Source organism: Musca vetustissima, unplaced genomic scaffold (genome assembly GCF_032173495.1).
Source record: "Musca vetustissima isolate MV318-11 ecotype Yass unplaced genomic scaffold, APGP_CSIRO_Mvet_v1 utg33277, whole genome shotgun sequence".
Classification (NCBI taxonomy): domain Eukaryota; kingdom Metazoa; phylum Arthropoda; class Insecta; order Diptera; family Muscidae; genus Musca; species Musca vetustissima.
The window spans coordinates 51,599-186,640 of NW_026881784.1; the positions used below are offsets into that span (position 1 = coordinate 51,599).

At 34.8% G+C, this 135,042-nt stretch overlaps 2 protein-coding genes across 2 annotated transcripts; one reads left to right on the top strand and one right to left on the bottom strand.

Annotated features, from left to right (window-relative positions):
• Positions 1–8,586: 8,586 nt before the first annotated feature.
• Positions 8,587–24,893, bottom strand: LOC133327779 (putative uncharacterized protein DDB_G0277255). Its single transcript, XM_061536317.1, has 3 exons — positions 23,532–24,893; positions 14,855–14,923; positions 8,587–9,232 (listed from the first exon to the last, which is right to left on the bottom strand). Exons 1-3 carry the CDS (start codon positions 24,891–24,893, stop codon positions 8,591–8,593), a joined length of 2,073 nt encoding a protein of 690 aa, XP_061392301.1. The 3' UTR covers positions 8,587–8,590.
• Positions 24,894–36,485: 11,592 nt separating this feature from the next.
• Positions 36,486–97,377, top strand: LOC133327780 (E3 ubiquitin-protein ligase hyd-like). Its single transcript, XM_061536318.1, has 11 exons — positions 36,486–36,587; positions 38,078–38,199; positions 38,276–38,343; positions 93,880–94,538; positions 94,605–95,706; positions 95,776–95,837; positions 95,907–96,238; positions 96,298–96,504; positions 96,645–96,792; positions 96,855–97,085; positions 97,148–97,377. Exons 1-11 carry the CDS (start codon positions 36,486–36,488, stop codon positions 97,358–97,360), a joined length of 3,246 nt encoding a protein of 1,081 aa, XP_061392302.1. The 3' UTR covers positions 97,361–97,377.
• The last annotated feature ends 37,665 nt before the right edge of the window (positions 97,378–135,042 follow it).

Here is a 135,042-nt window from a genome sequence, read left to right on the forward strand (position 1 = left end):
CAGGCATCATTCTAGACTCAATTCAGTACGTTATGCCAAATTTCGTGCAAATTGCAAGATATATGTGGTGCACCATTTACATGAAATCGAAGGAACTATATATGGGACCTATATCTAAATCTGTACCGATTTTCACGAAACATGGCAGACATCATTCTAGACTCAATTCAGTACGTTAATTTCGTGCAAATCGAAGGATATATAGGGACTTAGGTGCACCATTTACATGAAATCGGACGAAACTATGCCAAATTTCGTGCAAATCGAAAGATATATAGGGACTTTGGGGCACTATTTACATGAAATCGGACGAAACTATATATGGGAGCTATATCTCAATCTGGACCGATTTTCTCGAAACTTGGCAGACATCACTCTAGGCTTAATTCAGTACGTTGTGCCAAATTTCGTGCAAATCAAAATATATATAGGGACTTTGGGGCACCATTTACATGAAATCGGACGAAACTATATATGGGAGCTATATCTAAATCTGGACCGATTTTCACGAAACTCGGCAGACATCGTTTTAAGCCTAAATGATTAGCCTGTACCAAATTTCGGGCAAATCGAAAGATATATAGTGACCGTTTACATTAAATCGGTTAAATATATATATGGGAGATATATCTAAATCTGAACGATTTTTCCCAATTTCAATAGGGTTCGTCCTTGGGCCGAATAAGTGACCTATGCCAAATTTCATCCAATTCGGATCATAAATGCGACCTGTACTTTGTTTACAATTTAACATGGACAGACAGACGGACGGACGGACATGCATAAATCGACTTAGAAAGTGATTCTATGCATATTTTCAAAAGGAACCATGGGTCTATCTCGATTATTTTTGCCTGTTACAAACATATGCACAAAGACATAATACCCTGTACCACAGTGTGGTGAAGGGTATAATAATCATACTTCAAAATCATACTTCAAATTTGTTTCTATTTTATATACATATGTATGTATGTTAGTAGCATGTAGCTACTTTAAAATTTGATTCAAAAAGATGGCGGCAATTGTGCATCATCCGAAGATTTTGGAATATTTTGAAATACATAAAATACAAAATATGTACATACATACATATGTGTTCGTATTGAAATTCAAATAGAAAGAAATGATTGACATTATAATTTTTCATTTTTGTCAGTTTGTGAAAAAATTTATTTGAATAAAAAATACCAAAACAACATATTTCTTTTAGAAAAATGTCAATTCCTGATATCGAATATTAGGGTTGGTCATATATAAAAAATTACACGTTTGGGACGAATTGAGAATAAGTTAATTGAAAATAGTATTTGAAGTGAAGACCCTAACATACTATAACAATTTATTAAAAACAAAAATAAATAAAACTTGGATTGAATGTCACTTACACCCTTTATAACCCTTGATTTTAATTATAAAACGATTTATTTCCATCTGGAAAACACGTTAAAAGTCGAATAGTGGGATATAAGATGTGCAAAATAGTTATTTACCCCATTAAGTGTACTTATCTGTACTGACAATAACGACCAGTTCAGTAATTCTAATAACCGTGTTCTCTTCATTTCCATGCACATACATACATACTTATAACGAAATAAAATTTGTGTAAAATTTATAAAAGGTATAAATTTTGAATTGAATTTTTTCAGTATATGAAAAACATTTTTTTCTTAGTTTCAAAGGAAACGAGAAACAAGAATATTGTTAATACGAGCATATAAAAATTCAAGATTCAGGGGCAGCGAAGCGCCACGGGTCCAGCTAGTATATTTATAAACTCTTTAACAGCCGAACCAATTGACGTGTGTTTTGAAGACCCCATACAGGAAATAATGTTGATATTTGAACCATTCTGTCAAAAACGACATTCCGCATGAATGTGTTCTGCAAAAAGATATCTCATTATACAAAATTATAACCAATTTGATCGCAAAATGTGTCTAATAGACAAAAAATACCTTAAATTGGGAGATAGGAATATATGGGGGCTATATCAAAACTTAGACCCAGGGACCCCATTTCGGATTTCTATATTTGCTTTGACATTAAAAACATGTATGCAAAATTTTGGCCGCCTATGTCAAGTAGTTCGGCAGTTAAGGAGCCATTTTTTTACCCATTTTTTGAGTAAAAACTCGGGTATTTACCCAAGTATCGATTCGATTTGATAACAGAAACCCGGAAATAGGGTGTAAGATGTTCTATTACCTATTCAATATAGTAAATACCCAAATAAATACCCACAAATGGGTATTTACCCAATTTACCGGGTAAATACCCAATTTACCAGGTATTTACCCTTTGGGTATTTACCCACTGCCCATCTCTAACCATAGTCAAACATAAATACTAAAATTCAGATATATGTCTCTATCCTTTCCTATTTAGTAATTTTTACTACAATTAAAAAAAAGAAATAAATATTCAGTCACTTATAACGCAACTCTTTTATATATACAGATACATTAAACCAGTAATGAAAGTAGTAAAGTCGGACTGGGCCGACTATATGAAACCCCAACCCTCAAAACAGACGTGACCCTTTCTAAAGAACATTGGCATGAAATAGAACGAACAAATATGCGATCTTTATTCCTTTCTGGAACCTATGATTAATTTCATTTCATTCGGGCAAGTTTAGAGTCGTTTGCGAACAATGAGACAAATTTATGTAAATCGATTTTATTTAAATAAATTTAATCACAATCAGATTCCCGTTTGTAATATATATGGAAGCTGTGTCTGCATCTGAACCAATTTAAAAAAAAAAAACAAACTAAGTGTTAAAGTGCCGACTTTAAGGATTTCCGGGTGCAGTTTTTCCATTATAATGTATTAAGGCTCATTTGTTTCGAAATTTTGTTTACTTCCCGATAGCACAAAAAAATGAATAATCTTTATGATAATTGAGCAAATTGACAATTAGGTAAAATTCTGATTTTTCGCCAATATTCGGCACGAGTTTCCAATAGTCGACATATCATGTTCCAATAGTCGGTATGTCGTGTTGTAATTGAAGAAAAATTGTATAGTTGACTGATTTTTTTACTATTATTTAATACTTTTCTTTCTTTATTGATTCAAAAAAAGTAAAACTAATTGACTTATTTTATGAAAATTTTAAAATTACAAATTTTTTTACCCTACACAACTACGTTGTCAGGGTATTATAGCTTTGTGCAGCCCCAAAAGTTTGTAACGCCGCGAAATATTGGTCCTAGACCTACCTTTAAGTATACCGATCGTCATATATCGACTTGCTGAGTCGATCTAGACATGTGTGTTCGTCCGTCTGTCCATTATAATTTGTAAACACGATACAGACCACAGTTTTGGAAAGATCAGTTAATATTAAGGGGGTGAAATGGACCAAAAACTTTACTTTTGTCTGATTTTCTGGTCGCTCCAGAGGCCGCAATTATGGCCCAAACACCGCATGATGTTTGCATGAAGAAGGGGATCGGGCCAGAGAATAACCATGCCTGTTTTGATAAAGATCGGTCAATATTTAGCGGGTCAAATTGACCCTGACTTTTGTGTGAAAAATGACAAAATTTGTGTTCTGGGGCGTATATATTTACCCCTGAAGAACAAAGACCCGAAAAGTTAATAGCATATCCAAGAGGATTGTTAAGAAATTTTCCAAGAGGATCCAGGTATGGTCAAGGACAACGCCTATAATTTTCGGTGATAACCAATTAATAATATTGGGATGAAGTGGACTGAAAACTTAATTTTTTGTGTTTTTTCGAGTTGATCTATAGGCCACAATTGAAAGCCGAACATCACAACACAACATCTGGTGAAAGGAATCGGGGCAAATAATTAGAAGAGATGTACTGGATATTATTAATATTTGTTGGTCTCTAGTCGATCAAGAGGGTGCAAATATCGCGAAATATTGCCCAATCTCAGAATGTAGTATCACAGAAAGTTAGATTTTCGTGGAAGTTGTGTAGGGTATCATATGGTCGGACGGGGCCGACTATACTGCTCCGCTCACTGGTTTTTAGTTATTTTAAGTTATATACAGCTGATGTCGAGTACTGATACATGCCGACATTAGGAGCACTTACACTATAACGTCATTATAATCTAAATTTAATACGTTTCGTGTCAACCGGGGCAACATTTACCTAAAATCCAACGAAAGTATAAATGGGAGCTATATCAAAACCTGAACCGATTTCAACAAAATTGTGTGTCAATCGTACAAATTTGGGTTTTTAGTGCACACTTTACATAAAATCGAAACAAAATACATATGGGAGCTATATCTAAATCTGAATCGATTTTCACGAAATTTAATACACATCATTCTAGACGCAGTTCAGTTTAAATCTGACGAAAATATATATGGGAACTATATCTAAATCTCAACCGATTTTTACAAAACTTAGCAGACATCATTCTAGACTCAATTCAGTACACTATGCCAAATTTCGCGCAAATCGAAAGATTTAAAAGGACTTTGGTGCACGATTTACATAAAATCGGACAAAACCATATATGGTATTTCATTCATATTTCATATTCATAGGAAGAATTTAGTCGCATTTTCCTCAGGAAAAACGCGTACGCCGACAAATTTGTTTATGCATATTTTTTGCAAAATCTTACTGGATGTTGTCCTTACTGGATGAATGTCCAGAGAAGAGGATATAAAAACTTTGGTCTGGCCGAACATAATGACATTTCAACTTGTATCTATGATGAAGGATTTTAAAGCCTTATTTGAAGAATATAAAATCAGTCTGCTATATAACTAATATTTAACACTAGATTGCCGAAGGCGGTCATTTTGACCGTTTTTCAATTTCATTTACAAAAACATATAATGACACTTTTTTTAATCTGGTGTCGTTTTGTACCATATAGAACTACGTTTATTATAAAAAAGTCACCAAATTTTAAAAAGCTGTGTCATTATATACACAGTTGTTTTTGTATTTGAAATTCAAAAACGGTCAAAATGACCGTCTTCAGGAAACTAGTGTTAAATAAAAACCAATAAGGAAATTAGTAAAGTCTGACAGGACCGACTATATAATACCCTTCACCACTTTCGGTATATTGTACATATGTATCCCAACAGACGTCGCCTTTTCGAAGGAAAATTAACATGAAATTGAACGAAATTAAATATGTGATCTTTATATATAAGTGAAGTGAACCATTCCGTGCAATGACTTTCTGCAACCTTTGCTAAATTTCATTTCATTCGGGCAGATTTAGAGTCGTTTGCGTACAATCTGACATATGTATGTAAATCGATTTAAAGCAAACTTGATACACGATATTTGGTATGCCACCGTTCTAAATATCTATGGATCTAAGTCTGCATCTGCACCAATTTCAACAAAACACAACAACGTCATTGTAGTCTCAATTTGACACGTTGTGCAAAATTCCGTATCAATCGGACAAACATTATGAGTTTTGTGCACCATTTACCTAAAATCGGACGAAAATCAATATGGGAGTTATATCGTGCAAATCGGAAGAAATATAGGGACTTTGGTACACTATTTACAAAAAATCGGACGAATATAGACATGGGAGCTATATCTAGATTTGAACCGATTTTCTTCAATAGGGTGAAATTAGTGACAAATTGGTGACATTTGTTCACAAAAATGCATGGACGGACGGACATGCATAAATCGATTCAGAATGTGATTTTATGCATATTCTCATGGGTCTATCACGATTACTTTTGCCTGTTGCAAACATATCGGAAATTACAAAAATCTTTTAAATTCCTTGAAACTGAGATATATAACTGAGATTATAACTCGCGAAATATTAACATATTGCATATAATTTAAATTCATTTCTATAAAATGAAGTGTTTTTGCCAAAATTTTTAAATATTGGTAATAAATAATAAGTTGCGTGGAAGCTGTGATGGTGGTAATGTAAAAATATGGGTGAAAATGTGTTGAAGCCAACGAGTTTTTTTGTGTTCCTTCCTGATTTGTGGCTAAACTACACAACGCACGCACATGTGATCAGTGACTAAGTTGCAGAATACCCCATGGACAATATGGTTCTAATGTATGATTTTTCTATATAATCAATGGATCCACCCAAAATGGATGCTGACATTTTGAAGCCGGATTTTCTGTGTTTTTTTTTTTTTTTTTGAATTTTTCTTATAATTATGATGCGCATCCAGATAATGAACTAAACTAATTATAGGATTGTAGAACTCGTGATTTTGTTCGTTTAGTATATATCTCATGAATGTGCTCACCGTAGCTTCTTTGCAATTGGGTTCCAAAGACGAAAATTTGGTGCGTAAATTTTTATAAAAAACATATTTTTTGAGTCTAAATTCCGTGGAAACCCGCGTGATTTTAGTTTTTACGTGCCGGATCTAATGAGCCCATCCATGTTCAATTCCGCCCAATAAAACGGCGGATATAGGTACCTTGAATGTGGGAAAAATTGCAAAAACTTATTTTGACAAATTCGCGTATATAATCGCGGGTTCCTTCGAATTGATTATCATATTCGCGAATCTGTATGAAAATAGGTCAAAAATATATCTATACGCGCATAATATGCGTATTTTATGCAAAATCGATTGTGGAGGTACATCCGCGGTTCTTCACCGATCCTTTTAAAATAGGTGTCCTTTTGTATATATTCATAGGAGATTACTGAAATCGGCACGTTGCACGTTGCGCAATTTTTAGTCATTTTTAGGGTTTTTGCATAATAAAGTGCATCGAGGGGCAAACTTTGGTCGCTTAATGAAACCTCGAAAAATTCATAATTATTGGAAGAGATTTATTCGGTTTATACGAAAACCGTATGCGCATCAACTGATTTCGACTAATACGCGAACTGTATGCTTTTTAATGTTGATCATTTTCATATACTGTAACTGCAATGTATTTGGTAATTTTTAAAGTCAAAACTCTTAACAGAGGAATCTAGCGATATTTAACAATCGTCTAAAATAATTTTTAGAAGAAATCGTCACGTGTTGTAGAAGATTTAGACTAAATCGTATTATCTTAACCATACCAAAAAATCAAAAATTGAAAACGCATTTTGTGGCAATTCAAAAATTAATTGTTTTTCAGACATTTTCAAGCTTTTATTTGTTTTTCGCGACTATTAAACCGTATTTCAATGTGATTTGACTAGTATCCAAAGAAAACAAATGTGTTTAACCATTTGTGAAGAAATTCGTGAATTACAACAAATAGGAATTAAATTAATTTATATTTGAAATACATGATTTAAAACCGCTATTACTTTAGTGCGCAGCATCCGAATTTGAGAACGAGAATAGACTTTGAATCAGCATATTTTCCTTAACCTATGTACCAAAAATCATGAATGTGCTCGGAAAAAATTTTTTCAATTTTTTTTTTATGGAATTTTAAAAGAATTTTATAATTTCCCATATGTACAAAGACATAATACACTGTACCACAGTATGTCACAATTTCTAAGAACAATAGTGTTAAGGGATTATGTTCACTATTTGAGCTCAATAAAAAACTGTTCACGCTTTTTGCAATTTGCCAGTGATTCCTAATTCTGGCTTGGACAAAATAGCCGTACGAACATTCTTTATATACTTACGAATTTTATCATGATTATTTAGAAAAAAAAACATCACATTTTCTTTTGGAACAAGTGTTTCTGTTTGTTTTATTAAAGATTAAGTAACAATTACATACAACTAAATATTTTATTTAATAATATTCATATTTAAAGTATTAATAATAATTATTACAATGGTATGTAAGTATGCATATAGATGATAAGATTCAAATAAGAAAATTAAGTGAAGAACATAAAACATTTGAAGAAAAACCAAAAGGAAAAGTATTATTTTCATTTTCATGGATAAGGTATCGTATATTTATAACATAAGGTACTTATATTTCAATCTCTCCTTCCCGTGAATTTCATTTAGCGGGCATAGAGAGTTAACAAAACTTAAATGACTAACAAAAAAGGCACCTGAGTTGTACGAATAGTGGTTGAGTGTTAATTATAAAATGTCCGATTATATAAACTCACCACTATTCGATCATATTGTTTTTTCATATTTTAAATTAATTAATTAATAGGTAGCATTAGTATGTAAATCTAAATGTATGTATTTATATAATTGGTAGTTATATAACAAAACAAAAAAGATGAATAATAAAATAATTTAATTCTTTACTCTTTATGGAGTTTTTAATTAATTTGTTTAAATAAAAAACATAATTCATTAATTTTTTTAAATTTTAAATTTTCTTGTTGCTTTTTTTTAGATTTTTATTATTATTTACTTTTTTCATTTATTTATCCCTGATTATAATTTGAAACACAAATTGACTAGTGTTCAAGGTAACATTTGTTTAAGCAAGGTAATAATTGTTTCCATTTTAAATGAGGTGGTGGAGTTCAATATTTTGAAGATGTTATTCGCATTGGCTAATGGACTTAGACATTGTGTAAATTATAATTTCCTATGAATTTTTGTTCTTTTGTATTGCGAAGTAACTTTTTTGTCTTTATTTTGAAATTTTAAAAACAATAATTTTTTGTTTTTGTTTTTTTTTATTAGAACATATCACATTTTATAGAGTTCTGGTGGTTCTTTACACGCCGGTATACCCTGATCATATTTGCCCAATTCAGCCTCATACAGCAGATTATTAATCAAATGTTTGACAACAATTTTGGCTTTGGACGTTTTCAGTTTGCGTATGGTTATGGCCACATATTCACCGAATACACCATATTCGTCAATTGGGGTGCTGCTTGACTTGGAGCCGCTTGCCGATGGATTCGAGCCCCCGGCACTGTTGTTGGAGGCATTATGATGATGATGATGACTGTTATTGCTGTTGCTGATATTATTGGCCGAGAATCCTGCTCCGCCATTTATGCTGCTGTTCAAATAATCACATTGTCTGGAGTGTATAGCATTGGAATGTTGTTGTAATAATTTAGAGGGGGATGGTGCATCACCATCCATGGTATGATTTGCATTCGAATGGATATGAGCTTTACGTTTGCGACTGCTGCTAGTGGTGGTGCTCGAGTTGATGCCACCAGTAACACCACCTAGAGGATTGTCATTGCTGGAGCCGGTGCCGTTAACATTGCGTTGCATTGTCAAGTCAGTGGCATTTTTGTGATAATTCAGTGGTACCGGAGTGGAAGTGCGTGTGCTCTCAAGCATAGCCAAGTCGTTGGAATCACTTTCAAACTGTTGAATAGATTAAAATAAGAAAAAGAAAAACGAAAGATGAGCAAAATATAAAAATAATTTAGAATTGTGTCAGCACAATGGTGTGGGAGTGAAAAAGCACTTAAGAAAATTATAATTTTTAAACAGAGCAATGCCATCCATGCTAGGATTTCGTAACGAAACTCATAACAGTTCCAAACAAACATTATCATCGCCATCATGATTTTTTGCATCACAAATATCTGCTGAGCGAAGGGAGAATCTTAATAAAGAAAAGAATATTGCATATCGGATTATGTGCTGAAATTCAAGATATCATAAATTTCACTTAGTTTTAATTCGTCCAACCCCCGTCTCCAACTATTTCTTATATAACAAGTACATTTATAATCATTTCAAGTGACTGCTGATAATATTTGTAAAATGTAAATGTTTCCTATCAATTTATGTTGCATTTAAATTTATTTTTTTATTTTTTGAAATGCAAGCCAAATTCTGTTGTACAAAATGGAGAATTTGAGTAATTGGAGAAATTTGCAAAAAAGAAAACTTGTCCCGAATGAAGTTAATGTCAGTCTTTGATAATTCGAATATAAAATTTGTCCAAAAAGAAACTCAAATATTTATAATCGGAAGGCATCATAATATGGAATCAATTTTGATACGTTTAATATGCCAGTATATGGTCGGGGGGTCTTTAAAGCCGAGCTAAGGTTCATAAAATATTAAAAGAAGTAACTATTGTGTCCTTTATAATATTACCAGTCTTTATAACTCAGCCGAAGACCTGGGTGTTTATAAAGAAGATCTGATGAATTGGGAGTATTTGTAGATAACTTAAACGACATAAAGGCTTTGCAGTTCAAAGAATCTACACTAAAGCCTAGATAGTCTTAATAGTCCAGCTGAAAGACAAGAAGATTTTTGCGAAGCAAATGTGCAGAAAGTCTCTTAAGAGCGGGGAGCTTTTAGAGACGAGGTTTACGCCAGGGAGTCTTCAAGACGAGCAGATTGCAGGTTGCTTTTGTATAAGTGCTGCAAGGAAGGGAACCTTTGTAACCTAGGTCCCTAACTAGATATTGAACTAAAATATAATTTTCAGGCATTTCAGTCGGAAAACAAGTAAAAATTGATGGTTTTTTTACTTGTTTTCCGACTGAAATGCCTGAAAATTATATTTTAGTTCAATACCGATGAATCTTATATATCTCAAAAATATCTCAATACAGTCACATCGATTGTAAAATGTGACCAAAACCCTCAAAATACATATATTGAAAAATGGGTCGAAAATCTTCAACATAACAAATCGGGAAGTCAGAGACCAATTGTGACCAGTTTTGGCAAAAAATTAAAAAAAAGCAAATTACAATACCGAATATTGGGAGTGTGGTATCATTACATGAGGCTTGTACATAAACGCGAATTGATGTTCGAACCTGAGCTGTCTTGCATTGTTTTTTTCCCATTTGCATGAAATCTGTTTAAATTGTATATATGGAAGCTATATCTAAATCTGAGCTGATTTGAAGAAAACGTAGGCCATGTAATCCTAGACACCATTCGGCCGCTCTCCAATATGTCAAACAAATTTATTAACATAAAAAACCTGAACCGATTTCAACAAAACTTAACTAATACTATTCAAGACCCAATTCAGTATCATGTGCGAAAATTCGTGTAAGTCGAACAAACGTTTGATCTTCAGTGAAACAATTACATAAATTCGGACGAAAATATATAAAATATAACTAAATCTGAACCGATTCTGGTATTGGTTTGGACTAGCAGATACGCTTTTGTACACTAGTTTATACCCTCCACCAAAAGGTAGAGTGCACACTAAATTTGTCATTATATATATATATATATGGGCAATATTGCCAATTTTTTAATATTCCATTTTCAAAAAATCAGCTTTTTTGTTTTTGTGGCACATCAATGATTTTTTGTACACATATAGAGAAAAATGTTCTGACTCCGAAACCATTCGCGATCAAATTTTTGGTTGATGCGCGCAAAAGTTATCGAGGTTTTAATTTTGGGCATAAGAAAAAAATCTTAAAATTACGCCGTTTATTATATTGGCCAAAAACGTTGATATATATCTTCCTCCGTAAAATGAGAATATGAATATATTATAATAATCGGGAAAATGTTGCACATCTTCGCGAAATATGAGAAAAATAATAAAAATATAGGGGATTACGTCAATATTTTCATTATATTAATGACATACACACACCTAAAAAATAATTTAAAAATATCTACATAATCTAAACACCATGATGAATCAAATGATATCAAAATCACACAAGTCCGTGTAGCGGTTTGTAAATTACACCGACAACAAAACAAGATATTGAGGAAAAATATTTGTTTTTGGTTCGAAGAAATTATGTCATCATATTTATTTTTTAATTTTATACAAGAAATTTGAGAAAAAAATGTTGGGGTTATTCTTCTATTTTACCCGAATTTCGCTGAAAAATTGACATATATAATAATAATCACCTTTTGTGTATAAGTATACGCCTTGCGGATTATATCAAGACCCTTCCGATAAATCTTAGAATTCTATAAATAGGAATAAATCTTAAAATAAAGTAATATTATGAAACATACATTTTAAATTGCGTGTAAATCGCGTAATTCTCAAAATCAATTGATGCGCATGCGGTTTCTAGGAAGTACTGAAGTTTATCTTCCAATCCATATATATTTTGCGAAATTTCATTTGACGACTAAGATGTGCCACACGTTCCATTGAAGTACCCAAAAAATCGTAAAACGCGAATAATTTCCGAAAACTCCATATGCCATTAACGCGCATCCGATTTCGGTGTGCATCCTAAAAAAATACATCGATCTATACCGATTTCAATGTGGTCCATTAAGAACCATGGATGTGTCAGCTCACACTATTTTTGAGATAAATTGCGTCTAAATCGCGTAATTCTCAAAATCATTTGATGCGCATGCGGTTTCCAGGAAGTACTGAGGTTTATCTTCCAATCCATATATATTTTGCGAAATTTCATTTGACGGCTAAGATGTGCCGCACGTTACATTGAAGTACCCAAAAAATCGTAAAACGCGAATAATTTCCGAAAACTCCATATGCCATTAACGCGCATCCGATTTCGGTGAGCACCCTAAAAAAATACATCGATCTATACCAATTTCAATGTGGTCCATTAAGAACCATGGATGTGCCAGCTCACACTATTTTTGAGATAAATTGGGTACATCTCTCTTTCGGCTGAAGTTTTTAAATTTCTCTTTTCGAAAAAGATCAAAATCCGTGTGAGGTCACTTATTGAAGCGGAAATGGTCCATAGAAAATGCAATTAAATCCGCGATATTTTCAAAAACATTTGTTGTCAAATTTCGTGTTTTTGGAAGGCCAGTTCCCGCCGTTCTAGTAGATGGATTTTCACGAAGAAGATTTTATATCATCCGAAACGTAAAAAACCTTATTGATCGCGGGTACCCATATCATTCAGTTGGCAGATCTAAAAATTTGGCCCGAAAAATAGGTTTTTTAGAAATTTGATCGCACAAAATTCGCACCTTCGGATGAGTATTACTCTGAAGCTGTGCATACTACATACAAAAAATACATATCAAATTACGCAGAATCGCGACTACAATAATTTTAAAATCGATTTTTATAAATTCCTGTTTGCGTATTAGAGCTAGAAGTAAAATTAAAAAAACACTCAAAATCGAGCTTCAAAATGTCAGCATCATTTAAAGGTAGATACAGTTAAAATTTTGAAAAATGATACATAAGGGGCATAGTCCCCATTTTGTTGGCTTCTAGTTTTACTTTGACACGAAGACCGTGCAATGAGTGGCTTAATCACAAGTCGATAGTGAACATAAAAAAACTGGTTCGCCTCAACGTGTTTTTACACATTTTTTTACATTAAAGTAGACACAGCTTCCACCAAAATAAAGTTTGGAGGTCGATATCATGAGCAGTTTGCAACGACAGATCAATTAACATAAAACTATTCACTTTCTTTCATATACTTAAGTAATTCCCGAGTTATAAAGGGGTGAACCTCCGCTTCAGCTATGTTAAAAAATTGGCAATATTGCCCATATATTATTTATTTTTTTGATCAGAATAACATTTTATGTCTGTCTGTCCCTCTGTTGAATTCACCATAGATATCGCACTTTTTAAGATAGAGCTTGAAATTTTGCACTGGAATTGCTATCACTCCTATGATGTTTGATATTACCAGTGAGATATATGGGTCCATAGAACCTCCATATAACGATACCCCCAACTATTCAGCATCATGGGGATTTTTGGCACTTTTTCAACCGAATTGGCTGTAATATTCGTCTACGTCATTGGGTATTAAATCTTCCAACCGAAAATTATCAATATTGATCTGGTATTTAGGGTAGCCCCCGTATAACGGTGCCCCGACTTTTTGGTATTTTTAAAGTTTTAGACATGTTTTTCAACAGCATCAGGTGTTAATTGTTATTTTGGATTCACTTCGGTTATCAAATGTGCCTACAAAAAATAATCAATTTTGACCCATGTTTCTGGGTAGTCCCCATATAAAGTTACCCCAAAGCTTCGGTTTTGGGCACATTTTTCTATATAATTGGTTGTAATTTGTTATTTTGGGTTGTCGTATGGTAGTAAATCTTTCTACTAAAAACTATCAATATTGGTCCACCTTTTAGGTAAGTCCCCATATAACGCTACACGCTAAAGTTCGGTATTTTAAGGGGACTTGAACACGTGTTCCATCCAATTTGGAAGTAATTTAATATTTTGGACTCTCATTGGGCAGTAAATGTCGCTACCAAAAATTATCAACATTGGCCCACGTTTTAGGGTAGCCCCCATTATTCGGTATTTTTTTTAATCGAATTGGCACTAATTTGCTTCTCATGGGGTGTCAAATTTTCCTAGTAAACGTGACAATATTGGTTCACTTTTGAGGGAATCCCCCATATAGCGCTACATCCCAAATTTCTGTATTTTGGGAAGCTTGGACACGTGTTTCAAGCAAATTAGCTATGATATTTTTTTTAGAAAATTGTGGAAATGTCTTTTTCATTATGATTCAATTTTTTGGTATATCCCATATATTGTGATCTCTTCACATTTGTGGCACGTTCAAATAACAACAGCATTACATATGCAAATATTGGAAATACTATTTCAACACAAAATCATTGTGGAAATTTGGTAGAAATTCACTATTAAATTAAAATAGAAAGTTATTCTGAATTTGGCCCATTTGATTGATGCAATAAAATGAAATTTGGGACTAATCTCCTGAAACCAAACATTGTTGTTGTCTTGGTGTTGAAGTTGCTGCTGCTGCCGATGATGATGGTTGGTGGTGGTGGTGGTGGCTTGAAGTCATTAGTAAGCCATACAACACGGTCAACATTTAAATGCATGTTTACAAGCCTATAAAACTTTACTTAATAGCCAAGGCAACCAGCGGCAATCAGAGCTGTAAACATCCATTCCAAAGACGACAACAACAACGACGACGACGATGATACACAATAAAAAGGTAGAAGTCGAGTTAAAGTTAAAACTCGAAAGAAGACAAAAAATACAAACAAACACACACAAATTCAGAAGAAACTTACAATTTCGGTTTTAACATCCTCAGCGCTGATATTGCAGTATTCGCTGCCATCGAAATCGGAGGTACGTGTCTGTAAAAGAAAAACGAAAAGAAAAAAATAGGTGAATGCATTAATGAATGTTGTTTGTGGCTTGTGGCAGTATCGCTATAGTGAGTCAACCAGCCAGACAGTCAGTCCGTCAGCCGTTGGTAATGTTGATGGCAGCTAATGCAATAACAAAAACTACAACAACAACAGCATGTCATTGCTGTATATAACACCAAATTTCAACTTAAACCCAAACCAACGAACCATTTTTAAGTCCATGCTGTGGTTATCGCATTGCCCTGCTTTCAAATCACTACAGCAGTGTGTTGCATAGGCCATCATAAGCATGAGCGGTGCATGAACGAAATTTAAACCCAACCAAAAACTACAGCAACAACAACAAAATCAACGAAACCAGAAAAAGGTTGAGAAATGATTGCACAAATATTTGAATGTTCATTTGGGAACGAACAGTGGGTTTGAGAGTAATTGATGTACTCTTGTTGTTCGAATCCAACAACTCTACTGTTCAAGTGTTTTTTCTGAAGGGTACTATTTGACAGATTGATGTTTGTCCGTCTATCTGTTACAATTACGATAGAGAGCTCGAAGTTCGGTATTTCATTTTCTCCTGGAATACCATATCGGTTTAAGGTGGAGGGTATAAACAGTCCGGTCGAACTTAACGACGTTTTTACATGTTGGTAGGAAGATTTCAAAATACTAAATTATTGCCGATTTTCAACCCATATACTAAATAATGAGAGGCACTCTTGTATTGAGAGAACTTGAGTGGAGGGTATATTCATCTATATTCCGAGGTACTATTTTGTGGTATGAACAATTTTATTTCCCAAAATGTCTCATTTGGTGCCCAAAACCCACGTTATTTTCTTTGAAAAGAGTACAATTTTTAGTTCTATTAGTACCTCATTCGGTACCATTGTTGGCGACCCAACCAACTACCCCCCACCCATTGGTCTTACAAACAGGCCAAAAAAAGAAGTAGAAATCGAGCTGATGCAACGTAAGCTTATTTTTATGCAGGAAGTTTGATGGTCAACGGTTGTGTTTGTTGGGTCTGGTTGGGGGGAGGAGGAGGCACGAGTTCGCTTCGTTTTTTGTTATTTCGTATTTGTGTTTTGAAGAGCTAAAGTAATGCGACACATTTACGATTTCGTAAAGCTTATCAGTTGTGAAGCAGCATGTTGTGTGGTGAAAACCACAAAACACACGCACACCAACCATACTGCCCAACAGTGTGTTTGCTGCCTGCATGCAGCAGCAGTGACAGCGACAACAGTAACGCCAATAACGACGACGGTTACTGCGACAACAACCAACAATAATAGCAGGGCAAATAATAATAACAATAAAAAAAGCTCACAAACAACATTAACACCAGCACACATTTCATCGTTTCGTACCGCATTTTGTTCGTAAATATGTCTGGTTGAATGTTCGTATGTATGTTTGTGCATGCATCCATATGAAGGTGCCATGTGTATGCGTGTATGCAGATATCAAGGCAGCAGCAGCAGAGTGAGTGCCTCATTTAATGAGTGGCTGGACGACTTCTGACTGACTGACTAAATGTCTGACGGAATGACGACTAACTTGGCTGACGGCGAACAGACTGGACTGTTTCACGTGTATTGATATAAAATTAACACAGAGCACAGCAACAACACGTCCATCCCAGTGCCAGTAATGCGGCAGCAACAACAACACTAACAAGCAAAGAAGTGTGTAAGGAAAATACGTCGCATTAGCTTGAACCGAATAAAAAAAAACAAAAAAAAAAACACCTAACGACAATCTCAATAGAATCTCTCGTTTTAAGTGATACAGTGGGACACACATAATTATGCAATGATTAGAAAAATGTGGATAATATAAGGAAGGTGGGTGCTATACTAACCACTCACTCAGTGTTAATGTCCTCGGACCAAAACTGACTATGGGTGTTACCCCTACTAACTTGGTTGAAAATGTATTACTACCGGAAAAGAAGCGGAACTTTTATGTAGGGTTATATGAAAATATGGACCTATATCTTTCCAAAATCTTTTATACCAAATTACAGCCCCATATGTTGGAAAATGCGGCTAACGTCTTCCAAAAACTGAAAATGGGATGGTACCGTTCTATGGGAGCTATACTAAACCGTAAGCTAACATTGATCATTTTTGGTAGAAAGATTAGACACCCCAAAAGAATTTGATAAACCAAAAAAACCCCCAAAGTATCAAATAATGGGGGCCACCATTATATCATTTTTGGTGGGGAAATTTTCTACTCAATGAGAATCCAAAATATAAAATTACAGCTAATTTGGTTGAAGCAAGCTCCCCAAAACACCGAAGTTTGAGATGTAGTGTTATATTGGGGGTATTCCCTAAAAAGTGAATCAATATTGATAATTTTTAGTAGGAAGATTTGACACCCCATGAGAACCTTTAAAAATTAAATTCGAGCCAATTAAATTTAACAACGTGCCCAAAACCGAATAATGGGAGTTGCCATTATATTAGTGGTAACCGGAAACATGAACCAATGTTGATAATTTTTCGTATGAACATTTTCTATTCAATGAGAATGCAAAATATTAAATTACAACTAATTTGGTTGAAACACGTGCTCAAGCTCCCCAAAATACCGATCTTTGGGTGTAGCGATATATATATATATATATATATATATTAGGGCTTCACTACAATGTGGACCAATATTGAGAATTTTTAGTAGGAAAATGTACTACAATACCACAACCCAGCATAACAAATTACAACCAATTAGATAGTAAGATGTAGCCAGTTGATTCCGTGGAAATGCGTGTCCAGAACCTCGAATATTGACCCTTTTCGGTAGGTAGATTTAATACCCAATAAGAAGCAAACTGCCAAATCGGGTGAAACGTGTCAAAAATCCCCCTAATACCGAATATTTGGGGATACCGTTATATTGGGGCTATATCATAACGTGGGCCGATATACCTCATTTGTAATTGCAACCATCCTAGGAATAATAGCAATGTCAGTACAAATTTTTATTCTGATCAAGAATAGATATACTTTATGGGGTCTCTGGTGTATATTTCGATGTGTTGCAAACGGAATGACAAATTTTATGTATTCAGTTGGTTGGCCCAATGGAAACACCCTGACCTTCTCCTACTCGGAATCTTCACAGAGGACTTTGACAGATATACGAAGAAGTGCATCCCTCCCATCATGGTACACGAATAATCTCCAATTCAAAGGACACTGTTCTGAGAATTTACCGGCCAATGGCGGAAAGCTGTCTCTCGTACAATACATATGCAAACTGCTATGATTGTGTTGGACACACGCATATATCCGTTGGGAGAGTAATTTTCGCTCTCTCGGTACAGATTGTGTATGTTAAAGCATTGCAAAGTTGAGTTCGAACACATATAACTGTGATTGTATTGGTACTCTCCCAAAGCGCCCACGGGCGCCTTTTCGGTGAACGTTGCTCTAGTATCAAGAAGTCATGGGTAACTTCAGCATCTTCCGTAAAGTCTGAGAATATCAACGTGAACAACTATACGAAGTATGAAGTTGACAAAATTACCTAAGAAGCATTATAAGGACGAGTTCTGTTATACAGTAATCCACAAAAACAGTGCATTCGTAAAACAGTAAAGAGATTCACAAAGCGGTCATGAATATAATTCACAATAAGACTCGTCTTCTGCATGGACATCTTACAAGTTGAGAATTTACGGAGAACTATTGATGCTACAGTTTGAATAGGCGAACAAAGAATAACTTAGGAAGCTAGTAGCTAGCACTTCCGGGAGGAAATTAAACTTAAGATGGCCAGGAAGACAGACATTCCTCAATTACAGAAAGCAAATATTTTTGTGAGAATAAGGGTCATCAAGTTCTCAACACAACGAATGAATTCGTTATAATCTCGACTGTAAATTTACATTTACTCTGGTCAACAGATCCAGAAAATATTGGCAGGTCCTCTACGATCATATAGTGTTTGTACTGTATGGTTATATAGTGATGTACTGCTTGAGTCGCATGGATTTATCGCGATTGGCTTTCAATCGGCTACAAATTTGATAACGCATCGTATGCCACTGGTTGTCCCACTGTCGTCAACATGAGCAACAACAAAAATTACGACGATCTTAATAATATGTGTGTGCAGCAACTGTCAAAGTATCTTCGAAACAAAATATTCAAAGGCCAAATTAACACAACTCAGTGGGGCGAGCGGGCGGGCGTACGAACGGACCAGAAATGAAAACGCAAAACAAACAGCCACAGCGAGAGAGAGAAACTAGACAAACAACTTTTTTCACAGAATTTGTGCTGTTCGACGGTTTGAGTTGCAAATGAGTAAATACAGTGCAACAAAAACAATCCAGCCAGCCAGTGCCTCCATGTTATATGTATGCTAACTAATGGTGTATGTACGAATGTGTGCTTTCTCTATGTGTACAAAGTATAAAAAAACATGTTGTACACTCGAAAAAAAACAATAAGAAAGATCACAGGTGGAACTTGAAATGCAATTGACCCAACAATCGAAAATAAAAGTTATATGTGGTTTAGAGTACTTCTCAACATTTATTTATATAATATGGATTCTCATCGAGATCATCGATTGACTGTGAAAAAAATTCATACTATCCCACTAAGGAAGTGCTCTTAAGCGGGATAATAATGGATATGTTAAAGTTTTAATCGAATCACCAGTTTCTGTATAAAATACACTGAAGCTTAATCTATTGGTGTAAATATTGAATGACTTAAACTTGAATGGCGAAAAAATCTAAGCTACGTAGGACGAGTGTCTTGCGTACTTATGTAGAAATGTACTATTTTCATCATAGAAAAAAGAATGAAAAAATTGTGATATAATTTGGAAGAATGTTTAATAAGTACACTAAAATACTATTAATTTAACTAAGTACCTATCCAAAATTGAACATCAAAAAGTTCCTAACCGCTCCAGTTTTAATATTTTCAATAATAAAATTAGGTTTTGAAATGTTTTGGTTGCCGGCAATATGGATGGAACATTGAACATATCTGCCATAAAACTCATGGAATGGACAAACACATATTTATCTTTTATGTGGCATGCTTATCAGTTTGAAGCGTATATGACATCTCGTAATCTAACACATTCATACCACATGTAGCATTGGGAAACCTTATCTCATGTTAGAGTAACAAACTTCCAAAAGAAGGTCAAATAATCTGACTTATCTAATAGACTGTACACAAAAAAACAGTTCACTGTGTAACAAAATTCTGAAAATTATATGAAAAAATAAGTTAGTTACTAGATTTAACAGAGTTTATTCATACGTTCCGCGTCTTCATATTCATTTAAAACTTTTATTTAGTTCGAAGATGGGGTCTAATCGGTCCATTCCTTTTGGTCAGTGAAAAATAATGTTTAAGACCTGGACGCGGTTAATTTTAAGTTTAAGTAAAGAATATTGAAGGACATAAATCCCCGGCCAAAGACTAAATCATGGAAATTGTGTTGACCGTATAAAATCTTTCCATAGGCGTATTTAACCTCCGCCGAGGATTGGGACAAGCACCAAGGGCCCATTCCTATATAGGCTAACATAATCTCCTCGATTTTATGAGTAGCTGGGACTTATGATCAGATTTCCACACATAACATTAAATATGTGGACCAATCGGCGAACGGGGTTATAACTGATTTAAGCCTAGACTTCCTTTCCGTCCGCCGCTATGAATGTAGTTTTCATGAATTTTTATTATTAAAAAAGCCTACATTTAAAGACCATTTTGGAAATCGAAATGTAGTATTGAAAATGTTTTTGACAATTTACTTTACAAACAATCAAGAAAAAAGTTTGAAACCATATGATTGTCACATACACCTTGTTCAAAGCCTACCAGTCGATGGCTTCTGGTACCTCCATCACAAATATTTAACATTTTGACAAATAGAAAAAAAATTATATGACCAAATATAATATTTACCAAATCGAAAACAAGTCCGAATGTTGAGCATATCGAGACCCCTTTCTACTACATACATCGCGCATAATGGGTAAACGTTAATAAAATGAAGAGATGAACAACAAAATTGATGTAATCGGTCTGTTTCCATAAATCGATCACAAACATAGTGTGCGATTAAATGAAAAGTGTTATTCCCAGATTGCTTTCTGAAGTGTTTACAAATACTACGCCTTTAAAGGTACCATCATTGTCAAGTATTTCAATTGCTAATATTTCTAGCAATAGTTAATATTATACAACATTTTTTAAACATTTCGGATCTATTCGTCCACTTCATTATACTCTCCACCATAAGATGGAGCGTATATTAACATTGTCATGCTATTTGCAACACATCTAAATATTCACTGGAGACCCCATAAAATATATATATTCTTGATCACAATAAAATTCGATGTGGATGTTGAAATAGCGATAAAGATCGCAATATTTGAAATAAAGCTTTTAAATTTTGCGCTGGCATTGGTATTACTCTTCGCTTGGTATTGCAAATGGCGTATATGGGGATTTTTGGCACGTTCTTCAGCCGTAATGGAGGTAATTTGCTACATTTGGGTGATGGGTAACCCCTATATAACGGTTACCCCATTATTCGGTATTTTGGTAGTCCCCATATAACGGTACCCTCAATATTCGGTATTTTGATGGTTTTGAGTCTTACTAAAAATTAAGAATATTGGTCTACCTTTTAGGGAAGCCCCCATATAACGCTACATCCCTATGGTCGGTATTTTGCGGAACTAGAGTTTCCACCGATTTGGGAGCAATTTAATATTTTGCATTATCATGGAGTAGAAAATGACCCTACCAAAAATTATCAACATTGGCCCATGTTTCCGGGAAGCACCTATCTAATAGTATCAAGTATTCGGTATTTAAGGGGTTTTGGGTACTTTTTTTAACTCAATTGGCTCTAATTTGATGTTATAAGTACTCATGGCATGTCGAATCTTCCTACAAAACATGATCAATATTGGTTCACTTTTTAGGAAATCCTACTAAAAATGATCAATATTAGTTCCGTTCCAGAACCCAAAAGAATCTACTAATGTTACACGTTTCCTCGACAGAGGGGTCTACGATCCGAAACGACCCGAGTCTTACTCGGCCAACGTCTGTCACCTCAGCCCATTGTGTAAAAGCAATAGGGCTGCTACAACAACAACAACAACTAATGTTACAAGTTTTGCAACTTTTTACTCGAAAACGGTTCCTGAACCTACAAATCTAGTAAAACATTGAATCAAATTTAAGAGAGCTCAAAACAAAATGGCGTTCTCTTTGTAAACTTGTTACTCGAGAAATTTTGCCGAGTAAAAATGGTAAACAGGAATGCCTACTTCTGATTGGCTGTTGTGTTGATTTTGAAGTATTGCCATCTAATTTTGGCATATTTACTATATTTGCGTTCCCGAACATTTCAAATTATTTTTTACTCAGATAGCGATTTGGAAATGTTTTCCTTTTACTAGCTTTACTATTAAAAAAGTACTGGAACAGACCAATTGACTCATGTTTCCGGGTATCCCCCATATAATGGTTCACAAATCAAATTAGAGACACTCGTTTTTGTCAAATTCTTATGGGGTGTCAAATCTTCCTACCAAAAAGTATCAATGTCAGTTTACGGTTTGGTATAGATACCATAAAACGGTATGATCATCGATGGGGCTGTAATATAGTATGAAGCCTTCTGGAAGGTATATGTGCGGGATATATATAGGTCCAAGTTTTGATATAACCCCACATAGAAATTCCACTTCTTTTTCGGTATTAATACATTTTTAACAAAATTTCCTCATGGAAAGGGGCTATAATTTGAATAAAATACCGTTTAATTTTTCCAACTATAATTTATGTAGTTTTTTTGAGCATGAACATCTTACTATCACACGACACCACAACAACTTACGGAATTTCGAATGCACTCCACGTAGTGGAGTTATCCATTTCGTGGTTTCAAATGAATGAGACTGGACTTCGATATCTGTCATAGTAAAGTTGATACAAATTATCGTATGTAGGGTTCCGAGAATACTTGAAGATAATAATTGAAGAGAGTACAGAAAAAGTCACTGTTTGGTGCGAATAGGAAAATATGTGGTTTCAACAAGACTGTGCCACAGTCACTCGATCGAATAATACTTTATATTTTCTGACCCCGTAATTTCTCGCCGTGACAAAATATTTAAATCCAACTTAAAGTCTGCCATTTGTATATTCAGCATATTTTCAAGCCTAAAAACCATGATTCTAAAATCATTAGCAGTGTTCACCATTTAATGAACCTTTAATTCAGTTGACTAACATTTTTCCTTGAGTGTACCGATCATATGTAGTCATAAGCCAAACCAAACAAAACAAAAAAAGATATGAAAAGGAAAACAAAACAACGACGACGACAATGACGACGACTACGACGACAAGACTGACTACCAAATATACTACGACTATTTTGTATTATTTTTTTCTTTAACTTTATTGCTGGTGCTGTTGTTGTTGCTATTGCCTTGTTTTACTATGACTGTTCGGCGGAGAGTGTGTGCTTTGGGGTTCGGGTGAGTGTGTATGTGTGAGTTTGTGTATGCTTTACTTACCACAGCCGTTATCGGAAGACTGGAAATTGCAGTCGCGGCGGCAGCAGCATTGTTGCCAATAGCAATGGCTGAATTTTCATCTAAGCTACGTGATCCGTGTAAAACATTATAATTTTCTGGGGAGCACGTAGTGGCCGCTGTCACCGTCACCGACGACGACGATGTCGTTGAGGATAGCTGGTGGTGGTGCTGTTGTTGTTGTTGAGATTGCGCTGGTGGCTGCAAGGTTTGAGGTGGTGGTGTGATGGCCGTGGCACTTGTGGTTTTTGTTGCTATTGTTGTTGGAGCTCCAGCTAATGGTGACGAAGGTTTTGGACTTGCAAAGGGTTTCGAAATTGGATTGAGCGTTGCAGCAGCGGTGTTGGAGGAGGAGGCGGCGGAGGTGTTCGCATTGCTAGAAGACGACATAATGTTGACATTGCTACTGCCGTTGTTGTTGTTGCTATTATTATTGCTGATGGTGGATAATTCGATAATTTTTAGCGGCGATGGAGACGGAGAGCTGTCATGTTTATGGCCATTTTCGCTATTGTCATCGTCGTTATCAGACTTGTGTTTATGTTGTTGCTGTAGCAGCTGTTGTTGTTGCTTGAGTAGAGCATAATCTTGCTCTTGACGTTTCTCTTGAGCTGCCGCAGAGAGAGCAGAGGCCGCTGCTGCTGCTTCCACTGCCGCCAACACTGCCATGGGATGACGAGCTTGCAAGCCCAGTGCCAAGAAATGATTATTGAAATGCTCAATGTCACGACTAGAAATTTTACGCTCCTCCAATAGTTGTTCCTCATCGGTCGCATGACCACTCCAGCCCATTAGGCTGTTAATGCTGCTGTTGTTGTTATTCGTGAGACTGTTGTTGTTGTTCAGGTTGCTTTCACTTGTGCTATCCAGATTGTCGTTTTTCGGTACTCCATCGGCTTCGTCCGAGTCTCCCGTTTCACCATCCAAAATAAAACGTATGGCATCGTAGGCAAACCACATGGGCTGATAGTTCAGACCCTTGCGGCGGCCATTAATAACCTTGCCATGCTCCCGATGGAAGGAGGAACGAAGGCTTTTGATTTTGGATCGAATTGAACGAATCTCGGCACCGTATTTCTGGCCCAACGCTTTGAGAGCCTCATATTTGGTCTGTTTGATGTGGTAGCCCTTGGTGTTGGGGTCCCAGAGAACTCTTTGTCGACGATAGTCTTCGATAAATCCCAAAATAGTGGCACGTGACCATTCAATGCGATCATTAGGTCCCGTCACCGACGAACTGTTGTTGATTGTTGCGGGGACGGCGGAGGAGCTGGTGGCCGTTGTGGTCGAGGTAGCCGTTGTTGTTGCGGAAGAACTAGAATTGCTGTTGCCTTTGTTGTACATATTGAAGCGGGTGGTGGAGTTGATAGAGATCGTTTATGGCCGAAGTACAGGGGTGGGTGGTTGCTGTTTGACAAAGGTAACAGCTGAAAGTGGAAAGGGGGGGACGGGCGGACGGGGTGCGTTAAGAAGTAGTATGGGATACAGCTTGTTGTTTTTCTCGACCTAGCCTGTTCATGTGAGCAACAGGTTGGCTGTGGCTTCCCAACAAGTGTTGAAAACCTTCCTACTTCCCTGTTGTGCGTTGTTCCCTCCTCACTCGTTGCCGTCTCCTTTATTATTTGGTGTATGGGGGACAGGCAGGATGACTGGCTGGAACTGGCTGGGGGACAAAACAGATGATGTTTGTTTCTTATTTTTGGCTCGTTGCTTTGCTGGTGGTTGTGGATGTGGTGGCTGTTGGCCAAAAATTTACGTCGATCTTAACTGGTTTTGGGTTTCTTCAGTTGTGGCTTGCCCGAAGATGATGATACTGACTGACTGATGCTGTATTTCGGGTTTTTTTCTCTCTTGTTGGTGGTGCTGTTGTTGTTGCTGGCTGTTTGGTGGCGGGGTGTGTGTTGTGGTGCTTGGTGGGTTGCTTTTGTTGTTTGTTATTGGTTTTGCAGCAGCCGCAACTTGATTGTTGTTTAACACATTCGAGCGCGCACATACGTACCGTTTCGTCGTCGTTCACCGTTGAAATCACGAATTGTACTAATTTCATATGTTTTTTTATTTAACACACCGCCAACGTTGCTGCTGCCGCTGCTTGTGGTAGTGGTGCCTGCTAATGTTGTTACTGTGTTGTGCCGTATGTGTGCTGCGACAGCTTGCTGCTGCTGGTACGGTGCGGTGCGGCGGTGTGGTGTGATGCGGTTCCTTGTCGTTGTTGTTGCTGGCTGGCTGACTGGTTGGTTGTTGTTTGGCTTGATGGCTGGCTGGTTTGTTGGCTGACTGGCCTTAGTATGTGTGGCATGCTCCAACGTCATTGCCATTGTCGTCGTCTCCGTGGTTGTTGTTACTGTTGTCATCATCGTTGTCGATTGTAGAGCTTGCCATAGCCGCTGCTGTTGTTGTTGTTGCCCCTATACAATCGTCTCCAAAATGAAAACAGAAAGAAAACAATAACAATGTGCCAGGCGATCCATACTAACTCATTTGTTGTCGTTTGGTTGTCGTCGTCGTATTCATCGTGTTGTGGTAGCCCCGCCGATTACTCGCATTGTGGTGTATTTTTGGTTTAATTTCAGCATTTTGTTGCTGTTGCTCTGGTTGCTTAACGGTGCGACGTATGACCGATCGACGGTCTCACTGATCGACCGATCAATCGTTCGACCCACCGACTCGACTAACATGGCAACAAGTTAACCAACCATTGTTGCCATTGCAAATGCTGCACAGTGAATCGATTACGCTCAGAGGCAATAGCAATTTCAAAGTTCAAAATGCAAGGTGGCGTTGCGAGTGGACAGGGGCAAAATTATGAAAGTCGATAGATAGAAAAAATGATCGGAAAATTGAACGACATCATGCGTTTAAATAATGACAATAAAATTTGAAATAAATTGAACTTGCTGCAGTCTGTTGCCACAGATCAATCATGCTAGTTCGGACAATTAATTGCAGACCCCAATTTGGATTGCCATTTTTTTCGGATTATCTAGTAAATTTGTTCACATTTTCATTAACTATGTAAGTCTTTAAATATTTGTATGGTTTTATTAAACAAATAAACTATTCATTCATTGTTGATAACACTAACTACTCTGTCTACAATTTCGTGTCATGCCAATAATACTGATTTTAGCAAGGGAAAAATTCAAAGCAAGTAAAAACATTGTTAAGTTCGAACTTTTTATACCCTCCAACACGTGGGTGCATTCAAAATTTCTTAAGTCGATCGTCGGTCTATGTTATGGTGCTTTGATAGCAGGATCTTCATGCTCCGTGGTTCCAAATTACAAACACTCTAGTTGGAAAACTTAAATGGGACATTTTTAATTATTTTTTATTCACCAGGTATCCGATATGTCGAGTTATATCCACTCCCATGAACAATTCTTTTAAAAATTTATTAAAAGAAAAGAGACGGAACTCTTAGGTAGGGTTAAATCAAAACTTGGATCTATATATACAACGCACAAATGTGTATGTAAATCAGCCTTCAATAGCCCTTTATACCAAATTACAGCGCCAAAGGTTGGAAAATGCGGCTAAAGTCTTCAAAATGCCGAAAATGGGATGGTCCCATTCTTTGGAAGCTATACAAAACTGGAAACTGACCATGATAATATTTGGTAGGAAGATTTAACATACCATAGGAATTTGATAAATCAAATTAGATCGAATGTGGTTGGAAAACATTCTCAAACTTCCCAAAATATCGAATAAACGGTGTATCATTATATGGGGGCTACTCGGAAACATGGGCCAATATTGAACATTTTTGGTGAGAAGATTAACTAATTAATGAGATTCAAAAATATAAAATAACAGCTGATTGGGTTGAAACAGGTTTCCAAGCTTCTCAAAAAATTATCAAATTTGGGATATAGCGTTATATGGGGGATTTCCTAAAAACTGGACCAATATTGATCATTTTCGGTGGGAAGATTTGATATTCAACGAGAACCAACCGTAGCAAATTACAGTCAATTCTGTTGAAAAACGTGTTCAAAATGCCCATTATACAGACTATTTGAGTGTACCGTTATATGGTGTCAATATCAAAACGTGGACCGATGTACACCATTTGCAATACCATCCAGTAATATCAATGCCAGTTTAAAATTTCAAAGCCCTATTTTAAATATTGGGATCCCTAACGAGATTTAGATGGACCCACATAAATCGATAATAACACATATACTGTATCGGGTCTCCAGTCCGTATCTTCAGAATTCGGATAATAGAATCAAATAGAATCTAGATGATACCAAAACCCAATGACCCGCCTATAACCTAGTGGAATTTTATGGAACATTTAAATATATATAACCAGGGATTTCCTGGACTCGAAATATGAACGGGAAATTTTAAGTAAGTTCACTGTAGTCCGATTATATTCTAACAAGTGTTAAGTTCAACTGATGCGACTGTTTTTTCCAAGAAGTTTTTTTTATCCCACTTAAAGTTTATATCGGTTCAATTTTTAGGGTAGGCCCCGTATAGATACATACACTCAAATATTCCGTATGTACCCTTATAACGGTACACATTCGGCGTTTTGAAGCTTTTTATCACTGGTTAGAAAATCTTCCTACAAAAATTATCAATATTGGTGCACTATTTATGGTAGCGCCATATGACGCAAGATTCCAAGAATTTCTATATTTTGGCGAGTTTGGGTAAAAAATCTCAATTCTCAATTTAAAAATGTCTATGATTGTTTTGAGCCCCGATTTTTTTCCTATTCCATAGAACGATTTTCTGTGCACAGATTTAATGCAATTAACCAATCTAAATAGGATATGCACAAAATTTGACGTCTTTAAATCCTTAATCCTTTGTGAACCGATTTTTTCAGAGATTTAATGCAACTATCCTAAATAGGATATGCACGAAATTTGACACCCCTTCATCCTTGCATTCGGGAGATACCGTACATTCTTTCTGAAAAATAAAAGTATAATATCAAGAAAACCAAATGCAAAATCGACGGAAAAATCATTTTAAAATATTCTTCTTATTTATTTTTACAATACTCAATAATAGTTCTGATGGAAAAATTTGTACAATTGGAATACGAAGCGATTTAAATAATTTGGACTGTATACATAAATTAGTACTGTACACATTTTTGTACAGTAAAAAAAAAAACTGAAAAACTCATAACTTAAGCAAAAATTTGATTTTTTTTAGATTTTTGTTTTGGTATGTGTTGTCCACGATCAGGTTTTGACATATGAAATCCAATGAATATATACCTACTAGCTACATATGAAATATAAACTTTAAAATATTTTAATGTCTGTGGGCATCATTGGGCTATAAAGGTTTGAATTCGAGATATACAGTATATTATTTCTGAAAAATAAAAGTCTAATTCAATAAAACCAAATGTTATGTCGACGAAAAATCACTTTAAATTATTCTTTAAGCTGTTTTATAAAAAATCAAAAATAATTCTGAAGGCACAATTCGTACAATTTGAATATGAATCGATATAAATAATTTAGACTGTATACACAAAATGGTACTGTACACATTTTACCCTCTACTCTATATTGAAAAGCTTAAAACTTGATAAAAATTTATTTTTTTTGGATTTTTCTTTCGATATATACCTTCCATTATCCGATCTTCACATATGTTATCCAAAAATATATATATTTACTAGCTGCGTATTAAATATAAGCTCTAAAACATTTTGATGCCTATGGGTAACATTGGGCCACAAAGGGTTAAAGTTTGGGAACCACTCCTGCCTTTGATGCCTGCACAATCAATCGGCTATATCTTCAAGAGTTGTTGAGATTTTCACTGAAAAATAAATGCGCATTCTTGAATTACTGTATGTTCGAATTAAATAGAAACCCAAAATTTAATTTCTTATGCCATGTACAGACGAGCGTTGTTCGCTCTCTCATTCGTTGTTCGACCCTTAATTAGGAAGTAATTACTTAGTTCCCCATACAAAATTGTCTGAGCGAACACCGACTTTTGTACGTTGTTCAGTTCGAATCACTCTCTGAATCACCAAGAAATTTGTCCCATCCCTAACAACTGAGAGCATTTATCGAAAATAAATTAATTTTGACAGCTTGAAAATATTTATAAAATTTTCAAACTTTTTTAGTAATATTGAAAATGATGAATGAAAAGTAAAAAATTGTCTAGTTTTTATATATGCAGCAGGATGTAAATTTTGTTATCTACATAATGCAATGTGAATTTCTTTCCCCATGGTTCTAATTAGCGTACAAAACAAGAAACAAATTTGGGGACACTCAAACAAAAAATTCTCCAAAATTTTATATGTGACATTTGAATTTAGAAAATATAAAAATGTATGAAAACAACAATATTTTCAGAAAAAATGGAAAACATGAATTAAAAGTAAATAGATATGGGTTCATACTATAGTCAGGAGAAAGAGAATTAATTTTGACAGTTCAAATTTGACAGTTCAACAACAACAAACTTACTGGAGTTTTTTGAAACAATTTTATGCAGTAAGATTTTGCAAACTCAGTCATTTTTGGATCAGCTGTTTGTCTGGTCATACCAGACACAAAAATTATTGAAAACATTTTTTTTTTAATTTGCAAACTTCAATTTGAAATTAAGTTGTATAAATATTACAGAAAATGGAAAAAATTCGTAAGTAATGCAAAGTTTCATTAAATTAGAAACTAATTCTTTATATTTTTAGGCAAGTTCCAGAAAGATGACAATATATTGATGCAGGAAGCTTAAATGTTGCCGGGGAATATTAAATATTATATTAAATGCAATACAAATAATTGTGTTCGTCCTTTGTTTCTTTATTTTGGCGCAAATAAAAATGTTTTCTTGAATCAGCTGTTTATTTGCTGAATCTTACTAAATGTTGTCTGTTTACTTTTCTCAGTAGTATCGCAAAAGAGAGAAAAAAACGGATTTCTCTCTGAACTAGAACTTACTGAATAAATCTTACTGGAAAAGTAACCAGACATACCTAGAGATGGGCGGTGGGTAAATACCCGGTAAATTGGGTAAATACCCATTTGTTGGTATTTATTTGGGTATTTACTATATTGAATCTATTAAATACCCGAGTTTTTACCCAAAAATTGTGTATAAACGCATTAACTGCCGAACCACTTGACATAGGCGGCCAAAATTTTGCATACATGTTTCTAATATAAAAGCAAATATAGAAATCCAAAATGGGGTCCCTGGGTCCAAGTTTTGATATAGCCCCCATATCTCCCGATTTAAGGTATTTTTTTGTCTATTAGGCACATTTTACAACCAAATTGGCTGTAATTTGGCACAAAGTGTTATTTTTGGGAACCAAATGTCCATGCAAAAATTTATGTATGTGGGTCCACGTTTACTGGTAGCCCCCATACAAAGGTACCCCTATTTTGAGTATTTACCCAAAAATGGGGTATAAACTCATTAACTGTCGAACCACTTGACATAGTCGGTCAAAATTTGACTAAGCTGATTTTTTTATCAATGCAAATACTGGTATGGAAAATGGGGTCCTTGGGTCCAAGTTTTCATATAGCCCTCATATAACCGTATCTCCCGATTTAAGGTATATTTGTCTATTAGACACATTTTGCGATCAAATTGGTTATAATTTGGTATAATGGGTTAATATGCATATATCGCCCATAACATAGAACAGACAAATTGTGTGGAGGCCATGTCGTGTCGCTACCATCGTCGCCATCCTGTCATATGTAGTTACTGATCGTCGATGATGAAAAATAAAACAAAAAAGTCACCGCAAAAAAAAACAACTTTGAGCGCAATTGTCATTCTCTTATTGTTGTGCTGCATGTTTTCGTTTATATTTTTCTTATTTGTTTTCTTTTCAGTGTTTTGCTGCTGTTGTTGTTTTCGGTTTCTTTCTTTCTTCTCTATGTGGTATGTACAATATTTTTCAAATTTCTCCGGTGCGTCTCCCACCATTATTGACACATCGGTGGAGCAGTAACGTATGAAAAATAAAATCAACAACAACAACAGCAAAAACAGCAGATCCATGAACCTAGTGAGTGGTTTGTTGTTTGGCTGTGTGGTAGGATTGGAAATTTAAGTATTTCTATGGGCAACAATGTATGTTTGTACGTAAAATGACAACAGCAGCAACAACAACGTCGACGACATCAGTTATCGTAGCAGCAGCAACAAACGGAAAGCTCAGAAATGGCAACAAAACGAAAATGAAATGCACTCACTCGTTGGAGCGGTGTTACAGTGAAATGTTTCTAAAATGTCACCAACTAAATTACTCGTTGATTTAATATAGCGAGTACCGATATCGATTTAGAGAACAATCATTTAGATCATATAGTACAATGAGAGATCTAGTTTCTATCCTTCGGGGTATGTGGTCTTTGTGCATTTGTGTGTTGTACAGAAAAGGATATATACAAAACTAACTAGGGTTTGTTTATATTTATCATCATTCTCATAGTCATTGTGGTCGCATCTGTTATCCAATTTTTATGGAATTTTGCAACTATAGTTTATGGCCAAAAATTTTCCTAGACACCTTTTTGCTAATTTTCGAGCGAAGTCTATAATCCTTATTCATACCAGGGTCAGATATGCAGTCGTTCGGATGTTCCAGTGATCGGCAAGAATGCCCGCCGTCGAATTTATGTTTTCCTTCTTTAAGTCTTAAAATGCTTATATGCAAAGTTTCATGTCTTTAACATAATGTATCAAATGAGCCAAATTTTGGCCACCTATGCCAGTTAATGAGTTTATACCCAATTTTTGAGTAAATACTCGGTTATTTATCCAAGTATTTACTCACGCTTTAAAGTATCGTAAAGCTATCCATTCTAAATCGATTTGATAACAGGAACCCGGAAATAGGGTTTAAGATATTGTATTACCGATTCAATATAGTAAATTCCCTAATAAATACCCACAAATGCGTATTTACCAAAGGGTAATTATCATTTAATCATGAATGATAATTCCATTTTTAGATAGACACAAATTTACCAGGGTTATTGATTTAAAAAGTTGGTTTTTTATTGAGGGCACAATTCGAATACGAAGGCATTTGGACTGTTTACACAAAATGGTGATTTTCGATTTTATACCCTCTACCATAAGGTGGAATGTGTATTAAATTTGTCATTCCGTTTGCATCACCTCGAAGTATTCACTGGAGACCCCATAAAGCATATATTCTTGATCAGAATAAAATTCTGTGTCGATTTATGCTTGTGGATTTATCTGTTTAAATCACGATCGAGATTGTAATATTTGATATAAAGCACTGAAATTTTGCACCTGCATTACTATTACTAATAGGATTTTTATACCCTTCACCACACTGTGGTACAGGGTGTTATGTCTTTGTGCATATGTGTGTAACTGGCAAAAGGAATCGAGATAGACCCATGGTTCCTTTTGAGAATATGCATAGAATCACTTTCTAAGTCGATTAACGTATGTCCGTCTGTCCGTTCGTCCATCTGTCCATGTTAAATTGTAAACAAAGTACAGTTCGCATTTATTATTCGAATTGGATGAAATTTGGCACAGCTCATTCTTTTGGCCCAAGGACGAACCCTATTGAAATTGGGAAAAAATCGGTTCACATTTAGATATAGCTCCCATATATATTTTCGTCCGATTTAAGGTAAATTGTGCTCTAAAGACACTATATATCTGTCGATTTGCACGAAATTTGGTACAATGTACTAAATTAAGCCTAGAATGATGTCAGCCAAGTTTCGTGAAAATCGGTCCAGATTTAGATATAGCTCCCATATATACTTTCGTCCGATTTCATGTAAATGGAGCACCAAAGTTCCTATATATCTTTCGATTTGCACCAAATTTGGCACAACGTACTGAATTGAGCCTAAAGTGACTTCTGCCAAGTTTAGAGAAAATCGGTCCAGATTTAGATATAGCTCCCATATATAGTTTCGTCCGATTTCATGTAAATGGTGCACCAATGTTCCTATTTATCTTTCGATTTGCACGAAATTTGGCATAACGTACTGAATTGAGCGAGTGATGTTTGTCAGAGTGATATTTGTCATGTGTCGTGAAAATCGGTCCTGATTTAGACAGCTCCCATATATAGTTTCGTCCGATTTCATGTAAATGGTGCACCAAAGTTCCTATTTATCTTTCGATTTGCACGAAATTTGGCATAACGTACTGAATTGAGCGAGTGATGTTTGTCAGAGTGATATTTGTCATGTGTCGTGAAAATCGGTCCTGATTTAGATATAGCTCCCATATATATTTTCGTCCGATTTAATGTAAATGGTCCACATATATCTTTTGATTTGCACGAAATTTACGTACTGAATTGAGCCTACAATGATGTCTGCCAAGTTTCGTTATAATCGGTCAAGATGGTGTACCAAAGTCTGTATATATCCTTCGATTTGCTCGATGTTTGGCGATAGCGTACTGAGTTTAGTGCAGACTGATGTGTGCCAAGTTTCGTGAAAATCGGTTGAGATTTAGATATAACTCCCTTATATTATAGATTGATTTCAAGTAATTGACGCACCAAGGATCCAATATATGGTTGGAACAAAACGTACTGAAATTAGTATAACCTAACCTGTGACAAGTTCCGTTGAAATCGGTTCATATTCGGATATAACTTCTATATATATTTTCGCCCGATTTTAAGTAAATTGGACATCAAACTCCTCATGTAAGCCAGATTGACATCATATTTTGCACAACGTACAAAATTGAACATATAATTACGTAGTTGCTTTTTGTAGAAGTACAGACATAGCCCAACGGATGACCTATTGATATTTGTTTGAAGTCGATTCAAGTTAGATAAATATCACATATTTTATTTCATCCAATTTCATGTTAATAGTCCTGTTTTATATACCCATAGTGGTGAAGGGTATCATATAGTCGGCCCCGTCCGGCTTTACTATTTTCCTTACTGGTTTAGTATTGCAAATGGGGTATATTGATCTGCGTTTTGTTATAGCCCCTATATAACGAAACCCCTTAAATATTCAATCGAATTGGCTGTAATTTTCCACCTTAGGTTCTCATTGGGTCCAAATATTCCTTTAGAATATGAATGCCATTGGTCCAGAATTTAGGGTAACCCAAAATAACAGTAACCCCGATTTTTCGGTATTTTGAAAGATTTAAAAAGAATCAGCTGCAAATTGGTATTTGGGCTTCAATTCTGCAATCACATCTGCCTACGAGAAATTATCAATATTGGCCTATGTTTCGGGGTAGCCCCCATATTACGGTACGCTCCAATATTCGGTATTTTGGTGGCTTTGAGCACGTGTTTCTACCTAATTGGTTCTAATTTGTTATTTTGGGACGTGGTATTATAGTAAATCTTCCTACTAAAAATTATCAATATGTATTGGTACAGCTTCTCAAGTTTCAGGGTAGCCACTAAAGCCCCCCCAATATTTGGTATTTTGGTCAGGTTTTCCAACCAACATGGCTGTAAATTTGTATTTGGGGTTCATAATGTATAGAACATTTTCGTATTAAAAATAATTATATTGACCTTTGACCTTTAAGGGTAGCCCCGTTTTCCAATTAAATTGGCTGTAAAAATTATTAATATTAACCCAATGCGGTGTTTTGAGAATTTTGGACTTGTTTTTCAATAGAATTTGGTTTCACAATGTCAAATCTCACTACCAAAAATATAAATATTGATTTCCGTTTATTATAAATATTGATTTCATTCGTTATAACGGGCGTTGACTGTATTTTTATTGGCATCCTCATGTTGGAGGGTATAAAATATTCGGCCGGGCCGAACTTAACAACGTTTTTACTTGTTTTATATTTTGTATTCTCATGCAGTAGAAAATCTCCCTGTATAACTTCAAAAATGGTTTCCAAATTAATTTAAGACACATTTTTAATTCCGAGTTAATGGTTGTGATGCCCCATCATTATTTAGTCAAATCAGCAATAAATACTGTTTAAAATATCCAACAATTACTGTACGTATGTACGTACGTATGTATTTCTAATCACTAAAATCAAGCAACACCTTGCCTGCCGCTCCCCTTTTGCATCAACGATGTAAAAGTGAGCCGACCACAATCAACACCATTCATTGCCTATCAACGTTGTTGACGTTGACTTTGGTTGACTGACAGTTGTTGTTTTCTTTTGTGGCAGCATTTTTCAACAACATTCCGGCCATTCGGTTTCGTAACATGAGCCCTCAGATCATTCCAAGCCATTGAACGTAACATGGTGTGACAAAAATGTGTTGTGTTGTGTTGCACAAACTAACAGCGGATATGGAAAGTCAATTTTTTTTATTTGGATTTTAAATAGGGTGTTGCCGCACAAGGAGCCCAAAAAACACTAATCAGGGATCTGGGAATGCAACAATGTTTCGTTGTTGATTGAAGTGAATTAAAATTTGATTTGAAATCCTGTCAAAATGCATAATAAATAGTTGCAGAAAATGCATTGATGTCGACTTGATGTGAAATACATCATGGGTCGACCCTTTGATCTTTTTAATATAATGATGTGAAATAGGTTAGATAAATCGATAGTTACTTTTTAACAAGAAACGAGAAGTAACAAAGTAAAATGGAAATCAAGTTTAAAACGTTCGATGATTAACTATATGTTTGGACGCCAATCGTACGTGGAGTTCCGGAATAAGAAGTCCAAACCCCGTTATGTGAATCAAGGAGTTCCGCAGGGTGGAGAGATATCTCCGGAACAGTTTAACCCCTACCATTTCGGTATTCCACGCCCTCCACACCGAATGGAGAACGTTACGTATGCAGATGATTTTACGATCATGGCATAGGGTCCAATAGTTGAGGACATATGTGTGTGGTTGAACCACTATCTCGTCGAGTTAATAACCTTCTTCCACGAGAAGAATATGATAATATCTGCCACGAAATCTTGTTCACCACATGGACTGCGAAGATGGGAATGCCATTGAATGTACACTTGAAAAGTATGAAGAAGGTCCTCAAGTCGATTGCCGTCAGCACCGACCTTGTTGAACTCCTACAAAACTATAGAACGGTCAGTTTCTAGCTATGCGTTAACAGTGTGATCTGCGAATACTAGTATTACGCAATGGAGAAGTATTCGGATCTGTCAGAACGCCGTAATGAGAACTGCAGCAGGGTGGCTCCTCATGACACCAATGGGTCATGAGGAGGCACCCTCATGCTTTCGTTGCATATGGTGGATAAGACTCCCCATACCAGTGTGTCAGGAAGAGTCTGCATGATGTATAGAGAGATCCAACGTTATAAAAGGGAACTTCTAAATCAAGTTGCCTACTGAGCAGGTCTGAAGAGCATTCATACTAATGCAGTTGGCGCAGTGCTGAACGAATACTTGATTGAATACCGTCCTCTGAATCCCAGGTATATGGTGAACCACGACGGCAGCCAGCTTATTACTTTTCAAAGGAAGTCCGAGAATTTCTTAGTTTTACTGGTAATGAGTTTGATCCTTGTAAAATGTGGCCTGGCTAAACCGAAGGTTCCGTCGATAAACTTCGTCGTTCAGGAAGAAGTCCTTCATTCACTGATACACGCATTGTGGTCAATTCTATCAATTATTTCCAACAGGTATCGGAATCTGGGATTACTGCTTCGAGGCGGCGGGTTTTTACTTTCGCAACTCCCTTACCATTATTGGCAGAAGCCTCCATCGACGTAGCCGACTCTCTTTCAGCGTGTTTCTGCTCATTCGAGGACCTCATCCTCTTAACAGCCACTGGTTGTGTTAGTGGTATGGTTCCTAGAATTGGAGCTGCCGTAGAAGTCGATGAAGCTATCGCGAACACTTCCTTTTTCGTGTTCGCCACTTGGCACAGGTTTTGACAACATAACAACAGGCGGATTTGGATTTTTGTATTGTTGCTCAGAAGGGGGTTGCATCGTGGCCACCTTTCTATGAACTCTCCTTCTAGGTTACATCGACAATACCTATACATCTTTCGCAGTAAAATATGGTGTCAAGAACTTTTTAAGCGATCGTTTTCGCGGTTGTCTTCTCCTCCGTTAGAGGGGTAACACGCGACGTCGGAATTCTTTAGATTAGATATTCGCATACTAGAGAACTTTGAAATAAATTTGAGCTTCCGCTTTATCAGAAAGAATTCTTTATCAGTGTTCGAGACCCTGTCCTGTTCGTTGATCATTTGAAGAAATAAACCTTTCCGTTAAATATTTTTGCAGGGATTTCTTTAGGACCTTTAGTGGTCGTCAGGGGTTGCGTTCTCTCTCATCACCTTTGATGACTCATCACTGTGTAATTCACAGTAATGTACATAGCGTCTTACTCATCCGTCAAGGGTGAGTTTTCTCTGAGATGGATCGGGATACTTCCTGACTGAGGCGAAGAAACCGTTTTACTCAAGTCGACCATCAAAAAGAACCGTCTGTCTCTCCTGGCTCGCATTGATGTCGTGGAGAGTGACAGGGAGGAAGGTCCGGTGGTACGTTAGCAACGATCGATGCCATTGGGGAATAAATTTAAAATTGAATCTGCTCTTGTAGAGTTTGAGGTCAGTCATGACATACCATGCCTCATACCATGATAAAGACTCGGCAAAGATCCGTTCGAATACAGTCGGTACCCTGACTTCAAGCCGTGAAACAATAATGGACACTAAAACCTAGTAAGTGTATAATAAGGAGCCTGGTCGATCTTGGGATCATAGGCACTCGGTTATTTTTCCCTATACTCTCTTCAAGTCCCGCTTATCACCCGTGTTCAAATTGCTTTGAACAGAAATTTAATTTGACAGCTCTTCTTGCCAGTCGTGAGTATGTTCAAAAAAATTTTAACCGAATTTTTTATTACAGAAGATTTGATCGTTGGAGCGTTTTAAGATAGGAGTCGAAAATTCCACATGCAACGCTGATAAGACTGACGCACACGATGGGAAAATTATCCACAGATTAAATCCTATTATTAGAACAAATAGTTTATTGATAATTATTTTGTGTTTGAGATTTGAATAAGCAAGAATATTTTAAGTAGTACTTAGAGATGCATATTTTACAATAAAATCAGTGCCTTTCAACCACTCAAAAATAACGTTCGAGAGCACCGTGTCTTGCTTCCGTGTACAGACGAATTACGGCTGTCTGGTACTGTATATAAAACGCGACTTTTCAACTACCCAATAAATATTAATGGGCAATCCTCAGCATGTGTAAGGGTCCGATTGCATTCAGATCTGTTCCTCTTAAGGAAAATATGAACCGATACTCCGCAAACTTCTTAGAAGTGTAAACAACGGACTTTATGGTGAAGGATACAATTAATGCAGCAAAGCATGGGGACAGATCTATAACTTTGTGGTTTTCTGAAAACACAATGCATTTTTATTCAATCCCATTTTTTTGCAAAATAAATGTCTACAAATTTTTCATAATCAATTTCATCTTGTTTCTCCAAAATCGATTCTTTAGAATGAACTTCGGACAAATGAACTCAAATCTTATATTTTAAATCATCGATCAAATATTTGTTAATCGAATAACAGCGCATTGGGCAATCGCTTAGTATGTCGCTGCAGTGTCTGTGTTAGTTAATTTGTGTTAAAGCTATTCAACAACAAAACATTTTTCTCGGCCGAGTTCGAACACATATCAGCATACAATTCCAATTGGTTGCGGTGTTCGCACATTTGTTGCTTTTTTGTTCATAACAAGCTTTTCAACATCTACAAACTTACCACAAAGTCCAGTCTCGAATCGATTTACCGACCCCACCTATGTATGCCTATGTCTGATGAGGAAGTGAGAAGAACGTCGATTGACATTGACGCGGAAGAGTTTTAGTTTTTGATGCGGTTTCATGTGGTGCCTGCCACTCGTTCAAAGCTACTTATTTATTTATATTTTATAAGTTTCAATTTGCTGCGCAGCTTCGTTTTCACGTTGACTATTTGAGCTTGATTTGCTTTTTTTGAATAGTGGCGTTTTGCACTAATGTCAGACTGGTGTGGAGAGCTATTACTGGTTACTACATTTGTTTATCGGTATTGTGTGGCGAAGGTGCGTCGCCATAGTAAAATATGTATGAACACACGTAGGTTACGTGCGGAACACTTTGGGTATGGTAAGTAGTTACACAGCAGTGGATGGACTGAGGTTGAACTTGTATTCACAGCAATCAAAAAATTTAAAATGTTCATTCAAACAATTAACAAGCAAACATCAGTCTATGGGTAAAGCAGTAAAGTCGGACGACGAGACTCTGTGATACCAAAATTATTAATAGATTTTTACTTTCTTTTCGGCGGACCAAAAACTTTATACTAATAATCATCATCTAGTAAATTGTTTGCTAGGGGGTTTTACAAAATTAAAGATATTAATGGCAAATTCGTCTAGAACCTTTAACTTGCATACATCGGTCGGAACATAGTCCCCAAAGGCTATGTGTTAGCAGGCTGTTCATGTTCGTAATATCCCAATTACAGGTTAGAAATTGGACTAGGAACTTCAATATCCTGGAATGCCAAATTACAGCTACTATAATAGGAAAATTCCCCTATAGTCCTCAAAATACTTACAAAGGGGGTCTACCGTTATATCGGGTGATGCTAAAAAAGTAAGGAAAGTAGTAAAATCGGACGCAGCCGACTATGTAATACCATTTACCACGTCGCATTTTTGAAGGGCCATTGACATGAAATTGGGCTAAATTAAATATATGATTTGTATCTATATGTAAATCGACTAAACTCAATCCATAGATATGTCTCTCCAACCAATGCAAAACTCCATTTTATTTATACAATGAAATCGATGGAAATCGATTTAAATCAAACTACTCATTATGCTGCAGTACAGCGCCCTGTGAAAGGTTTAATCTGAATTGAACACCAGTTCATTATTTGGTGGACAATTAACATGAAGTCAGTTATTTTTGACTTAGGTTGAGGAAGAAAAATTCCATTTTTTTAATATGAACTATAGGACTTTATTTAATATCCTTAGGAATGTCCGGGACAAATATGCACCATTTTGTTGTATGATTTGTTGCCATTTTAAATGTAACTTCATAATGCCTCTCTCATAGAAGTCCTGCTCTCTATTTGCAAAAAACCGTAGTAGTCGATACAATTTTTTGTCATTAAAGAAGCTTGGTGCCAAGTCCGGATTTCTTTTTCCCCAACCTAATATATGGAAACTATATTTGCATCTGCACCAATCTTTAGAGAACGCTATGTTCTAGGTTCAATTTCACAACTCGCCGCAATCGTATAAACATTGGGCATTTGATCCATCATTTACAGCTATATTTGAATCGATTTCATACATACTTGTTAGTACTTATTTTTTTCCGAATTCGATACGTTGTGTAAAATGTTGTTTCAATCAGACAAACTTATGTAAATTTGAACGAAAACATATATGGTAGCTAATTTTGAACTGATTTCATCCCAGTTAGATACGTTGTACAAAATGTTGTATCGATTGAAAAAAAAAAAAAACGTTGACACTAAAATCGGAGCTATATCTAAATCTGAACCGCTATGCCAAATTCCGTACCAATCAAAAGATATATATGGACTTTGGTGTACCATTAACATTAAATCGGACGAAAATATATATGGGAGCTATATCTAAATCAATTTCAACAGTGTTCGTGCCCTGCACCACAGTGCAGTGAAGGGTATAAATGGAGAAGACGAGTTCCACAAATTATACGTGGAAAAAAATTAGTGCCAACAAATTTGGAGTAGATGTTTCAGTGCCAAGAAGGGTTGGTACGCAAAAGTACAGGTCAAATATAATGAGTTCGATCTCCGAATCTTTATACCCTTCACCACACTGTGGTACAGGGTATTATGTCTTTGTGCATATGTTTGTCTTTGTGCATAGACCCATGTTCCTTTTAAGAATATCCATAGAATCACTTTCTGAGTCGATTTATGCATCTCCGTCCGTCCGGCTGTCTGTCTGTCCATGTTAAATTGTAAACAAAGTACAGGTCGCATTTATGATTCGAATTGGATGAAATTTGGCATAGGTCACTTATTTGACCCAAGGACAAACCCTTTTGAAATTGGGAAAAATCGGTTCAGATTTAGATATAGCTCCCATATATATTTTCGTCCGATTTAAGGTAAATGATGCACCAAAGTCCCTAAATATCATTCGATTTGCACGAAATTTGGCACAGCGTACTGAATTAAGCCTAGAATGATGTGTGATAAGTTTCATGCAAATCTGTTCAGATTTATATATAGCTCCCATATATATTTTCGTCCGATTTAAGGAAAATGGTGTCCAAAGTCCCTAAATACCTTTCGATTTGCATGAAATTTGGCACAACGTATTGAATTAAGAGTAGAATGATGTCTGCTAAGTTTCGTGAAAATCGGTTCAGATTTAGATATAGCTCCCATATATATTTTCGTCCGATTTAAGGTAAATGGTGCACCAAAGTCCCTAAATATATTTCGATTTGCACGAAATTTGGCACAACGTACTGAATTAAGAGTAGAGTGATGTCTGCTAACTTTCGTGAAAATCGGTTCAGATTTAAATATAGCTCCCATAAATATTTTCGTTCGATTTGCACGAAATTTGGCACAGCGTACTGAATTAAGCCTAGAATGATGTGTGCTAAGTTTCGTGAAAATGGGTTCAGATTTAAATATAGCTCCCATATATATTTTCGTCCGATTTAAGGTAAATGGTACACCAAAGTCCCTAAATATATTTCGATTTGCACGAAATTTGGCACAACGTACTGAATTAAGAGTAGAATGATGTCTGCTATGTTTCGTGAAAATCGGTTCAGATTTAGATATAGCTCCCATATATATTTTCGTTCGATTTGCACGAAATTTGGCACAGCGTACTGAATTAAGCCTACAGTGATGTGTGCTAATTTTCGGAAATTGATATGAAATTGTTAGGATACGTATGTAGAATATACCCAAAGTGATGAAGGGTATCATATAGTCGGCCCCGTCCGACTTTACTATTTTCCTTACTGAGTTTATTCTCATGGGGTGTTAAATCTCACTGCCAAAAAATATACCAAACCAGTAAGGAAAGTAGTAAAGTCGGACGGGGCCGACTATATGATACCCTTCACCACTATGGGTATATTAAACAGGACTATTAACATGAAAGTGGATGAAATAAAATATGTGATATTTATCTAAATGTGAATCTAACTAGATCTATCCATAAAGTATGTAAATCGACTTCAAACAAATATAAATAGGTCATCCGTTGGGCTATGTCTATACTTAGAAAAAACGCTACTACGTAATTCTATGCTCAATTTTGTACGTTGTGCAAAATTTGATGTCAATCGTTAGTCAGATTGGAGTTTTTGCCCAGTTTACTTGAAATCGGACGAAAATATATATGGAAGCTATATCCAAATATTAAGCGATTTCAAACAAACTTGTCACAGGTTAGGTTATACTAATTTCATAACGTTTTGTTCCTATTGGTTACATGGTGCGTCGATTACTTAAAATCAGTCTATAATAAAAGGGAGCTATATCTAAATCTGGACCGATTTTCACGAAACAAGGCAGACATCACTCTAGGCTCAATTCAGTACGTTATGCAAAATTTCGTGCAAATCGAAAGATATATAGCGACCTTGGTGCACCATTTACATGAAATCGGACGTAACTACATGTGGGAGCTATATAGAAATCTGGACCGATTTTCTCGAAACATGGCGGACATCACTCTAGGCTCAATTCTGTACGTTATGCCACATTTCGTGCAAATCGAAGGATATATAGGGACTTTGGTGCACCACTTACATGAAATCGGACGAAACTATATATGGGAGCTATATCTAAATCTGGACCGATTTTCATGAAACTAGGCAGACATCATTCTAGGCTCAATTAAGTACGTTATAACAAATTTCGTGCAAATCGAAGGATATATAGGGGCTTTGGTGCACCACTTACATGAAATCGGACGAAACTATATATGGGAGCTTTATCTAAAACTTGACCTATTTTCACGAAACTTGACAGACATTATAGACTCAATTCAGTACGTTATACCAAATTTCGTGCAAATCGCAAGATATATCTGGTGCACCATTTACATGAAATCGAACGAAACTATATATGGGAGCTATATCTAAATCTGGACCAATTTTCAAGAAACAATGCAGACATCACTCTAGGCTCAATTAAGTACGTTATGCCAAATGTCGTGCAAATCGAAAGATATATAGCGACTTTGGTGCACCATTTACATGAAATCGGACGAAACTATATATGGGAGCTATATCAAAATCTGCACCGATTTTCACGAAACTTGGCAGACATCAGTCTAGGCTCAATTCAGTACGTTATACCAAATTTCGTGCAAATCGAAAGATATATAGGGACTTTGGGGCACCATTTACATGAAATCGGACGAAACTATATATGGGCGCTATATCAAAATCGGGACCGATTTTCTCGAAACTTGGCAGGCATCACTCTAGGCTTAATTCAATACGTTATGCCAAATTTCGTGCAAATCGAAAGATATATAGGGACTTTGGGGCACCATTTACATGAAATCGGACGAAACTATATATGGGAGCTATATCTAAATCTGGACCGATTTTTACGAAACTTGGCAGACATCAGTCTAGGCTCAATTCAGTACGTTATGCCAAATTTCGTACAAATCGAAAGATATATAGGGACTTTGGGGCACCAGTTACATGAAATCGGACGAAACTATATATGGGAGCTATATCTAAATCTGGACCGATTTCCACGAAACTTGGCAGACATCAGTCTAGGCTCAATTCAGTACGTTATGCCAAATTTCGTGCAAATCCAAAGATATATAGGGACTTTGGGGCACCATTTACATGAAATCGGACGAAACTATATATGGGCGCTATATCTAAATCTGGACCGATTTTCTCGAAACTTGGCAGGCATCACTCTAGGCTCAATTCAGTACGTTATACCAAATTTCGTGAAAATCGAAAGATATATAAGGACTTTGGGGCATCATTTACATGAAATCGGACGAAACTATATATGGGCGCTATATCAAAATCTGGACCGATTTTTACGAAACTTGGCAGACATCAGTCTAGGCTCAATTCAGTACGTTATGTCAAATTTCGTGCAAATCGAAAGATATATAGGGACTTTGGGGCACCATTTACATGAAATCGGACGAAACTATATATGGGAGCTATATCTAAATCTGGACCAATTTTCAAGAAACAATGCAGACATCACTCTAGGCTCAATTAAGTACGTTATGCCAAATGTCGTGCAAATCGAAAGATATATAGCGACTTTGGTGCACCATTTACATGAAATCGGACGAAACTATATATGGGAGCTATATCAAAATCTGGACCGATTTTCACGAAACTTGGCAGACATCAGTCTAGGCTCAATTCAGTACGTTATACCAAATTTCGTGCAAATCGAAAGATATATAGGGACTTTGGGGCACCATTTACATGAAATCGGACGAAACTATATATGGGCGCTATATCTAAATCTGGACCGATTTTCACGAAACTTGGCAGACATCATTCTAGACCTAAATGATTAGGCTGTACCAAATTTCGTGCAAATCGAAAGATATATAGGGACCGTTTACATTAAATCGGTTAAATATATATATGGGAGCTATATCTAAATATGAACCGATTTTTCCCAATTTCAATAGGGTTCGTCCTTGGACCGAATAAGTGACCTATGCCAAATTTCATCCAATTCGGATCATAAATGCGACCTGTACTTTGTTTACAATTTAACATGGACAGACGGACGGACGGACGGACATGCATAAATCGACTTAGAAAGTGATTCTATGTATATTCTTAAAAGGAACCATGGGTCTATCTCTATTATTTTTGCCTGTTACAAACATATGCACAAAGACATAATACCCTGTACCACAGTGTGGTGAAGGGTATAAAAATATTGATCTCTTTTTTATTATAGCCCCATAGAATGGTACCCCACAATTAGATCTTTTGAAAATTTTCATCACCTTTTTCTCACGTATTTTGCGGTATGTTAAAGGTCTTATCATAACATGAATTTTCTCCTAGGAGCCTACATTTATTTAAGATTGTCATCCTCATAGTAGAGGGTATAAGAAGTTCGGCCGGACCGAAATTAACATCGGTTTTACTTGTGATTAGTTTTATTTACTCCACTTAATTATTCGGAATCAAGTCAGGTTTTATGACTAGCAAATAATCAATTTGTACCGTTTCTCTTCCATGTCAGTATTATTCTTAATAAAATATGTGCTGTGTTCCTCATCGATTATAACTAATAGTTAGCTGTGAGCTATGGCAATATTTTTTTCCATTACCGGGTATTGCTTTGAGCTCCGGTCATCTGGCTAGGAACACTATGTACTCCCAGACATTCTAATCAAAATAAAGAAAATTGCATAATAAATTATACCATTTAACCTCACACGTTTCAGGATTATGTCGAATTTAATAAATATACTTACTTGCCGGCTATTTGACTTGTGTCTGCATGGAGGACAACATTAAATTCCGCAATTTCGCCAGAACGAATATTAGTTTGTTAGTTATTTTTCTCAATTCAATTCCTGAAAAAATATTATGCTGATTGGGTAAAGGGACCCGGGAATAATTAATTTATACATTCGTAACGCTTTGATATTTAACGGAGATAATTTTGCGACATTGTGTATTATTTTGTTCGGTGACATTCAATATTTGTGCGCAATTGAACGAATGATTGTACGAATGAGGGAGCAAATGAATGTTCGTTCCTTCGTCGTAATGAAAGTCATTATGGCAGACAATAAAGATTTCTTTTATATTCTCCCTTGTGTTTGCCATCCGACCCTTGGTAGCATTTCTGTATGAAAACATTATGGACACACACTCACACACCACTTATATAAAGGTACAAATGATTCGAACCGTACACTGGAAACAGGGAAATACAATTCTTCAGAAGAAACCCCCCTTCAACTTTGCTTCCTTTTGTCCAGTCTATGATTTCTTTTATGGGTGGAAACATCCCCATATGCCATTGTCTCTAATAGATAAGACAATATTGGATTTGTATTTGCCGACTTCTGTGGCCAGGCGGAATGCGGGGGTGTTCGTACATAGTAAGGGTAAGTAAAATTCTACCGGATGTCCTAATCATATGTAAAATTACGTTTAATGTTATTCCCTTTAATTTCACAACAACAACAACAACAACAACAACTGGAACTTCAATTAAACTTAAATGATGTTTCTGTCGATAATTTGTTGTAAATTAAGGGGCCAAAATACGAATAGAAAATATCCACATGTGTATGCCTGTCTTTCGTAATAGTTGTGCGTATATATGTAGGTGTGTGTGTAACATTTTGCAATGGGATATGTTTGACTTCTTCATAAATTGTTTAGTTAATGTGTTTTATTATTCTCTCTGAACCACATGTATCCTCGGTGCAGATTACTTACTTTGCCGACAATGTCTTGTTACTGCTCCAAAAGGTACCACATGTAATGGTAGTTTATTCACCTATTATGGCATCTTGTGACTTGGAATTAAATTTTGCGAACTCCACTCCCCTCCACCCGCCACTCTGGCTTATGACCAATTATTCTAACTAGCATTTGCTAAGTACTTTTATGGCATTTCACCCGAATACATGATGTAACTTGTTAAATGTCACAGTTTATTGAGTCTTACTTTTAGTTTCTGGTAATGTACAAGAAATACATTTACATTCAGCTGTGAATTTTACAATTATTCATTAACAATGTCAAATTAAGCCTGGTAGTCCCATTTAACATCTTCAATATATATTTTCACAACGAAATAGTTTGAAACACAGCTTTCGAGCTTCCATACATTTCATTAAAGGAATAAAAATTCCGAAACAAGGGAATTATTAATATAACTTAATATACAGTGTTATATGTTTCCCCTAAAAGTAGTTGGCCTATTGAAAAATATTCTTGATGCTAAATTTTCGTCATTTTAGATTTGTTTGTAACATTACATTACTGAATATCTAAAATTTGATGTTTTTCAGGTTGCTATTTTTACCTTCAAAAGTTTCGGTGGATATAAGTTTTCATTAATTGAATTCGTGGAAAATAAATTTATATTTGACTAGCATATACCCGCTACTTCGTTAGCGAATGTAGCGAATGTGGGGTGTATTTAAAACCCTATATTGACCATTATTAAAAAACTTCCTACTTAACCCAAACCTTCACCCCCAGAGTGATACTAAATCCAAGTTTCAGGATTCCAACTCTATCGGTTCACCCACAATTTAAATTGTACCAAATTTAGTACACAGTAGTACGAATTTCTAAAACATTCTACACACCCCAATCATACCCCCCACACTGATCCTAAAACCAAGTTTCAGGATTCCACCTCTATCGGTTCACCCACAAATCAAATTGTACTAAATTTAGTACATAGTTGTACCAATTTCCAAAATTTTCTACATACCCTAATTCTACACCTCCACAGTGATCCTAAACCAAAATTTTAGGATTCCAACTCTATCGGTTCACCACAATTCAAATTGTACTAAATTTAGTGCATAGTAGTACCAATTTCCATAACTTCCTACATACCCTAATTCTACAGCTACACGGTGATCCTAAATCAAAATTTCAGGATTCCAACTCTATCGGTTCACCAACAATTCAAATTGTACCAAATTTAGTACCATTTAGTACCCATAAGTATTATTTTCTTAAAATGAATCCTGACTCTAAATTAATTTCAATTTTCAGGATTCCAGCTCGATTTGTACCTCCAAATCAAATGTGTATCAAATATAGTACCATATAGTACTTTTCGTACACATGAGTACACGTTCTCCAAACTCTCCTCATATCGACCCTACTTCTCAACGTTGTTTTACATTCCAAATTTCACTTTTTTAGCTCAATCCATTCACATGCTACGAAATTGTACCAAATTTAGTACATTTCGGACAGTTATAGTTCGAAATTCCAAAAACCCTTTAGTACATCTATCCTACAGTCAATCAACGACCACCAACCCAAATTTCAGAGTTCTAGCTCCACCGGTTCGCCAAATACAAATGGTATCACATTTAGTACTTTTCGTACCGTTCTAGTCAGAATTTCCAAAAACCCAGCCTTATCTGTCACCTTTGGACCAAGAGTGACCCTCACCCAAAATTTCAAGATTCTAGCTTCAGCCGTTTCGTCTGGGCATTGATGAATCGTTAAATCAGTCAGTCAATCACTTTACTCTTTTATTAGTATAGATATTAAATTTGTACCAAATATAGTACCATATAGTACCTTTCGTACACATGAGTACACGCTTTCAAAACCATCTCATTAAATAGACTCTACATCTCAATTCTAATTCGCATTCCACATTTCAAGTTTTTGGCCCTATCCATTCACATGCTACGAAATTGTACCAAATTTAGTACATTTTCGTACTTTTCGGATAGTTATAGTTCGAATTTCCAAAAACCCTTTAGTACATCTATCCTACATTCAATCAACGACCACCAACCCGAATTTCAGAGTTCATGCTCCACCGGTTCGCCAAATACAAATGGTATCACATTCAGTACTGTTTAGTACTTTTCGTACCGTTCTAGTACGAATTTCTAAAAACCCAGCCTTATCTGTCACATTTGGACCAAGAGTGACCCTCACCCAAAATTTCAAGATTCTAGCTTCAGCCGTTTCGTCTGGGCGTTGATGAATCGTTAAATCAGTCAGTCAGTCAATCACTTTACTCTTTTATTAGTATAGATAGATAAATTTAAAAGCACATATATGTTTGACTTTCGATATTAATTAATTTTCCCAATATATTTATAAGACTTCCACATAACGGTAGAAGTAATTTTTTTATGCCCTCCACGATTTAAGATAGAGCTTTGAAATTTGTACATACTTTATTACTAAAATTTTTAGAAAATTTTAATATGGAAAATTTTAATATGCCCAATATTGGTTCACTTTTTAGGATAGCACCCAATATTGGTTCACATTTTAGGATAGCTCCCAATATTCGATATTTTGAAGTTTTTGGGTACGTTTTTCAAAAGAATTGCTTCTAATTTAATATTAGGGATACTTATTGAGCAGAAAATCTCCCTACTGGCCCAAGTATCCGTGTAGCCCTCATATAACGTTATCCCTTAAGGGGACCCCCCCATTCTCGGGGTCAAAATTTTTGTTGATACATTTCGAATCTACACTGATTAAAGAATGTCTCTACAAAATTTCAAGTGAAAATCTCAAGAACTCTTGAAGATATATTTTTTAACTTGGTTTTTGGTAAAAAATTGGCGATTTTCCAAAAATATTTTTTCAAAGGTCCACCATTTTGTTAATTTTAGAGCGAAGTCAATAATCCTAGTTCATACGAGAGCCAGACATGTACTCTTTCTAACAGCGTTGGAATTTTCGGATTCCGATGTTCCAGTGATGAGTTATCATGCCCGCCATCAAAAATAAGGACTTTTCTTTAATTACAAAAAAAAACAACAACAAAACAATAATAAAAATTTTTGTAAATTATTTTTCTTCTCTTTTAAATCTTCAAATATATATGTACAAAGTTACAAACCATAACAAGCATTGGTATTGATTTACCAGCCCATTGAAAATCTTGAAAAATTAAAATCGAGAATGGGTGGGGTTCCCTTAATATTCGGCATTTGGCTGTAATTTTATATTTTACATGATCATTAAGTAGAAAATGATACTAACAATATTCGTCCAAGCTTCCGAAATACCCCACATTATTCAATGCTTTGGGGGGTTTGACCACGTTTTTAAACGAAATCAGGTGTAATTTGATATTTGGTTTTTGTATCTGGTAGAATGGATCCTACTAAAAATTTTCAATATTGGTACACTCATTGGGTTACCCACAATATTTGGTAAGCTATTATTTTATACAAAATCTCCTTACCAAACATTATCAATATTGGTCCTAGTTTCCGGGTTTGTCCCCATACAAAGGTATTGCTGATTGTTTGTTACTTTATAATGTGGTGTCAAATCAACCTACCAAATATTAATATTAAATAGTAGTTATAATCTATACTAATAAAAGAGTAAAGTGATTGACTGACTGACTGACTTATCGATTCATCAACGCCCAGAGGAAACGACCGAAGCTAGAATCTTGAAATTTTGGTCCAAAGGTGACAGATAAGGCTGGGTGATTGGAAATTCGTACTAGAACGTAACGAAAAGTACTAAATATGGTATCATTTGTATTTGGCGAACCAGTAGAGCTAGAAATCTGATTTGGATTGAGGGTCATTGATAGAGTTTACGATATATTTACCAAAGGGTTTTTGGAAATTCGAACTATAAGTATCCGAAATGTATTAAAATGTACTAAATTTTGTAAAATTTTGTAGCATGTGAACGGATAGAGCTAAAAACATTTAATTTGGAATACGAAACTAGGTTGAGAAGTAAGGTCGATATAAAGATATGGTTTTGGAAGTGTGTACTCATGTATACGAAAAGTACTATATTGTACTAAATTTGGTACAACTTGAATTTAGAGAAACGAATGAAGCTGGAATCCTGAAATGAAATTACCATTACCGTCGGAGTGTAGCGATATGTAGGTAGTTTTAAAAATTTGTACTTATGTGCACGAAAGGTACTATATAGTACTATATTTGGTTCAATTTGGATTTTGGGTGAACCGATAGAGTTAGAATCCTGAAAATTGGAGTTAGGGTTACTGTTAAGGTGTAGGATTGGGATATGTAGGAAGTTTTGGAAATTTTTACTAATGTATGCTAAATAGTACCGAATGTGTATTTGGATGAACCGATAGAGCTACAACACTGATATTTGCAAATAAGGTTATTGGTGAAGTGTAGGATTTGTGTATTAGTACCGATTGGGATACTAAATGGTACTAACATTTTATAATTTACAATTTGGGTGAACCTATAGTGCTGAGATCCTGAAATTTTGAGTTAGGAGCATTGTTGAGGAGTAGGAATGTTTGAAAATGCATGCTAATGTGTACTAAAATTGGTGCAATTTAAATTGAGGGTGAATCGATAGAATTGTAATCCTGAAATCGAGAAACAAAATTTTTATTGGTTGTATGATATAGGTAGTTTTGACGAATTCATAGAAGAAATTGGCAAGAAGTTTTGGACGATTGTACTAATGTGTAGTAAGTGGTACCAAATGTGGATTAGAACCGATAGAGCTGGAATCTTGAAATTTGAATTTAGGAGGATTGGGCTATGTTAGACGTTGTGGAGTAATGTGTTCTAAATATTTAGTGAAGGATCGGACTGTAATCTTGGAATTAGAAAATATGGGTTTTATTGGATTTCTATTAATGTGTACTAAATTTGGTAAAATTAAGATTTAGGTGAACCTAGATAGCTCGAATCGTTAAATTTGGAACTAAATTGCACTAAGGAACTAAATTGTACTAACATTTTAATTATGGTCAATATTGGTGGGTATGTAGATTAGCTTTAGAAATTTTTAAATAATTCTCACATTTGCCAACAAAGTGGCGCAAATATGCTAGTATGCAATATTCCAGGATATTGGAAGGTAAAACACATTTTTTGCCTAAATATTTCTATTTAGGTCCAAGTTTTTATATAGCTCCTACATACGGGTCCCATCACATTATAAAGACTCTGACCGAATTTTCTTATAGAGTTGCCTATAATTTGGCATACCGGATTCTTTTGAATGAAAAACTTCTTCCCCGAAATTATGCACTTAACGTATTAAAAATACGCCATATATTTCCGTTTGATTTTCGGCATGTTGAAGTTTTTACTCTAAGGTACCTAAGGAACAACTGTATTATGGAACTATTATTATTATTTTCAAACGAAATAATCTAGGGCATGGATCTTACAATCAGAATTAACTGAATGGACACGAACTCGACTCAGAATGTCGTCTGATTTTCCATTCTTGCATCTGTCCCAAAATGTACATACATTTTGCACATTCAATGATACATTTCCCACAGTTTTTTTGTAGTTTCACATATAGTAGTTTAAAAACAATATCAATCCAATTGAAAACCAGTAAGCGGGGCAGTATAGTCGGACGGGGCCGACCATATAATACCCTACACAACATCCACGAAAATCTAACTTTGCGATATTTGCACCCTCTTGACACCAGACTAAAGGTCAACAAATTTTAGCAATATTCAGTAGACGAGGGCTGTACTTGTCCAGATTCTCTTTAACGTGGGTTATGTTGTGATGTTGGGCTTTCAATTGTGGCCTATAGAAAGAGTCAAAAAAAAAAAAACAGTGAGCGGAGCAGTATAGTCGGACGGGTCCGACCATACGATACCCTACACAACTACCACGGAACTCAAATTTTCTGCGGATGTTTATTCCGAGACTGGGCAATATTTCGTGATATTTGCCCCTTCTTCCTCACACTGACATATTTTCCGAATATTACGAGTATTCAGTACAGCTATTGTCCAGATTCCCTTCACCGTGGGTTGTGTTGTGATGTTCGGCTTTCATTTGAGGTCTATGATCGCCTCGAAAATAACACAAAAAATTAAGTTTTCGGTCTACTTCATTCCAAAATTATTATCTGATCAGCACCGAAAATTATAGACGATGTCCTTGACCATAACTGGAATCTCATGGAACATTTCAAAGCGATCAGCGCTATAGTTCCGCTCTCCAGAGTGATAATGGGTTACTAAATAACATACGAATATGGAGTTACCTGTAAATATTTAGGTGTAACTCCCACATCCGAGCACATACAACAATATAATTGGTCTCAATTTAAAGGTCAACCACTCCTCTTGGATATAATATCAACAAATTTTGTCATTTTTCACACAAAAGTCAGGGTCCATTTGACCCGCTAAATATTGACAGATCTCTATAAAAACAGGCATGGTTATTCTTTGGCCCGATCCCCTTCTCCATGTAAAATTTCACGATGTTCGGACCATTGTTGCGGCCTCTGGAGCGACCAGAAAAACCGATAAAAATTTAGTATTTGGTCCATTTCATCCCCTAAATATTAACCGATCTATCCCAAAAACAATAGGGGTCTTCATTGGCCAGAACCCATCCTACATGCAAAATTTCATGAAGTTTGGTCCATAACTGTGGCCTGTATCGTGTTTACAAATTATAATGGACAGGCGGACGGACGGACGGACGGACACACATGTCTAGATCGACTCAGCTAGTCGAGATATGACGATCGGTATACTTAAAGGTGGGTCTAGGACCAATATTTCGCGGCGTTACAAACTTTTGGGGCGGCACAAAGCTATAATACCCTGACAACATAGTTGTGTAGGGTATAAAAATAAATATTTTGACAATTCTCAATAATTGCCAAATGAAGGCTTAAAGGAATGGTACACTACCAACTACGACGTGGTGCAATCAAAATAGCTCGATACTAAATTCGTGGAAATGCAAATATGTTTCGCGGTTTAATTAATTTAGACGTACAATTTAGTAAATATTTTTTTATCAAGAGTAAATAGTGACAGAGAGGGTGAGGGTAAAATTGGTCGATCCAGTCATATGCGAACTTACCTTTCAGACCTGGAAAAACGTTTAAAAAAAGCAATATAAGTATCTACATATGCCATACTTTCTGACTAATTTCATAAAATAAGTAACATATAAAACGCCAAACTCGATTTGAAAAATTTTCAATATTTTACAAATGTTTAAATTCGGGGGATATAAAAATGTTAGCAATTCCAATTTGACTTGGGTTACATAAAAAGGCGTTTATTTTGTACGAAATTTCGGCAATTGAAAAAGTAATAGCCATTAATTTATGACTCTATTAATCAAGACCCATTCAAAATTGTTTTAAATTGTCCTAACATTTCCATTACAAATGTAATAAGGATACCCCAAAATTTTATCATTCGATTGGGTAGAAAAATATCTTAAATTGGCGTTAAGAAAATATTTACGATTAAATTCAAAATAATAAGAAAAACAATTAAATATAACGCTCACTGAAACACACAAATACGCACACACACACACACATGTAACAAACAACTCAACGGAATTCCTGCATATCGTGTAATTTATTGCATTTTGCAGTTTCCCAATAACCATAATGACCAAGTGGTGCACGTCCACTATCGTGAATGGGGGGAAAGCATGAATGCATTTCAGTTTCAGTTTTTTTGTTGCTTATGTCCGTTCGCTGTATTGAAGGGTAACATAAGGTCGTCAGCAGTAGTGTAATTTCCATTCCTTACATTACTTGCCAGGTACATTTTCTCTTGTGCGTCCTGTCCTCCCTCCTCTCTTAATGGATGACCAAATGAGAAGAAAAAGTAGAAAAAAATAAATTCAATAGCAGTTTCTTTTGACGCTATTTTATTTATTTATTCTTCTATGGTTTTTATTTGCCTTGCTGGCCAATATTATGACCAAAGCTTGGGGGTGTGGCTGGTGGGCGTTCTCTGGTGTTCGCATGTGTGTTTCCTTTTTTCATTCATTTTGGCTTTTCATTAATTTCGGCCATAAGAGTTTAATATTTATGTACGGTCTGCCTTTATTTGACGTCACATTTACTGATGTTACTGCCGTTTTGTCGTCGTCGTTGTTGTTGTTGCTGTTTTCGTTATTAATGTTGTTGTTTTCATTAGTGTTCCTGTTAAATGTTAAATTGCGATATGTTTTGCCATAAGTGTTGGGCGTTACTTTTATTCGAAACGTATGTTATTTGTGACGGCAGTGTGATGTAGTGAGTCTGAGTAGGGATGTCAGCCGAGGATTTTAATGGGAAGCAAAGATATCGATTTGAATGGGATAAGAAAATATCCGATAATATTTATACAAACAAACCCAAAATTTTCAATCTGAGGGAATTGTGAGTCTAGACAAAATACCCATATTTAGGATTTGAATCCCCGCTGACCAAAACTGCCTAAGGGAGTGATAGCAAAAATCAAAAATAAAACCAGTAGAATGCCCTTCACCACATTGGGCACATCGAAGAGATGCTAATATATACTTTATCTTGTATATAGAACAGACATATCGTTATTAGAGGACATTTGAAATGGAATCGGGCGAAAGTAAATGTGTGATCTACCAATTCAAAAATCCATACACATACCATTCTGAAATCCATGAAAAATTACATGTCAATCGACGAGACTTGAATTCTTTGGTTTACCATTTGTATGAAATCGAGCAAAGATCGGTCGATCGAGCTATATGTAAGTCTGGACCTAAATGAGCGACCATAGCATACACCAATTGATATACTGCAGGACAGGGCGCTCTCCACAATTTTATCTCGTGTATATGGTGGCTCCTCGGTGCACCATTTACATAAAATCGGAACAAAAAATATATATCAAACGGACAAATGTTGGGAGTTTGGTGTATCATTTAAATAAAATCAGACGAAAATATATATGGGATCTATATCTAAATTTGAACCGATTTTCTCCAATTTCAATAGGGTTCGTCCTTGGGCCAAATAACGGACCTGTGCCAAATTTTATCCAAATCGGGTCGTAAATTCGACATCTACTTTGCATACAAAAATACATGTACGGACGGATAGACGGACAAGCATAAATGGGCTCAGAATGTGATTCTATGCATATTTGCAAAAGAAACCTATCTCGATTCGATGGACTATATGATGAAGGTGAAGGCTATAAAAAAAGAAAAATAGCCGGCCGGGCCGAACTTTTTATATGCTCCATCATGAGGTGAAAATTCAAACTCCACGCTTCCAAACTCTTTAAAATACCAAAAAGTTACCGTTCTATGGGGGTTACCCCGAATCATAGGTCAATATTAATATTTTTTTTAGGGAGATTTGACTTTCAATGAGAACCCAAACAAGGACTGATACACCCAATGGGAGCCCACAATTTCAGCCAATTCGGATGAAAACGTGCCCTCCGTCCCCAAAATACCGAATATGGGAGGTTTACCGTTGTATGGGGCCTACCCTAAAAAGTGAAACAATATTAATAACTTTTAGCGTGAACCTTTTTTTCCAGTGAGAATCCAAAATGAAATGACATCTCTATTCAATGTTTCTTCATTGCCTTTGCCATACCATCCATGCTGATGTCCATTCAAGTGTCCTGCTTGCTGCTGCTGTTAGCTACAACTTCGTTCTGTGACCGCTCATTTTTTTTGCCCATTTTGTTTATGAACATTTTCGTAATTTATTATTCATATGCACTATGTGGCTATAGCGTAATTAAGTGTTTTGATTGCCGTTTGGAACTTTTGCTACTTAATTACACTCAGAGAAAGGCAATATTAATGCGATTTATGGTTCCAGCTTCTCAATTACCCATTGGACCATAAATAAGCGTGCGTAGCATGTAATGCGAATTAATGCCGTCCCCGTAAAGGTAATGCTGCTGCGTATCCTGTGTCTGTATTTCTGCTGTTAATTGAAAACAGAAAACTGGTCGAAAGAGTTTTTATTAAACGATGTCTTTGACCATTGACTGACACCTCGATGAAAATGACCCATATTTATCGTTTTTCATAGGCGATTAAAGGTAATTTATGACTAACATCCTTTATTAACTTTTTCCTGTAATTGTTCTTAATATTTGTGAAAAGTATGTTAATGTAGAAAAAGTTTAGCAAAAGATAGACGATATGAAAAAGTCTGACCATGGAATCGAAATGTGGAATTCTATAATTCTATTTTGATCAGTAAAAGTATCAATATCACAATTTGTATAGGAAAGGTTATCGCAAGTCACTTTGGTTGGAAAATCCGCTTAGGCGGATTAATGTTGATATGGGGTCTATGTGGATATAACAGTTCCGATCCAAAAAAATCATACAGTGGAAGAAAATATTTTTGATCAATATTTCTTCCACTGTATGTATTCACATTGGGATGATTTTGTTTTGGTTTCAATGTTTTTTCCTGAATATTTATTAATTTTTGAACAATCCTCCTTGCCATACTTTTCATGCCTTAAAGATCCATCCGAACGATATGCCAATATCATCAGCAGCGATTCGATGAATATCTAAAATTATTTTGTTCACTGCTTCAATATTTTTATTATCACCGGACAGATATATTCCATATTCAATATCAAACATTCTGGGAGGAGGTAGAAATGTATGTGTTCAAAATTAATTCCCTATCATATGAGGTCTCCGGTAAATATTTCGAGGTGTTGCAAACGGAATTACAGAATTATTTTACTTATGGAAGAGGGATACAAATCAGGGGTATCGATAAATAGTGATATATGACGGATATTATCCGTTCTATCCCATTCAGTTGAAAATGCGACCAAAGAACTAGAAAATTTTAAATTATAAGGGGAACTAAACTAAACATAATATCCAGTTTGCCATCTCTTTGAACCCCCTAATATTAAATGAATATTTCCTAAAACTATAGGTGGTAAGATAATAAGAGATCCGAATACCAATATTAATTGCAAGATTCTCGATTCGTAAATTGAGTTTGAAATTTTTTAGGTCGCAGATTTTATAATCTAACAAGTTCTCAGGCGTAGTCACCAATATTTTTCCTATAAATGATCGACATCTAATCCTACACTAGTAACCAGTAAGGAAAGCTCAAAAGTCGGACGGTACCGACTATTTGATACACTTCACCACTTTAAGTGTAACTTAACACTTTCATTCTATACCTAATTGGAAGATTGGTGCACCATTTAAAAACAATTGGAAGAAACTATATAAGGGAGATATATGTAAATCTGGACCGATTGAAACAAAACTTCACAGATATCTATCTGGATCTGTTTTTGCACGCTGTTAAAAAAAATTGTCTCAATCGACAAATATTGGAAGTTTGGTGCACACTTTTTAAGAAACGGTTGTTCACGTTGCTGGATAACAAGATTGCCATATAAAAAATTGGTTGCGGGTCGGATAAATATTCCATAATTATTGCCTGTAGTTTTCGCATGGGGAAGCAGAGCTGATTTGGCGGGGCCTTTATATTAGGGTTTTGTCAAAACGTGGAACTGAAGGAACGCGGAGGGAAACCTGGTGTGCCGAATTACAATCCTTACGGTTAGAAATATGCCTTTCAATTTTCAATATACCGAAAATTGGATGCTACCGTTATATGGAGGCTATACTCAAAAGTGAATCGCTGTGCCTCACCATTTCCTCACGCCTCTTGCAGAGTTCTAGAGGTACAGTGGAAAAACACATCTGACGAATGAACCTCAAAGTAAACACTCCTCACGTCCCATAGAGCATGTACATAAAGTTCGTTAAAAATCGATGCAGTAGTTTTTCAGTTTAGCGATAACGAACATATACGTATTTTATATATATATATATATATATATATAGATTATAAATGTTTTATTACAAAAATACTATTTTAGTTTAATTTTAAGAATATTATCGAAAGATATTTTTTGCATTTCAATTTTTTGGGTAAAATAAAAACTATTCCCAAATAAAATTTAGTTCATTTTCTTCAAAATTGTTTCCAACGTACATACGTACATGTATATGTATGTATTTATAATTCTCGTACATTACAACAACACATACAAATGCATAGTTACGTACATACATATATACACTGTGTCAAATAAAATGACTTCGACAACAGAAAAGAAAACCATGAAATATAAACCGAAAATATCGTAAAAAACGAAAATAACGAAGCATTAAAAATCCAACAACAAAAAAGTGCACACAAAGCACTTTCCTTCATCATTTGTGTTATAAGAATATCTCAGTATTTGGGTAATGCTGCATTTATACACTACACTGCCGCACTACACCGCACCGTGCCGCATAAGCACACGCATCCCACCACAACTGCTGACAGATTCGCACATTCGCCAAAACTTTGATGTTTGACGATGTCGCACATCAAAGTCAAAATTCATTTTGTGCTGATCTAAATCAGAAGGCATTACCAACCAACCAAAAAATCAAATAAAGACAAAAATTTAAGCACATAAGTATACGCCCTATCCCTTCCCTCCACAATCAAGCTCCCACCGAAATGGAGCACACACATTATTGCCGCACTTAAATGTCATATCTCATGTCACAAGTGCAATGTGTGTCCTAACAAAGAAGGCAGACATGCACGCGTACATACATACATATACACTTCTCGATGCCAAGTCTACTCTCATCATATCCATTCCAAGTACCCATAGACCATATAGATGAGTAGTGACATCCTGCCATTCAAACAGTTCCATGGATGGATGTACTATCATCATTCTTTCGACCGTTGCCGCCGATGAAGAAAGAGATAATTTCGGGTTTGCCTGCTGCAGCTGACGATAATGTGGTGGTGGTGGTGGTGTTGGTAGGAAGGTAGCGTCATAAAAAAGAACTAAAACCCCAAATAATGGTTAGAAAATGCTGCTCCCACCATGCCGCCGCCTACCCCAAAAATAATAATGACGGCGATTAAATTTTTGCAACGATGTCGATTTGGCTAAATGAAGGAGAGACCAATAATGAAATCATGGTTTTCATTTTCTTTTATTCTTTTCTTCTTGATTTCATTTATTATGACGATGTTCGGAAGTCATTCCCTTGCACACTTTTTCTCTAATTTTATTATCCAATGTGTTAATATGGAATAATGGGACACATTCCTATTCGGTCGATAAGAAATTCGTAATATTGACGACATACACATAAACATTACCAATATGTATGTACATGATTAGGGAAGAATAATTTGGGCATTTTATTTTATTATTTGCAAAAATGAAGTTTTTTTTTATAGAAAAAGAAATGACATACTATTAACTCGAGAACGAATGACCGAATAACACATACACGTGGAATTTTGTATACAACGGAACGGCTGGTAGATTTGAAATCAAGTAGCATTCAGGACAAGTGGATCAAGTTCACCAGTCTGACAAGTTGGCGTGCCTAAATCGAATGTTACAAACAAAGACTTAAGGGGACCCCCCATTCTCGGTGTCAAATTTTTTTTGATTTAATTCCAATCTGCACTAATACAAGAATGTCCCTATGAAATTTCGAGTGATAATCTCAAGAACTTTGGAAGATATAGCCGATTTATTGTGTCAGCATCATGTGACGGCAAGAGTGATTCTCAAAATTTAAATGCATTTTTTCTCAAAACACTATTTTTACGAATGGCGGGCATGATAACTCAAAAACTAATAACCCAATCGATTCCAAATTTTGGGACGTTTCTCTGTGAGTGTATAACTATCATATGAACTAGGATAAAGTCAATCGGTGAAGATCTTCCTTATTTTTTAACTTCGTCTGTGTTCAAAAATCGGCGATTTTCCAAAAATATTTTTTCATAGGTCCGGTATTTTGTTAATTTTTGAGCGAAGTCAATAATACTAGTTCATACGAGAGCCAGACATGCACTGTTTCTAGAAACGGAGCGGAGCAGCATAGTCGGATGGTGCCGACCATACGATACCCTAAACAACTACCACGGAATTCTAACTTTCTGCGGATGTTTATTTCGATCCTGAACAATATTTCGTGATATTTACACCCTCTTGACCGATTAGATATATACAGCACCTCTTCTTTACATTGACATATTTTCTGAATATTCCTAATATTTATTACAGCCCTTCTAATTACTTGTCCATAGATCGACTCAAAAACACATCAAATGAAGTTTTCGGTTCATTTCATCCTAAATTTTGCTAGCCAATCTTTGTCGCGGCACACAAAACCCTTGGGGCAGCACAAAGCTATAATACCCTGATAACATACTTGTGGAAAATCGTACTTAAAATAAAATTTTGTACAATTTGTTAGTTGTGGTAGATTTGGAATATGGGTACGAAAAATGCAGAATAGCACCAAATTTGGTACAATTTCGATTTTAGGGAACAGATAGAACTGGCATTCTTACATTTGGACTTGCGATTACTATTTGAAAGTAGGATTGAGGTGGAATTCGGAATTATAGTTGTACTTTTCTTACTTTTCCAAACAAAATTAAATTTTTCAAACCAAATAATCTTATAAAATTGCATACATATGTTGCGGCACATATTCTCGAAATAATAATTTCTGCACATACATCATTTCTGCACATATAAATTAAAGGACAGTGATCAAGTTTGGCCGGGCCGAACATGAATATTTGATACGCAAAAAACGTGCTCAAACTACCCAAAATTGTGTAACTTGGGAGGTACCAACATATTGGGGATTACCTATAACCTGAACCAGTATTGATAATTTCTGGTACGACGAAGTGTTGCAAGTGAGAACCCAAATGTTACCGTGAATTCGTGTAGTCGTGTAGTCATACTCTCCAAAATACCACAATTTGGAACATAAAAATTGGATCAATATTGATAATTTTCTGTAGGAAAATGTTATGCGCAATTTACAAAATTACAATCAATTCGGTTTAAAAACGTGCTCAAATCTAAAGTTAATGGTGGCACCTAGGAGAAAACAGATGTTATGATAGAAACTTGAACATATCGAAAACTACGTGAGAAAAAGATGATTGAAGTTCTCAATGACAACCCAAAATACCAACTTACAACCAATTTAATTGATAAACGTGTCCATTTTAGGTGGGTACACTTAAACGTGGGTCAATATTAAAAATTTTTAGTACGGAAATGTGATATAAAATGAGAACCCAAAATACAAAATTACAGCCAAGTTGGTTGGAAAACAAAGTCCAAAATACCTAATAATGTTGGGGCTACCATAAATCTTGGAGGCTACCCTAAATCTTGGGTCAATATTAATATTTTTTGTACGGATATGTGTTATTCAATGAGAACGGAAAATACTAAATTAAAGCCAATTCGGTGGGAAACGTATTCATAATCTAAAAAATAACTTTGTATGGGGGATACCCTGATACTTGTGTCTATATTAATAATTTTTGGTATCGAGATGTGATATACAATTCTGTTGGAAAATGTGTCCAAAATACCGAATATTGTGGAGTATTGTTATATGGGGTTATATGTTGGGCTACCCTGAAACTTGGGCCAATATTAATAATTTTTGGTGCGGATATGTGTTTTTAAATCAGAACCCAAAATACCAAATTATATCCAAAATCCCCATAATACCGAGTATTGGGGAATACGGTTATGTTACCTGAAACTTGGGTCAATATTTATAATTTTTGGTACCGAGATGTGCTATACAAAGAGCACCCAAAATAGCAAATTACAACCAATTCGGTTGGAAAACGTGCCCAAAATTCCGAAAAATCAAAAAATCATATATATATATATATACATTGTGTGGTCTTCAGTGAATGACAGTGTGGCAAACGGAATGACAAATTTAATATAAACTCCTCCTTATGGTATGCATATAAAAATTGATATTTTTTAGGTTTTGTAGGAAATTGTAGCTATAGCTGTAGTAAAAAATAGTCAATAACGTTAATAGTTTGGTTAATGTTAGAATATGTATATATATGTAAGAATACGCCATAATTTACAAAGAGGTCGCATTCGTTTTGAGTTCCACTGAAATAGGATGTTAAGTTTTAATATGTGTCTGTCAGTTATAACACTGGGTTTATCTACCTAAATATAAAACTTTATTTAAATATCATTCTCAACCCTCATAATCTTTCCCTTGAATACATTTTTACAAATATATGTATGTAGTAAAATCCTACTTCGCAGCATACAGTAATTGTTTTGCTTAAATACCAATTTCGAATTATTTTTTTTATTTACAATTTGACATTTTATGCATATAAATTGATATTTGTGAGTGACACGTTTTTCCGTAATTTTAATAATACGCAAATGTGACCAATGTTTTATTTGAAATAAATTTATATTTCAAAACATTTTAAATGACATTTTAAAATAGGATTTAAAATGTGCTAATCATTTACTAAACATTCGTCATAGCTCCAAGACAGGACAAGACAGTTGGCAATTTTCGTTATAAGAAATTGCGTTATCATTGCCGTCATCATCCGCTTTGTCGTTCCTTTTTTGTTCCTTATTTTATTTTAATTTTTTTTTTGATTTTTTTTTCTCTTTTTACGAAGAGATGAAAACAATTAAAATAAGGCCTACGCTGAAAGATGGGCCATGAATGCAGAGACAGACCGACGAACAAACAAACAAAAAACTGGTAGTCATGCAGAGCCACTCTAAAGTGGCAAACACATTTGCAGGAACAAGGTAATGCCTTGACAATACAAGGAGTTCTTAATGACAACATAAAGCTTGACGTCCTCACCAGGAGGCAATGTGTAATTGAAACGTTGCTGTATCTGGGCATAAATTATTTGCTACTGATGGTCGCTTTTTTAGCCATGTTCTCCTGCTCCGTCGTCCGTTGTTCTACGTCAGACACTAGCACTGTAAAATAAAGTGCTTTTTTATTGCCATTGCCGTTGCTGCTGTTGCCGTTGTTGATAGAAATGATTCTTCAACACCAGTAGCAGTGGAGTTCTCCTCCGCAGAATACTCATCCGTTTCAAAAGAAACCATTTGCTGAAATTTCGACATTTTAAAGGCAAAAGTAAAAGTTTATTTTCTTTTCGGTTTAATGCGATTTTCAGGGAGAATGATAAAAAACGCTGCCATTCACACACGTGTAGCAATTCAGACATATTCCGGCAGCAAATGCGACCACGAGTGGATGGCTGGTAACTCTGAAATGTTTACCAGGCACCAACAACAAAAAAATAAGGCATTATGTCCGCCTGTTTTATTCATTTTACCACCCCATCATCATTATGATCCCTTTTTCCTTTATAATGATTGAAAATTGCTTCCGCACAAGCTTTACGTACGTATCTGTAAGTACAAGCCAAGTGTACATACTATGTGCAAATGTATGTATATATGTTCTTAAGTTCATGTGTGCCATGTTCTGTACAGGTTCCTCAAACATTTGGAATGGGCAATGCGTGCGATGAAAAAACCGCAGTTGTGCACTCCTTCCCACCCCTCCCTAGGTCCGACCATTTGTTGAAAGCCTTATGTGTTGTAAAATCCATTAAATGGATATTTTACACAACGAAATGTTTTATGCCATTTTCTGGATTTGCTTTGTGTGTGTGTTTGCTTGTTGCTTTTTTTTGCCATAATACAACCGGTACATACACACATCGTCGTTAACAAATGCACCAATATTCTTCTACTTCTTCTGTGAAAGAGCTGATACTCCAAATTACCTCCCTCAAAGATTTCGGATTTAATGCTGTAAATGGAAAATCCTTGCATGCGAACGTAATTGGACTGATGATCGTTTATCTGCTTAAATTAAGGCTTTATTATTATTCAATGCTGTCCAATTTTCTTCGTTAGTCAGTGTTCGTTAATAAGGATTGAAATGGAATTAACAATACAAAAAATCACATACTTGATGGGAATAAAAAAATATTATTAAATTCTCATTAAATATTTTTTTCAGATTTTATAGGAAACTGAGGAGTTTAAACAAATAGTGAATATTGGAAACATTTGTGAGCAGGTTTACAGTGTAGCACAGTGTTTCTATAGAAGTTGCCGTAATGACAAACAAATTGCCGAACTTTAAATTTCACCTGCCTTCAAACAAAAAATGTGCCTGTTCAAAAATTTCACGCGGTTAAGTTCGTCCGGGGCAAATTTTCTATACCCTCCGCCATGTGGTGTGAATTCAAAATGCTTTAATTTGGACGAGTTTTATATATAGACATACTATGTTAAGGCATTGTGTGCTAGGTATTAACATATTTTAAATTATTTTTGGAAAGATTTTATTATTAACCAGGAAACCTATACGCCAGATTACACCCACTTCGGTGCGAAATGCGGCTACAGCCTTGTAAATACTGAAAATGAACGTGAACTTGCTGCAAAGATCATTACATTACACCATGACCCGAAAAATAGATTTCTGAAACACCCTGCGTCGGTGATAGATCCCATATATAGCATTTCCACATTAAATGAAACCTTTTACAAATTAAATGAACCCTTTTCCAAATTAAATGAAACCTTTTCCAAATTAAATGAAACCTTTTCCAAATTAAATGAACCCTTTTCCAAATTAAATGAACCCTTTTCCAAATTAAATGAACCCTTTTCCAAATTAAATGAAACCTTTTCCAATTGAAATGAAACCTTTTACAAATAGAATGAAACCTTTTACAAATAGAATGAAACTTTTTCCAAATTAAATGAAACCTTTATTCTTATCTAAGGAAATATAATATTTGCAGTAATTTTAAACCAATATTTGAAAATTAAATCAAAGAATATTAACATAAATATTTAAGAACAAGAATTGAATACCCGGTCCTAAATGCGAAATACATATTTGACTTAATAAATTGTTGATGATAAGGTAACTGCTTATCTTAATGAAGGGGTTCCCGACTTGCAGTTTGTGGGATTTTCAAAACCATGTCCATAACGTAGTTAGAACAATCTTGCCGAGTAAGCTTTTGAATACTTCGCTCGATTACATCAACAATTTTATGTTCCATTGAAACGTCACATAGCTCAGCTCTTGGACATTATTTTTTTATTTTTGAAAATGCATTTTCGATTGGATTTAGCATTGGAGAATAAGGCGGTAAGAATTTAAGGTTGCATCTTTTGGATTCGATCAAATTTTTTATGTCATGTCGCTTTTGTATTTGAGCGTTATTTTCCAACTCTGGATTGATTTTCTCAAAAAAAAAAAATGTCTATAAATAATTTAAATCTGTCTGCATTGACACTGGAATTAGAAACGATTGTGTGATGTACAACTCCCGCGTTGTTTATTGCTGCAATTATAGAGACATTACGACCTCTGACCGTAGGCAACACAATGTGTGCTCTTGTTCCTTGTTTTGAACGGGCTTGGGTTCTTCGTATGTGAAGATTAAATCCACACTCATCAATGAATATTAATTTTTCTCCTTGTTGGGGTATCCATTTTGTAAAGTCTTGAGCATATTTTTGTCTCAAGCCTAATGTTCTGGAGTCATTCTTTCGTTCTATTTCAATAGAGGCCATCTTCAACGTAATTTTTAATTTCCGTAATCCATATTCTATGCAGCTTGTGGAAATATTTATATCATTTTCTCTCAACAGTTTAGTTTTTATGGCTTTGAGGGTAATTCCAGGTTGACTTTCTATATAGAACTCGATCAGACTTAAAACTTGTGGTGTCAACAACTTAGTTCTATTTCCTCCACGCTTATTTTCCTTCAATGTTCCAAAATTTTGTTTGTATCTTCTTATAAATGTTTTTTCGGAATTTATTTTTATGCAGGCTGCAGGTTTGCAGCCTCGGAAATGGTTCTCCCCTCTTCATAGAATTTAAATAATAACAATTTCATGTCTTTTGTTATTTTGTTATACTGACCCAATTTGTTTCGGGGTCTTGTAGATTTAGCTTTGGTAGGTTCTGGAGCATTTCCACTTGCAATACTTGGCGAGGATATTGATTCTTCCTCAGGTTCCCAATTATCAGAGCTTCCCGAGTTAAAATCAGGTTCGCATTTATTTTAAACGTTGCTATTTTTAAATACAGTGAACTCTCGATAATGTGAACATCCAAAACAGTAAACTCTCGACAATGTGAAGTAATTACAAACAAAATTTTGGAACATTGAAGGAAAATAAGCGTGGAGGAAATAGAACTAAGTTGTTGACACCACAAGTTTTAAGTCTGATCGAGTTCTATATAGAAAGTCAACCTGGAATTACCCTCAAAGCCATAAAAACTAAACTGTTGAGAGAAAATGATATAAATATTTCCACAAGCTGCATAGAATATGGATTACGGAAATTAAAAATTACGTTGAAGATGGCCTCTATTGAAATAGAACGAAAGAATGACTCCAGAACATTAGGCTTGAGACAAAAATATGCTCAAGACTTTACAAAATGGATACCCCAACAAGGAGAAAAATTAATATTCATTGATGAGTGTGGATTTAATCTTCACATACGAAGAACCCAAGCCCGTTCAAAACAAGGAACAAGAGCACACATTGTGTTGCCTACGGTCAGAGGTCGTAATGTCTCTATAATTGCAGCAATAAACAACGCGGGAGTTGTACATCACACAATCGTTTCTAATTCCAGTGTCAATGCAGACAGATTTAAATTATTTATAGACATTTTTTTTTTTTTTGAGAAAATCAATCCAGAGTTGGAAAATAACGCTCAAATACAAAAGCGACATGACATAAAAAATTTGATCGAATCCAAAAGATGCAACCTTAAATTCTTACCGCCTTATTCTCCAATGCTAAATCCAATCGAAAATGCATTTTCAAAAATAAAAAAATTATGTCCAAGAGCTGAGCTGTGTGACGTTTCAATGGAACATAACATTGTTGATGTAATCGAGCGAAGTATTCAAAAGCTTACTCGGCAAGATTGTTCTAACTACGTTATGGACATGGTTTTGAAAATCCCACAAGCTGCAAGTCGGGAACCCCTTCATTAAGATAAGCAGTTACCTTATCATCAACAATTTATTAAGTCAAATAATTAGTGCAAATGTTACATTTCCTTAGATAAGAATAAAGGTTTCATTTAATTTGGAAAAAGTTTCATTCTATTTGTAAAAGGTTTCATTCTATTTGTAAAAGGTTTCATTTCAATTGGAAAAGGTTTCATTTAATTTGGAAAAGGGTTCATTTAATTTGGAAAAGGTTTCATTTAATTTGGAAAAGGTTTCATTTAATTTGGAAAAGGGTTCATTTAATTTGTAAAAGGTTTCATTTAATGTGGAAATGCTATATATAATTTTGTCCGATTTCCTGTAAGTGGCAGACGAAAGGCATATATCATATACCCATTGACACGAAATATTGCAATGACCATCGACATCAGACAGGAATTACATGTGATGATTTTTTATAACCTTTTATACATAGTATCATGTCTTTCTTCATATGTTTGTAACAGGCAAATAAAAACGAATAGGCCCATGGTTACTTTTGAGAAATGAGCATAGAATCACTTACTGAATTGATGTATGCATGTCCGTCCGTCAGTCTATTTATTATTTTGAACCAAGTAGAGGTCGCATTTATGAAGTACGAACCCTATTGAAATTGGTGAAATTCGGTTTAGATTTAGATATAGTTAAGATATATATTTTCGTCCGAATTTAAGTATATGGTGCAACAAAGACCCTAAATTTGGCCGATTGGCACAAAATTTTGCAAAAAAAAAAAAAAAACTGATAGTAGTAAAGCCTAACGTGTGTCAAGTTTTGTGGAAATCGGTTGTTGTTGACCATTTTGTAGGGGACGTACGAGAAGGAGTAATCTGATATTCCACATCTGCGAATGTAAAAAAAGTTTGAAAGAAATATTACGATTTGCAAAGTTTGGATGAAATCGGTTACTACCTTCGAGAGATATCGTGCCCACCAGCCGGCCACACAGGCGGATAGACATTTGTAAATCGACTCCGAATTGTTTGAAACGAATTTAATTCAAAGAAACATGGGATCTAAAACCAATATTTTTATGAGCACAGGGATGTATGCAATTTTTTGTAAATAAGTTTTGTTTTGAAACACTTGATGCGATTGTATGTGTATGTATATATATGTGTATGTATTGTATGTATGTGACAAAAATCTATTTCCAAATATAAATATATTGTTACAAATTTTAATAGAAATACCAGCTGATAGAAGGTTTTCTACCCCACGTCAAGTAAAAAAGTAGCGGAAAATGAAATACAAAGCCTACGTTTTTATATCTGTGCATAAATCTGTAGTAAATACTGATCACATAACTAGTGATGAGAAAGAGCTGCAAGTCTTCTAAAAATAGAAGACTTGATTTGAAATATACATTATTATTTTTTTAATATGCAAAATATTTAATATATACGCAATACATTAGAACTATTGTCTTTAGTTCTAATATATTTTCACGATTAGTAATGCTTTTGCATGTATTTTCTATTAAACATATACAAATTTAACGTGCGTACAAATGATTTATATTAAAATAATACATTTTTTAAAACTTAATCATCTACTCATCTCATATTTAAGGAAGGCAAAATTTGACTTTTGCTCTTTTCGGATCCTGCGTACGTCCCTGCTCTCCGAATTATTTATAGAATGCAGTGTGTCATTCAAATCTATGCGATTATTAGGGTATCATATAGTCGTCCCCGTCCTATTGTTTCATTAATAATTAAATTCATTCATAAGTCCGTTCTTCGTTAATTACCGTGACAGATTTGGATGTGACAGCTAACCTATGTATATGAAGAAATAAACTTCCTTGGGAGTGTAAGTAATGTGAACAAAGTTACCATAGTCGGGACTTGTATTTCTACATTGGTTTACATATTTATAAATATGCCTGTTGTATAAAACCAATTTCAACCAGTAAGGAAAGCAGTAAAGTCGGACGGGGCTATTAACATGAAATTGGATGAAATAAAATATGTGATATTTATCTTAATGTGAATCGACTTCAAACAAATATCAATAGGTCATCCGTTGGGCTATGTCTGTACTTCTAGAAAACGCAATTACGTAATTCTATGCCCAATTTTGTACGTTGTGCAAATTTTTATATCAATCTGACTAAAATGAAGAGTTTGATGTCCAATTTACTTAAAATCGGGCAAAAATATATATTGAAGTTATATCCAAATATGAACCGATTTCAACGAAACTTGTCACAGGTTAGGTTATACTAATTTCTGTACGTTTTGTTCCTATCAGCCATATATTGGATCCTTGGTGCGTCAGTTACTTAAAATCAATATATAATATAAGGGAGCTATATCTAAATCTGGAACGCTTTTCTCGGAACTTGGCAGACATCATTCTAGGCTCAATTCAGTACGTTATGCCAAATTTCGTGCAAATCAAAGGATATATAGGGACTTTGGGACTTTGATTACATGAAATCGGACGCAACTATATATGGGAGATATATCTAAAATTGGACCGATTTTCACGAAACTTGGCAGACATCATTCTAGCCTCAATTCAGTACGTTATGCCAAATTTCGTGCAAATCGAAAGATATATGTGGACTGTGGTGCACCATTTATATTAAAACGGACGAAACTATATATGGGAGCTATATCTAAATCTGGACCGATTTTCTCTAAACTTGACAGACATCATTCTAGGCTCAATCCAGTACGTTGTACCAAATTTCGTGCAAATCGACAGATATATGGGTCTTTAGTGCACCATTTACCTTAAATCGGACAAAACTATATATGAGAGCTATATCTAAATCTGGACCGATTTTCTCGAAACTTGGCAGAATCACCCTAGGGTCAATTTAGTACGTTATGCCAAATTTCGTGCAAATCGAATGATATTTAAGAACTTTGGTGCACCATTTACTTTAAATCGGACGAAAATATATATGGGAGCTCCATAGGGTTCGTCCTTGGGCCAAATAAGTGACCTATGCAAAATTTCATCCAATTTGGATCATAAATGCGACCTGTACATTGTTTACAATTTAACATGGACAGACGGACGGACAGACGGACATGCGTAAATCGACTTAGAAAGTTATTCTATGCATATTCTCAAAAGGAACTATGGGTCTATCTCTATTCCTTTTGCCTGTTACAAACATATGCACAAAGAAATAATACCCTGTACCACAGTGTGTTGAAGGGTATAAAAACTTATTTCTGTAGGAATATTTATATGTCACAGGAGTAATATTTAATGTTATCTTTTGAGTATGGGTATTACTATGGGTATAAATATCGAAGTCAACTGGGATACAAAATATTCTGATTTGCCGGTGGGAAAGTGAGGCTTTTGATAAAGTCTAAAAAATAAGAAATAAAATCAATTAATTATGTTTATATAAATATGTTTGTCATAATTTCTTTCTTTATTTGATTGTAACAAAAGCTGATGATTTTTTTCTTATAAGTTACATGAAATTTCATTAACAGTTTTTTGTTGCTAAGATTTAGTATTTGACAACTGAAAATTAGTTGTATCATCAGTTAAAATGCAGAGAGTAGGTTAGCACTTTCACTACCATTAGCACTTGGCCTAACTACAAACACTCTCACTCACGTTTTGCCACTTTACAAAGGTTTTTGTTATCCTTCATCCATCCATTCAAGCAACCATCCATCCGTTCAAACCTACCTCTTATCATAGATGAAATGTTGTTATTCATAATGGCACAGTTTGACTTTTCTAATGGTATATTTTGTTTCTTTTTGCTGTAGAGGGAGTTGAAATGTGCCAACGAGGAGGCAGTGTTGCCTGTTCGAATGTCAGGCAGACAGTTAGTCAGCCCGCCACACAGCCAGCTAGCATAGCCATTGGGACAGACAAAACGACATTCGAATTGTACTTACCCGTCCGCACATTCGAACATTGGAACACACTACTACATATTTCATTTAAACTTTAAGCAATTTAAGAAAGTTTTTATGGGTGTTGGTGGTTAGTGGGCTGATACGAGCTAAGCACTGCTGGTGGAACAGTGTGGTAAACCAATCGACGTTCCTTGGCTCGTTACCGTTCGTATTAAGCCGCAAAACTTACATTTAGAACATAACAACAAAAACACAAAGTACCTCAAAAGCCATTATGCCATGTACGAAAACGTTTATACGGCCCCTGACTACCAAAAGGAAAACGAGTCCATAAACTGTTGTAAAACTTACGTAAAACGTAAAAACGTCGAAAATAACTTATAACAATATTCTGTTTTCTGTTTTGACAGCTTAATTATAAAACTTTCGTCGAGCCCTCAACCAACCTCTTTCAGCACCACTACCACCACTACCACCACCATCACTACCAGCATACACGCAAGCTAATGGGCCAGAAGGAAAAGAACTTTAGTTGATTCTTTGCATTGAAGATTCCGCAGCCCCTCCACCAATAGAATGGGCCGTTGCCTGCCTTTGACGAAAATAGTTTGGATGTTTGGCAAAGATGAATTTGTTGTTTGCCTTTGATGGAATGATACATTAATTAAAATCCTTTCGTTTCTAATCTTTCAACTTTCATCAGGAACTTTTTACAGCTTTCACGACGATGTCTAGTATTACGACTGCTAATGTCGATGAAGAATTTTAAGACATAGGCCGCAAATTTATTGACATAGTATGTAGGTATGTGTGTGTATTATTATGCCACATTTCAATGTTTGCTGTGTATTCAAGTGGTCCGCATACTAACAGCCGAGAACTTAATGGACGTGATGGGCTCAACTAGAGGATATAATGCGAATGGGTTTACATGTTAGAAAATACATAGTAAAAATATGTGGATTTCATAATATTACAATCTTTAATAAATTTTATATCGAACCGAAATGGGTGTAGTTTGTATCCGAAGAAGTACAAAGTCTCAATATTGAATATATGGGAAATTACAAAAATGTTTTGTAATTCCTTGAAACTGAGGTTTGCATGCTTATAACTCGCGAAATATGAACATATTGCATATAATTTAAATTCATTTCTATAAAATTAAGTGTTCTTGTCAAAATCATAGAATATTGGCAATAAATAATAAGTTGCGCGGAAGCTGTGATGGTGATAAAATCAAAAAATGGTGAAAATGTGTCGAAGCCAACAATTTTTTTTTGTTGCTAAACTACACATCGCACGCACATGTAATCAGCGACTAAGTTGAAGAATACCCCATGGGGGAAAACGGGTGCTGACATTTTGAAGCCGGATTTTCGGTGTTATTTGAATTGTTCTTATAATAAGGACGCGCAACCAGATAATGAACTAAACTGGTTATTGAATTGTATAACTCGTATTTTGCTTCGTTTAGTGTATCATGACTGTGCTTACCGTAGCTTCTTTGTAATTGGATCCCAAAGACGAAAATTTGGTGCGTAAATTTTTATAAAACCCCTATTTTTTGAGTCTTAATTTAAGAAAGTCCATTCAAATACTGTGGAACCCCGCGTGATTTTAGATATCGATACGCGAATAATATGCGTATTTTATCCAAAATTGATTGTAAGGCGAATAATATGCTTATTTTATCCAAAATTGATTGTGGTGTACTTTTGTGTATTTCCATAGGAGATTACTGACATCTGATGCGCATAAAAATCTTATGCACGTTGCGTAATTTTTAGGGTTTTTACATAGTAAAGTGCATGAGGCGGTACACTTTGGTCGTTAAATGAAACCTCGAAAAATTCATAATTATTGGAAGGGATTGATTCGGTTTATACGAAAACCGTATGGGCATCAACTGATTTCAACGAATACGCGAACTGTATACTTTTTAATGTTGATCATCTTTATCTATTGTAATTGCATTTTATTTAGTAATTTTTACAGTCGAAACTGTTATCAGATGAATCTGCCGATGTTTAACAATCATCTAAAAGAATTTGTTGAAAAAATCATCACATGTTTTAGAAGATCTAGACAAACCCGTATTCCATACCATACTAAAAAATAAAAAAAATTTAAAAAAACATTTTGGGGCAATTCAGATATGTTCATGCTTATATTTGTTGTTCACGATTATTGGACCGTATTTCAATGTGATTTGACAAGTATGCAAAGACAACAAATGTGTTCAACCATTTGTGAAGAAATTCGCGAATTACAACAAATAGGAATTAATTTAATTTATATTTGAAATACAATATTTAAAACAGCTATAACAGCTCCGAATTTGTGAACGTGAACAGAATTTTGTAATTTCCCATATGTTCATGTTTCGATAGTCATATGGACTTTTTTGGGTTATGTACTATCAAAACCCGTAAAGAAAGATCAAAAGTCGGAGCCGACTGTATGATACCCTTCATACATATACAGGAAATGCTTTTACAATTTTTATTGTAAGGTATATAAAGATATATACCGCAATAAATCTAATAACTTTGGTCGTATAATTACAATATCCTGTCGATAAAATAGAGGACCTTTGACAAAATCGGACGAAATTATTTATGTAATCTATACAGGTAAAAAACTATGTATGAAAGATACATGTAAATCTTGATCGATTTGAAGTTATCGTGTCATTGGACATTCAGCAGCACAAAGATTAAATCAGAAGAAAAAGTATATATTGGAACTATATTTATATCTGAATTATATATGGGAGCTATATCTACATCTGAAACGATTTAAGGCAAAATTAAAGACTATTTACACCAGTAAAATTTTATATCATTGTGGGACACGGTTTACAAATGAAATGAGGTCAAAGTCGAAAATTCATATTTTTGTGAATATAATTTATCTATACTAATAAAAGAGTAAAGTGATTGACTGACTGATTGACTGACTGACTGATTTAACGATTCATCAACGCCCAGACGAAACGGCTGAAGCTAGAATCTTGAAATTTTGGGTGAGGGTCACTCTTGGCCCAAATGTGACAGATAAGGCTGGGTTTTTGGAAATTCGTTCTAGAAGGGTACGAAAAGTACTAAAAAGTACTAAATATGATATCATTTGTATTTGGCGAACCAGTACAGCTTGAACTCTGAAATTTGGATTGAGGGTCACTGATGGAGTGTAGGATAGATGTACCAAAGGGTTTTTGGAAATTCGAACTACAACTATCCGAAATGTACGAAAATATACTAAATTTGGTACAATTCTGTAGCATGAGAACGGATAGAGCTAAAAACTTGAAATTTGGAATGCGAATTAGGGTTGGGAAGTAGGGTCGATATAAGGAGATGGTTTTGAAACCGTGTACTCATGTGTACGAAAAGTACTATATGGTAGTACCATATTTGGTACAAATTTGATTTGGAGGTACAAATGGAGCTAGAATCCTGAAAATTTAAAGTAACATTACCGTCGGAGTATAGGACGTAGTACGTAGTTTTGGAAATTTGTTACTTATGTGTACGAAAAGTACTAAATCGTACTATAATTGGTACAATTTGGATTTGGGTGAACCGATAGAGCGGAAACAATAAAATTTGGAGTCAGGATCACTGTAGGGGTGTAGGATTGGGGTCAGGACTCAGTTTAAGACATTATTACTTATGGGTACTAAATGGTACTAAATTTTGTACAATTTGAATTTTAGGTGAACAAATTGAGCTAGAATCATGAAATTTGGAGACAGGATCATTGATGAGGTGTAAGATTGAGATATGTAGGGAGTTCTAAAAATTTATACTAATGTGTACTAAATTTGGTACAATTTAATTTGTGGGTGAACCAATGGAATTGGAATCCTGAAACTTGGATTTAGGGTCACTGTGGGGGTGTTGGTTTGAGTTAAGTAGGAAGTTTTGGAAATTCGTACCACTGTGTACTAAATTTGGTACAATTTGAATTGTGGGTGAACCGATAGAGTTGGAATCCTGAAATTTAGATTTTGAAGTACTGTGGGGGTGTAGGTTTGGGTTAAGTTGGAAGTTTTTGAAATTCGTACTAAATGGTACTAAATTTGGTACAATTTGAATTTTAGGTGAACCAATTGAGCTAGAATCATGAAATTTGGAGTCAGGATCATAGTTGAGGTTTAAGATTGAGATATGTAGGGAGTTTTAAAAATTTGTACTAATGTGTACTAAATTTGGTACAATTTTAATTGTGGGTGAACCGATGGAATTGGAATCCTGAAACTTGGATTTAGGATCACTGTGGGGGTGTTGGTTTGAGTTAAGTAGGAAATTGTGGAAATTCGTACCACTGTGTACTAAATTTGGTACAATTTGAATTGTGGGTGAACCGATAGAGTTGGAATCCTGAAATTTAGATTTTAGAGCACTGTGGGGGTGTTGGTTTGGGTTAAGTTGGAAGTTTTTGAAATTCGTACTAAATGGTACTAAATTTGGTACAATTTGAATTTTAGGTGAACCAATTGAGCTAGAATCATGAAATTTGGAGTCAGGATCATTGTTGAGGTTTAAGATTGAGATATGTAGGGAGCTTTAAAAAGTTGTACTAATGTGTACTAAATTTGGTACAATTTAAATAGTGGGTGAACCGATAGAGTTGGAATCTTGAAACTTGTATTTAGGATCAGTGTGGGGGCTAGGATTGGGGTATGCAAGAAGTTTGGGAATTAATACTACTGTGTACTAAATTTGGTACAATTTGAATTGTGAGTGAACTGATAGAGTTTGAATCCTAAAACATGGATTTAGCATCACTGTGGGGGTGTAGGACCGGGGTATGTAGGAAGTGTTGAAATTTTGTATTACTTTGTACTAAATTTTGTACAGTTTGAATTGTGGGCGAACCGATAGAATTGGTATCTTGAAACTTGGATTTAGGATCATTGTGGGGGTGTAGGATTGGGGTATGTAGGAAGTTTTAAAAATTCGTACAAATGTGTACTAAATTTTGTACAATTTAAATTTTTGGTGCACCAATACAGCTGGAATCCTGAAATTTGGAGTTAGGGTTACAGTTTCAAAATAGTACCAAATGTGGATTTGAGTAAACCGATAGAGCTAGAATCTTGAAATTTGAAGTTAGGATCACTGTCGGGGTGTAGTATTGGGCTATGTAGAAAGTTTTGGACATTCGTAATAATGTTTACTAAATGGTACCAAATGGTGGTTAGGATCACTGTTGGGGGTTCGAATGGGGTATGTAGGAAGTTTTGGAAATGTGTACTAAATGGCACTAGATTTGGCACAGTTTGGATTAAAAGTTAACCGATAGAGCTGAAATCTTGAAATTGATTGCATGATGTCTGTAGTAATGTAATGTAATTTGAACCTATGTGTATTAAATGGCACTAAATTTGAAACAAATTGGATTTAGGGGAACCGATAGAATCCTGAAATTTGAAATTAAGATTGGGGTATGTGGGAAGTGTTGGAAATTCGTATGTTAATGTAGGAAGTTGTGTAGGAAGACAATTTATATATTTATGTTTACTAACTGGTACTTAATTTGGATTTGGATTTGATATTTGAAATTTGGAAATTTAACTAAATGACACAAAATTTTGTATAGTGCTTGATTTATTTTGCGGTCAGAATTTGTGTGTAGGGTTGAGTACTATAAGAGAATATTGGTACCAAACGGTTTTAAGTGTTAATATTGGTTGGTATTGGGTTTTAAATACTTCCCACATTCGCTGACGAAGTAGCGGGTATATGCTAGTATTTGATAAATGTTAAATAACATTGATATGTGTCAAAATATTAACATTAAATGACGGTCAATTAAACAGATGGGGTTGGTGATTATAATGAAAGTGAAAATTACGCTGTCACATTATTTAACATGAAAATCTTGAACCAATCGGGACCACCAAAATCTTAAAGCTTATGATGTGGGAAGAAACCCTTACCTGGTATTTGAATTAATAGTTAAGCTTTTCGTTTAAAATCTGTTTTAAATTTGTCGCTTTTAGGTGGATTTTCAAATAATACGTGCGATTACCACGTGAACTACTCGAAATATTGACATTCACTCTTCAGCAATGTTTTGCCCCTTAATAAGAGCTACAAATTTTGCTTTGATATAATTTCCAAAAAGGCACATCTGTCAAAAAACATAAAATTCTTAACAAGTGAGGGCATACCCATTATTAGAAGTATTAAAATAGAAAAGTCGGGCGGGACCGACTACACGATACCCTTCAATACTTTGGATATATTCAACATATTTATCCTGATAGACGTCTCTTTTTGGAAATAACATTGATATAAAATAAACCGAAGTGATCTTTATCTATATGTGAACGGACTTAAATGAATAAATTTCATTTCATTCGGACAGATTTAGAGTCGTTTCCGTACAAGGAAACAAATGTATGTAATTCGATTTAAGGGGACCCCCCATTCTCGAGGTCAATTTTTTTTTATTTAATTCGATTCTACACTAATTCAAGAATGTCTCTACAAAATTTCAAGTGAAAATCTCAAGAACTCTTGAAGATATTGCCGATTTATTGTGTCAGCTTCAAGTGACGGCTAAAGGGCATCTCAAACTTAAAACGCGGTTTTCTCTTTTGCGAATGGCGGGCACGATAACTCAAAAACTAATAACCCAATCGATTCCACGTTCCTTTGTGAGTGTATAGCTATCGTATGAACTAGGATAAAGCCAATCGGTGAAGATCTTCCTCATTTTTTAACATGGTTTTTGGTCAAAAATCGGAGATTTTCCAAAAATATTTTTTCAAAGGTCCGCCATTTTGTTAATTTTAGAGCGAAGTCAATAATCCTAGTTCATACGAGAGTTAGTCATGTTCTCTTTCCAACACCGTTGGATTTTTCGGATTCCGATGTTCCAGTGAGGAGTTATCATGCCCGCCATCAAAAATAAGACTTTTCTTTAATTACCAAAAACAACAACAAAGCAATAACAGACATTTTTTGTAAATTATTTTTCTTCTCTTTTAAATCTTCAAATATATATGTGCAAAGTTACAAACCTTAACAAGTATTGGTATTGATTTTCCAGCCCATTGAAAATCTTGAAAAATTAAAACCGATCGGACACCCGTCAATTATTCCGTGAACAATTAACATGAAGTCGGTCGGAAATATATACCGGAGCATTGTCGGCAGCTGCACCAATTTTAACAAAACGCAATAACGTTATTGCAGGCTCATTTTGATACGTCGTGCCAAATTTCGTGTCAATCGGACAAACGTTTGGTGCAACATTTACCTAAAATCAGACAAAAATATATATGGGAGCTAATTTCAATACGTTTGGAATCGGCCTAGCTTTGGATCTTTAGTGCACCATTTACATAAAATCGAACGAAAATTTATGTATATGAGATCTATATCTAGACTCAACTTTCGTGCAATTCGAAAGATGTATATCTGAACTGATTTTCACGAAACTTAGCACACATAATCCTTAACTCATTTCAGTGCGCTTTGCTATACCGAAGTTCATCCAAATCGAATTATAAATGTGACATGTACTTTGTTTACAATTAAACGTATCAGACAGAGAGAGGGACGGACATGTAAAAATCGACACAGAAAGTGATTCTATGCATATTTTAGGTTCACATTTTGTATCACATATTCTTACCAAGAATTCTAAATTTTGGCACACGTTTTAGGGTAGCCCCCATATAATGGAACACAAATTGTTTGTTATTTAGTATTTCGAATTCTGATGAGTATAAAACGAATCCCCTCATTATTTGGTATTTTTGCGATTTTGATTACGTCTTCCACTTAAATCGCCTATATTTTGTACTAGCATATGCCCGCAACTTCGTTAGCCAATGTAGGAAAATTTGAGTACCATTTAGTACAAAATTTCATGATTCGAGCTCTAAAGGTTCACCCAAATCCAAATTTTAACAATTTTTTCCATTTAGTACGCACTATTTCCATAAGTACTCTCAACCAACTAACAAAACTTCCTGCATACCCCGAGCCTACACCCCCACACCCTTTGGTACATCTATCCTACACTCCGTCAGCTGCACCGGTTCGGACAATACAAATGGTTTCACATTTAGTACTTTTCGTACCGTTCTAGAACGAATTTTAGCTGTTTTCAGATAGTTATAGTTCGAATTTCCAAAAACCCTTTGCTACACTCCATCAGCGACCACTAATCCAAATTTCAGAGTTCTAGCTCTACCGGTTCGCCAAATACAAATGGTATCACATTTAGTACTTTTCGTACCGTTCTAGTACGAATTTCCAAAAACCCAGCCTTATGTGTCACCTATGGACCAAGAGTGACACTCACCCAAAATTTCAAGATTCTAGCTTCAGTCGTTTCGTCTGGGCGTTGATGAATCGTTAAATCAGTCAGTCAATCACTTTACTCTTTTATTAGTATAAATTTTATTAAGATAGTTCTTAGTTTTATGCATGGAATAAATAAATAAAACCGTTATCATGCCTCAACTACCTTATTCGCCGGTCTTGGTCCCCGCTGATTTTTACACTGCCCAAAAATGAAGACAACGATGGAAGGAAGCGATTTGCTACAATTGAGGCGATAAAAGAGAAATCGAAACAGGAGTTGTTGGCTATACCAATTTAGATGATTAAGAAAAAAACACTGGAATTAGTATATTATTTCAAGGGCAGATTAATTTGGAAAGAACAAGGTTACTAATCTTTTGAAAAAAATTATAATAACTGTAATTTTTTATCAGACCTTGTACAAAAAAGAAAATATGTATATATATATATATATATTATTCATTTCGTTGAGGATGCTATATTCTATTATTATTACAAACATATCTTATATTATTACAGACATTTCAATTTCATTCCGACCCATTTGTATGTCCGAATACGCACAATACCTTTATTCAATTTAACATTGGCATTTCAACACATTGACTTATGATACCTTGAAGGCAAATTGTGGCCAAACATTTTCAGGGAGATGGGAATTAATTAAAGTTTCTTCAAATTAACTTTGGTAATATTCCTTTTGGGCGAATACATTAACATTTAACAAATTAACAGTTAAATTCACAATTTTTCTCCTCTATGTAAACAATGCTGTAGTTACGAATTCAAACTTGGCGGGACTATAAATAAATTATTGAGTTGATGGGGAATATACCATCTCTTGGACCACACCTTAAAATATTACTTCCTTCTTCCTTCTCTACCTTCAATATGTTTGGGAATCGAATTTACAGTAGATGTTATGGCTGTTTAAATTCTCTAACTACATTTTCATATCTGAATTTAAAACGCCACATTGATTTTTCTACTCTCTTGGCAAAGTTATTCCCCCATTCCCCAAACAAAACGTTTCCAATTAAATATATTAGGCCAAATAATTTATGCCGTTCATTAAAATTCAGTAATTTTTCTTTTTATCAGCATTATTATTAAAAGAAAAGGGGTTTTGCTTAAGTCAATTATTCAGACAATTTGATAAATACTTACCGTTCCTCCCTTCACCAGACTCCAGCCAGCCCAACATCTAGCTATCTAACCATCCACGATATTTGAGTCTTTGGAAATTTGTTAAACAATTTTAGTGTGAAAAGTTAAAAGTATCATTCAGGCAGGCAACCGTCAGTATGTCAGTATACCATACATATCGTATGTAATCATATACATACATACTCGCATATAAAATTTAGAAGTAATAGTCACATATGAATAATGTAAGCTCTCCTCATTTTTTGGTTTTTGGGCCATAGACATTCGCTGGATGTTATCAAAGGAGTTTCGGAGGTTTAATTGCCTGTACAAAGCCTGTTCTCAATGTTGCCTAGTTTCATTTTCTTTGTTAAGTGTGTATGTGTGTGTGATCTTTTTCCTTTGTTCTTTCGATGGAATACAATTTCACTCATTTACTTCCGTTTTTGGGGGTACTAAAGGTAATTACTTATGTTAAATGTAGCGTCATACAAACAACAAATGAGTTACAGCTCTGCTCTTTGATATTTTGTAATATTAATGGTGATGTGTTTGAGGCCCTGGTAGAATTCCATAAGTGCTGTTTATGCTTCACATGACGGAATTGAGAATGATAATAATATTATAAGGCAACAAAAAGTAGAACATATTAAGTGGCTACATGAATAATATTAATGTTTTAGCATTTTAATGGATAACAAGTTATTTATTTAAAAATGATTGTCAATATATACCAAGCTGCGATATCTAATGGTTTCGAAGGAAACCCATATACTTTATTAGTACAGTAAAGTACGGTTATAACAAACTCGTAGGGACCAGGAAATTAGATCGTTACAGAAGAAGTTCGTTATATCCAAGATAAGCAATAACCTTGGATAAACAGGAAAAAATATATTCAGTTCCGAAAATGACAGTTTTTGTGTGTTTTTTGACAGCACTTAAGCAGCTTCTCTTTCTCTTTGATGAAGCTGACATTTCATGCAAACATAACTTTAGTGCGGATTGTCATTGTTTGTAACAAAACAAAATGAAAAGTTGGGTCAGAATAAATAGTTCGTTATAAAGAATGTTCGCTGTATCCGTAGTTCGCTATACCAGAAAATGTGTTCGCTATAAGGAAAGTTCGTTATGAACTTACTCGACTGTAATTCGTAACACCAAGTAAGGTAACACCAGTCGGACTGGATCGTCTATATGTCCCTCTACAAGTCTTTGGGTATATACAAGAGGTGTTCTCAAGATATGAGTTCTGATATACAGTAAAGGAATATATATAAAAATTCGACTTGAAGATCCTTTATTATAATCTACCTAAAACAATCGTAGTAATTTCGTTATAGATTTCGAATGGGTTACGATGTTTTAATATGTTTTATAGAAATGTAGTTTAGGTGTTCCCCAATACTTCTAAACAAATTTTGGAATCAGAACCAACTATTACTATATGATACCCTTTACTTTATGCAAAATTTCATTTCATTAGGACAAATCGATTTAAATCAAGATATTCATTATGCAACAACACAGAGCTGTTCAAAATTGAATCTCAATTGGACACCAGTTTTTTATATGGTGCACAATTAACATGAAATCAGTTGAAAATATATATAAAAACAATATTTGCTGGAACTGAACCAAATTTTACAAAACGCAATATTCTAGGCTTATTTTAATACCTTAACTTAACACATTTTAGGCTATACTAACCTTAGAACGTTGTGCAAAATTTTGTGTCGATCGGCCTAAATTTGACCTTTCATGGACCATTTACTAAAAATCGTTCAGAATATATATGAGAGTTATATCTAAATATAAACCGATTTCAATAAAACTTGGTACTCGTAACATCAATACGTTTTTCAAAATTTCTTTGGTGCACTATTTACTAAAAATCGGCCGAAAACATGTATGGGAGCTATATCTAAATCGGAACCGATTTTCACTAAACTTAACACACATCATTCTAGACTCAATTCAGAACGCTATAGCAATTTCGTGCATATCGAATATATATATGGACTTTTGTGCATTTACATTAAATCGAACGAAAATATATATGGGAGCTATATTTAAATCTGAACCCAATTATCAAAACTTAACACACAGCATTTTAAACTTAATTCAGTTCGCAATGCCAAATTTCGTGCAAAAAATGTCTACACTACTGTCTACACTACTTGCATAAAATCGGACGGAGCTATACCTAAATTTGAACCGATTTTTCTGAATTTCAATAGGGTTCGTCAATTCATTCAATTCGAATCATAAATACGACCGGTACTTTGTACAATTTAATATGGACGAACATGCATAAATCGACTCAGAAAGTGATTCTATGCATATTCTTAATATGAATTATGTGTCCTTTCCTTTTTCCTGTTACACACATAGTTAACTGATATGTTCGGCGTCAAATTTTTATCCCCATAGTAGGGGTATATTCTGTACACGAAAGTATTGATGTAATCATTTTACTTTCGGAGGATATCGAGATAAAAAACTAGAACGTCAGGTTCGAGAATGAAATATATCGGCCGGCAATATGCATAGCACCGATATTTAACGTGCAAGTATTGTGACGCAAAATGTTTCGTTCGAAAGTGAGCTATATCAGTCCTCAATTGGGCATATCACCTTATATAATGATAAATTCAAATATTTGGTAATTTCTTTACGATATAAGCAATATTGGTTCCACTTTAGGTATAGCATGCTTTATGGATAGAGATGGGCAGTGGGTAAATACCCAAAGGGTAAATACCCGGTAAATTGGGTAAATACCCGGTAAATTGGGTAAATACCCATTTGTGGGTATTTATTTGGGTATTTACTATATTGAATCGGTAATACAACATCTTGCACCTTATTTCCGGGTTTCTGTTATCAAATCGATTTAGAATGGATAGTTTTAGGATACTTTAAAGACGTGGGTAAATACTTGGGTAAATACCCGAGTTTTTACCCAAAAATTGGGTATAAACTCATTAACTGCCGAACCACTTGACATAGGCGGCCAAAATTTTGCACACATGTTTCTAATGACAAAGCAAATATAGAAATCCAACATGGGGACCCTGGGTCCAAGTTTTGATATAGCCCCCATATAACCGTATCTCCCGATTTAAGGTATTTTTTGCCTATTAGACACATTTTAAGGCCAAATTGGCTGTAATTTGGCACAGAGTGTTCTTTTTGGGTACCAAATGTCCATGCAAAATTTTATGTATGTAGGTCCACGTTTACTGGTAGCCCCCATACAAAGGTACCCCTATTTTGAGTATTTACCCAAAAATTGGGTATAAACTCATTAACTGCCGAACCACTTGACATAGGCGGCCAAAACTTTGCACACATGTTTCTAATGTCAAAGCAAATATAGAAATCCAACATGGGGACCCTGGGTCCAAGTTTTGATATAGCCCCCATATAACCGTATCTCCCGATTTAAGGTATTTTTTGCCTATTAGACACATTTTAAGGCCAAATTGGCTGTAATTAGGCACAGAGTGTTCTTTTTGGGTACCAAATGTCCATGCAAAATTTTATGTATGTAGGTCCACGTTTACTGGTAGCCCCCATACAAAGGTACCCCTATTTTGAGTATTTACCCAAAAATTGGGTATAAACTCATTAACTGCCGAACCACTTGACATAGGCGGCCAAAACTTTGCACACATGTTTCTAATGTCAAAGCAAATATAGAAATCCAACATGGGGACCCTGGGTCCAAGTTTTGATATAGCCCCCATATAACCGTATCTCCCGATTTAAGGTATTTTTTGCCTATTAGACACATTTTAAGGCCAAATTGGCTGTAATTTGGCACAGAGTGTTCTTTTTGGGTACCAAATGTCCATGCAAAATTTTATGTATGTAGGTCCACGTTTACTGGTAGCCCCCATACAAAGGTACCCCTATTTTGAGTATTTACCCAAAAATTGGGTATAAACTCATTAACTGCCGAACCACTTGACATAGGCGGCCAAAACTTTGCACACATGTTTCTAATGTCAAAGCAAATATAGAAATCCAACATGGGGACCCTGGGTCCAAGTTTTGATATAGCCCCCATATAACCGTATCTCCCGATTTTAGGATATTTTTATCTATTAGCCAATTTGATTGGCTGGAATTTGGCTTAGAGAGTTCTCTATGAGTACCAATTGTTTGCTCTGGTCAACTTTTTCTGTCCTATATAGCGGTCCTGATTTTGGGTATTTATATATATTTATACCCAAAAATTGGGTATTTTCCTATATAGCGGTCCTGATTTTGGGTATTTATATATATTTATAAACTCTTTTACAGCCGAACTATTTGACGTGTGTTTTGAAGACCCCTTTTCCCATACAGGAAATAATATTGATTTTAAACCATGTGTGTCAAAAACCACATTTTGCATGAATATTTTGTGCAAAAAAAATCTCACTATGCCAAATTACAACCAATTTGATCGTAAAAGTACCTTAAATCGGTAGGTACGGTTATATGGGGGCTATATCAAAACTTGGACCCAGGGGCCCCATTTTGGATTTCAATATTTGTATTGATATAAAAACCATCTGAGCCAAATTTTGGCCGCCTATGTCAAGTGGTTCGGCAGTTAATGAGTTTATACCCAATTTTTGGGTAAATACTCAAAATAGGGGTACCTTTGTATGGGGGCTACCAGTAAACGTGGACCTACATACATAAAATTTTGCATGGACATTTTGTACCCAAAAAGAGCACTCTGTGCCAAATTACAGCCAATTTGGTTGTAAAATGTGTCTAATAAACAAAAAATACCTTAAATCGGGAGATATGGTTATATGGGGGCTATATCAAAACTTGGACCCAGGGACCCCATGTTGGATTTCTATATTTGCTTTGACATTAGAAACATGTGTGCAAAGTTTTGGCCGCCTATGTCAAGTGGTTCGGCAGTTAATGAGTTTATACCCAATTTTTGGGTAAATACTCAAAATAGGGGTACCTTTGTATGGGGGCTACCAGTAAACGTGGACCTACATACATAAAATTTTGCATGGACATTTGGTACCCAAAAAGAACACTCTGTGCCAAATTACAGCCAATTTGGCCTTAAAATGTGTCTAATAGGCAAAAAATACCTTAAATCGGGAGATACGGTTATATGGGGGCTATATCAAAACTTGGACCCAGGGTCCCCATGTTGGATTTCTATATTTGCTTTGACATTAGAAACATGTGTGCAAAGTTTTGGCCGCCTATGTCAAGTGGTTCGGCAGTTAATGAGTTTATACCCAATTTTTGGGTAAATACTCAAAATAGGGGTACCTTTGTATGGGGGCTACCAGTAAACGTGGACCTACATACATAAAATTTTGCATGGACATTTGGTACCCAAAAAGAACACTCTGTGCCAAATTACAGCCAATTTGGCCTTAAAATGTGTCTAATAGGCAAAAAATACCTTAAATCGGGAGATACGGTTATATGGGGGCTATATCAAAACTTGGACCCAGGGTCCCCATGTTGGATTTCTATATTTGCTTTGACATTAGAAACATGTGTGCAAAGTTTTGGCCGCCTATGTCAAGTGGTTCGGCAGTTAATGAGTTTATACCCAATTTTTGGGTAAATACTCAAAATAGGGGTACCTTTGTATGGGGGCTACCAGTAAACGTGGACCTACATACATAAAATTTTGCATGGACATTTGGTACCCAAAAAGAACACTCTGTGCCAAATTACAGCCAATTTGGCCTTAAAATGTGTCTAATAGGCAAAAAATACCTTAAATCGGGAGATACGGTTATATGGGGGCTATATCAAAACTTGGACCCAGGGTCCCCATGTTGGATTTCTATATTTGTTTTGACATTAGAAACATGTGTGCAAAGTTTTGGCCGCCTATGTCAAGTGGTTCGGCAGTTAATGAGTTTATACCCAATTTTTGGGTAAATACTCAAAATAGGGGTACCTTTGTATGGGGGCTACCAGTAAACGTGGACCTACATACATAAAATTTGGCATGGACATTTTGTACCCAAAAAGAGCACTCTGTGCTAAATTACAGCCAATTTGGTTGTAAAATGTGTCTAATAAACAAAAAATACCTTAAATCGGGAGATATGGTTATATGGGGGCTATATCAAAACTTGGACCCAGGGACCCCATGTTGGATTTCTATATTTGCTTTGACATTAGAAACATGTGTGCAAAGTTTTGGCCGCCTATGTCAAGTGGTTCGGCAGTTAATGAGTTTATACCCAATTTTTGGGTAAATACTCAAAATAGGGCTGCCTTTGTATGGGGGCTACCAGTAAACGTGGACCTACATACATAAAATTTTGCATGGATATTTGGTACCCAAATAGAACACTCTGTGCCAAATTACAGCCAATTTGGCCTTAAAATGTGTCTAATAGGCAAAAAATACCTTAAATCGGGAGATACGGTTATATGGGGGCCATATCAAAACTTGGACCCAGGGTCCCCATGTTGGATTTCTATATTTGCTTTGACATTAGAAACATGTGTGCAAAGTTTTGGCCGCCTATGTCAAGTGGTTCGGCAGTTAATGAGTTTATACCCAATTTTTGGGTAAATACTCAAAATAGGGGTACCTTTGTATGGGAGCTACCAGTAAACGTGGACCTACATACATAAAATTTTGCATGGACATTTGGTACCCAAAAAGAACACTCTGTGCCAAATTACAGCCAATTTGGCCTCAAAATGTGTCTAATAGGCAAAAAATACCTTAAATCGGGAGATACGGTTATATGGGGGCTATATCAAAACTTGGACCCAGGGTCCCCATGTTGGATTTCTATATTTGCTTTGACATTAGAAACATGTGTGCAAAGTTTTGGCCGCCTATGTCAAGTGGTTCGGCAGGTAATGAGTTTATACCCAATTTTTGGGTAAATACTCAAAATAGGGGTACCTTTGTATGGGGGCTACCCAAAAAGAACACTCTGTGCCAAATTACAGCCAATTTGGCCTTAAAATGTGTCTAATAGGCAAAAAATACCTTAAATCGGGAGATACGGTTATATGGGGGCTATATCAAAACTTGGACCCAGGGTCCCCATGTTGGATTTCTATATTTGTTTTGACATTAGAAACATGTGTGCAAAGTTTTGGCCGCCTATGTCAAGTGGTTCGGCAGTTAATGAGTTTATACCCAATTTTTGGGTAAATACTCAAAATAGGGCTACCTTTGTATGGGGGCTACCAGTAAACGTGGACCTACATACATAAAATTTGGCATGGACATTTTGTACCCAAAAAGAGCACTCTGTGCTAAATTACAGCCAATTTGGTTGTAAAATGTGTCTAATAAACAAAAAATACCTTAAATCGGGAGATATGGTTATATGGGGGCTATATCAAAACTTGGACCCAGGGACCCCATGTTGGATTTCTATATTTGCTTTGACATTAGAAACATGTGTGCAAAGTTTTGGCCGCCTATGTCAAGTGGTTCGGCAGTTAATGAGTTTATACCCAATTTTTGGGTAAATACTCAAAATAGGGCTGCCTTTGTATGGGGGCTACCAGTAAACGTGGACCTACATACATAAAATTTTGCATGGATATTTGGTACCCAAATAGAACACTCTGTGCCAAATTACAGCCAATTTGGCCTTAAAATGTGTCTAATAGGCAAAAAATACCTTAAATCGGGAGATACGGTTATATGGGGGCCATATCAAAACTTGGACCCAGGGTCCCCATGTTGGATTTCTATATTTGCTTTGACATTAGAAACATGTGTGCAAAGTTTTGGCCGCCTATGTCAAGTGGTTCGGCAGTTAATGAGTTTATACCCAATTTTTGGGTAAATACTCAAAATAGGGGTACCTTTGTATGGGAGCTACCAGTAAACGTGGACCTACATACATAAAATTTTGCATGGACATTTGGTACCCAAAAAGAACACTCTGTGCCAAATTACAGCCAATTTGGCCTCAAAATGTGTCTAATAGGCAAAAAATACCTTAAATCGGGAGATACGGTTATATGGGGGCTATATCAAAACTTGGACCCAGGGTCCCCATGTTGGATTTCTATATTTGCTTTGACATTAGAAACATGTGTGCAAAGTTTTGGCCGCCTATGTCAAGTGGTTCGGCAGGTAATGAGTTTATACCCAATTTTTGGGTAAATACTCAAAATAGGGGTACCTTTGTATGGGGGCTACCAGTAAACGTGGACCTACATACATAAAATTTTGCATGGACATTTGGTACCCAAAAAGAACACTCTGTGCCAAATTACAGCCAATTTGGCCTTAAAATGTGTCTAATAGGCAAAAAATACCTTAAATCGGGAGATACGGTTATATGGGGGCTATATCAAAACTTGGACCCAGGGTCCCCATGTTGGATTTCTATATTTGCTTTGTCATTAGAAACATGTGTGCAAAATTGTGGCCGCCTATGTCAAGTGGTTCGGCAGTTAATGAGTTTATACCCAATTTTTTGGTAAAAACTCGGGTATTTACCCACGTCTTTAAAGTATCGTAAAACTATCCATTCTAAATCGATTTGATAAAAGAAACCTGGAAATAGGGTGCAAGATGTTGTATTACCGATTCAATATAGTAAATACCCAAATAAATACCCACAAATGGGTATTTACCCAATTTACCGGGTATTTACCCAATTTACCGGGTATTTACCCTTTGGGTATTTACCCACTGCCCATCTCTAATCATAAGTATAGGTAAAACAGTGTATATATGAATGTTACAACAATGATATTTTTCCAGGCTTCATAAAGTGGACCCTTTACCTGCGGTATTTTAGAAGACTCTTAATTCAATTTTTATTTAGAAAGACATTTGGAATAAATGTATATTCAGTGCATGTGTTTAAAATCAACGTTTGGAGCAGCTTACTTAAATACCCTCATTTTCATACTCACACCCAGTACTCTGGAACCTTAGGATGGACATTTTTAACTTGTTTTTTTCTTATCTGCTATGCTGTGATCTATTCCAAGTCATATTTGATGAATTATATCAAAAAAAATTCACAAAATTTTAATTTTATTTGAACAAAACCTTAAAAAAGCTTCCTACACAAAAATTGGCATTTTTTCAAAAAATTGCCATAAATCCGAGAGTCGCAGGAAGTCGCAGGAAAAAATTTAGTATGATGTTCTAGACAGACACACAAGAAAAATATACTAAACCCCTATTTTAATTGAAGGAATTAAAAAAAACGGACCCCGGACCCGAAACACCTAAATTAAAATAACTTATATAACTATACCATTTAATTAAATACCAATGGACAAAATTTTATAATAATATATTCACAGAATGAACACGGCCATCGCAATTTTATAGCTAAAAAATGTCATTTAAGGCATTGGAAAATTTTTCTATTTTAAATGTACCGTTATTCCGTTCTAGCTTATTAATTCGGATTATTTTATACGGACTTAAGTACTCTCAACACTCTACTTTAAAACTGCATTAATGTTTTAAAGTTCCCTTCAACTTCATTTTTTGATTTTCTGCGCGCTAGATCGGTATTTTTTCCCACTGTGCCGGGGTAGCTTCGGCATTTGATGGGGTACATTCGGCACCATAGTCATAGCCGGGTAATTGTCATCGCTATCAGTCTGGTTGAATTTCTGATCCTCTAAAAGCTCTATTTGGTTTTAATACGCCACACAATGTTTGAATTATAGGGCTTTATTTTCTAGCGGCGGACGTTTACATCTCAAGGTCGCACACACCATCAGAAATAGGGGTTTTCTATCGCATTTTCGTCAATACAAGCACGTTTGATCTTATACAGTATAAACTTGATAATCCGGACCTCGACAATCCGGATTATTCGGTAATCCGGACTGCATTTCACAACCCATTGCGTATCCTATAATCCGGATTGATTGACCTATTTGACTCAAAAATCCGGATTGTAAAGATACGTTACTTTTTATTTTAATAAAAAAATCGTTGCAAATTTAATTGAAAATGGTACCTATTATATTCAAAGTTCATATTTTTGAAATGAATAATTTTCATTTTTAATAAAAACATAAAAATAATTAAATTATCACCAAATTAATATAAATTTAAACCAATTAATAAAACTCGATAATCCGGAAATCTCGGTAATCCGGATTGGGGTCTGCAATCAATTATCTGGATTAGCGCGTTTTTACTGTATATGCAATTTCGAGCCATATTTAAGGAATAGTTTTAAAGACAAACTCAAAATCATTTTAAGGAAATAATATTGCACAATCTGTATATGGCCGAATGTGCCCCACTTTGAAATGCCGAATGTACCCCGAATGTACTTTTTATAGTTTTTTTCATTTGTTTCGATCAGATTTGTAAAAACATTATATTTTTAAATATTTTTATAATTATACACATCGTAGTTAACCACTTTTTAATAATATTGTCTTAAAAATTTTAAAAGTTTTATACACGAAATACTTACGAAATGGAATTGAAATATTACAGAAATATCTATAAAAATACAAAAACCTATGTATCTAAATAAGCTTATTAGCTAGAAATTTCAATCTTTGTGTCAGTTATTTATTTCGATATTCGATACCTATGTATCGAAACTAGTGATGTACGGTGAGAGCTTCATATCGAAAACGCGATTGCCGAAGGTGCCCCAGTCTCCCCCTACCATTCGTTTTCATACTGATGCAAATGAATTCAATGCTATAAAACATCTGTCAGTATATTTTTGCAGCTCACTGATTTTTTTTCTTTTTTGCGTGTTAATATATTGGAGCAAAGAAATTTCGAATTAAAAATACATTCCAAACAAATTTGGTTACGTAACAGATATCTATGTATATACAAATATATATACTATATATATATATATATATACAGTATGTCAAGAATGAGTTTACACATTGAATAAATACACAATTTTCTCAACTTTATTAGAAATTAACATAAAATATTTGTTATTAAAGTTTTCTTTTTTTTTTTTGATTTTTTCATAATTGTATACATATGTACAGAGATAAAATGCAAAAAATAGCAAGTTCATTTTAAAAACATTAAAAAATATAACAAAAACAAAAAATATTCAATTTTAACATTGTCAATTATCTTTTTTCACAAGAAGTAAATGTTAAGGTATATAGTATAACAATAATATTATTGAACACACATTTCCATAGTTTTAATATTTGGTATGGCCTCCCTTTGCATCTACCACACATTGCAGACGTTTTTTCTTCGAGTGGACCAACTTTTGCAAGTCATAATTGTTCGGAATGTTCTGCCACTCATCCAATATTGAGGTTTTTATATTTTTTGGTTGCCGTTTAGCCACCTTTTTTCAAATAGACCCACAAATTTTCTATAGGGTCAAGGTCTGGGCTTTGGGCTGGCGTATCCAAAACTTTGCCACAGTTATAAAGAAGCCACATGCGCACTATATGTGACTTATTCTTAGGATCATTATCCTGACAAAATTTAAAATGTGGCTTGTTATCCCTGATGAACCCAAAGTTCACAGCACTGGTTACCAAGTGCTTCTTTAAAATATCTAATTATTGTTGTGCGTCCATAGTTGTTTCAATAAAAGCTAAGTCTCCCACGCCTTTGCTTGATATGCACACCCAAATCATTATTGACATTTTTCCTAATTTGACTGTTGGAATGATGTTCTGCCTTTCTAGTGCTGTTAAAGGCTTACGCCATACTCTGGTGGCCCATTGTTATAATATAACATAATTTTAGTTTCATCGTAAAATATAACGTTGTCCCAATATTCAGTCGGGTGTGAAACGTTCGTATGGGCGAAGGAATCTTTTTTCTATATTTGCTGCAGATAGTAAGGGTTTTTTTGCGTGCTACTCTTGATGAGTATTTCTTTTTAATATTGTCTGTCGAACTGTTTCGTGACAAACTATAACACCACGAGCTCCCTCGCAAGCGTCCTTGTGGAAAGTTGAGGGTTTTGTATAATTTTTCTAATAATTATGCGCTCAGTACGCTTATTAATTTTGGGCTTCGGACCACCACCTCGCTTTAACTCCAATCTTCCCTTGATTTCTGCTCGATTTAATACATTGTAAATTGTCTTTCGTGTAACTGAAAACATTTCCAACGATTCAATCACACTTTTTCCCAATTGGCGGTTGTAATATATCAACTAAATTACATCAAAGGATAACCTTTTGCCTAGCAATTTTTAATACTTTATTTCAGGGTACGTTGAGCACACTTAAAAATTTTGTCATAAAATGATTCCCAATATAAAACAAAAGAGTAGAACACGCAAAATCTAACGGTAGAGTACCGTTAAAATTCATATAGTGCTCACCATAAGAAAAAAGCACGAGATGTGTAGAGTTATTTGACACTTGTAAAACAGATCCATATTTGTTTTTGTTGTACTGTTCTTTTATTTTTCAATCAATTTTAATTTCGTTGACTCAAACTGTATGAAGTGAAGCATACAATTATTATAAATAACCAATAAATATGTGTTATTTAAAGCTTCTACATCTGAATATGTTTAATAATTATGCATGTGTAAAGTCATTCTTGGCATACTGTATATATAGGGACATTTTTAATAATATCAATATATGTTTGTTGTTTTAGCATCTACGTCACGAAGAGACTTCTTCACGTATTGTCTATCACTTATGCGTGCTCATACATCCGAACATCGCGATGCTTTGCCTGTCCTGGATATTGCTGCTTTACGTCATATCGCCTATGTTCTTGATGGTTTTATATATTATATGCGAAATGATACAAACTTTTATGAAAAGAATGAAGGTATTGTAGGTAATACTCTGAATACAAACGAAAATGATGACACCGATGATGAATTGTCGAATATAACAAGCGATGAACCATATGGCGATGTCGGAATGGGATCTTCTTCAAATGTGATGGGATCTGGATCGTCTCGACGACACACCTTTTTCACTCGGTCAGATTCGACACTGAGTCTTGGTTGTTTGGCTCCAGACGGTTTCGACTTGCCGCTCGATATCGCAATACCATTGGCAGACAAACCACATCTATTGCAGCCCAACTCTAAACGTCAGGACTTATTTGCCAACCTACCATTAATCATATCCCCCAATGAAGTAAATACCGCACAACAAGCAGATAAAAATAACTACAATATACTAGACTACCCACCAACAAAGTTAGGATTCTCGTCTTATTCTATGGCGAAAGCGACTACCAACCAATCACCTGTTTCGGAAGACACGTCTAATTCAGTTGGCGAAGAAGAAAACACTAATATGAATTCTATATCGAAATCATCAAGCCTACGAATGGTTACAGACGTTGCTGATAGTGCAGATCACAACAGTGTTGGTGGTAATATAGGAAATGTATACCTACAACTTAAGAAGAAACAATACTCGGATGATTCGAAATCAACAGATCAAGATAAAAGCGATAATATTGAGCGAATGGAAGTGGATAACATTGGTGAAAGTATAGAAAATATCGTGGACATTCACAACACAAGTCAAGCTGGTGTCATGGCTACAAGGCCAGATGTTATAATAGTTCCGAACAAAAATTCACGTGTTTCAGATAGCGAAACAAGCATGAATTCGAATGTCTCGAACACTACATCATCGTCCATTGCTCGCAGCGTCATTGTTAGAGCTGGTGGTGTATCTGGGCAAATTCACGAAGAACCTTCCACATCGCAGAAAGCTAATATTACATATGTTGTTCCAAATGACTCAACAAAGAATGCGGGCGCTCGATCTACTAAAATAACACCATTAATGTATCCTGCACGTGGGCAGTACTTCTGTCAGAAATGCGAATCGCACGATTCCTCTCCATCTTGGAACTTTTTACTTGGGCGATGGAAGCTTGCGCTAGATCTTTTCGGTAGAGTATTTATGGATGACGTCGGTATGGAGCATGGATCTGTTTTACCAGAGTTGCGTGGATTCCCTGTTAAGGAAATGAGATTCAGACGGCATATGGAAAAGTTGCGAAATGCTCAACAGCGTGATTTAATACTTTGCAAATTGGAGCGCAATCGTGAAAGTTTAATAATGCAAACGTTCAAAGAACTCAATTCCCAATTCGGTAGCCAAAACAGAAGGGTGCATCCCCCTCTTACGTTTAACAGAGTCAAAGTGACATTTAAGGATGAACCGGGTGAAGGTTCTGGAGTAGCCCGCAGTTTCTACACGTCCATTTCTGAAGCCCTTCTAGCCAGTTCAAAAATGCCGAATTTGGAGTCCGTTCAGGTCGGAAACAACAGTGGCAAATACGGTGTGCCATTTTCTAGTATACTAAGGAACAGAGGTGCGCCAGGTCGCGAACTACCCACTTTACAAAGGCGGGGCACTGGAAGCAAAATATTGTGGCGTACAGCTCGCGAAAGAAAGGCTCTTAACTTTTACGCTCGACCATATGTCTCCATATTAGACAATCCAGGTTAGTAGTGGCAGGAATAATTATAAATGTTTGTATTGCTACCATATTTTATTACAGATCTGCCTGGAGAAAATCCCAATGAACATTTATCTGTGCACTTGCAACAACTGGGAGAAAGACTGTATCCAAAGGTACAGTTTATTAAATTTTAAAATAATGTTCATTTTTTTCAAATTGTTTTGTTATGGTTCACTCCGCAGATATACTCATTGAATTCCACACATGCTTCTAAAATAACTGGAATGCTCTTAGAAATACCAACTCCGCAACTATTATCAATTTTGTCGTCTGAAGAAATGTTACGACAGAAAGTCAGCGAAGCCCTTGACATAATTACATTTAAACAAAAGTCAGATACAAACGCATCATCTTCCGCACAGTCGAAGAAGATGAATCCTGTTGTATTATTAGAGCCTTGTCATGTAGAGGATAACGAGCCCCTGTTCTACATGCCTGGAAAAAGAGGTTTTTATACACCTCGACAAGGTTATGGATCCTTTGAACGAATAAATGCTTTTAGAAATATAGGAAGGTAATATTTTACGAACAAAACACACTAGGCAATTTATAACTACAAAAGTTGTTTTTTAGATTAATTGGCCTATGTCTGTTGCAAAATGAATTACTGCCATTGTTCCTGCAAAGGCATGTTCTAAAATATATTCTTGGCCGTAAAATTAAGTTCCACGACCTAGCATTCTTCGATCCAGTTATTTATGAATCATTTAGACAGCTTATACAAAACTCACAAACGGAAGAGGGTGAAGAAGCCATATCTCGGATGGAGTTATTCTTTGTGTAAGTGTATAATTAGTTTGTGTAAATACATTATGAAATGCTTAATTGGAAGCTAAAATGAACGAAATGAATGAAATTTTCAATGTCCCAAATTTATAAACAATGGAACTGTTTTGACAACATATGATTTTATTTTGTAGGATCGATTTAATGAAAGAAGAAGGAGGCGGTAGTGTGGAATTGATCCCAGGTGGTAGAGAAATTCAAGTCACTGCTCAAAATCTTTTTGACTACATTAGACGCTATACTGAATATAGGCTAATCAAAGCCCAAGAGAAAGCGCTCGAGGTACACAGTGTATAGCTGACGAAAAATCAATTATATTTCATTAAATATTTTGATATTTACAGGCTATTCGAGACGGAGTTTTTGACGTTTTGCCGGATACTTGCATGCAGAGCTTAACCGCGGAAGACTTGCGACTACTTTTAAATGGAGTCGGCGATATTAACGTATCAACGTTGATCTCGTATACAACTTTTAATGACGAATCCAGTGAAGGTTCCGACAAATTATTAAAATTCAAGCGCTGGTTCTGGAGCATTGTGGAAAAAATGAATACTCTTGAAAGACAGGACTTAGTAAGATGAATCTGTACAATATTGTAAAACTATATTGCCAACTAAATGTTTTTATTTTTTAGGTGTACTTCTGGACAGGATCTCCTGCTTTACCTGCATCCGAAGAAGGATTTCAACCGTTGCCATCCGTAACTATTCGACCAGCGGACGATACTCATTTACCAACAGCCAATACGTGTATTTCTAGGCTCTATATTCCCCTGTATTCAAGTAAATCAATATTGCGTAGCAAATTGCTCTTGGCTATTAAATCAAAAAATTTCGGCTTTGTGTAAACTACTTTTATATTGTTTTCTTTTTATATTCGTAACAACAAGATGGAGTAGTAGTATAAGCTTTCAAAAATTATTTCCAAAACAAGAGTTATGTTATCAAATGAAAAATATTCGTTACCATTTTTCCTAATTTATAACAGCCGCAAAAATATTCATTCCTAAATCAGTAAAATTAAGAAGTTGGACTTTTTTCTTTTACAATTTTGAGACTTTATTTTTAACACGTCATCCCAATAAAATAACATGGATTTTTTTTAGTTTTAATAGATACAAATTTCCAATAAGATTCATTAATATTATATTCTATACATAAACAGACACCTAATAATGAAGTTATTACCAATATTAATCACAATAGCATTGATGTTATTATAAATATGCTAAACAAATAAAAAATATTCTGAATTAATTGAAAAAATGGATTGTTTTTTTAAGTGTGGGGGTTCTACGTATGTTGATAAGTTTGTCAATAGAAAAGAATCCCTTTTAGTCGGAAAAAAATTTCGAATAGATTTCAATTGTTATTTTTCAAATCTATTTTCGTCAACAAATTTTAATTGAGAAAATATAAAAATGTATTAAAAACAACAAAGTTTTCAGAAAAAATGGAAAACATGAATGAAAAGTAAATGGCTATGGGCTCTGACTATATTCAGGAGAAAGAGAATACTTTTTTCTATTTAAATCCATAGGTAATATACACAAATATGTTGAGATTTCGGTGGAAAAGGAGAAACAACAAATTTAAAAAAAAAATTCTGATGACATGAATAAAGAATAGTGTTGTATGAACGGGTTAATTCATGTAGGTAATTCTGAGAGCGAACTACGTTGTTCGAATGCTCGTCAGAACATGGCATTAAATAAGTACACTTGATTTAAAAACTAAAATAAATGAAATTAAACATGAAAAAAGTCTGTGATATAAGGTTGTTTAAGGCTATTTTCTCGTATTTTATCTTCTGAGCTTTCTATATGTATTAGATAGTTAAATAATGATTCGTCACTTTCTTCATTTTCGACTGAAACTTGTTCCAAAATATCGTCATCTGCCAGATTTCCAGTAACACCAACGTCATTATCAACATTTACGTATTCTTCAAAGGTAACGACATTCTCGGAATTAAAAGGAATACGTTGGAATTCGTTATTGATATTTACAATCGGTTCATCGGATACATTGTAGATCACATCCTTAACAAAACCGCAAGCTCGGAAGCTATTTTGAATACACGATTGGCTTATGTTCATCCAAGCTTTATAAGCCATAAGCATAGATGTATGTAGTGCAAATACACATTCTCTTTTCTCATCTATACAACTTACTAGGTGTGTAACCATATCTTTGCGGTATAATGTTTTAAAATTTTTAATTATACCCTTATCCAAAGGCTGCAGGACGGAAGTAGTGTTAGGCGGTAAGAACTCTACCTTAATATAGCTAAGATCGGGGTACCTGTTGTGTGCAGTGCAATTGTCATCGAATAAAACAATCTTTCTGTTTTGACACTTCATGCTATTGTCCAACATTTGAAGCCATTCGTTAAATATTTCAGTTGTCATCCAAGCTTTTTTATTGTACCGGTATTCTACTGGGAAAGTTCTTATGTTCTTAAAGCACCTGGGCTTTATAACATTTTTATGATATTATAATTTGTTTTGAGATGAAAAAATTACGAATTATTGAGGGGACCAAAATGCGTGCAAAATTTTTCGAAATATCGAGATTTTTTCAAGGGACCGACAGTTTGTTAGCGTGGTTTTATATTTGTCGGGATCGGTATCGGTGTTGAGAGTTTCTCTCTCTCTCAGTGGTAAATTGTGAATTGTGTTGGAAAACATTACCACAGGTAGGAACAAAAAAGTACGAAAAGGTACCTGAAATTCTACTTCAAATGATAATAAATCATAATTATCGATAAATATTGGCCAATATTTATACCAGTTATTTGCATAAATAATATATGTTATAATTTAAGCGTAAATGTATTCAAGAATAATAAAAAAATCTAATTTTTGTTTTGGTACGTTTATGTCAATTCATACCTTTTGTGAACAAAAAGTACGCTTGTTACAAAATTAAAAATAGCGCAACTCTAATTACTCTCTCAAGAGAGAGAAACTCTCAACACCGATCCTGATCCCGACAAATATAAAACCACGCTTACGAATTATCGAAGATTACGAATTATCGAAGTTCTACTGTACCTTTATAAAAAAAATGTACAGTCCAAAACACTTCCAACGACAGCCACGGTGACCGTCGAAATTGATCGGTATAAACGTTTTGCAATGTTTATTCATAAGGTTAACCGGCAAGATTCTGTAAGCGTCGTTGAGTGAAGTTCGTTTTATGCCGAGCGGTATAAACCAAGCCAAAGAAAATATAATTTCGGACAAACAACCAAGAAAAAAATGAAACATAGAAAGAATATATTCTAACTTCTAGTGGAAAAATTCTGTGAACTTTCTAATGGAAACACTTTGTGAACTATTAAGCATCTTTGATGCATACATGAAAAAAAAACTTGTCTAACAAAAACTTTTTGGTGTTACTTATAATTTCCTTTTTTTCGAGTGAACGACTTTGCTCAATGAACACCGTCGGTCACTGAACGACATTGTATTTTCTTCTACACCTTGAGTGTTGTTCACAGGTCCACTGACTTTGACCACCTGAACGGCGTCAAATAAGAACAATTTCCATGGAATGCGGTGCTTAAAAGATCAAATGCTGCAGTAGTGTTTTACGTATAGCTGGAGCGTCAGTAAATAATATGAAGCGACATTTAAAACCAAAGCACCCTCATAGACAACCGTGGATCTGGAAACCACAGAAAATAGCAAAGGTGTTTGGAGCAACAATTGCAGCGCAAACAACTGTGCTGCCCAATATAACGGAGTTATGCCATCGACCACCAACCATTAACAAAGTGGAGAAAATAGATAGGAAAGTCCTTCGAATGATTGTGAAAGGTAATCATTCATTCATGAACTGCCAGACCTTAATTGAACGATATAAGCAACTGGACGAGGTGAACGACGTAGTTCACTTTTAAAAAATGATCTAGTTCGTTCGATCACTGAACTGAACGAGATAGCCCAAGACTAGTGTTCAGTTGCTGGTGCAGCGCACATGCTAGATCAAATCGGTGTGTGTGTGTTTGAGAGTAATTTCAGATGTTTATAAACAGTTATTTTCTGTAAAGACCTAGAATTTTGTGCGTTGGTGAATTTATACGTTAATAGACAGTAATTTTCAAGAATAAACCATAATGTATTGAATCCGTGAACTTTTTTCTTTTTGATTTATTTTTTTTTGTGTGTTACAGGGGAAGAGAAGAGGTAAAATTTGATTTGTCGGTTGTCAGTTCAATTTTAATTTTATTATTCAATATTCTTCCTTAAGAACTACCTAAACTAATCTAACTTAGCCTAATATTATACACATAAGAGCACTATCTAAAATTCAACTAGGTCGTTCGACGTTATTCACCACAAAAGCAAAACACATGTAATTATATGAATAAAGGCCTATATAAGCCCTGATTTAGATTAGGCGAGTTTAGTTGCGGCCAAGGTAGATGTATTAGGTAGTCGCATCGACCCAGTTAATTGTAACATTGAATGTCAAAACAAATTGTTGTAATTTTTAATTCGCCTTAAAAAATTTATTAATTTTTGAAATTAAAATTGAAGTTTCGTGATTTTTTTCCAATTTTACTTCGAAAGAACTAAAATATCTAAAAATTAACAGGAATTTTATATGAGGGCTACATCAAAACTGGAAAGATTTTCGTGAAAGGTGTTTTAATTTACAAGAAATGATTCAATCCATGGTACAATAATACAAGGTAGGGCAGCTTGAGGTGAATAACAAAAAATGCAACTATGCACGTGTGGCCTCTTCTGCCAAAAATAAAATAAATATACGCAACAAGTGTTTGTGTTTATTTGACATACACCTAAGTCTGTTTTTACACGGTAGATTGGTTCCAGAAGAAGCCGTGTAAAAAAGACATTGATCTTATACATAAAGGGAATTCCCCTAAATTAGTGCTATTCACATTTGCTTTGACCAGTAAAAATTGTTTGTACGCGCTAAAGGGGAATTCACTTAAATCTTTAAGCTGGTGTTCGCAAACTATCGATGGTTTCAGACTTTTTTCTTTCATAAATACTTTTTTGTGATATGAACATACTTCGCAAAAATTAAATTTGACAAAAAAATTTAAGTACATAAAATTTCAAATCGTGCTAAATGGAATAAAATTAAATGGAATAATAATTAATTAATTTTCAAACCGTGTTATATCAAAACCGTGTAAAAAAAGACCGTGTAAAAACAGGTTGATTCATCACCATTTATGACATCTTTGAACTTTTTGCGGCCTCATAGCGATCGGCCCGATATTGGTGTGTGTAAATACCACCTCTGTGTACATACATTAATACAATTGCAGTCTTTAATCATTAAGATAGATGTGTAGGGTATTAAAATATTTTGTTCTGATTAGTTGAATTAAATTTGCCTAAATGTTGAAATGTCAAGGCGAATTAAATTTTATTTGCCTTGTTTACAAATTCTGACATATTATGTTACCAAAAAAATTGTTATAGTAATTCGTTCTCGTTTGAACTTGCTTCATAGACGCATGAAGGCAATTTGGTACAAGGCAAGGTATATTAAGAAGGTAACCGTATCAAACCAGCTGATGGTAACATTATATGTCATAACAATTTGTTGTTGTTTTTGATTTTTTTTTTTTTCAAACCCATTTCCAAACAAAAATTTAAAAATTGAAATACATTTGAAAATAAAGAATAAAAAAAGGATAAAAAGGCATAGCGGTAGGCTATGGAGATGGTATTTCTTTAAGAAGACCATGGAATCAAATACAAGACCTTGGGATCGAAAAGAAGATTTGGTTCGATAGGACCTTTTTGTCTTCTTTATACATTGTTTTCAAAAATTTCATGTGAGGGCATGACAAAACTACGTAAAGAATAGCTTAAATCTTGTTATCTCTCACTACATCCGATGTCACCAACATTATCACATTTAAGCGCACTTTGATGTATCTTTCTATCAAAAATCATTTTGATATTTTAAAATTCATTTATTTTAAAAATTTTCAATTTTCAAAAAGTAAACAAATATTTTTCTTTTTTCAAAATGTTTAATTCTGATTGGTTGAATTTAATTTGCTTCGAGTTTTTTATGTCACGGCGAAATTAGTATTATTCGCCTGGTAAACAATTTTGACATATCATGTTCCCAATTCGCCGATGCGGCTACCTTGTATATCTACCTTGGTACAAGGCAATTTGGTTTCAAAAAATATTTTTTTGACATTAGGTGTGTCTGGTTACTTTTCCAGTAACATTTATTCAGTAAGTTCTAGTTCAGAGAGTAAGCCTTTTTTACTCTCTTTTGCGATAATTATGAGAAAAGTAAACAGACAACATTTAGTAAGATTTAGCAAATAAACAGCTGATTCAAGAAAACATTTGATTTGCGCCAAAATAAAAAAACAAACAAAGGACGAACACAATTATTTGTATTGCATTTAATAATAAAAATAAAATTAATAATAAAAGAAAATTTGATTTGAAACTTTGCATTACTTACGAATTTTCTTCCATTTTCTGTAATTTTTAAATTAAACTTTGCAAATTAAAAAAAAAAAAATTTGAAAAATGTTTGTGTTTGGTAATAAAACAGCTGATCCAAAAATGGCTGAGTTTGCAAAATCTTACTGCATAAAATTCTGTCAGTAAACTCCAGTAAGTTTGTTGTGACATTTGGTAACAATTGTTGCAAAATATCGAGTAAACAGACAGAGCTATTTTGTGACAATGTTCTTGTCAGTTACAAAAGAGAAAGAAAATTTGTTTACAAATTAAAAACGTTTTAAAAACAAATTTATTTTTTAAAAAAAATTTCCGAATACGTGTGAAAGCTGGATAATGAGCTTTTGTAACTAGGTTAGGAAAGCCGCCCAGAGGTAAGTCATTCAATATGTATTAATCAGTTAATAATAACTTTAAATGTTTCCAGAAATGATGGTAGTTTTACAGCAATGACGTCTTCATCGTACAAACGCGGTTGAATATCATTTAAAAAGGGGCAAAACATATTCAACATAAACCAGTAAGGAAAGTAATAAAGTCGGACTTGGCCGAATATATATAGTATATATAGTCGGCCATAAACTAGTAAGGAAAGTAGTAAAGTCGGACCTGGCCGACTAAATATAGTCGGTCCGACTTTGCTTTGTAGCTACCATTATTTCTGGAAACATTTAAAGGTATTATTAACTGATTGCATACATATTGAATGACTTACCTCTGCGGGGCTGTCCGAACCTAGTTCACCACTTTTGGTATATTTTACATATCGTTAGCTAAAATGCAAAAAGGCGTAACTAACAAAAAATTGAAAATTGACTTTTTGAATGAATATTGTGAATGTCAATAAACTACATGTTTTGACATTCAAAAAGTCAAATTTCAATTTTTTGCTAGTTATGCCTTTTTGCATTTTAGCTAACGATATGTCTCCTAACAGACTCCGCCTTTTGGAAAGAACATTGACATGAAATTAAACAATCTTGAATATGTGATATTTCTGGATCATATGATAAATTTCATTTCATTCGGGCAAGTTTAGAGTCGTTGCTTAAAATGGCACAAATTTATGTAAATTGATTTTATTTACATACATTTAATCTCAATCAGACACCCGTTTGTAATATATATGGAAGCTGTGTCTGCAATTAAATTAAAAAAGCTATAACATCATTCTAGTCTCAATTTGATACTTTTCGTGTCAACCGGTGCAAAATTTACTAAAATTCAACGAAAATATAAATGGGAACTATATATGAATCTGAACCGATTTTCACGAAATTTAACCCTCATCATTCTAGACGCAGTTCAGTTAAAATCTGACGAAAATATATTATTATTAATATTATTTCGTGCAAACTGAAAGACATATAGGTACTTTGATACACCATTTACATAAAATCGGACGAAAATATATATGGGAGCTATATCTAAATCTAAAACGAAATTCTGGAAACTTAGCACACATCATTCTAGACTTAATTCAGTACGCTGTGCCAAATTTTTCCGAAATGTATGTCAGCAATGCGAGCGGGCGCGTTTGCCTTGCATCAAGAATCAGTGATCGGCTTCAAATCCAGTTAAACGAAGGTAATTATCTCACCACCAGCCTTCAAGATAGGTTCGCAACAGTCGTTTTGAGCACGTTGATTCTGGCTGATGGGTTGCCTTAAACAAATTTTACGTTAAAAATGCGGTACGGCTTGACCAACAGAAGCAAGTAAAAACAATGTTTACCTGCTTCTGTTGGCCAGGCGCGTTTATTGTAAAGTTAAACCGAAGTGCTGAATGCCCTCCTATGGAGTAGCTAAGGCCTCCTTAATTCAAAATGCTTATGTTGATTTTCCTTCCTGTTTCCAAAGCCCTCTTGTTCTTTTCGCTGAAATATTTGCTGTGCTTCATCGAACATTCTTCTTTTCTTTTTCGAACGAACGAGCAGCTTATGTCTCGATTAACTGTCAAAATGGAAAATTTCTACATTGAAATATTGAGTAAGCCTTCTTTACTCTCTTTTGCGATAATACTGACAAAAGTAAACAGACAACATTTAGTAAGATTTAGCAAATACACAGCTGATTCAAGAAAACATATTATTTGCGCCAAAATAAACAACAAACAAAGGAAGAACACAATTATTTGTATTGCCTTTAATATTAAAACTAAAATGAATAATGAAAGAAAAATTGAGTTGGTATGTTCCCCGGGAACATTTAAGTTTCCTGCATCAACACATTGCCCTCTATCTGGAACTTGCCTAAAAATATGTAAGGAATTAGTTTCTAATTAAATGAAACTTTTTATTACTTACTGGCTGAGTTTGCAAAATCTTACTGCATAAAATTCTTTCAGTAAACTCCAGTAATTTTGTTGTTGAACTGTCAAACTTGCTCTTTCACTTGACTCTCTTTTACTGGATTTTTGGGTAAATAGACAATATGTAGTAACAATTGTTACCATTACCCACTTTGACAGTTAATCAAGACATCAGCGTCGTACCTAATTTATTGCGCTCCGTACAAAAATACTCACCTTCTCACCTTTATAGGGTTTGTTAGACGTCCGTATTACCCAAATACGCAAGGACTTTATTTGCATCTGTGCCTATTGAAAACGGCAAAAATGGATGAAAATATATTTTTAATTGATTGAAAAATGTTTACATGTATAGAGAAAAAAAATTTTTAATGACTGAAATTCTATTTTCAAAAAGCAAAAGCTGCGCTAAATGGACTACCTATTCATTGTGCCATGATAGGCAACATTATTTCTCATTTTATTTGAAATTGATATATGAATTCCATATTAAGAAAGGTTGCCATTATCGATTTCTCAATGGGACTACATTATATAGTTATACCCATGGCATAAAAATACTATGCCCATATATCAGGTCATCCAGAAGGCGAATTTCAGGAAATACACAATCCTGTATCTACATTTTCTGTCAAAAGTTGTTGTTGTGGTGAAAATATCTTTGAAAAAAATGTCGATTTATTTTGCACTTTTTGAACGCGCACAACAACATTTATAAACAGCACTGATTTTATTTTAATAAGTACCACATTTTGGGAAAATTTTTAAACAAATTCAAAATTTTATCGATGCCTTTGTCAAAGCAAAGGTTAACATGGAGGCGAATTCAAAGTCTGTCGAATTCGTTGACTGTCAAATTTATTGTTTGAAGAATAAATAAACAAAAAATATTTTTATTCGAACCTAAATATATGTGCACATTGCTATCATTACGTTTTCTTGAAAGATATGTGTTACGTGGCCTGTCATGCGACACTTGAGGGCTGTATCACCGAAGGTCCCCGACTAGCTCTATCTGATCCGGGGAGGGTCCCAACCCTAAACCTCCAGGCCTAATACCAGTAACGTAACTATAAATGTATTCCACTAGTACTACTATTTCACAACATCATTTGCATTTGAGTCCAGGGACACCCTAATGTCCTCTCGCCGCCCACTGAATATTTTTACTCCGTTAGTGACCCCACTCTCCGCGAACATCACATCACTCATCCATCTTACCTTCCTCCCGTCCTAACTCACTCTATTCCATAATCTTATTATTCTTTTGCATCATACTTAATTTATTATGGCGATAATATTATTTCTCATACTTAAACTATTACATAATCATCTTATAAATAACAACTAAAAATATAAGGTATGGTCTAGTTAAACAAAGGATAAAAAAATACACAAAAATTATTTTTTGGACAATCTCCAATACAAACACTTATCTGCTTCTTACTTAAAAATTAAAGCTTAACGAAAATCACTTCACAAAATCACTCACCCAAACTCGGCTAATTATTTCGTCGGTCCAACCTAATATCTCCTAAAAGAGCTCTTTTAAAATGACGAAATAAATATCACCTTGGATAATGTTATCCAATATTCGGACAAGGATCACCTCGACTTGGATCAAAACACTACCCTGACGACGATTGAATTAACTGACTATTAGATAACAATACTTAATAAAAACTATACTATACTAAAACCAAATATATAAAAATGTGTTACACAAAGACATAAATAGACGGCACATCCTTAAACATATAATATATTCCTATTTGTTTTGGTTCTATGGTCACGTAATATATATTTTTTTATCTTTGGGGGAGGGGTTGCTGTATTGATCTCTCCTGGGCACTATTCAACCAAATATCAAGACTTACTGGCTGGTACGTTTTTTTTATAAATTCTCATACGCTTCGGTTTCAAAATACTGTGCCATACATTAAATTGTGGATCGTATCATTAGACGACTTATGTGGAGTTCATTGGTCTCAGCTAAAATGTTTTGGTGCTGAACTGCGCTAAGGTCGATATAATTCGCTTTGTTTTGCTATCGCTATGGCAATGTTATTAACATCGCACCTCGGTAATACGGTTTCCTACCTTATTTTCTATGATCGTCCATAGAGAGCAGGCATATATCATCTAATGTCCAGCGAACTTGGCTTAGCCTATTTAGCCGAAAATGAATAATTTATTATTATAACCTAGGCTGATTCTAATTGATTTTGTTCATTACCTTATACTTTGTTCGCTGGATGCTCCGATATAGATATTAAATTCTCGTATTACCACTACAGCACAAAACCTAGTTTATTGGATAAATTTTAAATCCATATTTTTAAGTTGACATTTTGCACTTTTCATTACCTTTTTAAAACAAACGATCTTTATAAAAATCAACAATATCTTAATAATATTTTCTTTTTTTGTTAAATGTATTACTTCACAATATGCTTTTAACGTTTCTAATTGAACTCCAAATTCTCACTGGATTCTGATCAGATTTACACTCCCTCTTATAACTTCTCGGACGGACATTTAAACCTTTCCAAGGACGGACATTTTAAAGAATATATTTGTATCTATTTCTATTTCATTTTTATTTTTTTTTAATATTTATTTGTCCTTTTCTAATAGCTCTTAATATAAACTTCTTTATTTTTCTAGTTTTAAGAGCACCGAACTTTTGTAAGTACCCTACTCAAGAGAACCGACCGCTGGTACTCTTGTGTTATTGATTGAAGTCGTTGGCAACGCTTACATTCCGTCAACCTACGAACGTGAAGGTGTAAACAAAACATCAAAAAATATTTGAGCATCGGAGGTGGTATACATATTGTCAATTTTATTATTTTATTTAATTTATTTTTAAATATTAATTAATTATTCTTTTATTTTTTTCAGCCAGCACCACTCCAGTGTGAACTTGGGCATAGATCACCATCATCTCGCGTATGGAAATATCTGATGGTGAAAGTTATTTTCATTACGCCAAGAGGTGCAATGGTGGATTATGTCTTCTTTCACATGTGCAAAAATATTAATGGACATGTTCCCGCGACCATGTGTACCTCCAATACCAACCCACTGGTCTGATCAATGCCATTGGCACGGATGCACAACCCCTTGCCAAATTACCATTTCTGTTCTTATGCTGGGCATGCCTAACCATACTGTGATTCTATGGTTACCCAGAGACAGTGCCCAGGTTACGAAGACGTATTATTAATTCTCCCTAGTTCCCACACCTATCCCGACTCTTGGAACTGGAGATAATCGTGGTTATGGAGACCGCCACGTCGGATGAATGGTCTCACCTTAAGGCCCTCCCACGTCAATTTTTTTTTTGTTTTGCGTACAGGACGGATATGGTGCATGCAAGGCCACCGCAACATATGTTGAGTTTTTATCCTGTTCTGATTGGTATTTCGCGATTAAAATGTTGACAGCAAGAGAAGACTTAAGGGCTAAGCAGAATGCACGCGTTGAGCCATCCGTCGCGTTATATGTTATCGAAAATACAACAACCACAAGGAAGCGATATGCGTTTGCGTTATCGTGTCCTTGTGGTTGTTGTATTTTCGATAAAATATAACGCGACGTTATATAAGTTCGCTTGCCTGTTAACCTTGTGCAGTGTTACCGCTGGCAATTTTAAAAAAGTTGCACAAAAAGTCGTTCCATTGAAAAAAGGTCGAACAGAAAAATAAATTTCTCAATAAAACTGGTCCGAGAATGTAGCTCTGTCTGTTAACTCGATATTTGGCAACAATTGTTACTAAATGTTGTCAGTTTACCCAAAAATCCAGTAAAAGAGAGTCAAGTGAGAGAGCAAGTTTGACAGTTCAACAAAAACAAACTTACTGGAGTTTACTGAAAGTATTTTATTTAGAAAAATTTTGCAAACTCAGCCATTTTGAGATCAGCTGTTTTATGACCAAACACAAAAATTATTCAAATTTTTTTTTTTTTAATTTGCAAAGTTCAATTTGAAGTTAAGTTGTATAAAAATTACAGAAGATGAAAGAAAATTCGTAAGTAAGGCAAAGTTTCGTTAAATTAGAAACTAATTCCTTATATATTTTTAGGCAAGTTCCAGATAGAGGGCAATGTATTGATGCAGGAAACATAAATGTTCCCAGGGAACATACCAAATAATTTTTTCTTTTATTGTCCATTTTATTTTTAATATTAAATGCAATACAAATAATTGTGTTTGTCCATGTTCCCGCGATCATGTGTACCTCCAATACCAACCCACTGGTCTGATCAATGCCATTGGCACGGATGCACAACCCCTTGCCAAATTACCATTTCTGTTCTTATGCTGGGCATGGCTAACCATACTGTGATTCTATAGCTACCCAGAGACAGTGCCCAGGTTACGAAGACGTATTATTAATTCTCCCTAGTTCCCACACCTATCCCGACTCTTGGAACTGGAGATAATCGTGGTTATGGAGACCGCCACGTCGGATGAATGGTCTCACCTTAAGGCCCTCCCACGTCAAATTTTTTTTTTGTTTTGCGTACAGGACGGATATGGTGCATGCAAGGCCACCGCAACATATGTTGAGTTTTTATCCTGTTCTGATTGGTATTTCGCGATTAAAATGTTGACAGCAAGAGAAGACTAAAGGGCTAAGCAGAATGCACGCGTTGAGCCATCCGTCGCGTTATATGTTATCGAAAATACAACAACCACAAGGAAGCGATATGCGTTTGCGTTATCGTGTCCTTGTGGTTGTTGTATTTTCGATAACATATAACGCGACGTTATATAAGTTCGCTTGCCTGTTAACCTTGTGCAGTGTTACCGCTGGCAATTTTAAAAAAGTTGCACAAAAAGTCGTTCCATTGAAAAAAGGTCGAACAGAAAAATAAATTTCTCAATAAAACTGGTCCGAGAATGTAGCTCTGTCTGTTAACTCGATATTTGGCAACAATTGTTACTAAATGTTGTCAGTTTACCAAAAAATCCAGTAAAAGAGAGTCAAGTGAGAGAGCAAGTTTGACAGTTCAACAACAACAAACTTACTGGAGTTTACTAAAAGTATTTTATTTAGAAAAATTTTGCAAACTCAGCCATTTTGAGATCAGCTGTTTTATGACCAAACACAAAAATTATTCAAAATTTTTTTTTTAATTTGCAAAGTTCAATTTGAAGTTAAGTTGTATAAAAATTACAGAAGATGAAAGAAAATTCGTAAGTAATGCAAAGTTTCGTTAAATTAGAAACTAATTCCTTATATATTTTTAGGCAAGTTCCAGATAGATGGCAATGTATTGATGCAGGAAACATAAATGTTCCCAGGGAACATACCAAATAAATTTTTCTTTTATTGTCCATTTTATTTTTAATATTAAATGCAATACAAATAATTGTGTTTGTCCATTGTTTGTTTTTTTATTTTGGCGCAAATCAAATGTTTTCTTGAATCGGCTGTTTATTTGATAAATCTTACTAAACGTTGTCTGTTTACTTTTTTCAGTATTATCGCAAAAGAGAGTAAAAATTGTTTACTCTCTGAACTAGAACTTACTGAGTAAATGTTACCAAATTAGTTTGAATTAAAACATAAAAAGGAAAATTCAACTTAAAAAAAATAGCAAAGAAGAAAAGTCGCACAAATCTTAAAAAGTTGCAAACACAGTTACAGGGCATCAAAAAGGTTGCAAATTGCGACTTTAGTCGCACAACGGTAACCCTGACCTTGTGAATAAACCTTGCGTTAAACCATGGTCCAATTAACAGGTCATGTAAAAGGCAAATATTATTGGCCATATTGGTAGAAAATCCCTCAAACTTTTCACAAAATTAGGTCAAATTTTGACAGTTCGGGTGAAATTATTTCGAGTCTAGCACAACCTGTTAATTGGATCATGCGTTAAACTTAAGTTTTCTATATGAATTCGCTTACTGGCCGACCTTATATAGGCATTGATATGGATGTTACCGAAATGCCTCGACGTACGAATTTTCAAAGTTAAAAAATCCAACTATGACAGAACATATATAAGTTTTTTTATTTGATGAAAAAAGAAACAAAACATAAAGAAAATATAAATTTTTCAACATATGAAATAATTGGACACATTTTATAATTTTTCAATTTTGTTTAGTTCGCGAAGAGATTTGGACTCGACGTATTTGGGTAATATGGCCGTACAAAACGTTTCACCATAGTGGGCAAGTTGAATATGTTTGTACGCCTCGTTGGGAATTGTCACAGTGCATATGGTGCAGTTTGTCCCTATGAGCGCACCAATATCTTTGTGTGTGTGCTGCCTTTAATTCTTCATTTTCAGCTCACACACACACATAAAACCACGTCGCGGAAGTCACCTCCTTTAGGAGGAAATGAACCATGTCTGCGTCACTTCCAAGAAGTAACTTCTGGGTAAGGTGTAGACGTTACTTCCAAGAAGTAACTTCTGCGTAACGTATAGACGTTACTATTCTAGTATTCTATACATCTAAATATAGTTTTAAATTTTTGTGTTTGTTCTATAACTACTTACATAAATTAAGTATTCTATTTTAAACAAAGTTAAATTTTATTTTTAATGTTATTCGCTGGGTTGAGCGTTATGCAAAGTGGCGATTAATTCAAAAAATGAACTTTAACTTATTGGTACGGGATGGAAGAAGATAAAATTCTACATCACTAATTGCCAAAATAAAAGTTCTTAGTTGTTTACTTTATTTGTAGTGTGTCTTCAAAGTTCAGTAACTATCATTATATTGCATGGGTTAAAAGTGAAAATTTGCATATTTCCAGTAATATTTTTTTAATTAAGACTTCTAAAAGTGAAAATTGTATCAGGTGTTTAGGCATATGAAAAATATTTGTTTGTTTAGGTAAATGTTTTGGAAATATTCCAAAAATGAGGTATTTTTCATGTTTGTATTGGATTTCAACTGAATCATCGGTGAAAATTAGTAAAACTGCTTATATTTTCTTAAAATATGAAGTTGAAGCTTATAAATTCCAGAAAATCTTTCTGCCTTTTTGGTGCATTTTTTGACTTATTAAAGAATTTCTAAAATAACTCAGCTAAATGAAGAATCTCAGGAAGCCAGAAATAAGGACTTCAAAAACTATTGGGAGCACTTTTCCAGCAAATTCAGTCGGGAAAATACAATAGAAGACGTTTTTAATAGATTTCTTTTAAGTGAAATTAAAAATACTGTTAAAATTAATGAAATGAATTAAATAAAAAACCGTACAATTATATTTTTTAATTATTTTATTCCTGTAATGGTAGTTTGTTTTATTTTTACACTATGGTTTTTGTTTATGAATATTGATCAATAATAATAATATTTTCTAATGTAACTTTTTTTAAAGATGTGGAATTACGGAATTTGAAGAAAAAATCGGATTTTAATTTAAAAATTTGGATATGCAAATACAGATAAAATATTTATTATTTAAGAACAATTTTTTTAGAGGCACATTAAGTATGCTCTAATTTTCAATTGCATTTCCTAATTTTTCATTTTTTTTGATTAGTTATAGCGAAAATTGTGATATTAGACCACCTTTTCCAAAATACAAATAGAGCCATAAAATATTAAAACAACAATTTTTTTAAATTTTTTTTGTTTTTCTAATTATGTTTTTTTATGTATTTATGAATATCCATCAATAAAAATAACAATATTTTAAAATTACGGCATTCCCGCATTAATCGCCACTTTGCCTACCGTTTATCCCACTGTGCGCAGGCATGGTTGATGTCTTGATTAACTGTCAAAGTGGGTAATTTTTCCTTGAATTAGATGTGCAGTGTTGCCAACCATTTGAAATATTATATGGAAAAATTTGACAGATAATCGAGACAAAAACAAAGTTTGTGTTTTGATACATCACCTTATTATTGCATCATGGTTAAACCAGCGTTCGAATAGAAACATTATGGTACCGTTCCATAGTGTTCTGTACCGTACCAAGGTGTATACTTACACTAAAATAACGTACTGTACCGGTACACAAACACTAAAAATATTTTTAGCGTTACTGTTCCGGAGCACAACGAAAATTTTAGCGTACCAGCTGCGGTACACTAAAAAATCGTAGTGTACCGACAGCGGTACACTAAAAATCGTAGTATACTGGTGTACCACTAAAAATCTTAGTGTACCGACTGCGGTACATTAAAAATCGATGTGTTCCACTGGTCGGAACATAAAATTGTTAGTGTTCCACTGGTCGGAACACTAAAAATGTTAGTGTTCCAGTGGTCGGAACACTAAAAATGTAAGTGTTCCACTGTTCGGAACACTAAAAATCGTAGTGTTCCACTGGTCGAAACAAAACAAATCGTAGCGTTCCACTTACTTGAACTGTACTGGTAGTGTACCATACACGTCTGTTTTGTTTTTTGAGGTAAAATGAGATCAAATAATAAAAAATAAAAATGAATATAACTTTATTTGCAATTACAAATGTAGGTATTTTAGCCAGTTTGTGACAAAATTATACAGCTTTGGATAAAATTTTCATTAATTTACACAACGAACACGATTTTTCCCATTATATTAGGAGATCTCCTTGTAAAATGTTAGTATGAAAATTTTTTCTTAAAAATATTATACCTGAATCCATGATTCATACTTTTAGGAAATTGTAGCAAAAATATTCAAATTTTGGTGATTGTCACACAATCAACATAATTATTACCTGCTTATTCATGAAATGAAGTGTACAAATTACGGTACCTCATACAGGTACCATATAAAAACGAATTTCATATATCCATTATTGGAATATTCTTCTTTTTTATGCTTTTTGTGCATTACATTTTTCCAATCAGCGCAATCGATAATAAGCCAAAATGCAATTCAATAGAATTTTCAGTTATGAGTTGGCCGTCACTAGACGCCCTTTTTAGTTACAAAATATTTATTATGTTAAACTGTTGATGTTAATATAATATTACTAATCTTTAATAAAATATAAACAAATATAAAAAGATATTGCATTTATTAATTCTATTGAAAAACAATAAAAAATAAATTTTATTCATACAAAAAATAAAAGATAAATACATCATTTTGTTTTCCAACAAATGGAACACTACGATTTTTAATGTTCCGACCGCGGTACGCTACGATGTTTTTTAGATCTCCGACCGCGGTACACTACGATTTTTAGTGCTCCGACAGCGATACACTACGAATTTCGTTGTGCTCTGGAACAGTAACACTAACATTTTTTTAATGTTTGTGTACCGGGACACTAACGCTAAATTTTTTTTAGTGTTTGTGTTCCTGGTACGATACACTACATAAGTTTTTTTTTGCGAACACTGGGTTAAACTGTTTGTTTTGTTGCTGTATACTAGCAACAGCAGCAAAGTCGTTGTGTGCATTCGCAGCGATGTGAGAACAACCAACTGTGGGAAATGTATGGTATTGTTTGCAAAGGACTTGTTAACCCTCAAGTGTTGTAAAGAAGCAATAAATAGCTTCTGGGGAGAATGTTCCAACATAAACTAAGGGAACTGATGAGGATCAGTGGTGAAATCCGAAACTATAGTTATCCCTGCCTTACCCCTCGTCGAACAATGCCATACATTCCCCACAAATTAAAAGTTGTTTTTTTTTTTATAAAAATAACAAACTGGGATTCAGCCTGGATATTTTGAAAAAACAAAAGTAAAATTTCTATTATTCAATGAGCTTTTCCTTAAATCTAATTATTTACTGTTTTTAATTTGCATTGTTGTACTCGATCACGAGCAGGAAGTATGTATCTAAAAATTTAGTATTGTTAATATTATAATAAGTGCAAAACATCTTACATCTTATTAAAAAATATAAATTGTATTGTTGGTTCATTTGGAGTTCCCCGCCAAGTCATGTCGATAGCGAGTTCGTCACTAATTACTAGATCTCGGATTTTTGCATATTTTTTATGCTTTATCCGATTGGTCTCAAATTTTGTATTTAGGCGTTTCATGCTCCAATTGATCGATATTTGGATTCATGTTAAAAATATGGAAAAAATATATGTAAAATACATATATATACAGTATTTTTCGGTTAATTGACCCTACGGTTAATTGGTTTCCACGCTTAATTGAACCACATGATGGGTCAAAAATATTTCATTTCATAGTAAGCGGGTTCGGATAATTGGTTCCTCGGTTAATTGAACAAAAATTTGTGCAAATTTTGATGTGCAATTAACCGAAAAATACTGTATATATATATGCAAAATATGCACGGTATGCTAGGATGATATGCGATATATATGCAAAATATGAAAAAAAATATGCAAAAATATCCAAATTTGCAAAAAATATGCACGGTATGCTAGGTCGATATGCAAAAAATATGCACGGTATGCTAGGTCGATATGCAAAATATATGCAAAAAAAAAAGGTCGATATGGTATGGAAAAATATGCAGAATATGCAAAAAATATGCAGAATATGCAAAATATAGGCAAAAATATGCTAAATATGCAACAAATATGCACGATATGCTAGGTCGATATGCAATATATATGCAAAAAATATGCACGGTATGCTAGGTCGATATGCGATAAATATGCAAAATTTATCGCATATCGACCTAGCATACCGTGCATATTTTTTGCATATCACGTGCATATGCATTATATGCAAAAAATTAAAAAATGATCTCTTCAAATAATTCTAAATTCTTTGAAACGAATTTGTGTCCAATCAGAATTTCGATATCTTCATTATTAAAAAATATGCAAAATCCGAGGTCTATTAATTACACTGTGCTACAAAAAAAAAATCTGTTTCGTTGGAGTCCCAGGAACACGAAAATACCTTTGGTTTTTCTGGGTCACTTCGAACATTAGTTTTATAACGGTAAATGTAGAGAAACGTGGGCTCATAGATTTTCAATTTGAAACGCGAATAACTTATTGACTTTATAACGGATTTACATTATTCTTCATTTACATATTTCATCTTTCATATTTTTTTTTCTTGCGAAGAGTAGAAATTTTCCTTTAAAAAAATAAATATTTGGTAAATTGGCTGAGTTACAGTGGTTTAAATGTAAAAAAATACGCATACAAAGGCAAAATTTATTTTTCTTCGGACTGTACGATAAAATCTGATATCAAGCCATATAAGTATTATTATATTATGGGGAAGAAAATAAAATAAGCTTTCGAAAATGAGAAAAATCTGTTAGTCTGCTTTTCCACAGGCAAATTTTTATTTGGCAAATTCTGAGTATTTATAATAAAAAAGTACATGCATTTATATGAATATTAACATTGTATCTTCTACAATTCCACGACAATATGGGCATTTATAATCTCCCCGATTTTCAGCAATTGCGTTATCTTGAAGTTTGAGGACACATTCGTCGTACATTTAAAGATGTTTGAATGGAAGAATAACTGTGTTCGAAGCCTTAGACATGCAGACAATACAATCATTATCATCTACTCGCTTTTCTTCAAATATTTCGTCTTCGTCTAAAGAATCTTCCAAAATGGTATCCTGGAATATGTCTTCTTTTGGAAACATATTTTCACATATTCCGTTTCGTTCATAGAACATTCGAAATAGAAAAACTTCAACAGTTATCATTCCAGTTTCTAATAACTTTATTGCCCTTTCTATTTCGCGGTCTTTTAAAGCGCTGATTTTTCTTTGAAAAAGATCCCCCACTTTCGCACACCATATTGAAATGACGATTTTTAAAAAAATCTTCGTCTCGAATAGTTCCAAGATACTTAAAAAAATAACCGTTTTTTTTTCTAAATTTTTGACCAACACTCCATTATACGCCTCTACCGCAGAGGTTGTTAGAATTTTATTATTGCAGACGCTAAAGTTCCGGCTTCCAATCTGTAAATGAGATTTTTAATTCAATTTATTAATTAAATAACTCCTCATTGGGTTACAAATTGATAGAAGGCGTATAATAAAGTATCTTATAAAAATACAAACTAAAAATTCCCTAACGCAAATTTGTCTAATTCTTACATATATGCTAAACAAACCGTAATGTTAATTTGTGAGATATCAGCTCGATGCTGTAAGCGAGCCAGAATATAATTCTTTTATTCCAAAGAACAAAAATATTGCAGCAATTTAATTTTAAAATTATGTGTGTTGTGTTAGTTAGGTATACCCTATTTCATGGTTTTAAAGAAAAAGTATAAGCATCGAAGATGGAAGTAGTCATCAAAAGAACATCCAAGAAACTCTTTTTTATAAAGATTATAGTCACGATTGCTGTGTTTCCCATAAACGGATTTTAAAACACTATGAAAACAACTACGTAACCTGTGTAAATGGGTGTTATCAGTGCCAGAATAAACCTCCATTCCATATAGAAAAATACATTAATAAAGCATGACCAAGTTTATATTTAATGTGGAATGGTATAAAATTGTTGACATTGTACAATCTCCTGAGGCAAAAATTAAATATGAAGACACAAGATTGCAAGACGGTAGAGAAAAATTAAAAAGATTACATAGCTTGGAGCGGAGAATGCAGTGATTGATGGAACCAAAAGCTTTCGAAAGGTCTAAAATGCCTAATATACTAGGAAACTTTTTATCAACCGAGCGACGAATGTCATCAGTTAGTGGAAGCATTAATGAGGTTGTGCTGTTTTGTTTTCATTCTTAACAAAATTTTAGATTTTATTTGGGTAAATGTTCCTTTAATTAAATCCTCTGGTAATAGTGACAAAGCCAACATTTTGTGATATAAGCTCGAAGCTCTCTTGCTTGATCTTATGAAGTCCAACAAAGTCTTGTTTTTATTAAATCTTACATGACAGCCTGACAAATGTGAAACCTGAAGATATATATTTATGTATATTGTTATACATTGAGAAATGAAGTATTTAAAAGAAAATTGATTAGTTGTGAAAATGAGTTGTTATTTTGAACGCAATCGAAAAATTCGCGCTATTTTTTGGTAAACAATAGTTGCAGTCAGCAAGAAATATAACGGCATTTTTTCAAGTTTCTCATTATTTTGCAATTTTAAAAATGAAATAAGTCCCCAATAGGTATGTCTGGTTAATTTTCCAGTAACATTTATTCAGTAAGTTCTAGTTCAGAGAGTAAGCAGTTTTTACGTTCTTTTGCAATAATACTGAAAAGAGTAAACAGACAACATTTAGTAAGATTTAGCAAATAAACAGCTGATTCAAGAAAACATTTTATTTGCGCAAAAATAAACAACAAACAAAGGACGAACAAACAGCTGATTCAAGAAAACATTTTATTTGCGCAAAAATAAACAGCAAACAAAGGACGAACACAATTATTTGTATTGCATTTAATATTAAAACTAAAATGAATAATAAAAGAAAAATTGATTTGGTATGTTCCCCGGGAACATTTAAGTTTCCTGCATCAATACATTGCCATCTATCTGGAACTTGCCTAAAAATATATAAGGAATTAGTTTCTAATTTAATGAAACTTTGCATTACTTACGAATTTTCTTCCATTTTCTGTAATTTTTATACAACTTAACTTCAAATTAAATTTTGCAAATTAAAAAAAAAATGTTTTGAATAATGTTTGTGTTTGGTCATAAAACAGCTTATCCAAAAATGGATGAGTTTGCAAAATCTTACTGAATAAAATTCTTTCAGTAAACTCCAGTAAGTTTGTTGTTGTTGAACTGTCTAACTTGCTCTCTCACTTGACTCTCTTTTACTGGATTTTTGGGTAAACAGACAACATTTAGTAACATTTGGTAACAATTGTTATCAAATATCGAGTAAACAGACACAGCTAATTATAGTTGTTTTTGTTTTGTGTATAAAACATTGGGGACTTATTTCATTTTCTGTTTGGGGACTTATTCCATACCGCCAATTACAAAATTTCAAATGATTTTATGCGTGATTTTTTTATAGAATTAGATCATGGCACAATAAATAGGCAGTCCATTTAGCGCAGCTGATGTCTCGATTAACTGTCAAAGTGGATATTTTCTACTTGTATTCGATGTGCATTGTTGCCAACCATGTTAAATATTATGTGGACAAATTTGACAGATACATCACCTTATTATTGCATCATGAATTATATTTTATATAATCTTATAAAAAACTCCTTGAAATATGATACTGCAAAAAAAGTCATAACTCTAATATACACTTTCGTGCGATAAAAAATTACTCATCAAAACATCTGTTTCTTTGGGCATTTGTAAATCGGCAATCTGGAGTTGATCTGGCTGGCTGGTTGGTGCGGATTTCATCAAAACTTTGCACATTATAATATTTTTCCAAATACTGATACAATTTGAAGGTGAGAAATATTGAAAAATGTGAACGGTTTGAAACAAAGTTTTCAATACGTAATATTTTACCCTTTTATGATTGAAGGTGGGACATATTGGCCCAATCCTTCCAGTACCACCACATGCAAACTTTTTGAAAATTTGGAAATTTCTTATAAAACTACTGTAGTATCCGATTTGATCGGTTAAGTGTATATTTTTACCAAACCCAAATCAAGACCGAACCACTACATCCACAAAAGTAAAAATTAGTGGAATACAACATAGGAATACGGTATTATATATATTGCCGGCGACATCGCCTGACATTCTTTCTTGTTGTAGAATGTTTTGAAGAAAATACTTAGGACGAAAAAGATGCGCAAATACTCAAATATCAATTTTTTTTCTCCTGGAATCCTAAGGTCAAAAGCAAGAATTTCGCCATGTTATAATTCAAAAATTTTACCTTCTGGGTTCATAATAAAGTTTTTTTGTTATATACCTGTATTTTGATCCATTGTTATATTAATGGAAAAGCCGAAATACATAGGGGCTTTTAAAAATGACCGCTTTATTGGAAATATTTGTGATATTAAAATATATTTATTCAACTATTTGTATGTTAAGCGACATATATGTACTGAACTTTGAGTCAAAGGGCTGCATAAACAAAATATGAGGTTTTCAATTACATTGCCCCTAAAATGAGGCACGTCGTCGATTTTTAAAATTTTTGTTATTGTTTTGTTATTTTAACAAGTTTTTTGTTGAGGTAGAAATAATTATTCCTCTCGTCCAGATTAAAATACACGTTTTCTATTTTCAGAGACAAATATAAATCAAATTCATTACATTGTACTCTTTTTCCATATGTTGTAATTTTATTGTAAATTTGGGCACACACATTGTTACTGCTTTCTTTAATTTTTGGAGATGAGTTTCGAAGCGAAAGGCACTAACGCTTTCGAGGCATCCACATCGTTTTGCATCTTCACTTATATGAATAAGGTTATGAAAATTATATGACAGAAGTGATGTGTCATATAAATGAGAAACACCGTTTACAAAAGAAACCAGAAAATATTGCTCAAAATAAGAATTAGCTTGGCTATTTCCTTTATCTAAGAGAATTATTGTTGCTACTGAAAGGAACAGAAAGTGGGCATATCTTTCTTCTGATAAAACGCCTTTCAGCACAAATGGTCCACTACAAATTAAAAATTGTCGGAATTCGATTGTTCTCCACCAAATCTTCCAAATCATCAAGCGACCGAGGCTTTCGTGAAAAATCGGTGGTAAGGCAAGTCTTCAAATTTATAAATTTCTCGGACATTTGGCAAATGTGCCACGAACAACATTTTAATAAGGTTTTTGCTACACCTGGACATACTAAATGCATGTAGTCTAGCCTTATTTGGGTTCCTACATCCATATTCATATTTTCAATAATATTTTTTCCAGCCTGACGTGATGCTTAGGTTGGTCTCGGTTCCGAAATGAGGTATTGTTACGCAGATCTGCTACAGTACTGCGAACACCACTTGATTTTTATGCATTTCTCCTTTCACCAGGCATCTCGTATATAAAATATCCGGTATAGCCTTTGATGCCAAGTACAAAGGGTTTCTCAAGAGCATCCATTATAATGGTCCCCAACTTCACATCAAAATTTCTATTTTTTAAATGAAAGCCATTTTTATGATATCTGTAGTTCCTCAACAAATTCAATAAAAAATTAATTCGCATTCTTCGGTTTTGAATATCCTGTTTTGAATAAATCTCGGTGTAAACAGGAACATTTCCTAAAATTGGTCAAATTTGTTTTGAGGAACTCATAAAGGCAACCTATCAATATTAATATATACGTGGATATAATCAGCAGCGTGATTTAAGTTTTTTTAACATAAAGTCTGTTAAACAGACGCTGCGAACGTTTGCATCATGTGGAGTGCTTTTTAGCAACAGCTCGTTTAAAGCATTGTTGCTCATATTATGCTTTATTACCCACTGACGAAGTTTTCGAGAAAATGTATCCTTTTTTAAATCACTTTTTATATTTTCAAATTCTTCGTCGCATTCACTATCACTTAGTGGGATCATTTCGATTTTAAGTTGTTCAGTGAAGCTAACGTCAGAATTTTCCACAACTCTCATTTACACTGCAAATGGATTTTCATGAAATATATTTTCTGGAGGAAAAGAACAAACTTCCACCGGATTTTTAAAAAATTTTGACAACAATTGAGCTTCTTCTAAATTCAATGGCTTTTTTGTGGTTGAACTTATTTGGCATGAATGGCTCTTATTTGAAAGCTAAAATCATAGAATGGTTTTGCTTTGTATATAGTCAAGGTCAAAAAGCTTGTTAAACTAATTTTTTTAATTTCTTTAGTCTTATCTTTATTACTCAATTATGCAATCCTTGCCCGCTAAATTATTATAGACATAATTTCCCAACATAGTATTTTTATAAAATACCTTTGAAAAAATAAAGTTAGAGCTATATTCGATTTATTGGATTTAAAAAAAATAAGTATTTATGAAAATGGGCATGATTTTTTGGCACATATAAAGGGAAAAATATCATGACCTTGAATCCGTTCGCAAAAATGTTCCCCTTTACATACACAAAAAATATATCAAATTTCGCAGATTCGCAAACTAGAAGACAAATTCAAAAAACACTCAAAATCAAGGTTCAAAACGTCAACATCATTTAAAATCAGCAGATCAGCAGAATTTTCGAAAAACGATAAATAAAGGTCACAATCCTCATTTTGCATATACAGTGGCTCCATCGAATAATCGGACAAGTGGTTGTCAGATATAATAATGCTATACATTTCAAAAAAAAAATTGTCTAAATGTGTAGTTTTTTTTCGCTTTTATTTACACCCTACTTACTTATATTTCTGAACAATACAAAAAACAACAACTTTCCTAGTGATAACAGTAAATTTCGCCTGAAAAAACAAAATTAACTCAATTTATTGTGTTCAACGCAAAATCGGACAAAGCAAAGTATCAATGTTAAAAGTCAAGTTATTATGCAAATATGAACTTCAAATCTGTATTTTGTTTGTCATATTCATTCGTAAATTGCATTTAGATCAAGAAAGTGGTAATACTAAATAAAAATAAATTTAAATGGCTCCAAAAGGGAAACAATCCAGTGTGGAAATCAAACAATTAATAGATAAATTGAATTATGATGGTAAAACAGTAAGAGAAATTGCCGAATTGGTAGGAATGGGTAAATCTACTGTCCACGACATTATAAAGACGTTCCGTGATGAGTTCAGATTGACCAATAAAAGCAGAGAAGGTCAAGGGAAGATGTTAAATGAGCGAGAAGAGCGTCGAATATTAAAAGAAATAAAACAATATCCATTTAAAACCGCAAAAGAACTTAAAATAAATTTAAAAACTCGCACTGGAAAAAATGTGTGCCTAAATACTATTCGCAATACATTACATAAATATGATTATTATGGGAGAGTTGGAAGAAAAAAACATTTATAAGCCTTAAAAATAAAAGCAGTAGAATAAAATATGCCAAGGAGTATTTACTAAAACCAGAAGATTTTTGTAAGCAGGTAATTTGATGATAGATCGTCTTAAAATACATTTCAATTGATAGTTTTCATTATATTAAGGTTCTGTTTACTGACAAAAACAAATTTAATTTGCACGGATCAGATGGAAAGATGTATGTGTGGCGTAAGGAAAATGCTGAATTTAATCATAAGAATACAAAAGCCACTGTAAAGCACGGAGGAGGTTCTGTTGTGGTTTGGGGCTCCATGTCGAGTGCGGGAGTAGGCAATTTGCATTTTATTGATGGTAAAATGGACAAATTTGTCTAACTCAACATTTTAAAACAAAATGTAAAGCAAAGTGCAGAAAAATTGGGTATCGCGAACAACTTTGCCTTTTATCAAGACAACGATCCCAAGCTCACATCAGGTGTTGCAAAGCTTTGGTTGATCCATAACTGCCCCAAACGTATACAAACACCTGCACAGAGCCCAGACCTTAACGTAATTGAGCATCTTTAGGAGGAATTAGCTAGGAGACTATATGAAAAAAAATAACTCCTTAGTACAGCTTAAGGAGGCTTTACTGGAATCGTGGAACTCCATAGAGCCGGAGGTATGCCAGAATTTGGTCAAATCAATACCGAAGCGTTTACAGGCCGTTCTGGACAACAAGAAATATGCAACTAAATATTAATTTCTCGATTTTTTTTTCATTTTTTAACATTGATACTTTGCTTTGTCCGATTTTGCGTTGAACACAATAAATTGAGTTAATTTTGTTTTTCTGGCGAAATTTACTGTTATCACTAGGAAAATTGTTGTTTTTTGTGTTATTGTATTATTATTATTTGCATGGTACCCCATACAAATAAAAAAATATTTAGTAATTACACAAAAAATAGTTTACAAATTTTAAAACATTTTTTTATTTTATGTATTCATTCCTATACAACAATGGAAAGTAATATTTCATTTATTTTTTCCAACAAATCATAAAAAATCGAGATCGTGTCAACTCCAAAATTTTGCACAGCATAAGTCATGATACCCCTGGTCAGAGCTGATATTACACATCATTTATGGGATAAAATATTTAGAGTTTTGTCAAATTCTCTTTTAAAACAATAACGGTATTTTCCACATTTCCAATTTTAAATGCCTAAAAAAGAACTAACTATTGAAGGGCAAAAAATAATAATTAATGACCATAAAATGGGAAAATCCTATTCTAAAATAGGTAAAATGATAAACAAAACCAAATCAGCAGTCCAAAAAGTGTTTAATCGATACAAAAAAGAAAATATAATTGAAAATAAACCGCGATCAGGCCGTCCCAGGAAGCTCAACATCAGAGAAGAACGAAAAATTGAATATATTATTTAAAAAAAAAAAAACATTTACCAGCGCTCCTAAACTCGCTGCAGACTTAAAAGAATCATTTGGGAAAGCAGTTTCAGCACCTACGTAGGTGCATCAAAAAGTGTGGATTCAATGCTCGCACTGAAGCGTGTCGATTTTGCAAATGATTATAAAAACAAGACAAATAAGTTCTGGGAAAAAAGTTATTTTCTCGGACGATCCAAATTCAACATATTTGGGTCGGATGGACGCTCTTTGGCTTGGCGGAAAAAAGGCGAAGAGCTCAATCCAAAGAATACTCGGAAAACATTAAAACACGGAGGGGGTGGAGTATGGTATGGGGATGCATGTCAGCAACTGGTGTTGGAAATTTGGTATTCATTAATGAATAAAACAGTTTACATGAATATTTTTTTTTATATTTTGTTTTAATAAAAAAACGAAATATTACATTAATTTGTGGTAGTATAGATTGAATACATGAAATAAAAATATATATTTGAAATTTTGTGAATTACTGAATATTTGTTGATTTGTGCCATATTGTGGAAGGTATAAAATTTGCCAAACAATGGCTAAAGGAATGCATGCCCAATGATTGGAACATCAGCATCAAGCTCGGATCAACTGTGAAACTTGAGAACTACAGCTTCGAGGTAGTCAAAGATTTTATATATCTTGGTACCGCCAGAAATAAGACTAATGACTTCAGTTTTGAAATTCGGAGAAGTATAGTGTTTGCCAACAAATGCTATTATGGTCTATATAAGCAGTTTAGAACCAAGACCAAACTCACACTCTACAAGACGCTGATACTGCCCGTGCTGTTATATGGATCTGAAGCATGGGTACTTACGCAATCAATGTTTGAGAGAAAAATCGGTCGATCTGCGTTGACGTTGAATATCGCCCTCGAATGAACCATGAGTCGTACCAGTTATTCTCGGACATCGGAATTATCAGACGTATCGAGCTGCAGCGGCTACGTTACCTTGATCATGTTGTGAGAATGGATGAAGATGCTCCAGCTCAAAAAGCATTTAAAACCGAACCATCGATGGTTTACGCAGAAGGGTAAGTCCACGAAACAGCAAATGCCCTGTTGTTTTTAAAAGTTTTAAAACATGCAAAACATTGCGCCTTCCCAAACGAATTTTGAATCATAAAACAAATTCCGAAATATACGGAAACACTTTTATCCCTATATGTTTCACTCAGTCGTTGGCTATCAAACAACGACTGAGTGAAAGAGCATAACAATTGTTGCGTATCGCCTACTGCGGTACCAACGGGGTTGTTTCCTTACATCTTTTACAATTTCTGATATACTACCTCACTTGGGATACCATCTTCCGCCAGTTCAGTCGGTTAAAGTTTTGCTTATGCCATCGTGAACTGCATCCTTATAAATGTGCGCTATACGTTTCTCTGCCCGCGCAGCTGCTAAACACTCCTTTTCTGTCACAGAACTAAATTTTTGGGAGTAAAATGCAATGGGATTTTCCTCACCGTAGTCATTCTTCTGGAACAATACTGCTCCGATGCCATATTCTGATTCATCGCATTGGATGAAGAATTATCTTCGGAAGTCAGGATGGCGGATGACATGTGCTGAAGTGAGGGCATATTTAAGTGTCGTAAATGATTCCATGGCTCTAGGAGTAATTGAGAACTTTAGTCCTTTTTTAGAGTATCGGTTAGGCCTGCTGCAATGGTAGCAAAAACTTTAATGAATCCCCTGTACCATTCAGCAGTTCCAAGGAAGCTTCGTACATCTCTGGGCGATTTTGGTACTGGGATCTTCATAACGGCATTCACCTTTTCCGGATCCATTTTCAAACTTCCACCGCCAAAGAACATTATCCGAAATTGGTTTAGCGGTCGACCTGTGACCGTGAATGCAGAGTACGGGTTTGCTTCATCTTCTAGCTCTATTTGTCAGAAGGCATATTTCAGGTCGAAGCTGCTTATGTAATGGATATGGTCTATACGACTAAGGATATCGTCTATATTCTGCGGAGGGTATGCGTCTTTTATTGTTAACGCATTTAATTTTCTGGCATCCAGCAAAATCTGTTTTTTATTGGGTTTTCGCACAACAGTCGTCCGTTCTACGTTGATTTCTTCTATCATGAAAATTTTTGGGCTATATCAAACAGTTTGCAAAAGTCGGCTCCAAGATATAAATCTTGCTCTAAATCTGGGCATATATACTGGGTAATTTTATTTGATTTATCATTGTATTCCATATCAACATTTATTTTCCCTAATAATCGGTGCTTTTGTCCAGAAGCAGTACTGACATTAGAGATATATGTGTTCATTCCTAATCCCAACTCTTCAACAATTTGTTGACAGTTCCTACCCAATATGCTTACAGTAGTTCCGGAATCGAGGAGACCCTTAATTTGTTTCCCTTCCAGATCCTGGATCTTTTGCATCTTGGTATCTGACTATAGCTTCTGATATTTCTTTCCTTAATTGTTTATTTTATTTATGTTTTTTGTCTTTAGAATTTTATTGTTCGTTTTGATATTTGTCTTTACATTTGGTTCCAAATCTGGGTTTTTATTTTCACCATTGTTGCTTTGGAAAATTGTTGATCTAATTTTAGAATAATTGTCTACCTTAACTTCTAAAGACAAATAATGTCGCAGCTGTGGATAATTGGTTTCATTATTTTCTGTGTCTTCTAATTTATCTGGGGGTTTGGAATCGCGGGTTAATATATATATTATATATTCTCCTGCTAATTCTTTCCTTTCCAGCAAGTCTCCCATTTCCTCAAAACATGTCCGTCTGGTTTTAAACCGCTATAACAAATCACTTTTAAGTGATGTCCAATAAATTATGTTATAGTTGCGCTGCTGCAACCAAAACCACTCATATGCATGTGGAATTAATTTAAGATATCATCCCAAACCAAGCTGTAATATTGCTGGAAATACTCCAGCCGATAAATAAAATCCACTACGAAGAGACTATTTGGTCTGCCTGAGAAATTTAATCCAAACCTTTCGACTATGATCTCTTGTTTACTCGAAGAACTAAAGCAGGATGGGTTGACAGTATTCCTACGATACATTCTGGGGTTCTGGGGATCTCTATTTTGAGGGAGATATTGAGGATAATTCACAGACGGGGGTCTTGGGAATTCATTATGTTGTGATGGTGTGGCCGCGTTTGGGTAATCGTTACGGGCACTTATTGGCAATTTAGATACCGCGTCGCTTAATCTATCGATTACTTCGTATACCTTGTCCATCTCTCGGCTCACACTCTCTTGGACCAGATATTGCAAATTATTTGTGGCGTGGTTCAAGATTTCTTGAACAAAACCTCTAACAACATTCTCAACTTCATTGGGTTGAATAGGCGGAATGGTCTGAAAAGGCGGCTGAGGGGCACTTTGGGACAATCTACCTGTGGCACTAGCGCTGGGAGTAGGATTAGTTATAGAACCAGACAAATCCCGGATAGATGTATCTGCATTAGTTTTTGGTTTTTGCATGGTTGTTTTTTTATTTTGTTTTGGCATTGGCTTGAAAATTGACGATCAGCTCAAATCAAAAGTCAAGAATCGGTTTCTTTTGGTTTTTCTTTTATTACTTGCTGATTTTTCGCTCATCAGAAATTGAAATTTAAAAGTTGACATTGCTTATGCGCATCAATTGTTTCTTAGTTCCTAGGTAATAAATCTACTTTCCTACGAAATAAATTTTGAACAAAAAATAAAATCTATAAATTTAGTTTCAAAACACAAATTACACATACGGAAGGCAATAATGTGTATTTTCAGTTGTATGTGGACCAAAGTGTGTGGTTGGTTTTGAGTTATTATCATTCAAACATTCTCATAGGTGTCCTAGTGGGTTGTTATGGCGTATGGACCGACTGGACTTTACATAATATTTCTTTAAAAAAAGATAAAACCACAGCATAATAATGACGAAATGGATCTCGTGTTAAGAGATGGGTTCAATCCAGTCTATGACGACTACGGTCACAGCAGATATGGTACTTTTCCCGTATGACATCCTTTAATCTACTTTATTAAAAAATACAGAAAACATAAAACAAATGTTATTAACAAAATACATTCATTGTTACAATTAACGAACAAGAACTATTGCACTGCACCCTAACTTATGGAACATAATGTCCTAATTTTCTAAATCCTTAAACTAAATATTGCACAATTATCGAAATATGTGGATTCAATATCCGTTAGCACTTAGAAAATGCGATATTATGTTTTTGTCTATTTCACCCTATGGTTCATGGTGGGGTTCCATCTACCTCGTCGGTGCACCGCTTAAGGGGTGAATTCCTAACCCCGCCACCATCAGCCCTAGGGGACGAATAATCGATTTGAGAAATGGAACGAAAGACAAACACAAAACACAATAAAACGACACACAAATACAACCATAACAAGGGAACTTGGTGGTTGTGTTCCCACACTCTGCCCACCAAACCTTGACCCTTTGATTCTCATCAATACGTAATTGTTAAAGGGCCCCATTTTCCAGACACAATACCACTTAAAAACTCATATTATTATAAAAACATTATATATTATAAAAACAGAATTTTGAATTTCTAACCACCGGACGATATCGAAAATCAATTATTCGAACTACCACTTCATCCAATTGAATCTCTGTCCAATTTGACCACTTCGCTACTTTCTACTTCACCTAAAAGAGTTCTCTTAGCTGGTTTCAGGGACATTACTATTTGATCCCACAATAAAATAACTAAAAATTCTAATTGGAAACTTGGGGGCAACCATACACACTTCACATATTTTCGGGCGTTTAAAGTTTGAGAATCACCCTTGCAATCAGTTGATGGTGACACAACAAATGGGCTATATCTTCAAGAGTTATTGAGATTTTCACTTGAAGTTTTGTAGGGACATTGTAGAATTAGAGTAGATTCGAATTAAACAATAAAACAAACAAACATGACACCGAGAATGGGGGGTCCCCTTAAGACAACTCAAACACCAGTATCTTAGAATACAATAGTATACGCAAAGTCAGAGCTGATGGCTATGGTGGTGTGTATAGTGTGAATAAACGCAACATCTCATACAATATCACTAGTTTCAACATAGGCCACAAAATCATTGGCATTACAACTCATAACTTACGCGAAAACCTAAACATCATGCCAGTATATAATATTTCCAGATTAAATGGAACTTTTTCCAAATTAAACGAAACCTTTTCCAAATTAAATGAAACCTTTTGCAAATTAAACGAAACCTTTTCCAATTGGAATGAAACTTTTTACAAATGGAATGAAACATTTTACAAAAAGAATAGAACTTTTACAATTGGAATGAAACATTTTCCAAATTAAATGAAACCTTTATTCTTGTCCAAGGAAATACAATATTTCCAGTAATTTTAAATGAATATTTCAAAATTTAATCAAAGAATATTACAAAACAAAAATCAGGGAATTTGGGCAAATAAGCTGGTTGAATCGGAATCCCTTCATTAAGATTAGCAGTTACCTTATCATCAACAACTTATTAAATCAAATATAAATTCTGGAAATGCTATATATTCCACCCAATTTAGTTCCATTACCCAGTGTGTGGGTAATACCATTACAGACACACAGGGTGATTATCTAATAATCAATAATGGAGAGTCAATAATTTCATTAAATAATAACTACTCGGCAGTTGACATTGCGTTTATAAACACGTCAGATTATCACCATCCAATATTCATTGAAACACAAACCAGCCAAGAAATCGCAATGAAATGAAATTCAAAAAGGTCTCTTCAGAAATCAGCAACATGCAGATAGGAGATAGTATTGACGATTTTACTACCAGAATTGGAGATATAATAAAAAATAACACAATCACAATTGATCCAAACAATAAACGCATTCCTAAAACTTGGTGAGACGAGGAAACATAAGAACAAAGACGTCCGACTCGACACTCTCGTTTCAACCTCTGAATAGAGAACATCAAAATAACAATCGTAATTTACATACATTTTCGTGCGCATTAGAAATTTCTAGAAGCGTCCTTTGATCAAGCTTGTTTAGAATTCTGGCAGGGAGACAAAAAATTCCCTGAGTTCCTGATTGTTTGGACATATCCCATTTAGTTTCATCAACATCAAATAATTTTTTCATCAATCAACTCATTTGACATCAACATAAATTTTCATTTCATCTTTATATTTCAACTTTTGGCATTTTGATATCCTGGTTCTTTGGAATTTGGTGTGATCTCCGCAGTGGTTTTTTGAGGGATGCCGGGGGATCCAGGTGATCCTCTACCAAATGTAGTGGAGAGGAGTGGTGCAAGGAGCAATGGCGTTGGAAAAATAACGGGTAAGAGAAGTCGTAGTATTGGAAGAATGGATGGCAATTCTAAAGAGAGAAAAATGGAAGGTTGCGCAGAGGGCGTCAAGACTGCTGCGACTAACGGTGCTCAGGTTTATGATGTGTTTGGTTCGTCTGTGTCTGAGGATAGTGCTAGTGTAGTGTCAACAAGTAAAGTAAATGTGGTTAATAATAACAATTTACCAGCTAGTCCTGGTAATGATGATATAGAATTATTTTATGATGATACTCATCCTGGCCCTTTCATGGTCTATATTGATACAATCACTAAGAACAGTGCAAGACAACCTTTTAGTGTGTTTGACTTTTCCCGTCATGTAAAGTTCCTTGAAGTTAGAGATGTAATTTGTGTCACAAAGATAGGTTATGATAGAGGTAAGATTGTTTTTAAGACTGCACAAGCAGCAAATGCTTTTGTAACTGACCAAAGAATAATAGGTGCTGGTTACCAACCAAGAATTTTTGCTCACTTTCTTTCAAAGTGGGGCATAATTTTTCCGGTTGAGGAAGATGTGTCTGAGGACGAAATGCGAGAACACTTCCAAAGTGAAATACCCATATTGAAAATTCAAAGAGTCCAGAGAAAGGAGGGGGATGATTTGATTAACACCAAACGTGTTAAAATACTGTTTAAAGGTCTCACTATACCTGACAATATTGAAATATATGGCTGTGCCTTTATGAAAGTGCGTCATTTTATACCCTTTGCGCAATGTTATAGATGTTATCGATATAATCACTTTTCTAAACATTGCAAACAGCAACAAAAAACCTGTTCAACATGCTTCACCATCCATGATATTGGAGTACCTTGTGCTCCAGCACCAGTCAAGTGCTCGAATTGTAAGGATAACCACAAATCAACTGACAAAAATTGTCCAGCTAGGACTAAAGCTTTTAATATTAAAAGAGTTATGACCATCGAAAATCTCTCATATAACGAAGCAAAAACTAAATACCCACCGATTTTTAGAAATAGTTTCTACCTCTTAGATGAGGAATCGAATGGAGAATTCCCATCTCTTCCACAACCTAGAAATAACTCTTCGGGTATGGGTCATAGACCTACCCCCAACAACACGCAAGAATCCTCAAGTTACTTCCACAGAATTCAATCTTATTCGCGAGTCGCTAAAAACAATGCAAATAGAATACGGGAAGAAGAAAATGCTAAGAGAACACAACAGCAACAACGTGAAGCTCTTGCCCAAGGTGCTTCATACTCCTTGCCAAATGGCTCATTACTTAGTGCCTTAGAAAATCAAAAAACTACGGAATTTGAAAAAGTTCTTAGCATCATTACTGATCTTCTGAATAAAGCTTTAATCACTCCAAATGTAGTCAATATGGAATCAATGAGCCTTTTTAACAAAATTAAAGATGCAATTAACAGCAGTCAAGCGCAAATGGATTTAGGATTAATGAATAAGAGTCTGAAAGGACAAAATAATAATAATAATCAAAATTAATATATTATGCGAGTTTTACAATTTAATATACAGAGTTTGAATAATAATAATAATAAATGTCTGCTGGAGCTTTTTATGGAAAAAAATAAAATTGATATCGCATTGATAACTGAGACTTGGTTGAAAGATAACTCGACTTCTAACTTAACTAATTTTAATTTTGCTTTTAAAAACCGTCAAGACAGCTATGGAGGTGTAGGTATATATTTGAGAAGAGATATCTCTTTCTCACTTATCGACATCGACATTGGTGTTGAGATGGAAGTTTTAGGCGTAAAAACCTTGAATTTGAGAAATAATTTCATTTTTAGCGTTGTATACATTCCTCCGAATACGCAGAGGGGTACCTTCGAATTAATGGTTAATAGTCTTTTCACACATCTTGGACGTTTTGCTTTGCCGATAGTAGTTGGGGGTGATTTTAATGCCAGATCTGTAGAATGGGGTGATACGATCACGAACGCCCAAGGAGCTATATTGGATGATATAGCGTCATCTTGTGGTTTTTATTGTCTTAATAATGGTGAACCTACTTTCCGTCTCCAGGATAGACATGCTTCTGTCTTGGACTTAACGTTTGCAAAAAATCTCAATTTAACACCTACTTGGTCAGTTAATTCGAATAAACTTACTAATAGCAATCATTTGCCCGTAATTGTGGAATTCGGTAATAACCCTATCCCACCAAGGGCAACCAAAAGAGTGAAGAAAAGGGCAGTTTTAGAGGAGATGGCTAAATTAGATGTGGGTGGCTCCATTGAAAATTTCAATAACAAGGTTCGTGAGATTGTTAAAAAAAACACAATTACAATAGATGCACAGAATAAATATGTCCCGAAAATGTGGTGGAATAAAGAAATAGAAAAGCTGTTTAGGTTAAGACAGGCTGCAAAGGCTAAATATTTTAAAAGCAGGACCCTACAAGACTTAAGGACTTTTACAGAGGCAGAAGATACTCTTCGTAAAAAGGTACAAGATTGTAAAGTTGAGAACTTTGAATCGGTGGTTAATGAACTCTCCAGTAGTACTTCCACCAAACATTTCTGGAGAACGATTAGAAATGTACGCAAGTACAAGCAGCCTAAAAGTATTAATCACACATGGGATGAAGATCAGAAAGGACAATTTCTTAATTTATTGGCTTCTGCCTCCACCTCGGATACATCCGCTGTACACCAACCTGATACGGATGAGCTTAGTATAGCTTCTATGTCTTCCGATGGGCCTGGGGGGATCGATGTCTTGGGCGGATGCAGGATTGACGCGGGGGAGTCTCACGGGGCGCCAGTGGAGGTCTCCAGGGTTGTGTCCCTGGAGAATTCTATTGCCAACTCCGATGATGATGCTCCTGAGGAACCTGTTTTGGCCCCGGATGTGGATTCTACTGTGGACCTGGCGGGGGATCCTGGGATTCCGACTTTAGGTCGCCTTTCTCCATCATTTCTCTCTTTTGAGACCTTTCAACGTTTTTTACAGTCGAGAAGCTCCAACTCAGCCCCAGGGTTGGATCAAATATCCTATGAGCATTTAAGAAGTCTGTCTCACTCGGCGCTTGTGGCTTTCTTCGATATCCTGTGTAGTGTTTGGTCAAGTGGCAAAATTCCAGATGACTGGAGGAATATTAAAATCTCGCCAATCCCAAAACAGGGAAAGGACCCCACCAAGTTAGAAAATTACAGGCCAATCTCTCTTCTTTCGGTGCCTCTTAAATGCCTTGAATCAATGTTGAAGGAATCAACTCAAAGTTTTCTCGAAGCAAATCACGTGTTCCCTGCCCGGTCATATGCGTTTAGACCGGGCCACTCTACTTCCATGTGTATTAACGACCTAATCAATACGGTCTATGCGTTAAAATCGAGGGGTTTCCAAGTGTTAGGTTTCTGTGTCGATGTTGAAAAGGCCTATGACTGTATGAGGGCGGATATATTGAAATCAAAACTGGATGACCTGGGGGTGAATGGCGCGATTACCTCGTGGATTGTAGATTTCCTCCACAGGAGGAATCTCGTCCTTGGTTCTCGCGTCGTCTCCGTCAGCGGTGGTCTAGCTCAGGGAAGTGCGTTAAGCCCAATTCTTTTTAATGCATACACAATTTCATTACATGCTATTCAGTCTGATAATTGCATTTTATTCCAATACGCAGATGATTTCTTTCTGTTGGTTTACCATAGGGACTTTGAATCCGCCAGATGCATTTTGGATTCGAAGATTGATGAATTCGCTGCTCGGTGCGGGGAGATTAACCTTCGCTTTAATATTAGTAAAACGTCTGCAGTCCATTTTAATAGGAGAGTTCGAAACCTGAATCTGGTTCAGAACGGAGTTGGTATTGAGCAGGTAAACAAAATTAAGTACTTAGGCTACTTTGTGGCATCCAATAACTCCGCAAAGGAACATGTTCAAAATGTCCTTTCAGAGGTAGAAAAGAAAAACAGGTATTTAAATATCTTAGGTGGTTGTAACAGGGGCATAGATCCACGTAAATCCCTGCGCCTTTACAGGGCATGTGTTAGGTCCAAGTTAGAATATGCATCTGCGGCCCTTGCCAATGCTGACAAAGGTTCCGTTAATAAAATTAAGACCTCGATCAACAACTGTTTGAGAAAATCTCTTGGCTTAATAAGATCAACGCCGGTCCCATGTCTCTACCACTTGTCGGCAGAGCTACCTCCAAATTATAGATTTTGTCTCACGGCAGCAAAAGAATTGGTGAAGTCCTATGCATATA

Bases quoted from the DNA above. Each gene is read 5' to 3' on its own strand.
- LOC133327779 (XM_061536317.1), bottom strand. From the start codon at position 24,893: ATGTACAACAAAGGCAACAGCAATTCTAGTTCTTCCGCAACAACAACG. The intron at 14,924-23,531 runs GTAAGTAAAGCA...TTTCTTTTACAG, and splicing joins GTCTTCCGATAACGGCTGTG to ACACGTACCTCCGATTTCGA. The intron at 9,233-14,854 runs GTAAGTTTCTTC...TCTATTCAACAG, and splicing joins AGGATGTTAAAACCGAAATT to TTTGAAAGTGATTCCAACGA.
- LOC133327780 (XM_061536318.1), top strand. From the start codon at position 36,486: ATGGGAATGCCATTGAATGTACACTTGAAAAGTATGAAGAAGGTCCTC. The intron at 96,239-96,297 runs GTAATATTTTAC...GTTGTTTTTTAG, and splicing joins GCTTTTAGAAATATAGGAAG to ATTAATTGGCCTATGTCTGT. The intron at 97,086-97,147 runs GTAAGATGAATC...TTTATTTTTTAG, and splicing joins CTCTTGAAAGACAGGACTTA to GTGTACTTCTGGACAGGATC.